General features: G+C 39.2%; 2 protein-coding genes across 3 annotated transcripts; one reads left to right on the top strand and one right to left on the bottom strand.

Moving 5' to 3' along the window:
* Positions 1-46,387: 46,387 nt before the first annotated feature.
* Positions 46,388-53,670, bottom strand: GPR65 (G protein-coupled receptor 65). Of its 2 annotated transcripts, none has more exons than XM_054635099.2 (3): positions 53,591-53,670; positions 51,816-51,911; positions 46,388-48,941 (listed from the first exon to the last, which is right to left on the bottom strand). In XM_054635099.2, the coding sequence occupies exon 3, from the start codon at positions 48,815-48,817 to the stop codon at positions 47,780-47,782; it is 1,038 nt and encodes a 345-aa protein (XP_054491074.2). In that variant the 5' UTR covers positions 48,818-48,941; positions 51,816-51,911; positions 53,591-53,670; the 3' UTR covers positions 46,388-47,779. The 2 variants fall into 2 exon arrangements, with proteins under 2 accessions (XP_054491074.2, XP_054491075.2); XM_054635100.2 differs by having other exon boundaries at positions 46,388-48,938.
* A 4,014-nt stretch (positions 53,671-57,684) lies between these two features.
* On the top strand, positions 57,685-89,455 carry GALC (galactosylceramidase). Its single transcript, XM_054635720.2, is given in 19 exon segments — positions 57,685-57,897; positions 57,899-58,019; positions 58,022-58,194; positions 59,056-59,124; positions 61,001-61,064; positions 63,007-63,120; positions 64,329-64,468; positions 66,562-66,600; positions 72,107-72,237; positions 74,450-74,605; positions 76,621-76,745; positions 78,001-78,128; positions 78,584-78,673; positions 79,878-79,967; positions 80,306-80,450; positions 80,844-81,024; positions 83,253-83,416; positions 84,996-85,072; positions 86,823-89,455. Coding segments are annotated over 19 exon segments (2,280 nt in total). The 5' UTR covers positions 57,685-57,768; the 3' UTR covers positions 86,967-89,455.
* Positions 89,456-120,691: the final 31,236 nt, after the last annotated feature.

Here is a 120,691-nt window from a genome sequence, read left to right as displayed (position 1 = left end):
TATGAAGCAATCTGAGCTCATTAGCTCTTATTTGGTAGTTCCCAAATAAGACAATTTAATGCAACAGCAAAACAGTTCAGGCTGTGCTTGGCAATTTCTCTTGCCCATCATTAGTCACATATTCCTCCCTGGGTTTCTGATTCCTGCTTGTCTGCTCCTCACTAACACCTGTGGTAAGGGACTTGCCTGCAGTAATTTTAATCTGAGTTCTCTGTAAGGGGGTGGCTGATGTGTGTTTTTTCATGTGTAAGTTCAAGATGTGAAGGCCAAGAAAGTGGAGGTGCTTTCTGTAAATATGATAGTGACCATCATATTTGTGGTCCTCAGGCTCTTTGACCATCTCTGGTGTGTGGATCTGTGTGTATTGGTCTAGGCACACTTATCTGCTATTAACATGTATAGTACAGTTCCACTAAGCATACAGATGGTGGGGAAATGAGTACACTGGGCTGCTATCAGGTGCTGAAAGAAGTTCCAAAGAAAGAAAGTCTTACATGTCAAACCTTGTAGCTCAATCAGAGGGAAATAGTTAAGTCTTTTCCTCCCTGTGCTTGGTGGTATTTCTCAGTTATTCAATCAGTTTGTTGGTCAGTCTGTACAAAGAATTAAAAGGAGACCTACAGGTGCCTATAGGACCCAGAAAACGGACTTTGTTTTACAGTGCTGTCTGGTTTGGAAAGGAGAACTGTCTTATGGGGGAAAGCTCCTTTTTGGGGGAGGTTTTCATGTCCATTAATGTAATCACCAATAACTTGCATTGCAATCAATATGTGTCTGGAGTGCAGAAATCAGAAAATGTTGTCTGAAATGCCAGCCTGTCAAGCCACAAATCCAGATGTGTCAGGGTGTCTGGGCCAGGCAAAGATGTGAACTTGTCACCAGCTGTGGGGACACTGCAGGGCCAGCTTTCAATGAGGAGTACTGCAGAGTAGGTAGAAGTGAGCTTTCTTCTGCTGTGGCCAGGGCCCTTCTTTGGCATCCCTGGTCCATTTAGACACAGAAGAACTCCCTTTGTTTCTGAGTATTTTAACAACCACAACAGCAAAGTCTTACCTTTTCTTTCCATTTTAACAAAAATTCTGTTGTATCATGATGGGTACTAGGAGTAGTTTTCCAGAGAAGCAAACTCTGCTAAATGATAAGATTTGTTTTTTAAAATTTATTTTAGGAAAGTAAAATAGGAATGGATTGGATTAAGGAATGCTGTGTTTGGATCAGACTTGAAATAGGGATTTGATCAAACATTAGAGGCAAAATTGCACAAGGCTAGCAAAATACTATGACAATTTAATGTCATTAGCTCATGACAAACCTGGGCTAGAGACAGACTGGAAAAGAGATGAAATATTGGCAAAGCTGGAGCTCAGAATCACTGATCTTTCAGTTCAAAGATAACATCTGCAAGAAAAAAAAAAGGCACCATTTGTGGGTCAAAACAAATTGAAGTAATATTTCTCAGTAAAATACAAAAACAGTACAAAATCTCCAGTCAAATTCCATTAGAATGAATTATCTTTCCAATCTGAAACCAAATGTCACATTTCCATTTAAAATGAACTTTTCCCTGAATGTTAGAGGAGCCATATACTACTTCAAAGGAAAAAAAAGGCTTGTGAAGGAAAAAAAAAGCCCTTTTTTTTCCTTTTTTCAGGTGAATAACCAACGTATAATTCAACTGAATTTGGTTTGTCAACCCAAATGAGAAGTCAGATGGTTTAGCCAGCAGGAGGCATATATGGATCAAGTAGGAGTCACTGGTTCTTTCCTGTTGCACACTAAATCTCTGGGCAGCTCTGAAGCCTGCTCTCACCAGTGTGCCTTGAACACAATCACTAAATCACTAGAAAAACCAAGCTCATATTTTGGAAACATAGACTTTTCCCACTAGGAGTTTCATATAAGGGACCAATTTTCAATTGAGCAGCCAATGCTAAGGTTAGGGCATGTACAAACTCTTGATAATTTATATTATTTTGGTAGCATAGTAAGTGCTATCTGTGTATTAATTTAAATTCTAGACAGAGGATGTTTTCTTCCTTGAGGCTCTTATTTCAGCTTCATATTTAATGTACTGTGTTATATTTTTAAAGTCACAGAATTTACATGAAGCATTAGGAAGATAGGAGAATGTGAAGTGCAGAAAAAATTGTAGTGTTGTTAGTGATGTGATGATTAATATTTACTTACCTTTTTTTTTCCTAGAGGAACACTTCCTTGACAGGTCCCATGTGCTAGGAAATAACAATTAATTGTTGTCAAAATACTTGGTAAATATCCTTATTCCTAGTTCATAGCATAGGAAATGAATTAGATAATTCACGTTGCACAGAAACCTGTGTCCAAGCAAGGGTTTTAACTCCAACTTGTTATTATGTGCTCTAGTAGCTGCCCAGCCATGCTTCCTTGACTATACCATGGCTCAGGTACAGCTTTTCCTATAAAAAAACTCCTGGATTAAACTTTGAGAGGATTCCATGTACTTTTAAAAAAAAATTAAATTAATTGCTAAATTGTAGTCAGGCTTTCACAAAACTGCTAGATGCCAGAATTGAGATTGTCTATGCACTTTAATTCCTCCTCTTATGTCTGCTTTATGGGACAATCTTTGATTTACATCACCTCAAACTTGTCATGGGGTTTCTGTCTCATGCCATGTGTTCTGATCAGTTGTGGAGTACTTTGTCTGTTCCTTCATGTTCACCACATCAACCCTGGCCTTATTTACTGAAAGATTTTCCACCCACACTCTGTGGACTGATCCTTTCTCATGTGCTTTGCAGCAATGTTAATCATGAGTGCATCAGGAATGACTCACAAGCACTGACTACCCTTGAGGGGTGCTGCAGGGGGGAAAGGCAGTGCTATTCCTCCACTCAGAGGGCAGGATAAAGAATAAAAAGTGCCTTTTTCTTAACACCATGGTTCAGTCTGAGGAGTTTGGAACCTGAGATTTTAGTAAAGTACTATGTAGCACCTTGGGATATAACAACTCCAGGGGTTAATGTCCAGAAAATGAGGATGAAACAGATCCTGATCACTGTAAAAAAATCTTGGTTATATGGTTTGCTCAGCATTTCTAAGGAGAGAAAGGAAAAAGAATGCAGTTTTCTACTGTAGCATTTAATTTCCCAAACTGAGACCTTGTCTAGTTTCTGTATCAGAGTTTTTGAAGGCATACCACATCCTGAAAGAATACAAGTGTTTTCATCAAAGTCTATGCAAAATGCTTGAGGAATGACACTTGAGACTTACTCTTTTCTTCATTCAACACAGAAGCTGGAATTAGGTAAGGCTTCAAGAATGTTTTCTATTACAGCAGCAACCTTTCAGATGCCAAGGAGGTTACTGGATTTGTCCTGAAGTTCTTTCTGAGTTCTGAAAAGATCATCAGATAAAAAGCCTTGCATATCTTAACCCGTGTTGGAGCAATGGCAAAAGAGGAATTATCAGTGCATGAAGATACGAATCCATCTGTAAAAAGGAAATACAGCATAGAGAGTTAAAGAAAAACAGTAGCATAATGCAAATATTTCCCTGGTAAGAGAGTGCACTTTTGGTGATGTATTATGAATAGCCAGCCTTTCTATGCCCTGGATGTATGGCTTACTGCTGCTTTGTTTTCAAGCCCTGGAGAAAAGTGAAAGGTACATAGATTAGACCATGGATGTTTCAGAAAATATTTCATGTGTGCAGTTCAATTTAAATCCTTTTATGAGATCTTAAATTTACAGAAGTTAGTACATGAAATACAAAAATCTCCACAAACCTATAGTATTTTGTAGTTAATAAAAAGAAAAGGGCAATTTTCCAGTGAAGTATTCCAGAAAGTCATGCGGTTCCAGGTTTCTAAAAGGGCATTAAAGGGAGCACCCACATGTATCCATGATAATTAGATTCAGAAATAACACAGTTTGCACTCCTCTTGCTTCAGGCAGAATTTATATTTTGGCTTTGCAGCAACAAGACAACATATTTTGGGGTTTTTGTCATCTTAATATTTCATAATTTGCTCATGGATTTTGGGTAACTCTTTGATCAAGGATGGAAGCAATGGCTCAGTTTTGGAGCTGCCTGTTGAACTGCCTTCCACATGGGCAGTGCACTGAGACCTCAAATTTCTTAACATTCTGTCCCCACTTCCATCAGTTAATGAGAAACAAGAGAGCAGTTAGTGAGGGAGATCCTGAAATAGGACCCTTCTCCAGAGAGTCCTACTACACCAGCATCCAGTCTCCTTTTTTCCAACACTTTTTCTCTTTTTTCTTGCCAAGTGCAATATTTTTTTTCAGTACCCCTTTTTTCCCTCCCCCAAGGCTTGTGAGCATCAGATGTTACCAATGCAGATGTTACCAGTCCTTTCAGCTGTGCCATCTGGTGAAGCTGACACTTTGAAGATGAGGAGTCTCTTGTGTTTGATATGGCCACTTGTCCTGGCAAGGGGAAAGGAACAGGAGCTCCAGGCAGAGAGAGAATAACAGGAGGGATGAGGAACGTGCTCCTGAGTCAGTCTGGCCTGTCAGGAGCGAGGGAGTGGGCTCTTCAGTGCACCCCAGTGCTGCTATGGAACAGACTTGCAGGAAGTGGGGGCTCTCATGTTTGTCTCCCATGCTGTCCTTCTGTCCACACTTTGGGCTGGTCTGTGAAGTACATTTTCCTCTAAGCTTGGCACTTAAAGCTGTCCTGGAAGCCTCTTGTATGTATTAGACCTATCCATATCCATCTTCACCCATCCCAGAAAAGTCCCTTTTCTGGGATAGCAGATACCCTTATGGAAACAGCTTTACACTGAGAAGAATTCTCCTTTTATTCTTCTCCTTTTGTTGTAGTTAGCTATTAGCTCAGGTAGACTTAACCCCATACCTTTTCTTCTTTTTTCATTCTACAAGGGAAGAAAAAAATTGTGTTGAAGTTCCAGGGAAAGTATCTTTTTTCCCCCAAATTGATCTCCATCACAGATTTTAGTGGGAACTGAATTTGGGTTGCACATTTGTAATTTGAATTAAAAACTTAAAGTAGTGCAGCACATTTTGCTTTAAAACTGGGAATCTGTTGCTTGACCTCACTTGTTCACTATATTTCCTTCAAGTTGTACATAATTATCTCTAAATAGAGTGGCAATCTGTGCTTTTTCTTTAGTGCATCTTTCCTTCTATAGCCTGTGATTAGTTATTTTGTTATATGATTATTTGATTTTTTTTTTGGCTTGTTTGTTTTAAGTGGCCATAATAATGCCCCAGTTCATCCTCTGGCAACTTTATAAAAACTACTTTTTTCAATGGCTCTGGCAGACTGAGGTTTTGAAATCTTTGATCTGGAACATCACATAGTCATTTCTTTATTTCAATATCTTATTGAAGGTCTGCTTATTAGAGGTCTATCAGCCTTAAGGCTGTTTCCAGCTGAACTTCCTGTGATGGCTGAGCCACTGCATTTTCTCAGTGAGGCCCAAGTGAAATGCAGAAAAGCCTTAGTGCAGTTCCTTCTCCCTTGGCTGCATTAATTGTGCTGGGCTAACAGAGGTAAGAAATAGAAAGTATTTACTCTTGGCACTGCTTTGCCATGGTTTGGAATACACACCACAACATGGATGGGTTCAATTACCAGCTTTATATAGCAAATTGTCAGAGTAGAGCCACACTATCAGCCTAATGTTTACCAGCTGTTTTAGAGATTGAGTCACTTTTGCACCATTCTAGTCCTTTCTAGGGCAAAAATAACATTCCCTAAAATTAAGAGGGCAGAACTTTTAAGGCTCATCCTGTAACTTTTCAAGGTCTATTATAAGTATTTTAACTGAAAGGATTTGGAATGAAAAAATAATTGCCTTTTTTCCCAGCTCCAAAAGACTACATTTTGAAAACTTTTATTTCTGAATTCAGTAGCCTGCTAATCATGGAACATAAAGCTTTTCAAAGAGTCCCAGTTGCTGTTCCATAGATTTCTATACAGTAAATGTTTAGCTCAATTTCAAATTGAGGAAGTGGCTTTGACATAATATTATCAAAGGACATTTCAATCCTTTATGGGAAATGTGGAGGGAGCAGGGGAGTAAATTTGAAATTTTACTTCTTATATACGTAATTTAAATTTAATGCAAACATTTGTGAACCTCTGTGAGCAAAGAGGGATGGAGAGACAGTTACCCTTCAATCCCATGAGGAAGTATTTACAGCCATAAATTGCAAAGACATTGAAGCAGCATTTTCAAAGACCTCTTTATGCTCTGCATTTTCATGTTTAGCTGATGACTGAGCATGGCAGAGCCAGTGTGACATTTGTCAGGGATGGGGACTGGTCTTGGGTACAATGGGGACTTCATTACAATATGGCAATATATCTCAGAGGACCCTTGCTAATGGTGCTAGATAAATAGGGCTGTGCATGTCCAGTACCATAAATACATGTTCTCATGCCATGCCACTTCAATGAGTTTATCTGTTTATATATGCATCAAAGGGAGCAAAAAATGTTTAACTTGCTTCAGTGAGCTGTAAGCAGAAAGAGAATAGATGAGAGCTGAAGGGTTTGGAGCACACTGAATTGTATCTCATTCAGGAAATCTTCTGAATTATTGATTATGTTTTCCTTCCATTTTTCATTTTTTGAGTCACTGCATTTGTATTAGCCAGCCATAGTTTTCTGAGGTTATTGCACTAATTTAAAAGTGGCTTCTAACCATCATGTTAGTTCAAAGTGGGGTGTGCCCTTTTTGTCTGAGCTGGTCAGCAGCCAGTGTGGAGTGATTAATGTGGATCCCTGCCTGTGCAGAATGGCTTGACAGCAATGCCTCCTTTCTGCTGGCTCCTAAGCAGGTACAAAGGCAGCAAAGACCTTTGCTTAATGAATCAAATTCACATATGTCATTTAGAGCTATTCACATCTGCCTCTCTCAAGCAGACCCAAGAGGCTCCTGTCTCCCTCCCCCTCTTAGGACTTCATACATTTTTACTGAAGATTAACTTCAAAAACAGCCTTGCGCTGTTTCATCCAGAGGGCTGTACTGTCACTGTGCCTGGCAGGTGCTGATTTTCTGTCATGGGGACCACAGCATCCAGAAAGTGAGGTCTGAAGTCAGTAACAAGCCAGGAGAGGGGATGACCTCTCCAGCTGAATGTGGACCTGGCACAGGACCTGGGACCGGCTGTCCCTTGTGGCAATGCTATTGTGCATTCCAGATGCTTTGTGGTAACGTGGTTTTAGGCAAACAAGGGGATGACAGGAGAGGTTCTGCCCTCCATTACTTAGTGTAGTATGTGGCTTCTGGCACCCCTTTCAGTCCTCAGTGCTGATGAGCTGTGGCTCTGAAGTGTGAGATTGCCCAGTGCTGGTGAAAGAAATGCAGGGATTCCTTCTGAGCTCAGGAAATCCACAGGAGAGAGAGCTAAGGAATTATCTCCATGCAAGGGTCACAGGCTCTGTGAGGTCTTGGTGTTCACCTAGGCAGCTGAGTGACTCCTGATGAGCCTGCAGATGATTCAAAGGACTCTGGAACCCACATGGCTTGGTCTTCTACTTTCTTGTTCTAATGCACTTCAGTCTTCACTGCACAGTATATATAGAACAAGCAGATGGTAGGAAAACAGAATCAGCTCCTGAGGTGAGATGATAATTTTTGCATGAATATTCCTTTCCATGTGCTGAGGTGACTCTGGGCTTTATTGCTTACCCTTGGTGAGAGCAGTCCTGGGTGGCTGGGGGTGTTCCTGCTCTGACCCACCTTGGGGTGGCAGCTCCTCCCCACCTCAGGCTGCCCCACCTGCCCTGTCTGGGCTGTGTCCTCATGGCTCCCACAATGAGAACATAGAAGATAACAGATGCTCTTACAGTCACTTGAGAAATGCCTCTTCTTTCAGTGGGGAAAAACCCCAGCCCTTGTATGAACTCAACAGAAGCACAACAGTGAAGTAATTGTTCCTTGAACCATATCTTTTGGATTATTTATTTACCTCCTTTTAACATAGCTTTTCAACTATTCTGTTATCAAAATCTCCAGTCAACACAGGTCAGGTTGTGTTGGTTTTTATACACAAGTCTTTGATACTATTTCATGTTTTTTTAAAAGAAGCCCCTGGGAACCTCCTATTATCTCCCTTTATTGTTTTTTTCCTCAGATAAAAAACAGAGAAGAAATTCCTTCTCTTATACTCTGAATACTTTCTAGAACCCAGCACCAGTTATTTAAGAATTTCTAAGTCACTCAGCCCACCAGCTGATGGACAAAAGCCTTTTGCCTCAGGCTCCCAAACCATCTCTGCATACATAGTATGTTCTGCTCCTTGCTTCTAATTACACCACAGCTAATTGCAGTGCCTGGATAAAGTGCAGCTGGGGGGAGCTGCCCCCTGATTCTGGGGAAGGTCCCTGAGCACCCAGCTGGTGTCTGGACAGAGATCCTGCTGGGGTTAGAAGGAGAGGGAGCATTGCCAGTATGTGCTTGTGGGCATCCTCCTGGATAAAACCCACTGTGCTGCTGACAGTCACCACTGTTTAATTCAGGGAGAGCCTCAGGATCACAAGGCAACATTGCCAATACTTCCATTCCAGGAGAGGAAAGAGTGGGAGCCTTTCCCAGGCCTTTGGTGGAGTCCTTCAGAGAGCAGACAGACTTGTAATTGATGAGCCTCTATCAGTTCTTGGCCCCAGCCTCAAAGGGCCTAGGGCAGTTTAAGTTGTCCCATCAAAGAGGGTGCTGGGGGAGCAGGATTAGCACATCAAATCAAGTCATGTGCTTTGCCTGCTATAAACTCTGAAGACTGAATTAATAAACACTCTAGTCTGGGAAATCCAACCCTCAGTGTTCAGCTGAAGAGATTTAATTACTACCAAGTGTCTCAGGCCCCCTGCAGCAGCAGAGAGCATCCCAGCCAGCTGAGGGTGTGCTGCTGTACAGCCCTCCCCAAAGCTGCCGTGCCTGGATCGGCTGGGATGGTCCATCTGATACACTCCAGGCTAGTCAAGGGGCTCCTCCTTCAGCTTAGAGAGGAAGAGGGGAATCTCCCCATGCCCTGGGTTAGGAGAGCTGTGTGCTTGGGAATTGAAGAAGCCAGGGGAAGGAACTGAGGATGAGAGATGGCTCTGACTGTGGGTGGTGAAAGACTCGAGTGCCCTGGGCACTGTTTTCAGCACAGCTATTTATAACAGTGATGTTACTGGGAGCAACAAAACCAGTGCATCTCAACAAGAGAACAGACACTTTTTCACAACTCAGTGAATAAACTCTAATTAACCTCTTTACTGTATTTCACCCAGTACATTACTAGTCTTGCACCAAAATTCTGTACCAGAACTCTTGGAAAATAGGTTGAAAATCCTGGTGGTCTCACATTGTTCTATGTTTGAGCTACCAGGGCTCCATGCACTGGGAAGCAAAGCTGTGCCTTTACCCCACTGCTCAGGATGAGTGCATGGAAATCACCCAAGGCACTGCTGCTCCAACCAGCACACAGGAGCTCATCCACAACACTACAGAAATGTCTCCACTTGAGAAAATCACCATTAATTGCTGTCATATTCCCTGGGAAAACCATGTGGCTGAAACTGAGAACTGGAGAACAACCAGATGGTAAAATTACTAAATTCTCTGGGGAGGGGAGCAGCGTCTCTGCCTGAGCATCTTGCCATATTGGACTCCTGTTTTGCTAATCTTCACTCTCTGGTGTTTTTTGGACTGTTCCCTGACTGAGATTAAGACAGAGCTACAGCATTCACCCCAAAGTGGAGGGAATGCAGCTGGATATGGGAGAGAGAGCTGCTGTTCTCTCCTCTGTGTTGTCTCCCCACCTGCCACTCAGCGTAGGGATTGCAATCAGAAGGAAGCAGGGAGCTCTGCACATTGCACAGACCAAGGCCACCATCCCCAGGGGAGAAGATTGCTTACCTATTCAGTGCCTTGCCTGAGCATTGTCATAAACCCAAACACTTGAAAGAAGCTTGGCAATACCCAAGAGGTTTGTAATGGTGTGGGGTCCTCTGAGGTTCAATCCAGGACAAATAAACACAAGAACACTACCTGAGAAGCTAGTTGTCTATTTGGGAATCACAGCATTTAGAGCATTTTAGAAATGTACTTCAGCTCTCCAAACTAAGTAAGAATATTGCTGTGCTGGGCCAGACCCAGTGTCTCTCTTGGCTTCATGTCTCATTAAATTCTCTGTAATATTTTACATGACAGTACCATGGGATACAGAGGTAGAAGTGGAACATGCATCAAATCCTTCTCCTCCTGCTTTCTGCTTCTCCTCTGCCTCCTTGTTTGAACTGCCAGATAATATAACTCCATGCTTATCCTTTCCCACTGAGATCTCCTGCTGATTATTACTATTAGCAAAGCACTCTGACTACACTTTTCTCCTCCTTGCTGCATTTTAGCAAAGGTCACCAGTGTTAATAATTGGAGCAATCATTTATATTAATGCTTATCATCCTGATGGCTCAAGGGAGTAGAGCAAAAAAAACAATAGAAAAGAATTTAAATTTTTACTCTGCAAGTAGCAGGATCTGGAACTTTGGAAGATAACACAGTGAGAGTGAACCTTTTAGTGTTAGAAATCTCTGTCAGAAGCAATTCCAGGAGAGCAAGGCAACCCAGCAGCAGCTTTATAATACCTGGGACAGGTAAATAGGAGCAGACCTAGAAAATGAGGGTGAGGGCTCTGTCACAGGTACAGAAGGCTCCAGTGTGTACACCAGTCAGCACCAAGGGAACGCTCCAGCCCTGGAAACCTGAGGTGTGCTTGGCTTGCAAAGCTGTGTGGGACTGTCTGTGTCTGCACTGTCCCTGTACCTTGCCTGTGATGCCAGGAGAGAGCAGCAGGACCCATATCCCTGCTGCCATGAACCTGCCCTGTGTGCTTGGACATGCTCAGGCAGGTCCAAATCTACATCTCACTCAAGCTTGTTGTGAAGATACCTTCCCTTATTCTTCATTTAAATCACATATGGGGTCAATTTTAATGTTTCTTTTTCCTCAGACGGAATTTTATCAGGGATGGATGCATCTGGTTCCTTGGGAAGTGAAACAAATGATGAGGAGATAAATGTGCTGCTCTGTGGAAAACTTCCCTGTGGGAAGGTGTCTCTGATTGCAATGATCCTATCTGAAGCCAGGTAACGTAAAAAACACAAAATGCACTTGAAATCTCAGCCTTCATCACTCTGAAATGTCATAAATATCTAAAAATTCGGGATTTATTCTTAAAGTTTGGTCTTGCCCAGACTCTGAAGGACCTGCCTGCTCTGCAGACTCCAACCTGAAAAGCCTGCAGTGGCCAAATGAGAGTCCTCAGAGCTGTGCATTGATCATGGCACAGGGTAAATCTGTGTGCAATTCCTTGCCTTGCCACAACTTTGTTTGCTTTGCTTTTTAATAGCTTAAAAATTCATAATTCTCAAAAATTCTGTCATGATTTTTGCTTGAGACCATTAAAAGGAAGGAAATAATTTTTATTTTGTTTTAGTTTAAACCACTTGAGAAAAAAAGCTTTCATGCTCAAAGTTACATCCATGTCACTGATTTTGTTCAGGTAACCTGCCCAAAGGAATTTATGGGCCTGTAGTTTCAGATTCATGTTCATAGCTGTGACATTCAGGGGTTTCTTTGTCTCATGGCTGATAAACAGCTTATTTAAAGACCTTGACTTCATTTTTTTCTCCTTAATCCCAAGGCAGTCATTAATCCAGTTACAAGCTTCTTCTGTTTGTCAAAGTTGAAATACTGTGCTGCTCCCAGACACAAGCTGGGGACACAAAAAGAAAGGAATCCATATGCCTTTTCCTCCCAAGAATCCCACAGAACTGATTTTATGTCAAATTTATGGGAAAATGGAATATTTCAATTCACTGAAAACAGTGAATTGAAATATTCTAGCACCAATATTGCACCAAAAAAGTGCTGGAGGTAGAATTGTGCACACTCTTAACACATGAAGACAAGCATCTTCCTGCTGGAACCCTGATAAACTTTGCCATATTGAGAAGTACTAATGTATGCCTGGGGCTCTGGTGCCAAAGCTCACCCCAGCTGCTGGGCTTGCAGAGCTGGGAGGTGGCCAGGGCAGGAGCCTCAGGGGCTGACCAGCAGCCCAAGGCCACAGGGGGCAGTGCCTGGGCACAGCCCATCACCACTTTGATCATTACAGATGTCACAGGGTGCAGCTCAGCTGTCAAAGCTTTGATAAGCAAACTAATCCTAACCTTCAGGCTTACTTTTGAGTCTGTAATTACCTAAGCAAGTCAGATCTCATTCTGGGATCCTCTCTAAGGTGAAAGCCTTACCTCTAGTGCTTCCTCTGGCTTGAGAATAATTCCCTTTGCCTTGGGTCAAAATGAGCAAAAGCATAGAGCTTAAGGTCAAGAGTCTTATTAAGCCTTTTGTTTATAAAGCAGCCCAAAAAAAAGAGACTTTAGGAAGTGTGCCAGTGCTAGCTACTCTGTAGCATTTCCTATTTGATATTTCTATTAGCAGCAGAATTCTGCTGGGTAAGAGCCGCACAAAGCATCAGCCTGGGACCTGGGTCCCTCATTTCTGCCAAAGGCACGGAGCAGATGGGCAGACCCCAGAGCTTTACTGCTGCTAATACTGTGCAGGGCATCTCTTCATAGTACAGGTATAGTTTGTTTAGGCAAGAAGGTATCTGATCTATAACAAGCTGGGTCCATGCTGAGCAACAAAAATTTCAGAAGTTGTGGGAATATATATCTATGTAACGATGCAGGAAAATAAAACAGATCACCAGAAGCCTTCAATGACAATTTTTTAATAATACACTTTAAGTCTTCAGCAATTACTCCAGGCAGACAGGACAATTTGGGTTTTTTATTCATGTTTTGATAATGAGTCCTCCCAGTGTAAGGACGTCTTCTCTTTGCCTATCACCTAAAATTATCAAATTGAGATTTGGTAATAAACCAAAAAATTAACTGAGAGCTACAAAATATCAATGCAGGCAAACTGCCAGCCTACTGAAACCAAAGCACAAGGAAAAACACTAAATTTGCAATAAAACAGGTGACTAACATCTTTTAGCCAAAGTGTAGGGAGAGGAAGGATTGACTCATTTTAGGCTGTATTATAATACTAAAGCATTAGTTATATATGCAGAAATAATGTTCCATATGTATGTAATAAATTACATTTAAAAAATTATTATTTTTTTGATTAATGTGTAAATAGGAATATCCAAAATCAGGCCTTGGTATTATTTCCCCCTTAATTTCATCAATTGCTTGAATAAAAAGACAATTATTGCAAAACAGAAGTTTTGAGCAAATTTTTATGAAATGTGTTTGAAAGGCCACAGTCAAAATCCAAAAAAAACCTCTTGCTCCCCAAGGCTTTCCTGAATGGTGATTAATGGCAATATTTACTTTGATGAATTCTGCAGATGTACTCTGCTTTCAGTAATGACCAGGAAAAGGAGATTTTGGGGGGAATTAATTATTTTGTGGAGATAATAATTTGTCCATTCATCTAAGCTGGTAATTAATTCACAGGAAGTGTATCCTTAGTATTTAAGCAGTGGTCATATAAGTTTAAATTAAAATTACTTTGGGAAACCTACTTCAACATGAGTGACTGTGGGAATATGCTACCCTTAGCTCCTGTCCAGCTGGACTGCATTCCAAGGATTCATTTGCAAAGCCCTGTTATGGGCACGTGCTCCTGGCATACCTGCAAAGCCACAGATTTGTTGTTGTGGCTGACATTTTCACAAATTTACAAACTTGGGGAAAACAGGCCCAGCCAGTTCTGGAATGAGGTAAGAGCTCAAATACAGGTTTTGCTTGTCTGGGTGAAGCAACAGGAACTGTGTTGTGCCAACACTTCTGTGCTGACCTTGCTAATGCTCCTCTGTGTCATGCATGGCTGTTTAGCTGCACCAAAAGCACCATATCAGATTTGTGTTTTGAGGTGATATGGTAAAAGGGTCTTTGTCCTAAGTGGTAGATGTTATATAGAAGTTTTGAAAACTGCCTCTGAAATGTGTGTAGTTTTTATGGATATATCTTTTTTCCCCCCCGAGAAGCCTTTTTCTCATCTTTAAGAGAAAAGTTTCTAGAAGTTGGATGCTTATTCTTTATTCCTTCTTTAAAAAGTTTGTTCTTTGCTGCTTGTACAGTTTCTTCTTTTCCCCCTCAAAATAGAATAGTTCTTACTCCATTTTCCTTTATATAATCTCTTCTTTTCTCCTCTCCTCATGATATGATGTTGAGTTGTTCAAAACCCAGACAAAAAATAGCTTGTGCCTCCACTCCAGCAGAACAGAGTGAAATTGTTGCAGAATGGAGTAAAGGTTAATCCCATTTCAGTTCTGGACCACCAGTGTGCTGATACAAGGTTGACTCAGAAGGGCACTGCAAGAGCTATAGATATTTCTGTCTGCAGAGCAAGAGAAAAGGAGCCTCTGAAAAACTACAGAGGGTGGTGAAAACCCTGCTGGTATTGACTTGCTTGGGTCACAAATGGCTCTGTTTCTGAGAACAGGGTCTGTTGCTTTGTTCCCTAGGAAATTTTGCACTTAGCTGCAGGGAAGAATAGGCTGTCCAGCACAGCCTCCCCACCAGGTAAAGGAGCAGGTTGCTTATGCTCTTCCTCCATCCACCATCAGTTGCTGACTTTCTCTCATCAAGGTTCCAAATGTGTAACAGGCAAGGTTGTCCAAACAGATTTGAGGGAGGCTCTTTAACAAGCCCTGCTAAGTTTTATCCTTTGGAAATTATTTCACATGTATTCTAAGTCAACATTGAAAGAGCCTAAAAAATCCCCCTAGAGATCAATAAGGAATGCTACTGTTTTATGGTAAATATTTTAAAATTACATTAAAATAAAAGGTAAATTCAGGGTAAATTTTGCTGAAGTTCAGGTTTTCTGCCATAGAATGCAGTTGGTCAAATTTTAGAAAGCCTTCTTGAACAGCCTTTTCCATCTGGACTGGAAGCAGAAACTCAGGAGAAGCTATGTCTCAAAGTGAGATAAATCTGAGCTCTGTATTTTGTAGCACAGCAGTGATTGCAAATGTCCTCTGAGGCCAAGCATATTTGAATCTCATTTTTATAAGTGCCATTTTTGCATGCAACCTTCTCTGTGTTTAGCTTTTCAGTGAAGGATTCTGACATTTTCTCCTGCATTTCACCTTTTCTCACTTGTTCTGACCCTGTCCAAAGATGGCTGTTTCAGCTGGCCCCAGTATTGATGTGCTGAGCATGGTTATCACCAGCTCACCCTTCAGAGCTCTGCCTGGACAGCACCAGGCAAGCCAGACTGGAAGGGTTTGCTCTTGGTTTGAGTGCATGCAAATACTTCTACAAGGGCCAAGCTGCAGTGACTGCAAGTTTAGAGATGCTTAGGTTTTTGGTTTTCTACAGTGATGTTCAAACCTCCAAAGCTCCCCATTTACACATCAAAAATGAATACATACTGTGTGATTAGCCAATTTTCTTGTGAATAATAATCACTGTTGCACAAGCCATGCTGTTCTTGTTTGAATTCTGTGACAAGCTGAAGGAAAAGAAGGAAAGACAGGAAAATATTCTTAAATATCTACAGCTAGCAGATAAAAGATCAAGGAGATTTCAGTGAATTTTCATATTTAAATAGCTTATGAAATCCAATATATTTCTTGTTAGAAAGTGTCACTAAGATTTAGAAATACCAGCTGATATGGATAGATTCTTAAACATAGACTGAACACAGGAAAAATATATTGGTAAACTTCGAACTGAAATTCAATATTGCAGGTGTTTCCATGATACATAAAGCAGGGAAATAGGAAGTGCCCCAAAGTCACTCTTACAGTTTTGGGATGAAAGATCATTGAGAAGTGATCAGGGTTTGAGGGATCAGTGGCTACCTCATCATGGTACACAATATGTTCTGCTGTGGCTGCCTGTGAGTTCCAGCAATACTCAGACATTATTTTAATGAGAATTCTGCAGACAATAATGCTCACCTTTGGTTGTCTTTTGAGGACTTTCCTCTTCAGTACCAAAACTGGTTTATATTGGAGAGTGTATTTGCTTTCTCAGTAAGGAGGGTGTGGCTTACTGCTGGAGAACTTGTGTAGTGGAAAACAACTTTCAACAGTACTGGGGAATAAGTACATTGCTGAACAGAGGGGTTTTCACATCTTTACCAACTTTAAATGTAAGTGTACATTCTCAATATTTTTCAGACTTAAGTACTACATCAACCTTTGCCAGCTATCCTGAATATAAAATTATGCTTACCTATATCATATTCTACTCTACACTCACAGTATCTGACAGCATCTCTTATAAGTGTAGGGAAATATTTAAGGGGAAATCCTGACTTTCTGAGGGAAAACATTGCAAATGGAATAGTTATTTCATTAAGTTATTCCACAGAGTAAAAAATTTGATGATCTTCACTTCTCTGCTCATAATGAACTGGTGGATTTCATTATGGGATCAATTCCCATGCCTCCCTGCAATCTGTAAAAATCATACTCCAAGTCTCCCAGCAGAAACTATCTGGAAGTGAATATGGTTTTGTCTTGCCAGCTTGGAGTGCTGGTACAGAACTCTAATAAATGTGTGGTTAATTTCATTATTTAAACACCATTCAGTTGGTAAGGAATTTGCATTCTGAGGTCCTCCTTAATGCCATTTGATTGCAGTAGTGTTCCAGGTAAATTAAAACAAATAGAAAAGCCCCAAAGGTATCTCATTAAGGCAAATCATAAGTCCCTCTGGATCATGTAAATGAATTAATATACTTCATGCTTCCAAATGTATTTATTAGCAGTTTACTTTCAATATGTTCTTCAGTGAGCTGTTTTCTTTACTAGTCAGCTGTTAAATTATATATTTTCTGTATGTTAGCAAGTGATATCTTCTGTCACTTAAAATGTTAATGGGTAACACAGGACTGATACATCTGTTTGAATTGGCATGAATGTAGGAAAAATCCCATAACATGCTGGTAAGCTACTCCACATGACTGTTCCCACTTCTTTAGTGCAAAGATACTGCACTAATTTAAAAGATGTGCTATTATAACAGTTGATCTAGATGAATCATAAAATTGCATCTTTGAAAAACTGTAATGGTATTGTAGAATAAAATTTAAAGAGAATAAAAGTAATTTGGGTTAGGGACTCTTTGACTCTTTGAAGCCTAGGTGATGTTGGAATCTGTATCTACACTGCCTTGGGAATGCTGCCTTGTGCCTGCTTGCCTTGGGTTTGCAAGCCATGCCCAAGTGTGGTACCCAGCACCCATTCTAGTGCTGCCTATCTCAGTGGAATATCAGGCATTTCTGATAGTCTGCTCTTCTTGGGACTTGATGGTGCCTCATTTGCCGGCTTTGACTGGAGCTGGTTGCTGTCTGTCTGTCCCCAAGAGGCCTGATAAGACAGGCTGCCACCCACATCAGTCCCAGGTCACGTCCCTGCTGCGCTGCAGCCCCGGCTGGCAGCTGGGGCAGCCTCTCATGGGGATGGATCCCAGGAGCCCCCATGGTGTGCAAATCCTCAGCTTCTACCCCACCTTTCCTTCCAGGAGGAAGGACAGATATCTTCCTGGGAAATGATTTCTTTCATCTTCTAGAAGCTGCCTGAACTTTGACTTAATCAGATTCTCCTTTAGAGAGTTTTGGTTTTGGAGACAGTCTGTCAATACCCACTGAAAGGAGCCTCTTTTCTAGTCGAGCATGCAGTGACAGACAGAAAAAATCTGGATGAGGTGGGTCAGCTCAATGCCAGGTACCTGTCCTGCAAATACAGCATTTTGCATGTCTGGAACAATTGCCCCAATTGTGGGTTCCCACAAAAAGAATTAATCCAAAACTATCGCTAGGAGTGACAACCAAATTCCAAAAAATACACTTGACTATTTAGAGCACACTATCCACAGCTGTGTTCAGTCTGAGAATGGTTGAAGTCCAGCCAGGCAGTGAGAAGAGAAGGATATCTTTGCAGCTGTATATATTCTTTACATTGCTGTCAAAGGGAAATGAAATGAGCAGCAGAAGTCATGAATCTAAACTCGTTGCATGACTAAAGCAGTTGGGTCATGACTAAGGCTGTTGTGAGACTCCACATACCAAACTGCCAACAATTAGTACAAGGCTGAACTGGGTTCCTAACAAATACTAAACCCACAAATGTGCAGTTACCAAATATGGCTGGCTTGCAGAGTTCATTCTGTTTTATTCTAGCTGTTTTGTCCCCATGCTGCCCACTCACATCCTCTGCAGTCAGTAACCCGTCTGTTGTCTAGAACGATGACGGTTCAGCATGACTTCTGAGATAACAAAATCTTGATTAATAGGAAGATTATTGTGAGGATTTATTTTATGGAAGATGGCTGTGGAAATAGCCCATATGTGCCTGCTTCTTCCAGATTGAAGGTAGTCACTTGAGAACCTCCTGGGAGCTAGGCAAAAAGAGAACTGGAGAATTGATCCAAGGGAAATTTAGAATGTTTTTGATCTACAAATGGGCATCTTGAAAAAGCTCTTTTTGATTTGCTCATTTCACCAGACCTTAGTTCTGACTTTCATAATTTCATTTTCTCCTCAGTGAGAGTTTAAGATGCTTTTGTTTTTCTCCCTTTCTGTATAATACTTAGCAGATTTGGTGCTCTCTTGGTGTTCAGAGACTGAACTGTGGATAGAATGGTTCAGATGAAAAATCCTAATGGCATGGTCCATGAGACAGAGCAGAATTCTGATGAAAATCAATTTAGCGAAAATTAAATCTAGTTAAAGAATAGTAAGCATGCAGGAAATCCCTTTTCTGGTTTCTGCTGCACAAGTGGATATAGACAGGCATCTCATAGAACCAAGACCAAAACCAAGACTCCAATGTCTTGAAGTCATGAAGCAAACACACCTGAAGTCGGAAGGCAGTGAAATAAAAGCTATGCTTATTTTAAAGCTATGTTTATTTACATTCATTTTAAAGCTGTGTTTATTTCAAGCTGAGTTTGGTGCAGCAAGCAGGAGTTCACCTGCTGTTGTAAAAGGAAGTGTCACACAACATTTGTGTTTAGACAAGATGTACCAGATTCAGGTAATGAACGACCCAAAAGACAGTCCACATGAATGTGTTGACTTTATGAATGAAGCATGCAATATATTTCAACACTACATTAGTCACAAATATCCTGTGACAGACACATAAAATTGTTCATGCATGTTCTCACCAGAGAAAGCAAAAAACCCTATAACCTGCGGTTAGGTGATGCTGTTAAAGTTTTTCTTTTGGTTGTAGACATTTTCATGAAATATCTTTTCTCAGTGGAAGAGACCAATGGAAAAAGAATGACTTAAAAGAATTCCTATTTACAAAGACTAGGCACTTTGATTTTTATTACGTGCTGTTTTTCTCAGTTTTGACTCTCATCTACCCCTCCCACTGTCACATTCCAGAGACTATTTTTGCACAGTCTTAGAGCAAAACATTGGTAGGGAAGAAAAGCTTTCCCTGCAGACATTTGGAGAATGGCTAGCAGAGGTACCTAGTGAATGGGTACAGGAGAAGAATCTTGTAAGGAATAAAAATAGCTACTGCTCCATAAAATCTGTGTGACACAAAAAATTCCTGTATGCAATGGAGGAAACAGGGGTTTCATTAAATAACAGTTTGAAGATTTCTACTTTTCCTGAATTGTTGACTGTCAGATTGCAAAGCTTTGGATCTGTTAATTATTAGATTTGTGATTTTCCTTACTGAATAATTCTCAGGATGCAACTCCTGTGTAATGCAGTAAATAAGTAGCTGACTGAGTAAATTTAGTTATGGGAGGTCATGTTCTGTCCTTTCATTATAACACAAGGTTTATAGTACATCTTGCCACTGACTGCCAGCAAAAGCAGCAATATATGAAATATTTCCTTGGAGAATACTTGGGCTAACACTGACCTTTTAACATGTAACAAATGCTACTAAAGGTCAACACCACAGCCTCCCCAGTAGAGGGTTTGCCTTCAAAAAGTCTTTGAGAATCGTAGGTATATTTAAACCATCAAACTACAACAGCTGGATTATTTGATGCAAACCCTTAAGCATGATCTTTTGTCTTACTTTCTCTCATCCTAACTACAGGAGAGTGGGGAAATGTTCTGCCCCAGTGAATGCACTAAAATCATTACAAGTAAGACAGCTGCATTGTGCAGGCTATATAAGTAGAAATGTGTGAAGGATGGGGACCAGATGCTCCTAGACTCTCAAAGACCCCTGAAATCAGCACCTCCTTATCTCTCAGATGGATGAATATTATTTCTTGCCACCCTCACATTTGGTGTCTATGAAGGTCGTGACAGAAATCAAGCTTGATGGTTCTTTCATGTGTGTAATATCAGGTGATGCTGTGAAATGTGTTCTCTCAAAACCCCACAACTGAGTTTCCTTCTGGACCCATGCTCAGATTTTTTTTGGAGTTATGATGAAGAGCCACAGGGCCTAACACCAGGCAGGCTGTGAGCAAGGAGACAAGAGTTTTTTGACTGCAAGGGTGAATCTGAGGAATTATGAGGTCATTAGAGTGGGAGCTTGCTCCAGGCATTGAGCTTGTTATTCCAGCTTATGCAATGTACAGGCATGTACGTCCACAGGTACACCCACGTTTCTGTGAAAAGTGCAAGAGATATTAGGTAAAAAACACTTTGCTCAAAACCAGGGTCCTCTGACCTCAGTATCACCTTATATCCATCACCACCAGAGCCTCAGAAACCTCAGGTTTGAAATCCTGGGCAATGTGGTGATGACAAACAGGCTAGTACCTAATCTTGTCATGCCAAGACATCCAAGCACACCATGCCCCCACAATACCCCTGTCAGCAAAAAGACTTTGGAGACATCTTTAGCTAGAAGTGACTTTTTACTGACCCAGGTGTGTTTGAGAGCCTACAGCACCACACTTTATCACCTCTGGCTGTAGTGGCTCTAACAGCTGTGACATCTGAAATGACCTACCTCAAGCTTTAACTTAGTTTTTATTCCATCAGCCTTGCACCATACTAAGGCATTTGTTTAGTGGTGTTTTAGAGGGAAGCTGCTGACATCTGACTCACCATTTCCTGCAGCATGTAGGTGTTTCTTGGAGCTCCATCAAACAGGGCCCATCCCGACGTTGCTCACCATGAGAGCTGGCTCTGAATCACAGCCACAGCATCACAGCACTGCTTAAAGCTGGAGCATCCTGGCTACTTGTACAGACTAACAAGAGCACTTTATAGTAGCTAAATGCACCTCCTGTATGTCTCCTGCTTTGTGATATCTTTGCTTTGTTTTGCACTTTGAAAACAAAGGATAAAATATAATTTCCGGTAGAACCAGAGTTGTTGCAGTGGAGATGGACTAAAATGGAAATGGCCCCAAATATTTGATTCACTCTCAACAGAATTGAAAAGCAAAAGGATTAAATAAATTGTAGAATGCAAATGAAGCTTTTTCTGCCCCTCATTAAAAGTGAAAATCAATGCAGTAAGTAACATGGTTGTCATGGTGATCAAGTGCTTGTTTATGATAAAATATATCAGGCAAAGCTAAAATGTTTTTAATTTAAAGCCCAGATGATGGGAAACTGAGTAATATAAGCCAGAGAAGAAATATATCTTGGTAGATACATGCATTAATTATTTTTCCTATGGAAAGTCATGTCAGCTCTCTGTGTTTTTTCTGCCCCTTTCTAATCTTTGTTCAAGTTCTCAATATGTTTGTCTTCCAACAGTGCAATGAGCCAGCAAGACAGGTTTCAAGGAAAATGGAAATGGACACTACTCACAGGCACACTCCTGCTAGTAAACAGACAAAAGGCCCTCTTACAGTAATGTTTCAGAGAAGAACAATTCTTCAATCTGAATGCTGCACTGTACATTCTGTGGTCCTGGTACCTGCAAATACGTAAGCACTCAGCTTAATAACCTGCAGCATTGCATTAGTTCAGCATTTCTTTCTCCTGAAATTGTCAGATGATTCAATTGTCTGAGCACCAGAGACTAAAATTCAGTTTTCTTTGCCTAAATATAGCATTCATTAAAAAAATAGAAAAGAAAGGCAATGAAATATTCAATTTCCTTCTATTTAAAATGAAGGGGAAATCCTGTTAAGGGAGGAAGTGTCTGACAGACTAGAAGATAGTCTGCCACATGATTACAAATTAGTTGCATGTAATTACTCCTGTTAAGCTGCAACAGGCCCTAGCATTGCAAGGAACTTTGTGAAAACATTGGGGTAAAGCTGCCTACTTAAATTTGATGGCAAATTTCCCAGAGATTTCAGCACCTCTGGGCTCAGCTGAAGACAACTGAAAAGCAGCATCCTCACCTACAGCTGTGCAATTCCAGATGGTATTTCCATGTGTCCATGTCAGAACATCTAATGGACTGTAACAGGAGATTTCCACACAGAGCTCGGTCATTGTAGTGCAGGAAGCAGGGATTTTGCAGAGAGCCTAAAGAACATCACAGACATCACCTTGGCTCTCCTTCTCTCCACCTCTCTCTGATTAAAGGCAATGAATGTGATAAACAGAGATAAGTATCTGAATAAATTAGCTCACAGGGGAGACTTTGGTGGTAACAGAAGGGAAATACAGCTTTTTTTTGCATTTAATGATATTTTTTGCAGCATGACAATTTATGCTTTATCATTTTAAATGAACTGGTGAAAAATAAGCTAGTAACAATCATTACAGATTAATGGTCAGAGATAAATCTCATTGAATTCAGTAGTAAGGCATATTAATTTTTACAGGCTTGAGATCAAAACTTTCCATGATAGAAGCTAGGTACCTTTTGAAGATGTCACTTCAGAGTAAAAGAGGAAAAATGTTAAAAGTTCTCATCTTATCAAAGAAGAAAATATGTGGTTTTAAGTTGAAAAACCTATCAGATGACTTTGCTAGATAATTTCATTTTTTAGCTAATTAGGTTTGCAGATATATTCCTATAGATCATAGGAATTGTTTTCATGGCATCATTAGTAACCACAGCATTATTATTATCATCATGAAAATAGCTTTTGGATGAAATTTCCATCTCTTCATGCTTCATCAAGGCAGTATCAATTTCACATTTATTGAAAAAGAGTCCTTGGGCATGGATGAAAGTGGAGGCAAATTTATTATTTGGCCTAAGAAGATATATTAAATCAGTGTAGCTCAAATTATTTCAGTAGTTGCCTATTTCTTTCAAGCCAAAGTGCATGTCTTTTAAAAGAGCTGAAAGTCCCTCAAGGTCTCCATTTTGCACAGTGCAATGTCTTTGAGGTGCAAAATTAGAAAGTAATACATAATTAGATTAAGGCTAAAATTCATCCAGATAGAAATACTTGACTTGTGAAAGCTTGGTTTTGGTAAGAGCTGCAAGTGTGCAGCCCTTGGGTAGTGAGACAGGAGACCTGTGTGATCATTCTAATCTGGATAATTTTAAGCTGTCTTTCTCAGGAGGTGATGCACAAGTCAGACCTGAGAATTAATACTAGTTCTCCTGGCTACTCACAGCCCAGGTAGGACATGTACAGGTAAACTCAGTAAACAGCACAGACATCTTCTTTCTGCCACTGGCCTTACCTGTGAAGCAGAATATTTTGTTTACAGTAATAAAAAGTTTGTCCTTTCTTCTTGGTGTTAATGGTACTGAACGATGCCATGAGCTTTGTTGTGAGGACACCTGCTAGAAGGTGGACAGAGATCTCCCAACTCTTCTCTCATCATCCATAAAACCTTCTCTTGCACTAAGCAGGAATGGCCTGCACATTTTTTTTGAGCTCTGCAGTCCATTTTTTTCCCCCATCTCTTACAGATTTCCCCTCATGTTCATCACTGAAATATCTGATCATATTATCCACATCCCACTCAGGCGCCATGGTAGCATTATGGAGAAAAGAAATGGTTGAATAAACATGATTTTCTTTGTGTTATGCTGTGTTTGAGGCTTCTCTTTTGTTACAACCATTTAATTTCATTATTAAATTCAGAGATGAAACACTAGCCTGTGAGTTTCCACTGGCGTGTGCTAAAAGGGGTATCTGCTTTCCCTTCTGTTTCCTCTGTCTGCTTTATCATTTTTCCACAGAAATAGATAAGGATACAGATTTTCAGCAAAATGGCAAGGAGAAAGATGAAACTCCTAATGTGCCAAGGCTGCTTTGCTGATGTGAAATCAGGCATGTTCCTGCCTGTCAGCAAGGGCTGGGGTCTGCAAAGTGGCAAAAATGCCACTTTGTAAAGAAATGAAAAATAGGTTGAAACTTCAACAACTCATGAAAGATTTTTTGTTTTGGTGGAATCCTGGTCTTCAGCAATTTTTCTTAGTGGCTTTCAGCCTCAGACCTAAAGTAAGAAAGTCTGTATTTAAACTTCACTAGATGTCTTCTGTTTACTCTTTAGAAAGGCAAATAAGATGCCTAAAATGTGGTAGCACATGTACAAAACAAAATTATAAACATTAAAAAGGCCAGATAGTCTTTGTTCAAACTCTATTTTTTTTTTTTTTCTGTGATGAGATTTTGGTGTGTTAATAAATGATTCTTTAGCCTTTTTATTCTGAAGAATACTAGAAAGGTATAGTATTGCTCAATAATTTCAGAATGTTTGAGCTCCTCAGAATATTTACCATATTCTTTTGGCAGCAGGCAACATGTAGGCAAGTCCCATTGTCTTATTTATTGAAGTATTACACAGTTTTGAATAATCCTTTCAAAATACGAAAGGTTACAGCACAGGGAGTTTCACAATCTTGTGTGGGGTGTTTATCTGTACCTAGACAGTCCAGACCATCTGCCAGGATTGTTTTTCCTTGATTATGGATCAAAAAAATTATAGTGACAATGAATAATTATTTTCTGTGATAAACCAGGAGGCAGATTAATCAAAAGACTAGTAATGCCTAGAAAACAAGTCTTTGTCTTCCAGTTTACTGGTTCAAATGCATTTTGAGCCATAACAGACCAGAAATCAGGCCCAGATAGTTTTTGGGGACATTGTATGGAATAAGCTTGGTTGTATTATTCTGACAGTTGTGGGACCTCATGAGAAAGTGTGGAAGTCTGTACTACAGTAACATTAAACATCTAACTCCATGGCAGCAGTATGATGCACCAAGAAAGGACCATGGAAAAATGGAAAATGTGCAGTGTTTGGGTCTCTCTCATGGACACATGAGAACCTGGCAACCAAGTTGGGACTGCAGCTGCTGAGGACCATCAGCAAACCACTGAACTACACATATAATAGAAGAGAAAGTGGGAAATCAGTCCTTGGTGGTGGTTACAAAAATAGTAACTATTTAAACATTTAATGTATAAGCTGTCATCTGCAGGTCCCAAATTGTGTTATGGATGCTGATGAATTAAGTTTCAATACACCCTTATGAGATATTTTATTCACAATTTGCTCTGATCATTATTGTATGAATAAATGCACAGGGACGTGAGGTGATGTGGCACTAAACCCACTGTAGGTTTATGTAATATTGTAAAAAAATGTGGCCTCATGGCTCCAGCTGTCCACACCACAGCCATTAGATACTTCAGTTTCCAAGGGCATCAGTTAATATAATAATATTAATAAGCTCAGGGCTTGTCAGACTGTTCAGCTGCCCTCTTCATAAAGGATATAAAAAAACCAAGGAAATTAGAATTTCTGTGCAACAATTACTTATTCCTATTGATTAATGGAAGGTTAGCTAGGTTAATTTGTTTTCCTGGTCACTTAAAGTGATGTTTCCCCATGTACAATGATTTCTCTTATCCCATTAAAAATAGAGGGAACAATATAACTCTGAAATTGTTTAAAAACTACACAAAGTTTTTAAAATTTCATGCAATAACCAGCAATATCAACAGGGATTATGGAAAGAAAAGATTCAGAGATTTATACTGAACTCTTTTTTTCTGAATTTGCACTATCTCCAATGTATTTTAGGTTTGGAGTAGTTACAGAGAAAATGCATTATAGGATATACAAATCTTTATGATCTATCAAATAGGAAAGGTTCTTATTCTTTGAAAAAATTAATTCTGTGTAAAACCAAAATCAGCTGGTTTCCTGTGATCAAAATCCCTTTTCCTTTTAATGATCACTGCATGTATAAGGAAACTGTTAAATCTTCTGGTTTTGATTTTTGGCTCAAAGCTCTGGTTCACTTACAGGTGCTGTCCCTGTCCTTTTGGATTGTTTAGTAGAGGACACTTTGAAACAAACTAAAATCCAATTGGAGCAAATAACTGGCTTTGGTAAAAGCAAAGCCTGCTGCTATCTTTTTTTTTTTTTTTTTTTTTTTTTTTTTTTTTTTTTTGTAATTGAAGTTTCAAAATATCTTTTTCACATTAGAGCAAGTTTAGAAAATTGGTAATTTTACAGAGAAAGAACTGTGCTTTATCTGTGGTTTACTTTGTTCCCACTACTATTGTTGAAGGTTTTGTTCCTTTTCACCTTACATGTGCAGTTCAGGGTTGCTGTCTCTTTTCAGAACAGCCCTTGAATGACAGCTCTGACTGTGCATGCCATTATTCCTGCATTGGCTTTCCTGCTGTTTACCTGATTCCAGGAGAGCATTCCTGATGTGCATCACTCCGGAAGGAGGAGTGGCTGGAAATCAGAGCCCTGGGTTCCATGGCATGACTGGCAGCTCAGGAGCCCTTAGCAGCAGCTCTGCATCTCACTGACAGCTGTCACTTAGTGCTTGATTCTGGACTTGGAGCTAAGCACTTAGAGCCTGTCTGTGGTTAATTACCTGTGTGCAGGTCATTTCCAACAAGCAGCACTGACTCTGGCTCCAGGGGGCAAAGCTCAGCCTTCTGCACAAGCACCTTTGGCTGCAGTACATGAGGAGAGTTTCTGCACAGTTTAGGTGAAAGCACTGGCTTTCTCTCTTCTTCCTTCTAGTAAAGCAGGGATTATATTAATAATTTTGTTTTTAAATTCCTTTCTCTTTAGTTACACTTTCAGATTATTAGCTGCCCTATGCCTCTAAAAGCTTGATCAAACTGAGAGAGAAACACATATCTACTCCTGGAAATGCCTTTTGGGGAAATTTATCAAAGGCACAGAAAGGAAGAAGGAGCACAAATTATTGGACTTTTGAAACTTTTGACTCCTGTTTTAGCCCATTTTACCTGTAGATCTGACAGTTTTAAATAAGGCAGTACTTTCATTTCAGTTTCTTCATAGCTTGGCAGGCTGGCCACTGAGAGAGCTGTCAGTCAGCTCTCAGAAGGCACATGTGGCAGACATGTTAGTGTGCTTGAGACAGAGACCCATCCCAGGTCTTTCCTATATTAATCTTTTTCCACTCCTTTAGCCACTCATGTCATTGAATACCTTCCTTGCCTCTCTTCTTCAGCTATGAGAGCCACTGCCATGGGTGCAAGATTTGACAAACAAGCTCTTAGCTGCTGTGTGCAAGGATGTATCAGTAAGCAGGATTTACTTGGTAGGATCAGTACATGTTTAACTGGAGAGAAAGCTTGCACTGGCCTCACATCATTCTTCTTTGAACACCTCCTGTGCAGATCCCTCAGTTACCATGTCTGCATTTCTCTCTGCTTCTCTGTGCTGAAATATTCTCCCATGACCCGTTGCATTACCAGATGGAGAAGCTGTCATTCAGAGAGGAAATGGGGATTTCAAAGTCAGCTTGCCTTCATCACCTCAGCAAGCTGGACTAGCCCTAAATGAAGGCAGCCCTCTTGGCCCTGTAGGGAAGCAGTACTGCAGCATAGCTTGGACATACTCCTTCAGTCAAGTAAATTAGCCTGGGTCACATGTTTTCCACATATATACCAAGGGATTAATTTTTTTTTCCCAAAGGAGACTCTTTTTAAACTGTATATTAACAAAATAAACCTTCAATGACAGGGATTCTGCAGGGTAATTAGACTCCATATGATAGAGTAGACTTTACACTGCCTGCAGGGTTAGACTTTATATGATGCATTACATAAGCTGATGAAGTTTTTTAATTAGTAAATTTCACACACACAACTAGAAGTATAATGTGAACCTGAAAAAGAAACTGATTTAAAAAAATTATTCTCATGATTGGAGCTTGTTAGGAAGTTTTCCCCATCTCTTGGCAGTAACTGGCCAGTCTAGGCTTCGCATCTTCATGGTTTTGTCTGTGGTTGTGTAGGGTGGGATTGCAGCCTTGGATCTCTTTAGTCAAACAGATTCCCTTATGGGAAAGAACCTGGAGCATTAACAATGTCTTCGAGTTCACCTGCTATCTCCATTTTTAAATTTTTATTTGTGCCTGTATGTATTTTATTAAAGGTTAAAGGTTGTTAGGGAGATTTGGGGAAATATTTTATGGCATGTGGGAGTAAAGGGGAATCAATGCTCCATGGATCTGGCTGTGCCTACCATTGTGCAGTCACATGTTTGAAGCTCACATGTTCACTTTTAGTCTTACATTTCTACTGTCCCAGTACCTTTTAATTGATCTGGTAAGGTTTTCACATCTTCATGTACCACAGAAAGCTTGTTTTGAAAGTAGAGTCTTTGAAGTGGTTTCATGAGTTTGAAAGGCAGAATACAAACCAAAAAGAGAATGTGAATGGTGAAATATACTGCTAAGACAATTTTAGATGGCAGGCACAAACCTTCCTGAGATACCATGGTAGTGGGAATGCTGTGGTTAAAAAAAACTGCCCAGGGCAATAAAAAAACCAGACATTTCTCAAGTAATTGTAGGAACTGGACTTAGGAAGCAGAATAATTGAAATGAGATACTATTAGCCAGAAGGGGAAGCATAAATCAGTAGCTGGAGGAAAATGAAATGACAAATGGAGACAGTGCTGGGGAATAGGCACTAGTACAGCTAAAATGACATCAATAACAAAAGATGAAATCTACAGCTGTTCTACAGAGCCAATTTGTGAGTAGAGAGAAACTAAATATCCTGGATGATGTATTTTTATTAATTTAGATAGTTAATTTCTGCCTACATGCTTGCTACTTTATTTTGATAGTGATTACTTACAATTGTGGACAGATCATGGAGAACATATTTAGAAAGCCTCTTCTGATGTCAGCAGTTTCTTTGATTTGATGGGCAATGTGAATACCTACACAACCACCAGTATTTCTCATATATGTAATAATATCCTTGTTTGGAAGAAGGTGGCTGCATGCTCCAAACTTATATTTATTCTTCAAGCTGACACTCTCATGGAAACTGGACTCCAGACTTTTTAACTGCTTTTGGTCTGAAATTATTTCAGTTTAGATTGCAAAACGCCTTTCATGAAAGGGGAATGTGAAACAACAGCAGGCAAACTTCTCCTTAAAGGTAATTCTTACCTACAGATTGTTGTACTGACATTACAGAATGTAAATCTGTAAATTTGTAATCCTGCCATAGATGTTTCACCAAAAAAAACCCCAAAAAGCAAAAAAACAAGACAAAGAAACAAATCCAACAATATTCACATATTTAAAGGGTTTTACTGAAATACAGAAAGATTAACCTGACACAGCACAGCTCTTTCAACTAAAAGTTTTTTATTGCATGTTTTTAACACAATGTCACATAAAAGCAAAAACCTTTTATCTTCCTCACAGGAGGCTGCACAAAGCATTTAGCATCTACTTCAATAGCCCTTACTGTGCAGAGCCTCCTGAATCTCAGGTGAATATCCCATTTCATTCACAGCCAGCAATCATGCTGGGGAAACCAGCTCATCTGTGCTTTGGACCTCTGACTCCTGCTGTAGCTCTTCAATCTGTCTTTCTGTTTCTGTGTGTGACATTTTATGCCCTTTCATTCATTCTAAATAGGTTTTCTCTTTAACCTTGTGGTACCAAAACATTTCATTGTATTTGAAACTAATGGCATTTGGTAATTGGCTGTGCATTAAGTGGCAAAGGCCACCTCCAGTAATTTGCTTGAATGCTGTTTGAAACTGAAATAATTTGATTTTCAGAAAAGAGCTATAAGCATACTAACAGTGTCTTCTGAGCCATTAGCGTAAAGAGGCTGTCTTGGCTCTGCACTGTGTCTGCTTTAAAATTAATAATCAACACATATTGATGAGGAGGATAAGTAGTAATAGCTTAAGTGGGTTTGGAAGTATTTTTCATAGCTATTTTTTTTTGTCTAGGTTATATAGTCACTTTACTGTAACTTTACATTTCGATATGTAATCAAAAATCCAAAATGTCTGTCATGTTGAAATTGTAGCTTTCTGCCTAAGTGTTATCTGTATGCACACAAGGCAGAGAAAGAAAATGAAGTATAAATATACAGTTATGTGTGAACACAAAAGGGCATATGTACAAGATTCACTGTGGATTAAAAGGCAATGTGAGCCCTGGGGCTGTGTACAGGGCTCAGAGTTGGACATTAAACCTTATGATGCTTGAACAAAATGATTGAAAGCTATAATTGACCATATGAACTTCATATGAAGTGAGCAGTGTGTCCTAAGTTTCTCCTTCTTCAAAGTGGAAATGATGAATTCATTCTGTGGAGCATTTTAGAGCCTTTAAATACATATTTCAGGCAAGGAGGACAGGCAGAACAGGGAGTCTTTCTAGCTTCTATTATTTTCTTCTGTTTACATAAAAATGTAAAGATTTGTTTTGGCCAAGTCTATTGTATTTAAGCTAGTCTTGTTCATGTAAGAAGGCATTATTATCTAATAATAGATAAGTTAAGTATATCTATTTTGTTAAATTACAGGTGGGAATTACTTGCCTAAGCAGAAAAAAGAAGGGAATAAGGAGAGGGGCACATGGATGGCCATTAGCAGATTCACCTGAAGTGAAATGCAAAAAGATCAGACTGACAACCCACACCTGAACTTTCTAGGTGTATATTTTGATATGTAGTGCAAATGTTTTTTGCCTCCTATTTCTCAAACCATTTCATCTTCATTCAGAACAATTCTTATTCATTTACATGTCATTATACAATGCTGATGGTATGTTTAATGACAAGAATCACATAAGCCTGCAGGTTCAGCAACAGTTCAACTAACAGATAGATGTTTGTTCCCTCTTAATGGCATTAATTTGGGTGACATTGGCTTTTAGTGCACATTATTCATGCTCAATTATGGTGGAATAGATAAAGAATTGAAAGACACAATCACATCTGTGTTCCTGAATGAAGAGTCTTTGTGACATGCTTATAGAGATTGAAGTGTCATCCAAGTGAATTAATTATAACAATCTGCTTCCCAATTCAATCTGGCAATTATTTCCTTTTCAGAATAGCCAGCTTTGATTTTGTTTACAGATTTTACACAAACTTTGCAACAGACCCATAACCGTGTCACCAATTCATTGCTTTTATGCAGATCTAGGAGAGAGCTGTGCAGCTGCAGAGGTTACAGCAGGACTGAGCCTGGGGAGGGAGGGAGGGGGGTGGTCTCCATCCTCTGCTATTGCTGGAGAGCATTAGGGCAAGTCTGTCTGTCTGTCTGTCTGTCTGTCTGTCTGAGCAGTGGATGATATTTCTGAATGTGGATCATCAATGGGGGACCCGAAATGACTCTGGTGCTCAGTCTTTCCAGTTCTGAACTCCTAGTATGTCACAGAATCACAGAGTCATAGGATAAGCTGAGCACAAGGATCATTGAGCACAGCTCCAGGCCCTGCCCAGCACCATCCCCAAAAGTCTCACATGTCTGCCAATGGCACATAACATTTGTGTGGTAAGTGATAGTTTGATTGTTTTTCATAGAAGATTTTGATCTGTTCATGTTGAAGTCTATAAGACAAAAAAGGGCTGAACTTGGCTCATGTTTGTCAATGTGGGTACACAGAAGTAGTAATGATTTTTTTTTTTTAGACTGAAGTTCCTTTTTAAACTCATAACAGTGCCTTTTAATGTTTATTGCTATGAGGTTTGTCTTCACACCACGTGTGAATTTCACACCTGCTATCAGGGTGCCTTTACCATCAGCTCTCTTTGAACACACACACTTTTGTGCTAATACTTTCCTGGACTCCAAATCACAGTTTTAAACTGACTCCTTCCTATCTTTCCCTACTTTTCCTTTAGTGGGATATCTGCAAATTAATCCTGCAAAAAGCCAGTACTAAACCTTGCCCTATTCAAGAAAAATTCAGATCATGAATAAACAGGATCTGGATTTGCGTTTCATTACAGCAAGTCTGAAACTGGCTCTTATATTTCTTTGATGTCTGACATAGTTTAACTGATGGTGATCTTGAACCAAATGTTGGATGGATGAAAGTATGAAAGCACATAATTTCTACCAAAAGGTACTTTATGGCATTTTTCAAGAAAAATGGAGAAATGCAGGTTGAGGGAGGAATTTTTTAAATTGAAATATTAGGTGTCTCATGGTTATTCAATAAATGAATCCATCATGATAGTGCTGTTTCCAGAGAAACTTTGAAAGTAATTCCCTAGAAACGAGTTGAAGATCAATTATCTCCTGCAGAAGTGCAATACACTTACAGGATGGCAAAGGCATGCAATGGGAATAGTGGCAAAGACAGGTTTTTTTCCCTTTAGTATGTCAGTCATAGTAATCAGCTGCTTCTTTCTTTGTCCTGTTAGATGGCTTATGAGGAGAAAGTGCTATTAATGTAAGGAGAGATGTTTTCTTGCCAGCATATGCCCCTTTTCTAGATGGTGTGGAAATATTTTTTAAAAAGGTGGCATCAAGAGTAATATCACAGCAAAGGAGGTCCCTTGCCAGCTACTTCCTAGCACAGGGCAGCCTTCCTCTGGTGCCTCAGCCACAAGTTGGGTACTGGGTTTGCTTTGTGTGCTAGGGGCCACCCACAGCAAATCACAGGGGGATTCAGAGCCCTCCCTTCAGCAATGCAGGAGAAAAATAGATTTTTAAAGGTGAAAGAACAGCATGAAATGCTGCAGAAATAACTCCTTTAATGATTTGTGAATCTAATTATTATTGTTATTAATGATGACACCATGCTTAGAGCAATTAGTACGAATCTTGAATAAATGCAGGGAAAGCATTTTTTTTATAGCCTGGAATTACACATTCTAAGGGATATTCATAAGTAGAAAGCTGCATTACAATAATATGCATTATGGTTGTTTTATCAGTTAATTCTGATGAATTTGTCTAATTTTTGGATTTGCTTGTAAATCTTAATTAGCCATTGTGGAATTGAGTGCAAATAAAAGATTAGTGAAAACAAAATAAAATGTTTAGATAAAACCTGTTAAATTATGAGAATGAATTCTGTCACTTATTAAGAAAAATAAATTAATTGACTTTAAGTTTTACCACAGCCATTACAAAAAAGCACATTTCATTCCTGGTTTTCAATATTAAGAGCAAGTTGGCTTTGTTGCCTGGAAGCAAGGGACAGTAGACTCTTATGGAGATGCCATCAGTACATATAAGTCAAGGAAGGTACTCTTTTAGCAATGTCCTCCATCCTTTGAATTTAGATGGACAACTGCCTTCAAAAATCAGGTGCTTATATAAAATGCAGCCTGGCTTAATCACTTTCACCTCTAAAGTGTCACATGCACCCCCAATTACAGTTTTACAGTAACTGTTCCCTTTGGAAGTTTTGAGGTGTTGATGAAAAAAATCCCATCACCAATGAAGAGATCTTCAAAGTAGCTGAGGAAATGTTTATCCTCAACAGAACTGGAGACTGCTGTATTCTAGTGACCTACCTGAATACCTCCATACCCCACACTCCCCACCCCTCACATCCAGTGGAAACAATAGGTCTAAGAAAAAACCTGGTTCCTCAATGGGAACCAGTCCCTGCCACTGCTTCTGGAGAAATGGAAACAGAGATTTCTATAGTGAGAGGCCTGAAGATCCCTTGTGCTCTTTGATTCTGAAATGCCTCAGCAATTCTGTATGCTAGCCTATAATGTGTTACCAAAATTAAAAAAAAAGACCCCACAGCTCTTAAAATAATGTTTCTCCAACTATTTCCTATCATGAATACTGTTTTAAATCACCCACTGCACACACTGAGCCTCATGCTTTTGTGTATTGCTGTCCCTGTCCTCGGTACTGAGTTACTGATTTCAGCGCTGGTGGCTGTAGCTGTGATATTGAGGGAGCAGCAGGAATGAAACTCCAAGGCACAGTCTGTTTCCTCCTTTGTGTTGCACAGAGTGATTAAAACACACTCCTCTGCTGGCTGTGCAGGAGTGGGGGCAGCTGCAGCTCCTTCAGCCACTGTAGAAAATCTCTGCTTGCATTCAGGATAAGTGGCAAGGATTCAGTCACTCATGGGTCATCACAGTCTATCCTAGTTATCTAGCCTGCATCTTTAAATGCAGAATATTTATGGGGAAAAAATGGATTATAGGTTTTTTGAAACTATCTTGCCTCATTTTAGAGACTCCAAGTGACAGTGCTGCTGCCTTGGAGCTTAACAATGTTTAAATACCTGTTGTACAGAAATGGCCTTTTCCATATGTCAAACTGCACCTTCTAAGCACTTGGACCTGTAATCCTTTCTGGGTAGCCAGGCAGATAAGCTTCTCCTGTCACACACACCTTTTCAATGTCTGAACATGTAAGAAAGTGATCAAATTACTCCTCAGCTTTCTTCTTGGGTGATCAAACATCTTGAATCCTTGAGACATGCAATACATTTTTCTAGTGCCTGGATCTTCATTTGTGAAATTTAGACTGTGCAGCAGAAAGCAGTTCACATCTCTTAAAAATTGGCATGAACATAGCATTTTATCATACAAAACAACCAGCAGAGAGATGCTTCTCTCCTATTGTGAACTCATCTGTGCTTCACTCCTAATAAATATTTATTTCTCTTTACTGATGTATTGACAAAATGTCATAAATGTTGAACATTACATTTATTTAGCCTTAATAGCGCTCGTAAGACAGCACTAATTATTTTTAGGAACTACTCTGCCATAGTTAGTGGTACTAACACAGATTTGGACTCTACCTCATGTATTGATTTCCAGTCAAACCAAGAAGAAATGCATTATTTCCCAGGTGTGCCTTCTCTGGGGTTACTAAGGCAGGCTTTTTTACTGAAAGGACTTCAGCCTTTTTTACTGAAAGGTCAGTAATGTAGTAATGCCAGCTAGTTGGCTCCCCTCTCATTAATGTAACAAAGGCAGCTATATCCAGAATGGATATTATGGAATGTATGTCGTGCCCATCTGTTAGAGCAGGGTATTGAGAGCCTGGAGAGGATGATTCACAATTCTGAGGCGATGTCCTATGGAAAGCATAGAGCACGGTGGCAGATGGGAAGAGACGGATCCGAGCAGATGGATCTGGGTGTGGTTCACGTCTCACACACTGGTTTACTCTGGGATGGAGCACTGGGGCTAATTTCTTGCCAGCAGGAACAGCCTGCAATGTGCACTTGTAGCAATCCCTAGCAGATACCAAAATAACTCTGCTGAGGAGGCAGGAGTGCTCACAGTGCTGCTCATCCCAGCGCGAGCACGGGCTCAGCAGCTGCACTGCAATAGCCAAGGGCAGTATTTCACTTTCAGAACAGAATGCCAGGGTGAGAAACCACATAATGTGTTCAGGTATGACTGCTGCAGTGTCTGAGTGTGCTCAGGATTGACTGACAGGACTCCCCAGATGCCCACAGTTTGTAGTCAGTGACAGTGAGGTGACAAGCACATTGCCAGCAGAAGGTACTGCACCACATCATCTCCTGAAATGGCGATAAGTACAGGAATGACACAATTTGATTGAAGAAGGCAGTTCTTGGTAATGTTAGAGATCATAGTTTCACTTGCAATATAGTGTTTTCAAACAATATATTAATACTTGTGATGCTTCATAAAAGCAGCCTAACCAAATGAAATGTTTAGCAATGATGCTGTTATGGAAAAATGAAACACACCGATTAAATACTACTTTCTATTTAAAATTTGAACTTGCCATTACTAATATGACATGTGCTACTCATTTGATGAAATAGAGCATAGCCCAGAGCTCTCCAAACTCCCCAGGAATCTTTTTTCACAATCTGAGAGGAGCTAGTTTATGCTTTTTGTACACTCATATTGATTTTGGAAAGAAAGTCGCTGCATGAAAAAAACATTAACAAGGTGAGACAAGATGATGAGAAAGAGAAATAAGTAATATACCTTGCCACAAGTGCTTCCCTTCACTGTTGCCATACCCAAGGAAACACTTTTTTAGCTGAGTTAATTTATTGAATTAGTGCACACAGTAGTTAAAAATCAGCATGTACATGCAATTTTTAATAGCTGCATATTTTATGTGACTTCTCAATTGCAATAGATAGAAAAATGACAGCCACGTTGGGGACAATGGGGTTCTTCCCTTCTGGACAGAGATGATGACTTCTTTAATGTCCTCTTTATTGAAATCTTTGTGGTTTAGCACCTCATATGAAATGTAATACTTTTCCACAAATAGCTGACAGTGAGGAAGAAATACAATTATCTCAGGACAAAGAAGTTATTTTTAGAGCTCTGTATTGTCTGCTTGGCATTGGTTTTTTATAACACTTGATATGTGCATGACATATATAACACGTATATAATTGGACTTCTTGCTGCACTCGTATTCAGACTCTGAGCTGCACTGTATTCAGACTCTGATCTTATATCTTTGCTGTGGGAGATTTATATCCAGGTGTGGTGGCTGAACTGCTCAGCAATAGCCTTTTTTCACTGTCTGGCACAGTCACTGGTAAGGCAAATCCTATTGGTAGTAGCAGTTTGCTACTAGTCAATATAGAAAAAACCCTTTATTTGGAAAATAACAGCTATTATATCTCTGCTTTTAAATTCATTAGGAAATAGGGACTGTGCTAGTGATGTATGTTTAAGATGACATAATACTTGTTAGGTAGGTGTGGCTATGCAATACAGGGTCACAGCTTCCCATAACTCAATGGGAATTATGGAAATTTTCTTGGCTACAGTGATTCTCTGCAAAGCCATTTTCCAGCAGTCTTACATGCCTGTGAGTGCATGTGTATACCTGCACACATGCTGCTCCCCTGCTGACAAAATGCACTGCACCTTCAAAGAGAAGTGATGCCTAACACAAGAAAAGAGCAAAGCACCATCCCAGGATGGCAGCGTGGCGGGAGAGGAAGAGCGTGGGCAAAGGGACTCTAGCCTAGCAGACACCCAGCACAGCATCAGGGCTCTCTGTTCCTTTGGTATCTGTTTCATATGAACATGCTTCCACAGAACCAAATGTTTCAGATACCTTCCTTGTTGATAAGAATATTGGGCACATATTTTCTTGTTCTGTCTTGAATGGCATAGAGTGAGAATTATTGGGATGTGTTATTCTTATGGTAAATTACACAACCATTTATTCTTGAAAAAAAGATTGTGTAAGTGGGAAATAATAATAATTATTACTACTATAATTATTTTTAAAAATATTAATAGTAATAGTAATATTACTATTATGGTGGGAGCGACTGAGAACATTACCAAAACATATTCTGAGATAAAAAACTAAGTCTGTTTCCAACACTTCAACACTGGAAGTAACAGAGCCTGAAGCTTAAATCGTGTTTTCTTGACAAAGATTTATATTCCCAGCATCTGAACTTACCACTGGTCCTCCTAACACACTATTGATTAGTTCTGCTTTTGTTGTTGATGAGCATTGTTGGCATTGTTGACAACTACAGACCACAACAGAGTCAATACTGATTGAGGTGAGAGCAGGAATCCTCCCTCCATTCAGCTCTGCACATCATAACTATTCCAAGGTTGCAAAAGGAGAGAATGGGAAGGTTTTTTGTGTGTCTTGTATGAAGCTCCATGATCAAAAGCTAGGAGACCATTTAAATGTGTATAGCTCATATAGTTATTTGAGCACCTCGTTGCAATGCTTATATATCTACAAAACCTTTCAAAGCAAATAAAGACATTTAATACTTTTCTCATTACCACTCATATCTGAGAATATGGAGAATATGTCTTTTTTTTTCCATGCTTTTCATTGCAAGAGGAAAAATCATGTTGTTTAAATAAGTAGTTGTTATTCCTGCCCAATATAGCACTCTACAGTTGTTCTGTGTTTATTCACTATAATTATTAATATGATGTAAGAGCTCAGCAAGATCTTGTCTTTTCTGACCAAGCTAATTTATCTTTCTGTAGTAATCTCTTGAAATTCAGTATGAATTTATGCTTATGCTCATAGTATTCTAAGGTAAGGTAAATTATGTTTATTCTAGCAAACAACTTTTAATTTTAAAAGTGCACTTTCTAAGTTACTTCAGTTGCATATTAAAGAGCTCTTTGGAAAAGTAACTAACAGGGACAAAAATAGCCCAAATAAAAGGGGGGAAAAAGTGGGGAAAAGTACAGAAGATTGCAGTAACAAGGAACCTGGGTTGTATGACATCTATTTATTTTGCCATCACATTCATATGAAACTTCATAGAGTTCATTTAAGCTCTGAGGAAATTCTCCTGAATCCTGCTTGCAGCTGCCATTGTGGTAAATATGTCCTTCCTGACCTAGCCAAAATACTGATACCTAGTGAGCTTCTTTTTTCCTTCCCCAACAACATGACAGTTCCATGTGCTGTGCCATGGCTCAGGGTTGCTTCTATTGGTAATAAAGATGTGAGGAATTGAGCAGAGATTTTCAATAAATATTCTTCAAGACACATCATGGACCAGGGTGGAGCAATATAGAAGAATGAACTCTGGAAAAATAAAAAAAGCAAATGAACATAAGTGTCGCAGACATCTTTCATGAAAAATCCTTTCTTAGGATTTTTCCTTGTGAGAAGCTGCAGTTTCAGCAACCAAAAGTATCCCAAATGTTTATCTGCTGCTGTGGAATGTAACAGGTAGACCCCGTGATTGGTCTCCTGTGGGTGTTTGGATTTCTTGACCACTCATGGCAGAGCTGGCTCTTGCTCTGTCTGAGACACAGATCTTTGTTATTCATTCTTTTCTATTCTTAGCTTAGCTAGCTTCTGAAGAAACCTTTTCCTTTCTATTTCTTTTTAGTATAGTCTTAATGTAACATATATCATAAAATAATAAATCAAGCCTTCTGATCATGGAGTCAACATTCTCGTCTCTTCTTCATCCTGAAAACCCTTGTGACCATAGTCACACATAAGGACTAGTGAAATGGAGGTAGAAGAAGGAAGAAGAGAAACCTAAGGCTTCATATCAGATGGACTTGCACAGCATAACACTGAACATTTTTCTTTGTTAAATATAACATTTAGATACAGATGACTGAACCAGAAAAATGAGAGCTCATGGTGTACTACTGCAGACAGCTCTCAAGGCTCCCTGTTGGGCTGCTCCATTTCGCTCCTGGGTCTGATGACTGACAACTTGCTGCAGCTCAAGGCAGAGGTTGAAAGGACCATGGGGGCTCCCTGCAGCCTCCCGGGAACTCGGGCAGCAGTGGCCAGCTCCCTTCTCAAAGTTTTGTTCTGTTTAAGAAACACAGCCTTAAACTAGGGACGTTTTCATGCTTTTCCATGAAGCCTGCCTAAACAGACCAAAATCGCCACCTAGTGAGGACAGTCTCTCAGCTCACTCAATTTACACAAGGCTTTTGTAAATACAACTGAGGTAATCCTAATACCCCACTGCATTTAAGTTTGAGTGATAATGATAAATAATATTTTGAAAGAAGAAAACCCAAGAATTTAAGAAAAACTGTATTTGCTGAAGTGACAGGAACACAGGCATTTTCCATAAAATAATATCTATCCAAGCGCAGGTGTTCCTGCAATCATTAAGATGCTGACTTTATTGTCTTCAGAATGTATTTACAGGAATCTTGAGTGAAGAGCCAGGTTTAATGTCTGTGTTGGGTGTCTAATGCCTGGTTTAATGTCTGTGTTGGGTGTCTTTTCCTCCTGCATAGGTAGTGCTGCAAAAGGTCTCCGAGTTCTTCTTCCTTGTTTCTCTGAATAAATTGCTAAAAATAAACAGACTGCCTAACTGGCCAAAACACAAAGAAGTATTAAGAAGTGGTTTTTAGTATGCCTGTAATGAACTAAAGTGAATGTGCAAGAAAAGATAAACCCCTATGTACCACGTTGGCAAGTTTTTGAAAGGCTTCCAGCTAAATCCATTTTGCGGGTTCCTTTTGCTTGATCTGAGTGATCAAGAGACTTTTCTATTATTTCCACCTCGACACACCACATGTAAGTTTTTTCCTGTTACAGTGAAGAAATAAACTGACTGTTAAGGTTTAAAAAAATGCATAGCAAATCACTCTTAAGATTTTATTTAAAATAAATTACAGTTAAATAGAATATATTTTGGATTTAATTTTTCCTTCCCTACATTTAGTCTTTTAAAATTAACATGTAAAGACTGTACATTTATGAATATAAAACACAAGGGGAAGCAAGGAAAATACACATGAATCTCCAAATACAAGAGCTGTGAATTTCAGGGAACCACATGAAAGAATTCTGAAGAAAATGTGAGTATAAACAACAGTGAGACAGGAAGAATCAGAGGTTTTTTTCCCTCAGATTAAGTTATTTTCTTTGACTTGCCTTGGTAGGGATGCAGTTATGGTGCTTACTGCCAATGAATATTTCTAGATCTTTTTGAAACCGCATGTCAGGCTTATATAAAATCAAATTTGGAATATACTAGCAGTGTACTAGTGATCAAAAAAACCTCCAGGATGTTTTTTCCTCTCTAAACATGTCTAATTTTAAACTGCTAAATGCTACTGCCTAAATTTATTTCCTGCTTTCCACAGAAGTAAATCATCCTCTAAGTTTGAACACTAGACTTCATCATTAAATGGTCTTTTTAGAGCATGGGGAATTTTCACAGCTGGAAAATTCAATGCAAAGTTACATGTGGAATCACAGGCAATACACAGCCCCCTTCAGAATACATTGTAGTATCTTTATCTTTCTGTTATGTTATGAGGTCTGAGTCATGCATGAACAGGGTTTAGACCCTGCATTGGGAGCTAAAAGCCGTCAGACAGGGAAGGAAGACTGGCACTGATCACATCAGAGCAGATGTCCAAGAAATTATATCCTGTATTTCACACATTTCTGGCACAAACTCTGTAACAAATGTGACTGCAGCATTGTTTCCCTGTATAATGTCTCAGGATGAAGCTTCTTCCTAGGTTAGTTGTGCTCCACAGAACCTATATTAGGTTCACATACACTGAGCTGCCAGACAGTGACATGTGCTTGCTCTTTGCATGCCAGGAAGGAGGGCTCACAAGTTTGCATGGGGTTACCATGAATACAGCAGTCCTCAACAGCTTGACCTTTTCTGCTTTTTTTTTGCTGCAACTCATTCTGAGAAGGAACAGAAACTTTAGTTTACCGAGAATTATTTGTCAGGTTGCACTGCATGAGGCTAAGCAAAGAGAGTGAAGCTAGGTGTTTATGGTCTCTTTCTGAGCACACAATGAATCTCAGGAATTGTTTGGTAGGTATTTGGCAGAGTTAAGAATTCCTTTTGCCCACTGAGGACTACCTTTTTGTTTAAGAGTCCTTGGGTCTCCTGTGGTGAAATGATATCTAAGATGAACTGTCATAAGCCAGACCACCTGTTCAGACCAGGTACCTCAAATTAGGATACTCGCCTCAGCCTCACCAGTTCATTTCATTTAAGGATGTGAGCCTAAGGAATTCCTGATTTACAGGATCAACAGCACTTTCCTCACACATATAATTAAGTATGTGAAACAACACAGTGTATGGATCTCTCCTTTAGACTGTAGCTTTCTGGATTTAGTACTTGTTGGGCCATCTGGTAAGACAACAGCTACTAGATGGAGGAAACTGTGGTAACAATTTCTCCAGACGTTCAATATATGCCTGAGATATGAGTAGGATTGAGATGCAAAAAATCTCTGTGCTAAAATGCTAGGGATTTGAAATAAGATTGTTCCTGGTGTAGTTCTTCATGTGGGGTCAGAAAAACAGCCATTACTTTGTTCCCTTGTTAAAAGGAAGGAAGATTTTTTTTTTTAAACATGGGGAAATGGCAGATAAGACCAAGATTCTACAAGAAATCAAAATAAAGCTGCAGCAGGTATGAAATATAGCAAATTTATGGATATTAGGACCATCTCTTGTGAAAAGCTTGTGCAAGTCATTGTTTATGTTAAACAAGTGAACTTCAGTAAGTCATTTGAAAGGCAATGTGCCATATCTAAATGATCTGAAGAATCATCACAGAGTTATAGAGTGACCAGGGCTGGAAATGTTGCCATCTTATTACAGGGGTTCCATACTGCTGTCTCCTTACCGTAAAAGTCACATAACTTCTTGATGTTTTCTTGTGGGCATCTCTTCAGAGCACTGACTCTCTCTTCTTCACAAAGTGGCCAACTGACTCCAGCTCCCTTCCTAACAACCCACCCAACTCTTTTATAGCGCTCTTCTTCTCATTGCTTACAGCTGTGGCCTGTTAAAGTCAGGCCTGTTCCTAATCTTTGATAATTGGCCCAGCTGCAACTCCTTAGGGGTAAGATTACTTTCTACACTATCTTTATTTTCTTATATTCTATCCCACCACAGGTAAGCACCTGAAGGATCACTTGGTTCCAAATCCCCTGCCATGGGCAGGGAAGGTTTCCACCACACCAGGTTGCTCCAAGCCCCATTCAACCTGGCCTTGAACACCTCCAGGGATGGGGCCTCCACCCATCTTCTGTGGGCAATGTATTCTAGTGCTTCACCACCCTCACAGTAAAGAGTTTCTTCCCAGTATCTAATCTAAACCTACTTTCTCTCTGTTTGAAGCTTTTCCCCCTTGTCCTATCTCTACGTGCCCTTGTAGAAAGTCCCTCTCCATTTTTCTCATAGGCCCCCTTCAGGTACTGGAAAGCCACAATTAGGTCATCCTGAAGCCTTCTCTTCACCAGGCTGAACAAACCCAAATCTCTCAGCCTTTCTTCATAGGAAAGCTGCTCCATTCTTCTAATCATTTTTAAGACCCTCCTCTGGACTCACTCCAACAAGTCCACGTCCTTGCTGTGCTGGGGACTTCAGAGCTGGATGCAGCCCTGCAGGTGGGGTCTCAGCAGAGCAGAGCAGAGGGGCAGAATCCCCTCCCTTGTCCTGCTGCCCACGCTGCTTTGGATGCAGGATAGGATTGGTTTTCTGGGCTGTGAGTGCACACTGCAGGGTCATGTCCAGCCTCTCATCCACCAGCACCCCACAAAGGTTATATGTGATTGGGCACTAGTACAGTGCTTTCACCCACTCTGTCCTCAGCTCTGTTTTTCATCCAGCAACAGATCTTGCACTACCAGGAAAATTAAACAAAAGTAAAGAAAAGAATCTTCTATCTCTGTATTGAACCTTTAGCAGTTGCTATAACAATAACATTTCTCAAAATACAAAATCCAAAGTACCAGCTACCTTTGCTCTTGAGACATCATCTTTTAGTTCTTCAATTTCTGTCACACTCCATTTAAATAAGCTGTGAGTCTGTGCTCCCATCACCAAAATATTCAAAGTTAATTTTGAAAAGAAAACAAAAAAGGAATTGACCTATTTTCCCACTTTTTTTGCACCTCCCTCTATTTTAGCACTTCCATGACACATTAGTGATATGATGTGTGTGCTCTGATACTCAGTGAGAGATGCTATAGGACACACACTCTGCTGTACAGAGCCTGGATACAGGCTGTAAGTGATACACTGAAGACAATACCTCTAGGTTGGCAGAGATGAGAATCTGACTCTCACTTGTGCAGGATCTTCATAATTCACCTGGATCAGGCTTTTTACATATCATCTGATGCAGTCTTCTCCTCAATGTTTTCTGTCTCATTTTTCTTGGGTTTATTTTATTTTATTTTATTTTATTTTATTTTATTTTATTTTATTTTATTTTATTTTATTTTATTTTATTTTATTTTATTTTATTTATTATTGCTTTGGTTTGTGTTTATCTTTAGTGAAGGCCCAGTCCAGAGCATACTTTATCTCTTTCTAAGGTATTAAAGGATTTAGGCGAAATAGCTTAGTTACTTTTAATTTACAGCTGAACAGACAAAATTTCCCTGTGTCAGCTCAGGCTAGCAATTTGTGTGTAACACAGCCATCGTGGTGCAGCAAGGAAAGAAAAAAACTTCATGAAAAACACATGCACAATGTGTTTTGCTCTTTCCCCTTATCACTGCTAGAGCATCAGTTATCAGATGCTGCCTTGGCTCAGCCCCCCTGGGGACCCTGCAGGGGCAGAGGAGTTGGTGCCCCTGGGCAGGGGCAAGCTGCCATCTCACAGGGCTTGGGGACCACCAGGAGCTGCTGTCTGACCCACAAGCATTTTTGAGCAATCTAAGAAATTAGAAGCCTACATTTTATTATCATAAAGAGATAGGACCCTGGACTTATCTGAGCTTTTTCCTGAAGCCCAGCCTATGGGCCAGCCACAGTCATGGTTTCCCTTTATCTTGAATTGAATCTCCAGCGGGTACCACAGGAAATGATGCTGTGAAAAACATCCACAGATACCCATGTAAGCTGGTCCATGCTATGGCTTTCATGAGCATTGGTGAAATATTAAAGAATATAAAATCTCAGGGTGAAATTCTGTGGAAATGAAACTTTTTGCAGAGGCTCAGGGTCACTTTACCAACAGATCTGTGGTCTCTTCTCCTACTACATTAGGAATTACATGCCTGTGGACAGGCCAATGCTGACATGGCGTTGCCATGTCCAGCCTTGTACCTTGCTGATCCCAACCTTGCCTTCCTGACTTGGCTTCCCAGCTTGACCTGTGACCTGCCTTGTCACCAGAGATTTGTCTGGTGATCAGAGTTGGCCACACCTGCTTTTCTGCCTTGCTGGATGCCATGGGACTGTGGCTTGTTGGTGACAATGCTGCCCAGTCTGCCTGGCTGTCCCCCTCAGCTCCTGGCTCACTGCCCCTTGTGGAGCTGCCAGCTCTCACTACTCCCTGACACAGAGGTTTATTTTGACTCAATTTTGTTGCTTAGCTTCAGTTTTCATTATTCTTTAAATTAATTCCTAAATTTTTTAAATTCAAAGCCCAAATAGAATTAACCTTCCAACCTTTATGGTATGTGAAAGATTTAAAAATGAACCACTGAGCTCTTTTTTCCATGAAGTTACAGAGAAGTTTGGTTCTGCTTTCATTTCAATGCCATGTGAAATTTCACATTCTGTTGCAAAATGCATAGGTCAGCAGTGGAAAAAATTCATGATTAAGTAACTTGCACTGCTGCTTGCATAATTCTTCCTTCATAATATATAAGAAGGAACTACAGAAAAAAAACCCAAATCAGAAACACAAACCCACATCAAAACAGAATTCAGTAAATGGAAACAAAAAAGAAGGGAATGTAACTTTCCAGAGAGGAAAGCAACAGCCAGAATAGTGACTACCCACAGGATTACAGGACAATTGTGATTCAAAGGGACCTCAGGGAATCTCAAGTGCAACCTTCTGCTAAAGGGAAGGTCACCTACAAGGTCAGATGTTGCTCAAGCTTTGTTGAGCTGGGTATTGGAAACCACTGAGGATGGAGCACACAGAACATGGTGCAACCTGCTCCACAGTTTATCAGTTCTTCATAGCTCAGAAACTCTTCCTTATATCAATTCTGACCCTTCTTGCTTCAAGTTTTACACATGATTTCTTGTCCCTCTTTGTCCTGTTTTCAGCTCAGGTAGAGTTAAGTTCCTTTCAATAGCTGTTACATTGCTGTGTTTTGAATTCAGAATGAGAATGGTGTTGATGACACACTGATGTGTTTTGGTTTTGTTAAGTGTTTATCCTAAGTAAAGGACTTTTTTCTTGTCTCATGCTCTGCCAGTCAGGAGGGCTGCAAAAGAAACTGGGAGGGGACATAGCTGGAACAGGTGACCTGAACTGGCCAAAGGGATATTCCACACAATAGGATGTCCTGCCCAGTAGATAACCTGGGGGAAGTTACTCAGAAGGGTGGCTGATCTGGGTTCAGGGAGTGGGGTCTGGCACTGGTCAGTGGGTGGTGAGCAATTGTGTTGTGCATCCTTTGTTTTTCCCCTCATTATTATCATTATTATTATAATTGACCATTATTCTACATTTTAAATTTATTTTTGATTATAAAACTGCTCTTATCTAAATCCTCAAGTTTTACTTTGATTCTCCGTTCCATTCCAGCTGCCCGTGGGGGACAGAAGGGGGCTGAGCGAGTGGCTGTGTAGTCCCTAATTTCCAGCCAGGCTGAAAACACACCACTCCTGCTATGAGCTCTTGTGAAGAGCTTGGCTCCATCTTCTCAATATCCTCTTTGCAGGATTGCAAAGCTGTCATTAGGTACCCCAAAGTCTTCTCTTCTCCAGGCTGAACAAGCCCAGCTTGCACAGCCTGGCAAGGTCCCATTTCAGAATGTGAAATTACCAGAAAGTATAGACACACACAGCAACTCATGAAAACAATGGAAATGCTCTTTACAATGGAGAAATTTTTTATTTAAACACAGATGCACACTCTCATAAGAAATATAGAAATATCTTATTGCTTGTGACCACTTTATACACATCCTCCACACATAATATCAGACCTAAAAGGTCTGAAAAATGCTGGTCAAAATTTTTCCACCACACAAATTTGTTAGAGGGCAATTCTTTTTTTTTTTTTTTGATGGAAATAAAATTTTTTCCCTATGAAATAAAAAAAACACCATAACCAAATATTTTTCCTGGGAATTGAGAACACGTAAAAAGGTTGTGAGAAGAGAAAAAAAATGTAATGTTTTAACTCTTTTCAGAGGGTCAGGTGTCTGGATGGGACAAGGAACCAGGGAGCCAGGCAGCTGTTTCTGCCTGCACATGAACATGTCCCTGAATTAACAGCTGCACTTCTGATTCGTGCTAACACCAACTTTTTAAGAGTATGGGTTCTTTTGCTTCCATTCTTACTGCTTGTTGGTACATTCATGCTCTTTGCTGGTTTGCCAGTATTGCTGGCTGGCTCATTTCATTTTTTTAAAACTTCCAGACTGAGAGCCCTGGAACCTCTAGCTGAGGACTCCATATGTAGTTAAGTAAATGGATAAAAACCTTATTCTATTGAGTCTGAAAACGGAACCACGCTCCAGATTTCAGTCACACTAAGCAACTCTGAAGGTTGTCCCTTTACATTGCTGAAATGTGAAACCTCACCTTTCTATCCTTCTCTTCCTCCCCTGCATGTATCAGGAAACATTTCATCCAAGTTAAAACACTGGTGGCTAGAATTCACTTCCTTATAGGCACTTGAATTAATGAATCTTCAACTATCTGAAACCCAATACTGGTATTGTAATAAAACTGCATGACATACAGCTATATATTAGGACATATATTTTTCAAGAAAAACAAAAGCTTCAGTGCAGGTAAATGTCTGTATACAGCAGGGTAAACAATTTTAAGAAGTATTTGATCTCAGGGGTATGCTAAAGGAGAATTGGGGTCTTTAAAGAAACACAAGAACCTTCATAGCAGCATAAATAACAACATGAAATTTACCACACTTCCTCTGTCTGGTCCTTTGCTATTCAGGACAGAGAGGACTTCAGCCTTCCCCCAGCTTAGAATTGCAGCAGGCTGGCTAGCAAGCTGCCACAGGAGACAGTTCTGTGGGAGATCCTCAGTAATTCTGTCAGCATGTCACAGCCATCCTTCTTGACTGTGCATTTGTCTGTTGTCACTGATTTATATACCACATGTGATTTCAAGATAGGTGTTGATAGTCCATTGATTTCATTGACCCTATAGTAAGTTCTTATTGGCTCCAGCTACTGGTTTTGCTTAGACTGGTATCTCTGACTTTTGGGGCATTTCCTAGCTACACAAGTTCCTTAGAGAACAATTTTTCTTTCTTTACCTTTTAGGTTATCCAGTTTACATTTGCATGTGCTCATTAGGAAATTTTGACAGTCTGTGTTTCACAGGAACTTCTGTAGGTGACCAGTGCAGTGTTTTTTGTAGCAGAACTGTACAGAGCATGTCCTTTCACTTGGTCTTCCCCGTGCTTTCGTAGGCACAAGCAATACCTGAGCAAATTCACTATCTCTGTCCGTGCAGTTTCACTCACAAAGCAGTACAGAATGGGATCTGCGATGCAATTCAAACTTGTTAAGGCCTGTGTGATTCTGTAAACCTTATACAGCAGCAACAAAATATGTGGGTCAGAGGTGGAAGGTTCTTTGATGCTGCGGATAAGCAGTACAACATGATAAGGAGTGAAGCAAACAATGAAACTAACTGTGATGTTCACAATAAGTTTTTTCACTTTTTTCTTTTCTTCATCTACTGTGGCTTGGTTGCACCTCACTACTTGGTAGATTTTATGGTAGCAAAACAGAATGATTATCAAAGGGACCAAGTATCCTGAGCATATCCGGAATAAATTTATGTTCGCCTGCCACCCTTTCAGGGGGTAGTTATCATAGCATAATGTATGATTAGTGAAATTGCAAGGATCATTGAATACTTCTTTTTTCACCAATATGACTGAATTAAAGATGCTTTCCAGAAGCCAAACAATTATGCTGACAATCAATGAAAATCTTCTTGTGCGCAAGTACTGGAGCTTCAAGGGGTGAACTAATGCCAGGTACCTGTCAAGAGAGATGCAAGCAAGGAATGCAGTGCTGGTGTAGAAATTCATATACGTAAGGAAGGCAAAAATCTGACAGAGCAAGGCAGAGAGCCTCCAGTCATCTCCATGCCAGGCATAATCAATCCACAGAGGCAGAATCAAGGCGTACAAAAGGTCAGCCAGGGACAGGCTAAAGATGTAGACTGCTAACTCATTCTTTTTCCTCACCTGAACGCAAGATGCATAGAGGGATATGCAGTTGATGGGAATACTGATCATCATCACAATGCTGTACACAAATGGAAACAAATACTTATCCAGGGTGTGATCATCATGGCATGCAGTGCTGTTGTTCATTGTCCACCCTGGTGGCACCCTTGAGATAATTCCAGCCTGGGTGCAATAAAACCCCCTGTTGTGGTCTGATGGGTTGTCATCTGTTAGTTCTTCAGGACCTGATTGACAAGATTCCAGCCATCTGCTACCAAAAAGGAAAAATGTCAGCTATTACATTTCTGTTGTTTTTATGGGATTCTTGGTGTGTGTTTTTCGTTTTGTTTTGTTTTTTTTCCTAGAAGAAAGAAACTATTTTTATGAGATCAGAGGATGTTAGTACCCCTGGAGTTAGGAATGCATAGGAAGAGGAACCCAAAATCTAAGGTTGCCAAAGTCACTTGGAAGCTTCCACAGCAGAAGTAGGATGAGTAGTTAAGATGCTTCTTCTAGGAGTGGGGTGCTGTCCTGCAATGCTGGGAGAGTTAAAGGAGACCAGAAAGTGAACCACAAATAAAATAACAGATGTGCGCTTTCTATCATTATGGTAATCATAGCTTTGGGCATATGAATATGGCAGATTTCTTATTTCAAACAACCTCCTCCCCCTAAGGCAATGGAGAGACAAGGATAGAAATACAGGGATTCAGGTACCACTGGATGTTGGGATCTGCTCAGAAGGGGAAAATGTGTGTCTAGTATCTTTCTGTATTGCAAATCACTCTTGTCTTGTTTGCATCCTCCCTCATCCTTGCTTCCTCTCTCCTCCTTTGTATGTGATCCCACACAAACTTGCCATCAAGTGTGCTGTTCCAGCAAGACTCACTGCATGTACCAAAACCCTCGTGTGAAACCTGCCAGGCTACTGGGTTCCTGCATGCACATGACAATCTGCTGGGTGTCCCTTTGAACACATGAGGTGGAGACTGAGCAGAGTTTATCATTAACACTTCTCCCTTCTAAAAATTGCAGCTGTGATGCATGAGCTCATACAGCCATTAGCAATTAAATTTTTCTCCGTCAATTCCAGGACTGTGGTTATCAACAGCTTCAATATGAAATATCATTAAAATGGCAGCCCTGACTAAAGCAGTGGGACTGGAGGCGTTGTGTGTGTGAGCCTTAGGAACACGTAGAAGAGCTGACCTTTAGAAAGGGTGAAGAAAGGGTAAGAAAGGGTGTACAACGGTAGTTGTGAGACAGCTTGTACTCACTGATAGTATCACAGCTCTGACACTTGGCAGTTTCCTTCTCTAGAGAACTAATTGTTATGTTCAGGAAATACAAGAATGGAAAATATTGGTTGCAGACCAGCTATACTGCCAAATATACTAACTGCTTGAGAGACTGCTGTGATAGCTGACCTGTGCTTTGAGCCTGCAGCAGAGGAGGAGAAGAGGCTGAAGAATGAGTAGGTTGCAAGACAGCACATCTACAACTGTTGTCATGTGGGAAAGAACTCCAATGCAACACATCTTGTGTGCCAAAACTTTACCATGTGGTAAGAAAAAATCAGCCATTTATAGGTTGGATGTGTTTGTGGGTTTATCAGAAAAACCCAAACCAGGTTTATTGTCTGCGCTGAGAGGTTATTATACAGAGCTCTTGTCCACAAAAAAGCCTCTTTCGTTATTATTCATTAAAAAAAGGAGCAATGACAAAACTACCCAGAAAACACATACTCAATTTTACCTGCCACTGCCTTATTTGATCAAGTTGCCTAAATTATCAGCTAGAGCTAAACTCATTCACAAGCCTGAAAGCCAAAGAAACTTCTTGAGAAGGACTTGCCAATTTGGTCCATTGAGGAACCTCATCAACATGATGACTAATTTAAAAAAATGCAGTGTCTATATTTAAGACAAGCATCAGATGTCTGTATTCAGCTTGGTTTCATAAAACCACACAGTAAATAAGGCATTGTAAGCTTATCAGTACAGGTAAGTATCACAAAATAAAAATCTAGCTCTAGAAATTGGATCCCAGGGTTTTGTGACCCACTTCTCACCAAAGAGAAATCAAATGTATGCAGACAGACCAGATGAATCAAAGATAAAATACCTACCTCTTCTCCTAATTACACTTTAGCATCTCTTTTCCTGTGACAGGTCTCTTCATGTCTAAGAGGGAAACATGCCCTTTCAGAAGCATGTGTGTAATGCAGCAAGTGTATGAGGCAGTGTTTCCTGGTCTCGTGACTGAGAAATTGGAATTCCTTCTCCCTCCCCCATAAACTCTTTCTCTTTTGTCAACTTGTATTACAGACTCACGATATTTGTAAGCTCCCAACTTCTCTCTTATTACCCACAACAGATTCTTTTGTATCTACTCTTAAACCAACATGCCAGTTTCCTCATACCACTTGGATTTTTTCAGCTTTTTCATTTTAGCTCATTGTTTTGAAGAATTTCACTCTGTTGATCTTACTGACGATAAGGTAAACCACTTCTTATATTGCTCTTATCGGAATAAACCACATGTTTTTTGGGGCAAGACTTTGCTTTGCTCTTCTGCCATCTGCCTTAAGGAACTAATATCTGAAAGTGTCATTGGCTAGTGGCAGGCTGGGACACTAAAAATGAAATTCAAAGAAGTGAGTTGAGACTACATGAAAATTTTCACCTCAGAAAGTTTTTTCTGTCCTTCATAATCACAAGTCACTGTACCCCATTGCTTTCTTTTCTTCTTAACCAGTATGTTCCTTAGTTCCTTTGAACACAGCCCTGGAGGCTGTGCAACGTTGCCAGGTAATCCATGTTGAACTTTGATGACACATTGATGGTACTTCCAGGAGGACATGCTTGCAATGATGGCAATAACCAGAAGTGTGTCATTCTGGCACGTATTGATGACCTGTACTTAAATGTGTCAAAGAGCCAGCAAATGAAGCCTACCACAAGGCATGCAGCAGTTTCTTGCACAGAAATATAAAAGCAGAAAGCACCACTTTGTCCTGATTACAAAACATTTCACTCACATTGCTTGGGGCCTTATTTCAGAGGAAGTAGTCCATATCACACTTTCTTGCTGAGTTGCTTTTTTCATAATTAGGACTTTTTAATGCAAGATGATTTTTTCTTACCTGAATGCATGATCTGAAGCATTCCCAGGTTTTCTCTCTGCTACTGAGCACACCTGCTGGCTTTGCCTAGGAGGATGGTATTGGCTTACAGCTATCCTAAAAAACAACATTTGATTATTTTCCCCAATTATATACTTTTTTTAACTGTCAAGGAATTTTGGTTTAATGATATGGTCTAAAGGTTTGACTTTCATGGTCCAAACCTACTGTGACTAATTCCATATACTTGTGACTTATTTTACAGACTTGTTTTGGTATGTGATGTTTCAAATAAAAAAATATAAAAATTCTTAACAGTAATTTTTTCTTTTAAACACGTTATTCAATTATTACCATAGTTCATGACCCTGTCATTTTGCTATAGAAAACCTACTGTACAGGATTTCTGAAGAGTCACTAAGACAAAAAAATCTAGAGAAATGGACTAGCAAATGTTATGCTTCAAGTACTGTATGCAAACAAGCCTGTAAAGGAACCCTGTGAGATTTTTTAGTGAAAAGTAGTCATTATACATTGTATTTGTATCAACACATTTCTACAGCATCTCCTTCAGGTTCACAGAGAGCTTTATGTGGTCTCTCCATTTATGACATTTTGAAAGCTACAAAGCACAAAGTTAAACTTTCATAAGCTTAAATACGAAAGGACATTCCATACTCCTATCTGTAAAAAACCTTGTAAGGGAAGAAAGGAACGATGCTGTGTGAGCTACTGCAGTAGCTGCTATACTGGTGATACTGTATATCAATCATAAGATGGAAAGATAAATTGTTTTCTTTTTTCTCTTTAAGCAATTTTAACAAAGTAGATTGCTTTGTGTTCTCAAAATAAGTTCTATTGCCAAGTTGAGTTCTTCAAGTACAGGGGATATTCCACAGCTAATTCTTTTTACCTAATGAGCAGATCTTACATCTCATTTCTGAAAAACTTCACAGTTTAGGCGAGCTGAAATACGCCTTTCAGAAACATGGCCTTTTTTGCTTAAAATGAACAGCAATTTTCCTCATGCAACATTAAATTTCACCCACAGGTTTCCATGAGATTCTGTAGAGACTCAAACAGGTCTAAAAGAGCTCAGCCTTTTAAAGATATACTTTACAGACTGTTTCATTGAGAATAAACATTCACTAAATGTGAGAAAATAGGAAAAAAAAACCACCACATTTTTTAGAATGTAGGCCATGCAGGCAAGTATTATTTTGCTCTATCATTAAGTGCCTCATGTTTTCCTCTATGCATACAGAAAGACATACAATATTTTTCACATACATGATACATGGCACTCAAAGAATCTACTTTTACCAGAACTTCCTTTTCCGCTAAGTTTTAAGCATTTTGCATATTCAGTGTCTGAAAACACTGGAGAACACTAATTACACTTACTGAAACCCTCTGTGAGGCCTGAGGCACATTTTGCAGTGATGGGACAGCTCAGAGTGTTGAAAATTCACCCCCAAATACATTCTTCTCCATTCTTCCCCCTTTTGTAATCAACAGTAGTTTGATTATGACAATGCTATTATAACAAACAATGAATCAAGTTTTCTTTCGTAATCCTAGGCATGTCTTTCCTAATTCAATCTTTTGATGCCTTTTGCCTCAGTCTCATGTTTTGGTTGCGCTGGGATTGAAATAATCCTTCTCCCACAGCAACCTTTTCCAGGCCCTTTCCTGTCCCTTTTTTCAGATGTTTGATGTCAGCATCCCATTAGGGAGAGCCAGGCTGAGACTTGTCCCAGAATGTTGGAACCTGTCCCAGGCTCCTGAGCACTCACCTTGGCCGCCACGTGTCCCTGCGGAGCGGTTCCCGTTATGCCATGGGCAGTGTGACCCGTATCTGCTTCTAAGAAAAGTGTCTGCTTCTGCTTGATCAGATACAGAGACAGGAAGCTGCTCGTAGATAAACAGGCAGCACTTCACAGATCTCTTGGTTTCGCTTCCTTTTTTTTTTCTTTCTTTCTGTCCCCAATTCCTTGTTAATCTAAGCTTACCCATGAGAAAAAAAGATGATGAACAAAGGGTGGGAAGCAACCTCAGTAGATACAGGAATACTTTTAGAGACTTCATGTCGCTGTCGGGGTGGTCACGACATAAAGCAGAGACTACAAGTGGTTTCAGTTGGCAACACTTTATTCTTGAACATGGCTGATTTTTATACACTTTCTAATTGTTTATGCTTCTTCTATCTTTACTATTGGCTACAATAAATCAACATAATACTATTGGTGAGAAGTTATAGTGACTTAATTAACTTTCTAAAAATGTTTCATCTAGCTGCAAAGTTCTTCTATCTTTCTTCTCTCAGTCTCTTTAGTTCCAGCTTTAGAGAGAGCTCCTTATCAGTTTCTTCTTACTTCTCAGCTTCTTCTCACTCCTTTAGCTAACAAGCCTGCTGTTAGCCCCTTCCACAACTTCATAAAAGTTTCATTTAAAATATTGCCTAATTATATGAGCATAGTACATTATACACTCCTTATCTAGGAGACATTATGTTCTGCAGAGAATCCAATCCACAGAAATAAAATGCTGTGTTTGATTTGTGTTTACTTCTATAAGTTCAAAATGTGTATGATTTTTGTTGACTGAAGGACCTCACCTGCCTTTCCCTACAAACTGATCACAGAATCAAATAAGAATCCACCTGAGAAGAGCTCAAAAATGTTTTACAATGACTTTAGGAGTTTGTGGAAAAAAGAATTAAGTATTTTCAGAATTTATTCCATGAATAGTTTATTTCAGAATTTATTTCATGAATAGTTCTAGTTAACAAAGGATAAGAGCATTTCATGCATGGTGACAGGTTACATATTTACATATTTTTATATAAACTGACTCTGAGGTTGGATGCAGTTTTCAGGGGAGTGATTCTTTTAACAGATAATTCTATTCAATTAGACTGGTGGAAAGTTGTTACACGAGCACGGTTCTTTTCCCTCTCTGTGACCAGAATAATTTATTGTATTTCTTCTTAAATTCTGTTTGGAACAATACAATTCTGCTTTAAGAAAGTGGGTACAATTTCACTTGAAATGTCCCTCTGTTGAGTAACACCAAAACTATCGTTTGATGATTCAGATGCTAAGGAGAAACGAAAGAGAACAAATTGAAAAGTTCTAAAATAGGGGCATACTGACTTCCTTGAGAATACCAGGCAGCTCCATAATATTTAACCACTGTATGCAGAGATTTGGTTCCCTTTTTCCAGTCTGTGTGACCTTTTCATCCACAGTTTTTTACTGATCTGACTGTTACATGAAACCTAAATTATCCAACACTTGTGGCCATTCTCAAACTGTTATAATAGCTGTCTGGTGAATGGAAGAAAACTTGCTTAGATAAATTTCTAAAATAAATTTCAGTCACACCTTCATTTTCACTGAGAGAAAAGTCACCACATGAAGACCTGTTTCATCACTTTCCATGTGCTTTTTCCTAACATTGTACGTACTAAGTGTCCAGTATGCTGGTTCTGGTGTTTTGTTGAGCATTCCTATACTTTGCTAAAGAAAAAACCAGTTCTTACAATTATTAGAAATAGAGAAACAAAATTGGAACATCTCTACAGTTCTTTGCTGTGATGACAGCAGAATCAAAAGATCAAAGGAAGCAAGAGAGGAGATAATGCCTTTTATGCATTTTAGAAGTAAACCTGTACATTAAAAGAAATTCTTAATTGTGTCCATATGCAAAAAATTCATTTCTGATGTAAGCAGCACAATTTTCCAGGGTTTTTCTGAGATCTGAACATACACAGTATCTTAGATCAGTCATCCAAAACCAACAGGTATTATCAGCATAATACCCCAACCCTAAAACAGAAAAGCATTAACAGTGGAAAACAATCTTATCTAGAAAAGAAGTAATGAGTAAGTCCTCAATAAGTTTATTGTTTAAATTTGAGTTTACAAAGGGTCCATTAACAAAGGTGTTGTCAGGAAAATTAATCCACAAACATCGGAGGTTTATGTCCAAAAAGAAGACAGAGGAGTTCTGTAACTTTATTTCAATAAAGGAAGAGATCATAGGGCATTCCTCATGGGATCTCTCAAAATTGTTAGGGGATGCAGCAAGCGCATCATCCTTTTTATCCTAATTTTCTGGCCATATTTCCCTCTCTCTTTCCTCACTGGCTGAGGCACTTGGGAGGTACAGACTTCCTAAAATGTGTAATACCCCCTTCTAATGTATATCCCCCTCGTTTTTCTTTTTCCTTGTGTCTCTGTTCTTTTTCTCTAAATCCAGACATGTAGGACAGTCTTGAGTGAGTAAGTCTGTGTCAATTAGTGGAATTCCTATGGAATTCATGGTTCCCCCCCACTGCTTCCTTCACCTCTCCATATCTGGCCCACGGTTTGGAGACACCTCCTTCTCATTCCTTTCAGTGTAAAGAAAAAAATGGTTCAACACAAGGTCAAGATGCAGAATGAAAGTTGACAGAGTCACACCAAAATATACTTATCCTTCCATCAAAACAGTTGGTTTCTGTACCAACTGAAAAGGGTGGGCACTCAGCACATCACAGGACTGCAAATATGAGTTTTGAAAACTGACAATTTTAGGATCTCATGAGTGAATAAGAGACTGAATTTCCCAGCTGAAGCCTTTTACATGAAATAAAATGATGCAGTAATCAATTAAACTATCAAAATGAATCAATTAATAATTCATAATGGTTTTGCAAACCTTCCAGGTGTGCAAAGCTCTACAGTCTGCTGAATGAATGTGAAATAGGACCAGGAGCATAATGCTACCTCTGGCACTGACTCACGATACCCCTGAGGAAGTCATTCTGACTGTCTGCATGTAATAATGGTGTCATATAGCTCATTTGGGTGTGAGCAGACTCATTAGCGAATACTCGATATTGCTGTAAAGTGCAAAATGTTTTGTGAGTGCTCGGTATTGTTATTTAAAAAGAAATAAACAGGAAACGTCAGTCAGGTAATGTCATCACTGAGACATTAGATCCCTCAATGAGTGGCAGCGACACAGTGACAACAGGAGTGACCGAGGCTCGAATAACAGCATTCTTTATGGTTAGAATGCGTGCAAAACCGGGGTTTTTCACAGCTCTTGCACAACGCAGGGCTTTAGCCACTGCATCTCCTCATGGCTCATTCCTCCTTTAGGCACATGAAGCATCTCTTATGAAATACTGAGGTCAACAGACAAGAGAGATCCCCATTACGATAATCAAGCTGATCGCCGATCTCCGGGTTACTTTTCCTCCGAGCCGCATGCTTGTATGAGCTGGAGTGTGAGGGCAATCCCCGGCAATCCTCACGGAAATCTTTGGCGTGCGGCTCAGCACCACCTCGGCTGCTCTCATTTCCACGCGGCTGCCCTACAGCGCACCCCTGAAGGCGCAAACCGGCACGTTCAGCCCATCATAATTTAACCCCAACTTTCAGCATCCCTCTCTGGGGATCCCCCCTGCTGACGGAGCCGCGGATCTAACTGGAGCCAGCTGGGATTCCCCGGGCAGGGCGCGGCGCTGCCAGCAATCTCTGCGGGCAGGGCCTGGAGCCGCTCCCAGCATCTGCCCCTGCGGCGACCCAAGATCCTTCACAGGGCGGGCGCTCTGCAATGTGCTCCATCACAGCGCCGCTCCGTGCCGACCCTTCAGGGCATTGGGTGGCAGCCTAAGAGCGGCGCAAAACCAGGAAACTGGCTGCGAGGTGCTGGGAGGGCCTGCGAATGAAAGACGCACTACGAAATGCCGTTCTTCGCCCGGAACAAGTATCGTGCCTTGCCAGAGGCCCCAAAAAGGAGTCAGAGGCCCCGAAAAAGGAGAGCCTGACTCGGCCTCTAGGCGCGGCTGCTCGCACTGCACTGAACGCCATTCCCGCCGCGCTCCCACACAAACCCCGCCTCGCCTCACAGCCGTGCGGCTTTCCCGCACTCAGGACGGCCCCGCAATAGCTTCACTCGCGGCTCAGTGCCCAACTCCAGCATGGCGACACGCGCCTCACCAGCTGGCCGTGCCCTTTCTCAAGATGGCAGCTATAGCCTTCAGCCGGGCGGGGCTGTCCATAAAGGCTGGCAAGGCTTCCCGCCCTCCTTTCCCTTGAGCAGGACAGCGGCGCTGGGCGGTGCCGGGCGCTGCCGCCCCGCCCCGGGGCTGGCGGGCGGCGCTGTCACGTGAACGCGTTGCCGGGCAGTGCGGAGGCGCTGGGGGCCGGGGCGGCCGTGGGAGCGGAGCTGGGCCGGGATGGGCTGCGTGGCGCTGCTCTGGGGCGCGATCCTGCTTGCCTGCAGCTGCGGCCCGGGGCCCCCCAGGGTCGGTGCCGCTCCGCTCTTGGCGGCCACCTACGTGCTGGACGATGCCAACGGGCTGGGCAGGGAGTTCGACGGGATCGGGGCTGTGAGCGGCGGCGGGGTGAGCTGCGGTCCTGGTACCTCCTCGGCGCGGCAAGGGATCTCTGGGCTGGGCATCCCGTCAGTGGGAGCGTGTGGTGGCTTGGGCCGAGGGTGTCGCGGAGGGGAGCCCTGAGGACTGGCGGGGTGTGGGGACAGCCCCACGACGTGAGCGGGGCGCTGCGGGGAGCGGTGCGGGGAGCGGTGCGGGCCGTGGTCCCGCTGCGGGGAGATGGAGCCGGGCTCCGCTTCGTGCCAGCCCTCCGGCCACCTGCCCCGTGGCTTTTCGGGGTGTCCAGGGCCAGCCGTGTCCTGGGTGCTGGTGAATGAGAGCGGGGCTGGATTTTCATGTAGAGGGTCTTAGTAATCCCTGCGTTTTAAAATGCTGGACGAGCCACAGCCGCCCGTCGTCTTTCGTGTGGTCCAGGCAGCAGAGCCGTGAGATTCCCGGAGCTTTTATCCCCTCTTCGACCTGCTGAGATGCTTACTTTGGCCTCCTACCTGTGTGCCCTGTGAGCTCCCCTTGCTTTGGCATATAGTGAACCAAAACAGGGAGAGTTGAGTAGAGCAGGAGAAACGGTGCTGGGAGGAAGCTGCCTTTTGCTTGTCATAAAGGCGTGTGATCTCTTTGTTTCTCTGCTCTTTGGACTCTGTTTTCAGTAAATTCCAGGTAACTGGAGTACAAGGCAGTTGCAACCTGTGAAACCAGAATGGCACAGCTGAAGGTTTAGAAACAAGTTACGAAGGGCTTAGCTGAGTTCCTGATGCTATAATTATTTTTGTAGGTTTATTAGCTCTGTGAAAGGCATCGAATGAAAAGCTGGGATGTAGTTAAACATTTGAAAGTTGTGTGTCACATTTTCACGTTTTCTTTCCATTTTAGGCCACATCTAGACTCCTGGTGAACTACCAAGAACCTTACCGCTCCGAGATTTTAGATTACCTGTTCAAGGTAAAGTCCTTTTCACTGCTGCAATAATGATTGATTTCATGCAGAATTTCTTACTGTGTAATATGAGAACTCCTATAGTATATTCTATGCTGCTTAAAATTAGACAAAATCCCATATTGTAAAGCATCTATTTTAGTGCTGATTGTTATCAGAACCTTAAATTTTAGGTGGTGTTTTTGTTCAGGAGTCTGTTTCTTCATATTGTTGTGAAAATTCCTTTTTTTGTTTTCACAATATGTTTTGAAAATATGTTTTCAAAAATGTGTTTAACTATATATTTGATCATCTGTGGGGGCTAAATCATAGATTGTTTCTGTGGCTAAAATGGGGTGTTTAGCTGTTCATAGTGATTGAAGCAAGGGGGTCTTAGGGACAGTTTGGATTTTTTTGGAGTACAGATAGATTAACATACCATAAAACGACTCTGAAGACTGCAGGTTTGTAACAGCATATCTATTCTAAACTGGTCTCAAGTACAAGTGCAGTGACTCTAGAAGGTGTAGGAAGTTCACTGGTTTGTAGGCTGTGTTAGTTAACAAGTGTAACCTGCAGAGTTACCCAACTTAATATACAGTAAGATTATTGCACTGGACATTAATAGCTTGTTTTGCTTTTGGCACTGTAAATGACTCTGCTGGAAGAGGATGTCATGTCACTTTCTAGTAATGCAATCCAGATGGCTGGAGGGGAATAATTTACCATGCAGTTTAAAGAATTAATTTTCAGGGATATAGAGTAAGGTGTAATATGTGCCTGGGGAATCAAAGCTGATGTTTTTTTTGAGACTGAAGCTGTGTCTTACTAATATGAATCTTCTGATTAGGGATGTGGTAACAAAATCTACAGAGATCATGATTTTCAAAGAACTTTTGATGTACTCTTTTACCAAAACCTCTTAAACTGTCATGTTTGGGAGCGATGTACCTTGCCTCATTCTCCTTGTCTTTTAGTGTCAGTCAACTTTCATGAACGGGAGGACAAATGTGTTAGAAGTTTAAAGCAAAAAAATGTCAAAAAGAGAAATGGTAAATTGAAAATAGTTACTTTGCTGTTAAAAGCAAACAAAAATCCCAGACTTGTAAGCAAAAAGACATGTCATGTATGCAGCATTTTTTAAAAATCAAATTGCATTCTTATGTCTTAAAACATTTTTTTAGATACCAAAATTATAGTTGGGTCATTCCATGGAGGAGGCCAGTTTATTAGTGGTTGTTAAAATAATGATTAATCGTAACTTCTGTCTTGAGCAACTCTTAAGCCACTAATGGCTGGAAGAACATATTGGCAGTAGAATCACCTGTATGAGCTTGGATTTTATATTTGGCTCCAGCAGTCAGATGCCAGGGGAGGGGGATGGTGGACTAGCCAATTGTTTTCCAGTGTGGTGGGTTTTTTCTTCTCTTGCCTATCTGTCTGCAGTTTCCAGTTTATTCCTGACCTGTATGCTCTTTCACATAAGCAGTGTAACACTTTACAAACAAGAATAAAAAATACTGACTTCAATAATTTGATTTAAAAAGAAAACAAGTTTGGCTTCTAATAACATTAAAATACTGCTGTGTTCCTCATATATTCTGTGTTCTGCTTTAGTAGTGCTTTAGTATTTTCTTGAGCATAACCTTTTTAAAATCTGCATGGTTGTGGAGAAGTGTTCTTAATGGTCCAAGAGTCAATAAAACTGTTTAAAGATCAGTGTACTATTTATCCTGGAAGATTTTCTTTTGAAAAGCAGAAATTTATATAATCTCTCATTACATTTATAGTGTGGATTAAAAAAGGTAAAAAAATTGCATTTTCAGCATGCTCAGAATTGTACACTGACTTATCTCACTCTTCTTGTTAACAGCAGGATTCTGTTTTTCTCTTTTTTCCACAGCCAAATTTTGGTGCATCTTTACATATTCTCAAGGTAGAGATTGGAGGTGATGCACAGTCAACAGGTATGGATTTTGCATGGGTAGCAATTAATTTCTTGTTTCAGTGATGCTGTAAGTAATGTGTGCTGCACAGGGAGCTGGGGCTTGGAGATAGCTGAGCTGAGCTGCAGTAATCCATAATGGCTTGTACAAGAGAGATTTACAGCTACATTCTGGAAGCAGTTCTCACTGTCATATGGTTAATAGCTTGCATTCTAGAGCACATGAGTTCTGTTTTTTCCCCCCTAAAGTAGGTTTCTGAGTTGCAGAGCATTTCTCACGCACAAGTTTCGCAATACCAGATAGTTTATATCTTAAAAGCATGCAATGCAAAGGAATCTAATCAGAAACAGTTACATTTCTTTGGTTTAATTAGCTGCAATATTTCAATGTTTCACTAGAGTGGCATTGGCTGGCAGTAGGCAGGACTTTTTTTCTTCCTGGGAAGAATCGCAAATGAAAATGTCTTGATGTGATTTGCCTAGCCTATCTACTACTTTTACATACAGGAGGAACTATTTAGTAACTGGTTGTGACCAAAGGCTGAGAAACAGAGACTACAGCTTGTTTCTTTTTTTTTTTTGTGTTTTTTGGTATTTTTCTTAAAGTAAATCTGGCCACATCAGACACAGTTAATAAATAGCATAGAATTTGATTTTGTGGTGTTTTATATGTATATATATTTTATATATATGTTGTGTACATATACTTGTATGTATATATATGTATTTGTATATATACACATTTTTTCCCCTTTAATGTCTGCATTTTGTATAGTTAGATACTGTTTTTCATTCAAAAATTAACATGCTAAAAAGTACTGTGCTGGGTTTAAAAGCTTGATAATGAATTGCTGGGTGGGGAGAATGGAATGGTCTTGAGGCATGCACAGGTCTTCTCTTCAAACACTCTTACTGCTGGCTCAGGAGACTGTCACATACTTGTGTGATGGTCCAGTTTTGAAAAGAAGAACAATAAGATGCATATATCTCAATGCATGAGACTGCAGCTCTTCTGAGAGGTGCGATCCAGAGTTCATTTGAAATGTGATATGAAGCCTAAATTTGCAATCTAATTGTTCCATGTCCCTGACAAATTTACGTATAGCCAAGTGTTAGTAAGGAAAAAAATCAATCCATATTCTATGATGAAATGTGCTGTTTCAGCAGGCTTCATTTAAAACAAAGTTTCATTAGAAAAGGTCTCTGTGTACAATTTAACATCAGTTGCATAATTTTTGCAATCATGTATACAAGTTGTTACTTGACTTTGTGTGCCATGATTTCCCATGCAACACTGATTCTTTTGCACCTTTCTAGTTTGTTCACTTTTGCCTGAGGAAATTCAACACATAGCATTAAATTCCAAAATCTTTTCCTGCAGTTTCTTTACAGGACACCATGAAAGTTATAAACTAGATATTTGCTGTAAAAAAAAAACCAAAAAACCCCACAGCCTCTTTCCTGTAATTGAAAAAATTAGTGGTAGTTCTTTTCTTTTCTCTCCCTGGCCTTGTGCAGAAGAAACAAACTATAACCTTCTTTTGTTTGTTTTTTGATTTAGAGATAACTTGCTTGTATAATGATTTTTCTTCCTCTTAATCTTAATGCTGTAACATTCCTAGTGGCTGTTAGTATCAAGATATGAGACAATAGCAAATATAGATTTAGTGTTATCATAGCTAGGGATAGAAAATGCCTAATAGTTAACCACATCTGATGTTAAGAGCAGGCAAAAGCCCTTCAAAATAGAAATATTAAAATTTTGCGAAGAAAAAAGGGTAGCAAATCTTGCATTTACCTCCCACTACTCCTTTGGCTTTGAAATACACACCAAGGAACTTGTGAACCATGTTGGAGATACGTGCTTGCATACTATATTAATGAGCAATGCAGCAAACTTTATGATGTGTAACAGCTTATGACACAGAAGATAATTGTGAGCTGCCTGTCTCTTTCCTTCCTAGATGGTACTGAACCCTCCCATATGCACTATGAAAATGATGAGAACTACTTCCGGGGCTATGAATGGTGGCTGATGAAAGAAGCTAAAAAGAGGAACCCCAAAATTAAACTGATTGGTAAATTGCTTTGAGCTTTTACATTTAAATGCCTTTTTATTCCCCTGACTAAATTACCTATCTGACCCTTAGTTAACATTTTAATGGAGAGATGTTTTGATGTTGCAGTAGACAAAGTAGAATCTCTAATATTTGTTAAGCTTGTGTTACTTGTGTTTTACCTTTTTACAACAGCTCAACATCCTGACAAGAAGCATAAGATAACAAATCTCTAATAATTTCCTTGTATTAAGTAGCTAATACTTTTAGTGTATTGCAGCAATGAACATGATTGATTTATCATGAGGGATGAATTTCTGAATAATTGAGTAAAAAAAATGGAGAGAGATAAAGTTACTGCAAGCATAAATATGTAAATCTTACACATGCTGCATTTGATTAAATGTTCTTATTACAAACCAATCACACACCTTTTCTTCACTGTAGTGATTCTAGTCTTCTGATTTGTCCTACATGTGTAGTTGAGTTGTAAGAGGAGTTTCCTCTCTTCCTGTTTTGATTGTGAATTATGTGTGTGTTGTGACGATACAAATGTGGAACCCTTGCCTGTATTTTTATATTTTGGAAACACAGATGTTTCACATTAAACAAGGTAAGAAATCTGTTGGTTAAAAGGTGTCTTAATTCCCTCAGCTTCCAGGGGGCTTTACCATATCCAGCCATGAAGCAAGGCTTGGTGCAGGATTTGCCAGTCAGGTTCTGTTAGGCCAACTATTTATGACTAATTGTAATTGTTAATAATATCTCTCTTCCCTCACATCAAGCTCTCAATAAAGGAAGGAGGGTTTACTTTTAAATTAGCCTATGGTATCTTATACAAGTTGGCTGGATGCTTAGCAGCATCTGGTTAGATTAATTTGCTTTTCTTATTTACTACAAGATCCAGTGGACAGCTGAGACTTGAAAATGCTTTTTCATTATCCTAATCTTCCTCCTTTTGTTATGATCAGATCATCATGTCTTCTTAAATTCATGTTCATGAGATAAACAATTTTTTATGTTCTGTATTGACCCTTTGCTTTAGCTTTGTAAATATTTATCCTAAAATCTTTGGATTTTTAAACCAGTTAGAGCTAGTACCATAAAATTGACAAATTATATGTACTCCGTTGTTCAGGTAGAGCAAATTACAGCTTGCTCTTTAAGCTTATTGAGTAATGTAAACCAACCACTTACCTTTTTCGTTTGTTTTTCTTCTCTTTTTCCAGGGTTACCTTGGGCATTTCCAGGATGGATAGGGAAGGGTGAAAATTGGCCCTATGACTATCCAGATATCACTGCTTACTATATTGTTTCTTGGATATTAGGAGCAAAACAGTATCATGATTTGGACATTGATTATATTGGGGTCAGTAAAGCAAAATCTCTTGTGTATTTTATGTATATTTTATCTATCTTCACCCCTAAAATCTTGGGCTTGCCTCTCATTGTTGATGATTGGAGGAGGAGGAGGATGGCAAGAGAAATTTTTTCTGTAATTGCAGTTTCAGCTTGTACTGTTACCAGGGGAAAGGCAGTAGTTGTGTTAGTTTACAGTCCTCCTGAAATGATGGCTGTTAAAGCAGAAAAAGTGTCAAGTGGTTCCTACCTTCCCAGTACTAAAACAGTTACCTAATAATTTGAGAGTTCTTTTTCCTTTTCTGCCTTGTTTGTTCTGCTTGCCTTTCAGCAGTTAGCACTTAACAAAAGCATCAGTTAACACAGTGTGAAAGTCAGCTAACATGACTTAGCATAAAGTATGGTTGTTATTTTGCAGAGGAGCAGTCCTCTACAACTTTTTGCATTTTTACCTGAATCATTTATAGTAGATAAAAGTTCATGTTTTACAGTACAACTATTGTGTTGTCCTGTAGTGCAATACAGGGAAGTAGTGAATGAATGTCTGAGAAAAAATGTCATAAATTGGATATGAGAGAGAGAAGCAGACAATCTGAAAACACTCTTCAAATTCACTATTTGAGCAAGAAAGTTTGTCTAGGATTCCTCTAAAATCAATCCTATACTTACTGAACACTTATTTTGGAGTCTTAAATGTTTTGATATGAGAAGTTTAACTGCAGAAAAGCTGAAAATCACTTCAGCAGTCCAGAACAAAGCTTCTAAAACTGTGGTTCCCATCCCTCAGAAGTCAGATGTTTCTGCTGCAATGTGGGAAGGTCAGGATCTGTCCTGTATCTCCTGGGGAATGCATCCCCCTTGGTGTTGCTGGTTTATTTCAGTTGGGTCAGTCTTGCACTGTGGGTAACATAGTGATACTTCAGCAATTCAGTTGTGGGGAGAGGAAGAACAATTGCTGTTACATTTTTGTCTGCTCTGTGTTCTTGGAGTAGAAAGTAATTTCTGCTTACTTCATGTATTTGAGTAATATTGACTTCAGTGTTGTTACTTCACAGTAATTAGCTTTCTAAATTCTGTCCTTCTAAGAAAAGGTAATTTCTGCTTATCCAGGCAATGTGATGATATTACATATTGTCTCATTTCATTGTGGGTATAATCTGAAATGCAGGGAAACAGTGAGAGGTCTGTGAAGGCTCAGAAACTGTCAAAACAATTTCAATGCTATTATGGTTGTACATGGTTAGTCTTTACCACTCTTTTTGCTGTAAGTACATGTTCTGTATCACTATTTGCTTTATGATGAAATGAGTCTTGCACTAAGGCTCATCTAAGGTTTTGATTGGCTCATTCCTGAAGTTTCATGTTAGCATTTATAGGAAGATGTAGAAATATAAAAATATATTGTATTTACTCATAAGCTAAACCTTTACTGGTGAATGTGAGTCACAGTGTTCATGTTGCAGTTAGAAGAGAAAGAAAAAAGGTTTCTGCTTATGTGTTTTATAGGCCAGGGGGTTTGGTAGAATGGAAGATCAGTGCTCCTGCTTTTTAATTTTCAGCTGTGTTTACCTTAAACTCTCTTTCCATAAAAGATGGAAAATTTTGTTTACTTAAAATATGCTGGATCTCTTTTGTGTGTAAGCTTGGATGTAGTCCTGTGTAAATTAGAGAACAGTAGGCTTCATAGATTTTGTTCAATATGTTAGTTATTCTGGCTCTCCTATGCCCACGTATTGCAACAGGAGCCCATTCATTAGGCCTCACCTTGAAGCCACAACGTGTTTCTCAATGATTCCTAGCAAACTGTAGAGCCACTGGTAATGTAACACTGCTGCCATTGTAGAGCTCAAGCAGCTCTAGCATTCTTGTCAGCAAGAAGGCAATCAGCAGACCTTAGAGAAAGATAAACAAGTACCCACAATGAACTTTCATACTGAATTTTCCCCAGAAAAGCCGATAATCAATCAGCACTTCCCTCTAGCACACGGAAACCATGGAGCTGATTAATGGATTCTATAATCTTACCTATATATAAGTAAAATCTTTTAATTCTCCATTGACGTATCCTGATTTTTCTAAATGGATTTTACTTTCTCTTTATAGATATGGAATGAAAGGGCATTTAGTAGCAAATACATTAAGGTATGTATTCTTTTCTTATTTCTGTAAAGTACTTCTCGTACTGTACACAAACAATTAGCTTTCTGAATTTGTGTAGGAAAGGGACCTTAATTCTGCAACTATGTCACTTACTGAACTGTGTTTCTTGTAGTTGCACGCATGCAAAGATTACATGTTCAGATATCAGATTATTTTGTCCGTCTGAAACTGTTACTTTGAACTTTGGGCATGTCAGTGTATGCCAAATGCTTCTAAATTTTTATGGAAGCTTCAGTTGATGCTACTATCATACAAACTTAAATCATCTTTATACCAGCTTGGATATAGCTAGAAGTACAAGATCTAGAATTGCTTAAAATTCTGTAGCTAAGTTCTGTGATTACAGTACCCTTAAATATTGCTATTAAATCACAGTAAAGGCTTTGCGTTTTTATCTTTGCAAAATTCAGTACCTTTTGTTCTAAAAAGCTGGAAGAACGTGGTATTTCACATAACCAACCCTAAGATAGCTGTAATATTTCTCACTACTGAATGCTCCTGCAGTGCCCCCTGCCCTGCTTTGAAAACTCTCTTCTGTTAGTTACATTGTCTTGTGGTGAGATCTTAAGCACAAGCTCCTGCTTTTTTCCTTTCCTTGTTCTTGCTTGAGGCTAAGACACAAATGGCATTACTTCTTCTTAAAAGCAAACAAAACTCAGAGAATCATAGAATGGCTTGAGTTGCCAGGGACCTTAAAGGTCATCCAGTTCCAATCCTCCTACCGTGTTCAACGTTCAGAGACACCTTCCACTAGACCACATTGCTCAAAACCTCATCCAGCCTAGCCTTGAACACTTCCAGGGATGGGGCCATCCATTCCCTCTTCTCCTGTCACTACATGCTTTTGTAAAAAGTCCCTCTCTGTATTTTCTTGTGGGCTCTCAAGGTACTGGAAGGCAGCAATTATGTCATCCCAAAACCTTCTCTTCAGGCTGAACAATCTCAAATCCGTGTCATGTCACCTTGATGCTTTCTTGTCTGCTTGTCTTGGCTTGCTCATGTCGGGAGAAAGAATATGGAGAACAAAATGTTGAGTCTAGGGCCAATATCCTACTTTATAGCTTTTTGAACACTGTTGAATTGGGACTGAGCATTTGGCTTTTAGAGCTGAATATTTAGTTTAAAATTTGACCATAAAATCACCCAAGTATTTACTGAAAGGTTTTGGCCTTCCTTCCACTGTATGTTAACTGATAAGAGGTTTTTTTTATTGAACACCTGTTTTACCATTCATTCTCTTACAGTGTCACTTGGCACCACTTCTCTCCTCAGCACTATAGTTCTGTTTGCAGTCTGCCATTTAGCAAGAGGGCAATATACTGAAATGTACTGCTCCACACCAAACATTTTCTGTAATTCCTGTTAAATACATCACAGATAAACTCTTAGTTATCTGGCTAAGTTTTTACTTGTAAAATGTTACTCTAGACACTTCATCCTCTAAGGCACTAGTTATGTTTCTTAATAAGTAGAAAAAAAAAGAAGAAAGAAATGGAGACTCTACTGCTTCTAAATTCTTGTTCAAGAAATCCCTGTTCTTTCAGTTATGTGAATACTGTGTGTGAGGGAACTGTTCTGCAAATGTGGAGTGTCTTTTGGGTGCATGCAGTTCTGTGCCCTTGGTACTTCTCTTTCAGCATGGAAATTCTGAAATAATTCATTTTGTTCTTCTGAGCTGTCTCTGTGGTTAGGCAATTTTTCTGAGTGTCTAGGTAGCTAGAATGCTTTAAATTTCAAGGACCTTCTAGTATTATGAATTTTTCTTTTGGTAGACTCTGTGTTTCAAAAGTTTCAAACAGCTGAACAGAGCTTCATTGCTACTTTTCTTCTTATTAAACTTTATGTGCTAATTAGTTTTAGATCTAGGCTTTGATTGTCATCAACACTTAGACTTTTATTTCTGTCCTTATTTGACTACATGAAAAAGAGAAATGCTCCCTATTCTTAACATTGCCAGAGGGCTATTACAAGAAATAATTTGAGTGTTTATGCCTACTGATCTTTGAATCAAGTTGCAAAATCTTTTTTATGCATGCACGCACACAGTGCATCATTCTTTTAAATCTAAAATTTACAAAAAACATTTTAGACTGTGGACTGGGTTTTCTCAGATGGAGCTGTATGTGCAAGCTGCTGAAGATATATTTTTAAATTTTTTTTTTTTAAATTTCTGGTTTGAGTTTTCAGATAGTACCAGCCCTCTATAAGTGTGGTTCATTCTTAACTATTAAGGCTGAGTATATTTTGTGTGGGTATATTTTACCTAAGAATTTCCACAGACAAATGTAAGCTGTTTATCATCTTTAACAGTGAAATAGTAAAGAGAAGCTAGAAAGAATAGGAATTCTTTTCTGCTGGCATGTTTGAATTCAAAGTTGGTTGCCCTCAGTTTTGTTGTAAATATGCAATTCTAGGTTTATTCGTTGTTTTCCCTGAAAGTTAGTGAAACATGAGAACCAAGTAGTGGGTAAACTTAAACATCAAGGAGTTTTTTTTTCTTTTGTTAAGTAAAATGGGACTTGAAAAAAATGTTTAGGTGCTCTTCACTTGAAAAGGACAGTGTTTGGTAGAGATTTCTGTTCTTGTAGAGAGCTGCATGGATAGGTCTTTTCTATTTTAAAACCTTAATCCTGTTTTTTCAATGTACTCTTTTGGGGATCAGGTTAACTTTTGCTTCTGATTACTTGGGGATGTATGCCCACTTCTACATTTCAGCTAGCTGTCATTTTTAGATTAGTTTAACATGACTGTCTTGATGATAAATCCATTACTTTTGTGTAATGAATTACATACATGCCAAGGAGTCAGTATATTGAGAGTATCCAAGTGCAGTATATATGTTGTCATCTTATTGCAAAAGTTCCAACCTTCTCAGTGATTTATCATGGGCATCCCCTCACAGCACTGACTCCTTCCTCACAGCACAGCCAACAAACTCCAGCTCTCTCCTCACCCAGCTAACCCACTCTTTTGTATCACTCCTTTTCTTATTGGACACAGCTGTGGCCTATTAAGGGCAGGCCTGTTCCTAATCTTTGGTGATTAGTACAGCTGCAACTCCTCAGGTGTGGGACTACCTTCTGCAGTATCTTTATTTTCTTACATTCTATCCCTCCGTGTATACATGTACACTTCTGGTGTCAAAAGTTGTCCAAGTGATGAGAAGCCCATTTTTGTATAATGACCATCTCAATATCTGAGGTAACCCTTCAGTTTTAAAAATACTTACCATTAACTTCATCTTAGTTGCCACCATAGCTCTTGTTTGAGAAGTGAGAACTTTTCTTATCCATCCTGGTCTGTAAATAGAGGCTTCCACTGACTCCTCTGAAGTTCTTGTTTCCAATCTTGAATTTCATGTTGCCTCATTGATGAAGGCTGTACTTTAAGTGGTGTTATCTGTTACTAAGGTGCTTCGACATTCTTTGGACAGACTGGGTCTGTGGAACGTTGGCATCATCGCTGCGGATGGAGATTGGAGCATCTCAAAAGAGATGATAGTTGATCCCTATCTTAATGAGGCTATTGAGGTAGTCGGGTAAGTGTGGGAGAAGGGAGGCCTTTTAAACATTCCTTCCTATCTCTAAGTCTTCCTCTCCATTTTCAAGAGTCATATATTCTTATTTCATGTTTCCTAGCTGTTTCCATTTTTTCCATCATTGTGTACAGTGGTGATGGATTAGTCTTTCTTTCTCTCTTCTTTCAGTTTAGTACATGTATAAGCTGACCTTATCACTCTTCTATAATTTCTTTCAAGTGTCCATTTAGGAGCTGTGTTTTAGCCTTCTTAGCACTAGCAAATGACAGGAAACTTTTAACTAATCTGCATGTGCATGTTCCAAGTCAGAAAAACCTTAGGATTGGATTCTTGGTCTGCAGCTGGTTTTCATTTTGGGTGAACTTGAGCTTTCAGAGTGGAACTTATCACCCTGGGACTTTCTGTGGCTGCAGCTGAGATTTTTCTGGTCATATACTAGAGCTTGAAGTTTCTGTTTCTTGTTTAATTTCTGATAACAGATAATATTAGAAATGCATGAACTGACAGTAACATAGAGGTAAAAACAAGCACCCAAAGTTTGTAAACTAATACAGCCTATCTCAATTTTTTCTGTTGGTTTTTCAGCAAATGTCAACTCAACTATTTACCTTCACTCTTGTTCCATAATACACATTTTTACTTGCTTCTGGCAATTTACTCTGCTGCTCTTGCTCTTTTTGTAAACTCTGGTTTCTCAAAATTATACATAGCTTTTACAAAATTACATGTTTCCGGTGGAAATTACCCGTGCAGATACAAATTGCTCACTTTTGTTACATTTGTTAACTTATCTCTGTTGTTACCCTTACTGTGATAAGAGCATTCTTGCAGTCGCTCATGTACCGTTTATCCTCTGTGTGTAAGGAAGTATGATATGCTCATCATAGTTTAAGTGAATGCATGGTGAAGGGTTATAGCAAGTCAGTTAAGTGGGGATTTTATAAAGAAACTGCTTTCATATGTGTTGAGTTTGTAAACATCAGTCACCTGAAAGTGTCTGCCTGAGAAATCCTGATTATAGTGTCAGCATAGAGTAATTAATTTGGTCTAAAATAAACTTAAAAAAACTTTCTTAGGTTAGGCAAGACTTGCAGCTCAACAGGTGCATTAGGAAATGTTTTAGTAATGATTTCCATGACAATACAGCTTGAAGAATGAATGTACTGACTGTATATGGCTCTTGTTTCTTTAAGAGCTTGACAGAATCAAGGACAGGAGCACTTGTTTTTGTTTGTGCCTTTAGAACCACAGATATGTTTTAGTTGTTCTTTAAAAGGGAAGTTCTTTTTGTCAGAGTTTTTTCTTGAATGTCATACAAATTTTTCCCCAACTTCCCCACCACCACTAATCACAAAAAATGAAGTGTTAAGTTTTCCTGTGCAGGAAACTTTGGTTTTGTTATCTATCAAGAAATTAAGGTTAGTACAAAACAAGAACACCATGTTTCTCAACCAATGCTGACTTTAAGGTACTAACTACCATAGAGAGTTCTTGCTGACCTAGTGAAAGATAATAGTATTTAGGTGTCTGTCCTTCAAATGCTCAGGTTCAGAAAGTTCATACACATCTTATAGTTTACCTGTCAGCGCTGTAACATCTAAGTGGCTGATCTGCAAATAGAGTATCTTGCATGAAATGTGATATGCTTTGTCTTTATCTATACTTTTGTGTCTGTAAGAAGAACAAAACATTTTTAATTTTTCTTTCATGTATTTCGGAAGTCAGAATGGTAGAAGAAGGTGTCCTTTGAAGTCACTTTGTGCTTGACAGTCTTGTATGTTTTGTTTGGTGTAACAGTTGTCCAAGTTGCAAAAACATGAATTGAAGCATAGTAGTTTTTTCAGCTAGTGCTGAAGAAGATGCTGCCTTTCCCAACATGAAGTTTTGACAATTTGAAAAACAATTTTTTTCTTCTCTCTGTTATTTGCTCTCCTTTTTTTTTTTCCCAAGCTGTTGAGGTACACATTGGATAAGCATGGTCTGGAGCAGGTGAGGATCATAGCCAGCGATAGACTGTGGGAGCCCATTTCCTTTGTCATGATGATTGACTCTGAGCTCCACGGAGTGGTCGATGTGATTGGGTAGGGGGTTCTCTCTCTTCTTCTTTCATGGTGGTTTGTTTATAGTTTGTCTTCATCTTATTTATAACTAACACAGACAAAACTTTACCTCTTTGTGCTCTTACCTGCAAGGAAAGGATGATTGATACTATAAAACTCTCTTACTAACCCAATCAAATCATGCAGCTCTTGTCCCAGTAACAGCCTCAACCTTTAATTCAATCAGGAGTCTTTTATCATGCTGAAGATTCCTGTTGGGCATGGTTGCACTTTTGATGGATTGAAGGTTTTTTGGACAACACTGTTTATTATGAGGGCTCTGGTTACTCTTAACTGATATGCAAAAAGGGCTTTAGCTTTACAACTTAGTACACAGTCTTGTAATTTCCACTGGTTTGTTACTGAAATTTTGTGATCCAGAAATGAATTTGGGCTATGAGTCTTCTTTGAGTTACAATGACTTGATTCTTAGCTCCCATTTTGTTTTAATGACAAATTTGTATTTGGAAAACATGGAACCAGTTGATTTGTTATACTAGTTTTGGGTTTTATCATAATAATATTTTTCTAGTAGACTAAATTCCAGATTGATTGATGTCTGAATGGTAATGTGTGTATGAAATGTTGTACATTGTTGTACAAGAAGCTACTTTTATTTTTACAGTAGCTCTAAACTTTACTTACTAGGTCCCATAAACTTGCCTGACCCAATCACATGCTTCAAATTTCTCAGTTCCTTGCTTCAATTTGAGTCTTTTCCATTAATCTTTATATATCTGAACCATAGGAGGTGTTGAAATGAGGGCTTTTTCTGCAAATACATATAGGAAGTCAGTGTCAGCTACCCTTGCAATTAACCCGTCCCCCCATTCTGAATATGAAGAGTATCCTGGCAGTTTTTCATAGGTGGAGTCTTGGATCATATCTGGATGAAGCTCAACAGTTTTTACACTGTCTAAGTAAGCTGTATTTTCTTAACACTGTACGTGTTACATCCCTACTCCGATTCAGTCTTAGCAGGGAAATTAAATATCTCTTGTGTATTTCAGCTTTTATTGGGCAGGGATATTGACACTTCAGAAACACATTTTCAGGAGTGTAGAAAGACAAATTGTTTCTTCTCTTCTTTATTTTTGCAAGCTATGCACTTTGTGCCATTACAAAAATCTTTTGCTTGATACTAAGGCAACATTTAGGTTTCCAAGCCAAAGGAGAAATACACACTAATCTGTACAGCAGAGCAGAATGTAGCTAAAATCCCCACTATCTGTTACATTACTGATAGTGAAGCTGCATATGAAGGACTACAACACTGGGAACTAGGTCATTGTCCACTAGAGGGAAAATAATGAAAAAAACCCCAACAGTCAGCCTAGGAAAACTGTTGTTTTTGTATTCCTGCCACAAATGAATAAATTTGTCAAGTTGCAGTTAAGGAAATAGTTCCATTTTAGTGTATATATTAAGTGTGTTCAATGAATGTGCTAAGTGAGGAAAATCACAACCCTGTTTTCTGCAAGTGGTTTGAAAGGTTTTATTTCAGTCAGCAAACCTTGCACCATGGGTCAGTGTCAGTGTTGTGATTGAGTATAATCAAAGCCTCCATTGGGAGAAAGGATGTCTTATACTAAGGAAGGCCTTGAAAAGAAAATTAGCTATCATTATATGTTTCAACTATTATCCGTTTATACCTTGTAACTTCTCTAGTCCAACTAGCATGCTTTTTTGAAACCTGAGTTTATTAAAAAAGATGTACAAAATCAGTTAAGTTCATGTTTAGTTCTAAGCCATTCATGCAGCTAAATTCTTAGCATAATGCCTAGTGCTGTATCTTACTGTTAGTTTTACATTATTTATAGTTTTGTTTAAGATAGTGTGAGTTAACGTGTATTTTCTCTATTCAGCAGATTATGGTAATGACCATCTTCAAGCTCAATTTCAGGGCAGAGATTTGCTTTAGCAAGCTGTGAAAATTGCATGGCATCTGTAAATCTAAGTTTAACTACATGCTATCATGTAGCAGAAGAAATAATCTACTAATGTAAATACAATAAGCTCTGGAATGTTACAGCTCCCCCTTGTTCAATATTCTTGTATTCTGCTTGTGGTATTCCAAAGAAATTTTATTTTTCATTTTCAGTTTGAAGGAAGTTAATCACTGCTGCTATATGTACTTCCAAACTTTGATTTTCTCCTTGTACTAAGTGCTCTTTCTTTTCAAAATACTGTGTAGGGCTCACTATCCTGGGACAAAAACAGTGCAAAATGCCATATTAACTGGGAAGAAACTGTGGTCATCAGAAGATTACAGTACTTTCAATAATGATGTTGGTGCAGGCTGCTGGGCTCGGATCCTGAACCAAAACTACGTGAATGGAAACATGACCGCGTAAGTGTTGGGCACTCTTGCTTGCTTTCACAACCTGGGGTGTAAGAATTATTTAAAGTGCTATTAAAATAACACATCCATCTGCTCTGGTCAGAAAACAGCTAAACTGAAAATCGCCCCAATGTGGTCTGAATTCAGATAGTGTAAGATAGGAAGTCTGCTGTTCTGACCTCTTTCTGGAGTAGAAGTCTCACAGGTTTCAATGTATTCTTATTCCCCAGCATTTGATGGGGTTATGCAGTTTATGCAGTGGGTTTATGCAGTTAATTTCAGATGCCTTTGAGATTGATTATAATTATCAAAAAGAGAATGTTCTTAAGAAGAGATGACATTGGAGGAAAATAGCAATAAAACTAATTTATCATATTTTTCTTGAGGTCTTTATCAGATTGTTTGTCTTCACTTAAACAGATAATAACAGATGTAATTATCTAGTTTTTCCATACAACTTCTTTCTCAGAATCCATTGTTAAACATGCATGATAAATTTACTGTTTTCTGCACATTTTCTTTCCAAACTGAAAACTGTAAAAAAAAAAAAAGTTGTCTTTACTGGGAAATTCCACAACTCAGTTTTAGAAAAGAATAGAAAATAAACTTTGATGTTTCTGGTGCAGCAACCGGTAATCTGAAAGAAAAAGTTTAATTACAGAAAATGTAGATGTCAGCATGTGAGCAAAATTGTTCAAAGCTTTTAGATGCTTTGTAATTTCATTTTGGAAAAATTAAGAGAAATCTTCTTGTTGCTTCAAGTGGAATGCAGGAAAAATCACTAATACTTGTAAAGGGAAATTTCTTTAGTCACCGTTTCTACAAATCTTCTGCAAGCTGAAATTTTCAAACAGGTGAATATTTCCTGCATGAATTCTTGATCATTCTGCTTGCTTCTTAATCCTCATATATTTTAATATCTTAATTTGGGGCAATTTTTTTCCCATTGTTTTTATATTTTTCCAAGCCCTTTCAAATTATATATGCCCATTTATTTCTCAGCCTAACAGTGAGGCATATGTGTTGTATTAATAAATTATTGTAGAATTGTTCTAAGTCCAGATGTCCAGCAGTGGACTTATCTTGGCTTGTATACTGAAAACAAAACCTTTCTGACGAAAGGCAGCTTATCTTTCTGCTAAGTTTGTTTCCTTTGAAGTTGAGTTTCCTACTTTTCTTTCTAAGTTTGAAATCAACAGGACAAGTTTGATGTGAGCAAGTTAAATTTAAATTCAACAGTTGTTTATTTTATGATCACGTTTTTGTAGACTTCCAGGATCTCTTCTGTATGTATGTATAGTGTGATAAGTCTGTGGCAGTGACTTTAGAATGAGGCCTTTGTACGCACCTGGATGCAATAGCAAAACAGATTGACAGCTTTTGCCTTTTGCTTATCTGCTCTGTTAAGCTGTATTTCCATCCTTAAGGCCCAGAGGTCTTTAAAATCTTTGCAAAGGGTTTTCAGTGAAGCCCAAATCAAAGCGCGTGATTATCATTGTCAGGATGGAGCAAATACTCCTTGAGGATGGCTGGTTAAAGTTGTTTTTTGTATGTTACTTATATGGATAAAGATTTTTTTTTTGGTACTTAACTGCTTCCCTGAAAAACTCCACCCAAAACAACTACCACCGTGCACAGAAATAACCATGCAATGACAAAAACCTCGACAAAACAACACTCAGCAAAAAGCTGTAGACTTTGCTAACAAAATTTTTTCTCTTCAGAACAGGAAAAAACCTCAAACAAATGGTGTCTTTACCCTCAATACATGTTTCTTTTAATGTAAAACTTTTTGCGGTGCTCTAGCCAGAGTATTTACCAACCATTTTGGAAGAAGTTCTCAACACTGATTTGCTGATTTGCTTTGTTTTCCTTTCCTGTGGGTTTTCTTTGTGGGAAAGATTTTCCCTCCACCCCCCAAATTGTTTTCATTGCATGCTGGAGAAAAAGGAGGAATGGATTTTTGTACTAAGTTAATCTAATACTATCCATATGAATGGAGAAAACACCTGTTTTCCTTCCAGAACAATTGCATGGAACCTGGTGGCCAGTTATTATGAGGAGCTGCCCTTCGGTCGATGTGCATTGATGACAGCACAGGAGCCGTGGAGTGGCCACTATAAGGTTGAATCTCCTATCTGGATTACAGGTGAAAATCTTGCAGTTAGAAGTTGGTGATCTGACACCAAACATCACGGTATTTTCCGAGGCCTTTATTTAGTGGTTTTATGTGGATTATTTTTTGTACCAATTTGAGGTAGATTTGTGGAAAGTTTTGTGAATTAAGAAAGAAGAAAATAATCTCATTTCAATAGAAAGCAGAAAGATATAATTGTAAGGGAAATGTTTATACTTGAACTTTAGCTGTATCAGAAAGTAATAAACTACTGCCTTTCTAGCTGTTACTATTGAAATATTTTGATCTGAAGTGCCTGTAAAGGTTAATGTGCTTTCCTATTTCCTTTCCCTTTTTTATTTTTAATCTTTGAGTATCAATCAATTCCATTTGGTACTTCTCAGTTTGCAAAAGTGGAACAAAGAACCTCTGTATTCTTTTCCTGCTTGATGTTCTTGGCTTGTGTAAATCAGCATTTCCTTGAGCTTGGGAAAGGGAAGCATGTTCATGTAGTGTCTGTGGACACACAGATTCACTGGCTACTTTGTAGTCCTGTAATATTTTACTGTCTTTGCTGCAGTTCTGTAGAGTAACTATGCAGTGCCATGAAGGAGGAACACGACAAATGCTTTAATTTTTGTTCTTCTGCTAATTATCTATAGTATATAGTTATAGTTATCTATATAGTTATCTATATCTATATATACAAATATAGTTATCTATATTTGTAAAAGCATTAAAGCAAAACTGGCCACAGTTTCCCATGAATAGAACAGCTGAGCAATTGTTCTTATGTCCATGTTGCTCTGGATTTTAATGATCTGGGTCATATTCTTCTTTGATAGTTTCACTTACTTTCTGAAAACACTAATTATTTAGTTATTCCTCATGAAGTTGCCCATCTGTGCTTTCCCTGCAAATTATTTGTTAAAAATAAATGTTTATTTAAAGAAAAAACCAGATTTGGGAAAATCTAAACTGTGATGAATATTCAAATTGAGTGGACATGATTACTGTATATGCATTGTGCTTAATGTCTAAATAATTGCTCTCACTTTAACTGTTTTGTCTGCCACAGCACTGATATTTTTAATTTTCCCATAGTATAATTCTTTAATCTTTCCTCTTATATAGGTAAATTTTGTTTTGGAAGTTCTATTACTTTCTTCCCCAAATAAGGTTTCAGTTTTTTCAGCATGTATGAGAAAGAAATTTAATTAAGCCTACCAATGTAACCATTTCTATTGATTTCTATTAATTAATTATTGTATTCTAATTTTTGTCTCAGCACACACCACACAGTTTACTCAGCCAGGCTGGTCATACTTGCAAGTGGATGGACACTTAGAAGGAGGTGGCAGTTTTGTAGCTCTGACAGATGGCCTAGGGAACCTTACCATCATCATTGAAACTATGGTATGTGCATCAGCAATTCCAGTGGACTAGAAAAGTTACAGGAGATGTTTTCTTATGAAGAACCTGTCTTGATTTATGTAGTTCAGTATCTGTGAATGTTCTCTGATACTTGTAGCTTTATCAGTGAGTTCACTAGAGGCTGTTTTTTCTATCTGAACTTAAAATACCTTGTTGAGACTTCCTGGTGGCAAATATATATGCCATCTTTATCTTTTTATTAGACATTAGCTTTAATTGGATGACACACTGGGAGGAAGTTATATCATGTGCTTTCCTAAAATCTGTATTCAGAATAAAATGATTAAACTACTGCAATTGCAGCTATTAAGATAACAGTGAAATAAATTATTGCTCTTTTAATTTCAATTCTGTGCTGTAGGTTTTTCATTAATGTTGCCATGTGCTGTATTCTAGTAATGTGTGTCTCTTCTGTTGCATTTGTTTTTTTTCTTTAGAGTCATAATCACTCTAAATGTATCAGGCCTCCATTGCCAAATTTCAATGTCATACCTCAGAGAGCAACTTTCTACCTCAAAGGGTCATTTGTAAGTACATCTTGAATACATTTGATCAGCCTTGTAAAATGAATTGCCATTCATAATCAAATACGTATAAGTTGTATCACAGGTTGCAATGTCATAATTGAAATTGTAGAATTGCTGCCTCTCAGTCTAATCATCTGTATATTGAAGAAGAAATTTAATGGGACAGAAATGCAACTAAATTTTTCTTTAGAATATTTTCCAAGGCTGGGTGCTCTGACATGCTGACATAGTTTGTTGGGCTGGCACAGCCATTGCCTTCTGGTTATCAGTTAATTTTCAGGGGAATAGCTGTAGTTGATTTTATATTGTAGGTTTTGTTGCATCCTGTGAGGAGATATTCTGAGACTCTCCCAGTTGTTAATTTGTTTATTCTATTTTTTAATTTCACTAAAGTATATTTCCCTCTGAAATGTGAACAATACTTTCACAGTGTAAACTGGAGGGAATCATTGTTAGTTGATTTGGATGATTCCTTCTCAGAACTTGACTGTTACTTATTTGGAATTTGATTTTGATTTTTTAGCAGCAATAATTTCCTTTAGGAGCAGATAATTTGGATGATACTTTTGACAAAAAATGGTTCACTAAGGAAAAGAAGCTGAGTGTCAATTTGGATACACAGCTCCCTTTAGGGAAGTATCAGATGGCTTATCCAAATCAAGCTCTAGGTCACTTGCTTTGTTGTTGATGTTGGTAACTGAAAAGAAATTATAGGGATTAGGTGTGATTAAAATCTGATAACTAATATAGTTGATATGCTGTAGTATTGCAGAAGGCTGGAGACATATAAGCAAAATACTTTGCTGAAAAATTAAAATCAGAGAACTAGCAACTAGACTGAAGGCCTCATAAAAGTGAAACTAGTGGGATATTATTTCAGTCTGGTTACTTGGAAGAGAGCTTGTATCCAAGGTGTATTGTTGGTGATAGAGAAGCTAAAGATTGTGTCTGTTTGCAGTGCTTTCTGTCTTTATAAGCAACATTAGGGCCTGTTAGGGCAATGCCTTATTGATGTATAATCTATAAAAATCTAAGGCATATGTAATGATTAGCTGAATAAAGTTGAGGACTCTAATGTGATCAACAGCTTTAAAGTAACAAAAATTAGAGATCCATAGAGGACTGGTATTTCTCAAATTGAATATTCAAGCTTGTTTATTTTGCTGTTGTTGTGTTTTGAATTGTATGGTGTGTTCCATTGTAGTATATGGTGCAAACCCTTCAAGTGTGGCATTCTAGACTTGATTTTGAATCTGGAAACTCCAGCCTTTTCCAGCAACTCCATCCTTTACAGGTAAGTTGATCATTTTTAATTATCAGTCCCTCTGCAGTTTCAGGTGTGTCTTCCCTCTTTGGTGAAACTCCTCAACTTTCATGCTTTAGCTGCATATTTAGGGTGTGTTTTAAGGCTGTTTGACTGCAGTTTTACTGGCTGTGTACAAGTGTACCTGGAGGTAATAACAAGTTTGGGGAAAAGGAGTTTTAAAAATAGCCCAGAGATATTTAAATGCTGAGGCAAAAAGATGGGAATTTTGCCTTAAATCAGGACTTCAGAGGATCTTGACTTCAGGAGCTTGGGTATTTTTTCAGTTAGTTGTTAACTTTTGCAGCTTGATCTTTTTTCAATTCCAGGTATGGAGGGGAAGATTTTCTTTAGATCTGAATGTGGATGAAGTCTACACTTTAAGCACACTCAAGACAGGATGGAAATGTGGTTACCCAGAGCCGCCTCCTCCTCAGCCCTTTCCTTCCATTTACAATGATGATTTCAATATACGTAAGCCAGAATTCTCTTATCCAAAAACTCCATTTGCACACAGATATAATTGTAATGTAGGAAGGCAATAAGTTATGTTATTTGAATCATCTACATGAGGTAGCCTGAAGATCTATTTTGTTTTTGTTCATTTATACCTGTTTTTTCCAAAAACTTACAGCTGTATGAGTGTACACCTTACTCTTGCAATGAGGTGTATTTAATTTAATGTCTTACCTGGTGTTCATGTATTTGCTTAAAAACCAGTGTCTGCTTAAAAACTTCCATTTTGTGGGCTGTTTTGATATAGCAAGTCAAAAATCTGGAGAAAATTTTCAGGAGAAATTTCTGAAAACAAGTCCACCGAAGAAAAATAGTGTTTTAGAGTTGATGTGTATTTTATTTTCTGAACAGGTAATCCACCTTTCAGTGAAGCCCCAAATTTTGCAGATCAGACAGGTGTGTTTGAATACTTTGTAAATGCTTCTGACCCAGGAGATCACGTGTTCACACTCCGCCAGGTGGTGGTTCAGCGGCCCATCACTTGGGTTTCTGATGCAGACCAGACCATCAGTGTCATAGGAAATTTTAAGTGGTATGTAAATACTATTTTGTAGTGACGTTTGGGGAAATGTTCTCCTCGCCAATGCTAGTAATGATCAACTAATTTGTCTCAAGCCTCATTTCTCTTGGACAGAGAGAGAAATCTCTTTTGCTTTTGCCTTCAGATTCTCTGTAGACATGTAGGAATGCTGATTCAGGCACTTCTAAAAGTCATTGAGCCCTGCTCAGGGGCAAAAGGTCAGCTGTCTAAGTCACTCCTAAAGGATGTGGATTCAACCACATTTCATGATTGTTTAGCCTAATTCTATACTGTCTTAGAATGTGTTTTTTTTTTTGCTTATGTCCTTCTGGGCATATTTGTTCAAGCTAATTTTTTACACTAATGGATCTGAGTTGGCATATTAGAAACACCAATGTGTGCCCTGAGTTTCTTATTTCTTAAATTGGACCAAGAAAAGGATTAATTTTGAGTTACATAGTTTTGAGTTATTTGTTAGGAGTTTGATCAGTCTCATAACTCTCACACTATTTCATTTATAATTCAATTGTATTTGTTGCAGACTGCCATCTTCTGAGCAGTTTCTAGAATTGTGTGGATTTGATGCCAATCCTGCTTCAAGCACTTTTATTTCTGTTGAAAGTAACTGAGGTTTACTGCTTTGATTACAGTATGGTTAAAATTGTAAATCTTTGAAGGAGCTAAAAAATTGCTAGGAGCTGCAAAGATGGTAATTCAGAATCAAGCAGCGTATTTTAGAATAATGTTTATTTAAAATTAATAAACCCTTGGGAAAGAGCCTGTTAACTAATTATGATTTTAATAATAATAATAAACTTCATGCTAAAAACTTTCTCTTCTGCTTAGAGGCCTAGCCTAAATTCTTTTGATACATTTTTTAAAATAGCAGTCTTGTCAGGTTTTTTTTCACTTTAATTAGATCATTGATCTGGCAAATGCTTTTTCAGAACTTGCTTCACACTTCTAATTTCAGGCCTGGAGATGTGATTGAATCACTTTGATCCAAAGCCTGGAAGAATATCACCCTCTTGTACTTGGAGGTGGTTGTTCAGTTATCTGATGTTTGCTTTTGCAGCCCTCTGTTAGGAAAGGTCTCATATTCTCCCTATAATCAACTTTCCCTCATTGAGTAAATTATACTCAGTGATTCCTATATCAGCTACATAGGACATATTTTTAAATTACTATACTGAGATTCCTAAAACTTCTATTATTTTGTTTTAGTTCAGTTTCTTTCTGAGTCTTCATCTTGCTTTCAAAACCAAGCTTGCTTCCTGTTTATTAGTCAAATTTTACTAGTCTGTAACTTTTTATAATAGTCCTCAATTTCAGGCTCTCAAGTTTGTTTGCTTCATCCTCAGTTTAAGACTCAACTTGTCCCTGGCAGATATTTTCAACAATGAACACCTGCTATTGAAATTCTGAGCCAATCTTGCATTAAATTTCTCTGTAGGATGATACTTTACCTCAGTTGTTGGTGGAAATTTATCATAATTCGATTTCAGGATTGTTTGGATTTTAAGCTTGTGTGTGTGAAAGCTTTTTGCTCTCTTACTGTGAGTTTGTTAGTGTTTTTCTCTGATGGTTTTATTGAACCTGGATATATTTTGAAAGTATTACTATGTAATTATTGCTATATTGCCTTGAGTCTCTTTATAATGGCTTAAGGGAAATGTGGGGGTCTCTTTTTTGATAAATGGGAAGGCAAGAAAGTAATCTTTTTTGTGTAATGACTATCTATTCAGGAAGCTGGAGCATTACATTAGAATGAAAACTCAGAATGAAACTTTGTTAGAAGTGAGAAGAAAAGTTGCTAGAATAGATATTCTCCAATTCAGTAATCAGCTGAGCTGCTGTCACAGAGAGTCTTTTCACATTCTGTAAATAATTATAGACAATTATTACTTCTTAAGTAAATGACCTTGTGGCTGTATCTGTATTACAAGTGCTTTCAGACATGGGATGTAGATCCAGTAATAGAGGGAAAGAATTTTTATGGTTAAGAGCCTTGCAGTGCAGCTCTGAGGAGGAGGAAGTAGTGTAAATTTTCTGGGTGTTATTTGATGGTTTGATTACTTTACTTTATTGTTCTTTACAGCTCTCATTGCATGCAAAACACAGTGCTTTACTGTAGAGCTGGAGTATAATCTCAGGAAATCAAATAATTTCTAATTCTAATAATAATTTCTATTCAAAAGAATGGATTCCTTCCTTGTTAAAGCACTAATCTTCTCTTACAGGGTAAACATGACAGTCACTTGTGACATCTACATAGAAAAACCTCGTGATGGAGGAGTGTTTATTGCAGGAAGAGTTGACAATGGTGGGATATATGTGCGAGATTCCAAAGGAGTTTTCTTCTGGGTTTTTGCAGATGGCACCTACAGAGTCACTGGTGACCTAGGTAAGCAGTTCTCTGCAAAAGGGCATGCTGGCATATGGACACGTCATTTTGATAACTTTGATAAAAATAGGGAACATTCAGATTTTATAGTTCATTTGTCATTACTATGAATTTAACCTATTGGTTCTAATGATGGCCACATTTCATATGTGGAGAAAGTATCTGAAGGCTACTGGCTGGCCCATTTCTCATGCTGAGCTTTCTGGAATTTTTATTTTTTCACTGACAAAGTCTGTTTTACACTAGCCAATATGAACTATTTTGCTTTTTATAAATACTCTGATACAATATTAATTACAGAAAGATTTTACCCATATTCTTAAACTATGCATGAGGAAAATCCTGATTGACATGAAATGGCTTTTCTTAGAGAGCAGTTCAAGGCACAGTACTTACATCTGGCTAAAGTGAGGATCATAAGTGGCCTCCTGTTTCCTCAAATTATGCATCCTCCTGTTAGTGTAGCTCAGTGGAGTGAGCACGTTCTATTTGTGATGTTAACATTCATGGGTATTCATCTGTAGAGCACTTGACAGGCACTGGCCTATTTAGTTGTTTAAATGCATTTCCTATCACTTCAGGAATATGAATTAAAATTTTCAGTAGTTTCTGATGAGTCAAATGTAGCTTCTAGATCTAGAGTATATCTGATAAGATATATTTTTTGTGTGTGTGTCTGTGTTCCTTTGCACTTCTACCATAGACAGGTAGAATAACAAAGGTTTTACACAGCTTCTCTTAACATATCAGTGCAAAGTTTCATTGCAGTGAAACTTTGCAATGTAGAATTCCATAAAAACTTAAGTCTCACTGTATGGAAATACATACTTGTGCTTAGGATTGACTCAATTTTTTTATTTGTAATAAGACCTAACAACATTACCTGATTAGTTTCTCAGGCTGTCAGAAGTAATTTTTCCTAGATGAAATGAGTGGATTTTGATCAACCACCGCATTATTTCAAGCTGAGACTTGTTACACAAGATGATAATTTTTTCTGTACAGCTATTTTCAGTCGTCTTTACATTTTTCTAGAAGGGAGTTTGAATGTTAAATTATGTTGCAGTAAAAACTGTCTACTGAATAAATGAAGACTTGTAGCACTTAATTTTTTTCAGGTCTTCATCTTCCCTCCAGGTGTCATTCACACCCCATTTTTGCTTAGCTTAAATTTTGGGTAGAGCTAAGCAACTTGATAGTGTGGCAACAGAAACCCTGTGATTTAAAATAGTTACAAGCAACAAATAAACAAGAAGATCTATAGAATAAGCAGACTGATAGCTACTGTCACACTTCAATAAGCTGTGCCCTCCATAGAGTGAATCCTCATCTTATGCCAAATTGCCAAGAGCATTGAGGATTTCAGTGAGAAAGCAGTTCTGGCAAAACAGGAAAATGTACTGATAGTGCAGAGTCTGGGTTCGCATATTAAGCCTTCCATGCTGCAACTGAAATTGGTAAAATGTCAATCCTGAACACTTCTGAAAAATAGATATTATTATCCTTTTGCTGGCTTGGTATTTATCAGTTTCAGCAGAGAGCTGAAGTAACACTTTGCTAACTTAAGCATGTTTTTCAGCTGGAAAAGAAATATTAATGAAAGGACTTGCTGGTGTTCGGGATAATGCATGGCACACACTCACTCTCAACATTCAGGTAAGGACACAGGAAAAAAGCTAGAAAAGTAGTTATGAAACTTCCAGTCCTAAATAGTTTAGACAAAGCTGTGCTGTACTATTGATGGTGTACTTGCATTGGTTTACCCTATCAAAACCAGAAACAGTATCTGTTACATTGAATCAATATTAAAATGCCATACCAAATTCTGCTGCCTGTATTGTAAAACAGATCTTGAGAATCTGTAGAAGGTATGGAAAATAACTGGAAATTCAGCTGAATTGAAAGCTGGAGGTAGAAGGGTCAGAGAGGCAAGTCTCTTATTTAATCTGATGGAAAGATGATGGCCTGGCTTCCTGTTCTTAGGATGGTCAGTAAAATACTAAGGTAGCCTGTGCTACCAGCTCCCTTTGCAGACTAAGGCCTCATATGTGGAGCTAATAAAGGACTGGAAAACTCAGATAAGCTGAGTTCCTTCTCTACTGTGTTGGAAGAGCACAGGCATTGTGTTACTTATAAATGGGCTGCAGTTAATGAGAAGCCTGTCTGCATTCTTTTCTTTCCCTCCCACTTCACCTTTTTTAACCATAGTGACTTGGGGAGGAAAGCAGCACCAAACTGTACTTTAAATATCCCTGTGTGCTTTGATGGCTGTGTCATTGGTGCAAGTACCTAAAAGGCTTTAAGTTCTCTTCTGAGTGCCTAATCCCTTTGTCTAATGGAACCTTTGCAACTCCAGCTGTCTTGAAATATGGGGAATCTTGGCTGGGGATTTTTACTACTGAAGGTAACTTAAAATTACGCACCAAGCCCCTCATGCTAGAATGCCACTGAGTATTAGAAGCTGTTTTTTGTCTCTTCTACTTTCACATTTGGAGACAAAGGGACACTTGCCCCTAAGGCTTTCACTGAGATAGATGTAGTTCAGTTTTAGCTTTGGTACACCTACATTTACAACAGTGGTTGCCATCTGTAAAATGGGCCAAGACATTGGTTACTGAAGATGAACATTAATCACTTAAAACAGTGTGGGTAATTTTAAAATGACAATGCTTCAAACTTCCATCTACGTTATTAAATATTTTGTACCTCTTATGGCTTGCTGCAGCATACTGTGTCTTTGTACAGAGCCATCTTTAAATAATTCTCCCACTGACTCCTTGAAAGACATTCTTTGCTTTTACCTGTCTCTATAATTGTCTTTGAGATTAAGAAATACAAGTAAACTGAAGCATTTTTTTCTAAATACTGTTACTACTTTTAAGTGGAACACACAAAAGATAAATTGTAATTTTTCTTGAAACTGTTTTAATTTTGTGCCTTGAAGTGGCTTGAGTGATACTTGAAAGTTCTGCTGTCTCCTCTTTATTTCAGCTTAATTACTGAATTACATCTTTCTTTACTTTTGACTTCTGCCTCATTCTGCAGTAGCAGTGCCAAGTGTATCATAGCACCTTAAGAAAGTTGGGGTGTTTTGAAAGAGTCTGATACAAGGAAGAGGAAAACCAGTTTACACTTCAGGTTCTACACTGAGTTAGCAAAGCTGTGAGTAGGAGAAGAGGAGCCTTTAATGTATTCACTGTAAAGGCATTAGATCTATTCCACAGAGCTGATAGACACCAGAGGATTCTATACAATATTTAGATGCATCTCTGCATGAAAAATGTGTGAAATGTAATTGAAAGGTGACTTGACATCCTTTTGTTTTGTCTTATCTCCCATGTGAGCAGGCTCAGTGTCTACACAGACCCTGGATTTTACAAAGCTAACATTTTCCTTTTTTTAACAGGGCAACTCGGCCTCAGGACTGTTAAATGGTTATCCTCTCTGGGAGAATGTCACCATTTCCAAACCGGGGAACGGCTGGGCTGCCCTCGGAACTCGCTCCTTTGAGTTTGCACAGTTTGACAACTTTCACATTGAAGCTTGCTGAGGTGGCTTTGGCATTTGGAGAACCTGGTTCTCATGTTACTTTGAATAAGAGCCAAGTCAAACTGGAGAGCTGAGGGCGAAACTGTGATTGATCTCTTGGCAAAGAGTCTGGATTCAGTCCGTGGTAATTGTTAAAGCTTTACTTGAGTAGATATCAACATGATTGTAACTTTATCCCCTATTACTGTGGGATTTTTGCCCTTCAGTTTTTGGGGGCAAATTTTAGTTCAAGGTAACGATGAAAACAAATTCTTGGATTTAAATATCTTTTAATAACAACATCTTAACTTACCAGCTCACTTCTAAGATAACTTTAGAAATTAACAGAAGACAGATTCATCCTAAGCTGCATTTTTTAACACTTCCTCTATTACGTCCATTGCTTTCACTGTGAAAGAAAGAATTAAATGCCAGTAAGCCTTATGAGCCAGTGGGCCCCATACTTTTGTAGGTCCATCATTCTCAAATTTCATTTGGATAAAGTACCTAGATTTCCTATAGCAAAAAAAAGATGTTTTGTCTGTTTTTTTGCTACAGTCTGTGACTAGACATTGCAGTTCTCCAAATGCATTTGATTACATCTTTCAACTTTCATTGCCAGCCCTAAAATAGATCCTATTTTCAGTGGAATGGAAATGTGCCTTATGACTGATCAGGGAGTGCAGCATGTGGCTTATTTCTAATCTACCTCCTCTTTCCACTGAAAGGGTTGAAATGGATGAAAAGATACCATAACTTAGTTTGTTAATGATAATATTGTGGGGTTTTTTGCATAGTACAAAGAGTAAAAACATTACATCATGGGTATTTCCATGTCAGGTCACATGTGGAAACTGGCCTTTTGTTCCTAGAAACTTGGGCAAATATCTCTCTCTTTTGATAGATTTAGAGCTTTGAATAGAAAATAATTAAAGCCTAACAATGATATTTAGTTTATTATATTACTGTGGCACAAAGGAGATATGGATACTATGAACTTCCTGGTATAAAAGAAATTTTAAAAAAAGTGGTCTTTGCCTTTAAGGGTTTGCAAACTGATTAAAAGGTAAATAACAATTGGTGGACACAGAGGGAATTGTTTAGTGTGCCAAGCAGTGGTAATGACACGAGGGTATCTGCTGTTTTTAAACTTTTCCTAGGTATCATGGAGTGAAATTCAGAGGAAAATTCAGTTCTTTGGGAATGGAGGGATTCTATTTAGCTGTTGCTTCATTTTATTTTTTCCCCCAAGTTACGGTGTTATAAAAAAAGCAATTAATTGAGAACATGAGGTACTGAATGGGTTTTTCCTCACCGCATTTGCAGTTCAATTGGCTCCAGAATTTTTCTTCTTTGTTTTTGGCCAGTTTGAAGGAAGATGATATCCATTGTCTTAATGAAATGTACTTCCTGTGTCCATCTACTTTTCACATTCACATCCTGTTTAATTGACAAGCAAATTGTTCCACATACTTGATAAGGCTCTAATAGCTGTATGAGGCCATTTGTAGCAGGCAACATCTGGAGAAAGAGATTTTCAGTGTACTTTGATTTATAGAGATTATTCTTCTGATCCCCTTTATTTTGAAGGCTGATTCCAATAATTGTTAACTTCAGTCTTTGAAGTTGTCATCTAATATAAAGTTAATGTTATACAGATCATTCCTGGAAAATTTTTATAAAGTTGATCTTCCATTTTCATTTTTGGGGAAGGGTTCTTAAAATTCTGTCTCTAGTAAGTATAAATGTTGTGTCTTTTAGCTGTTATATTGATACTACTTATTCATACTTGGAAATTTCATACATGCCAGTAACCTTGAAAAATGGTTTAAACCACTAAACTTTAAAACTCTAGTAGAAGACTTCCAAATGTTAAGTAACTGTTTACTTAAGTGGCTGAAAAATGAAAGGCAATTTTCCATGTAATTTTCAAGTATGGATGCAGATCTGTTCATTGCTTGCTTGGTTTCCTAAGGAATGTCACTGGTCACTCCACATGTGAAAGAATCTGATTTTAGGTCCTCATATTCAGGTAATATGAGTATAATAATCTCAGAATAAATTATTTTAGCTGTGATGGATTTCTGTAGTTGGATGCTTCTTGGAGACTTCCTGGTAGCATCTGTGCTGCAAGCAGAGAGATCAGCAATGATGCAGTTATTCCAAAGGAGCTGTCCGTTTTTTTAACTTTCTAATGCACTAGTGTAATACACTGTACTGTTATATTGTGTACTAAACACTATGTATTTTATCACTGGAATGTTGATTTTTTTTTTTTCCCCCTAATCTTAATTTACAATGTTGGAGGATTAAAGTGTTATGAACAGAGTAAGTGATTTAATGGTGACATACTGTTATTCATCTTTATATGTCTGTGATTCTTCACCCTTCAGTAGACTGTAATATGTTTGGCAATAACAAGCTGACGGGTTTTTCACTGAGGGGTGGATTTATGTTGTTGATTATAAATGCTAATCATTCCAAATGGACAAATAAAACACTTAAAAACGCTTTATTTGTGCAGAATGCTTCTGTAAAATGGGTCTTGTTTTTCTCCAGCAAGAAAGCTGACAATTTTTTCATTGTGATTTCTGATAAATATGCTTGACATTAACTTAATTGGATTGGAAGACTATAGCCAACTAGTCCTTATTAAAAATATCTCAAAATCCATACACATTAGGACTTGTGCTATTGATAAAATGATTTTCTTATAGCATTCAATATACATTTTGCTTCTTTCTGGGTTTTTGATTTGGATTTTTTTTTTTTAATTTAGTGAAGGGAATTAAATTGTATTTGAGGACCAGTGATGCAAAACTGCTGAGTACTAAGGTCATGTGAGATTTAGCTGAAAGTCAGTTTCTAGGTTTGGAAGCAGACAGTGTTGTAAGGATGTACTTCTGTGGTTTAAAGGCTTCTTTATTTTGAATATCCTTTTGAGTCTGTCTTCAAACACATTATTTTCTTTAAGCTAAAATTAAACTTTAGGGTTTGATTTTACACGGAAGGGAGAAATTCCATAGAGTTAGTTATGTTTCCCAGTCCATTGTGCCAGTAGATATGGCTTACCCTGGAATTACTGCCTTCTAGTTACTAGCTATGTGCTACCACCTACACAAACACTGCATCAAAATCAATTCTGTCCCTTCTCTGCCACCCCACCTTTGAGGTTAGACTTGAGCAGTTCTGGGATTTTCAAACTCATGCAAAACACTACGACTCCTTTGCTTTAAAATTACAGGAGACTCTTTAGGCTCCTTTTGCAGCTGCCTCCTTGTATCTCTGTATCAAAACTAAATTTCTACTTCCAGATTTGATTTGGAGTGGTAGTGGTTTGCTTTTGCCCTACAGAATCAGTTTTACTGCATTGTAGAGCAGGTTGTTTGTTTTCACTTTACAAATTTTCATTGGTTTACTTGAATTTTCTATCCAGAGTCCATTTTCTGGAGGGGAGTGGTTATTATGAAATTAACAATCATAATTATAGCCGTCCTATTTCAGCATATGGCCAAAGAGGGACACCGCTTGGAGACTTTATTATCCTCTCTTTGATGTTTTGGTCTTTTTGTTTGTTGGGTTGGTTTTTGTGGGGGGCTTTTGTTTGTTTGGGTTTTTTGTTTGTGCTTTGGTTTTGTTTATTTTTATCTGTTTTTAAACCCTTTGTAAGTACTACATTCATACAAGTCTAGCACATGCTGGGAGTGGCAGACAGGCAGGTTGTAAAAACCCTCTAGTTCTGAAAGCTTCCTAGGCTGGTAGTGGAATCATCAGGTAGCTTTTTTAGAATTCTGAGAGTAGTGCACATTGAAAAGTCAGCATGAGCAAATTCCTCTTGCTGTGCTCCTTCCATTTATGCCCAAGTGTTGCTGAAACAATAAGGGTTGTGTTTCTAGAACTTGTGTTCTAAAAAAAGCCCAAAAGGCCACTAGTAATTGAGGAGAGGAAAATGTGTGCTGCAGCAGTGTTGCCAAGCTTTTGCTGTGTGCCAAGATACTTCTCTGCGGTTTTCATAGTGGCTAAGACAAACAACTGTGAAACTCTGGTTTTCCCCTCAAGGAATTATGTTTGGATAAGGTTAGAAACAGACACAACCCAACACCAGTTTTGTCAGGGGCTCCTGGTAACTTTGCAATGAGTGCATTAAACCTGGCTCTTACTTTTGTGTACCCCAGGCTAAGCGTACACATCTCAGGAAAGCAGAGATGAAAGTATCCTAAAAGTATTTGTTGGAGTGTTGACTTTTAAATTTTTTAAAAATGCCTTTTCTCTTGGTGTCAAGTGTACCTGTCTGAGTTTGACTTCACTTAGTGCAGGAAAGCAGTAATCTTTGGTTTTACTATGCTCACAGAGGCATTTCAAAGATATTACTGTCATAGGGGGTGTCTCAGTACAGAATAAACTTCAGGGTATGTAAGAGGAAACTAAACCTAGTGTGTAATATTATTCTAATGTTATGCAGCTATGGCCTGGGAATCCTTCACGGACTAAAATGGAGGGGGTAACAACATAATGACTATTAAGAAAAACAAAACAGCATCACCAACAAAAATCCCCCCAACTGCACACATGTTCCCAAATAGTGCAGGGAAAAGCAAAGAACAATCTGGATTTAACTTGGCTTCCTTTGTTCAGTTACTGCTGGAAAACACAGCCATCTTCCTTATGGTTTCCCATGGACAATGATTCAGTTAAAATGCCTATAGAGAGCACAAGACTTCATTGTTGCTAAAAAGCAAATGTTGTTTAGCTAATTATAGGCACTGCTGTTTCCCAAAACAGTAGAATCAGAAAAGGTTAGAAAACATGAGAACAGGTTATGCAGCTGAAAGGCATGTCTGAGAGGTGTGACTCAATCCCTCTCCTGCTTGCAGAAGATTCCTTCCCTGTGAGCATAGCAGCAGAGCTTTATGGAAAATAGAAGACAAATATTTCTCTGTTACTGCCACCCCCACTTCCAAGTTTTTGGGAAGTTTTTTGTACATTGGCCAATCTGAGATCACTCAGGAGTGACTCTGTAGCCTCTTAGCTTGATTATATAGTGTTAACAGAGTCATTTGAAAGAGCAGCTGGCAAGGGCTAGCAGCAAATCCTGTTAAGGATGTCCATATTCCCTTCTGATGTGATTGCTCTTGTAGTGGGAGCAGTAAATGGTAGTGTTCACAGAGATCAGGCAGGTTTTGTGCTGAACGGAGGCGCACACAAATGGCTCGGTGCAGAGATCTGTAAAGCTTCACTGGGACCCACAATGTCTCTGGCATGAGCTGCCTATTTCCTAAGTCTAGGATTGCTGTTTAATGGTTCAGCTTAATTTTTTTTTCTTGCAGCCCAGCTGATACTTTGTCCTAAATCAATTGTTTTGCCAGCATTATACAGAACATACTCATTGCAGCAGGGCAAGCCTGTACCTGAAGGAGGAGGCTGAGAATACCCTGTTGATCATTCAGCCCATCTCCTTGCTAGACAAACTGTACATTTTTAGGACCCGCCTTAGTAGAGTGCTGAGACAAAAGGGTGACAGAGCTTCCACTTCTCTTTTGTAGGTGGCTATTATATGGATTTTGAGACAAACAGCATCATTGCTTTTGTTTATGATCTGTGTAAGGGATGCGGGGAAATCATTCAACTTTTCTTCCCGATTCATGATAAAAGCAAGGTTGTTACTGAAGAATGTATTTTGTGTTTATTGAGCTTTAGTATTTACTTGCAGGATGGTTTGAGCCCTTCATGAAACACCTGTGATTCTACCTTGAGAGACAAAATACTTTGATTAGATGAATGCTTTCATACAGATACATCAACTGTGAACACTCACTTCCCAAGCCAATGGGAGTTTCTCTTATGGTGTTGTGACTCATTTCAAATATCATAGTATGATATAAATATTTTTTCCTAAATGTTAGTTCTAGTAAATCTCCACAACAAAAATTCCAGCCTCCCCATGTGTAAATACATTCAGTACATATCTTGGTTTTATTTTGCTTTCCTGATTGTACTTTTAAAATGGTGAATACTTAGGGATATCTGTCACCCTTCTCAAACAAATATTTAGCCACATGAAAATGCAACAATCTTCATATTTTGAACAGTTGACTCTTTTTACCTCTGTATTGTAGCTAATTATATTTTTCTTATGCTGAATCTGAATATTGTCACATCACTTGATTTTTATAATAAATAAAATTAATCTCAACTGGCTCTGCGAGGAGGTAGCAGAAGGGCCATGTAGACATCTAAAATTTCTTGTGCTGTTTTAGCCCCCAGGGTGCAAGTCACCTTACCTGTATTTTTTATTTCTCCCATGCATTCTCCAGTGCCATATAGGGTGGCTACCTGGGTAACATCCTCAGTGATTGAAGGTGGGTGTTTTTCTTGTGTGTGACATGGTGACTTGGGAATGATAAATGCCAATCTTCTGTACCTTCTCTGTGGAACTCAACTGCCTGGAAGTCAGGCAGGTTTTTGATCACTTTTATTATACAATCAGGCACTGGAATATAATAGTCTGGAGGATTTTCTTTCCTTTCCTTTGAACCATGTTTCTTTGTTGTTTTTCATTTATTTTTTTATTTTTTTCTTCAAGAAGCCTGATGCTGAGAGGGTACTTGGTTGCTTTTATTACATTAAAACTTGATTACAGTAATTCTGTGTTCAGCAACCTCCCTGATGAGCCTACACTGCACCCTCAGATGCCTTTGAAGACTTCCGCCGGTGTTAGTTATCAGTACTAAGACATTTCAGAGGGCAGTTTCTCTGAAAAAGTAGCCAGTTCCTTCTACAGTAACATACTAATTCTTAGTGTGATGGTGTTTTCTGCCCTTTGATCTTTTAGCCTTGCATTTTGTAACTGAAATGTCTTTTTCTCCCCATTTCTACCACTTCAAAAGATGGTGGGCCACATCCCGCTTTAATCTGCAAGGACCTCAACACCATGCAAATTTTACCAGTGTCCTGTACTGCAAATGAGAGAAATACGTGTTGCATGCTCTAGAGAGTCTCTGTTTAGGTTTCTCTCTGTTGAGACAGTGCTCTGAAATCAGAATGTAATGAATTTCCTATGAACCTATACTGAGTTTTCAAAATGTACTCTTCTGATATTAAGTGATTATGGAACATTGTGTATTGTGCTCCTGGTATTTGGGTTTTTAAATAAATTTAAATTTACTACAGTTATCAGTGCTTTAAATGAGTGGTGAATGAGGTCTGGAGTACATCCTAGCATTGTTCCTGGGATCATTTCACATGCCTCAGTTTCCTCATGAGGAAGCACACAGGAATACCATGGCACTGAGCACTCTTGCTTAGTAGACCTAAGTAGAAACAGAACTGCAGCTTTAACTTCCTTCCTACAACGACTTAATGCATTAGTGGGGACAACATTGATTAACAGCTCAGTGTCACTTCCTGTTGAAATTGTGAGGAAATGACTGCCCTGAGAACAATCTGCTGAGGGTGTGCCTCTGCTCTGTGTTAGAGGTGGTAGGGGACTGGAAGGGATGATTTATTTTCATTTCAATCTGCCACTGAACATGCTGCCTTTTTTGTTCTTTGTGTCTGCATAGAACAGGGATAATGCTCTACCTCTAAAGATAATCACACTGTGAGTGGGGGTCTCTTCACAAAGTTTTGGAAAGGACTCCATTGATCCTGTGTACATTGAAATCCTGTGGGTTCACAGTCCAACAGTCTCACAGTAGAGAAAAAACAGGCAAGAGTGGTGGAATCAGTGAGTTAAACAACACCACAAACAGCTGCCCATCCCCTGCAAGAAGATCTGGAAAAGGTAAGGGAACATGCTGTGCTTCAGAGTTGCCTTCCTAGTGAGGCCAGTAGAATAGAGATGAATGGGATAGGTTGGAAATGGCTTTGTTTGATAGAGAAACACACAGTGTAATGATGTAAAGCTTACATAGTGTCTTCTCAGAGTTGGACCAGTCCCTGTGTATTTAACATGACTTAAAAAGGCAGGAGGAGTGTTATTGCATCTGTAAAAACCTGAGTTCATAATATGCTCTCATGTCCAGGCTCTCTCCTTTTCCGCTGAAAAAAATGATGTAAGTTTTACCCAGCAAAAGAGCAGAATGGTACGAGAGAAAACCAAGGCCAAGTCCACTTTTCCATCTGCAGTCACCTTTCCTCAGTGTTTTCCTGAAGCTAATGAGCACTGCTCACATTATTGTGTGACTATAGCTACTTCTTCTCCTCTGGAGACCCACGTCCCTGTGAAAAGTCTCTCAGTCCTAACAAAACCAGATAAACAACAATGCTATTCCAGTTCACTGAGTGTGACTGACATGGTATTTGAAATCACCACTCAGCCCAGACAGTCAGGAGGGGTAGCTCATACTTCAGGCTGCAAAAATCCCCACCTCATTACAGCAAGTCTGATCTGTTCTCGGAAAAAAAAAAATCTATAGTGGTATCACAAAGATTGGTTTCCGAATGAAAAATTGAGGTTTGACATGAACCTTAGGACTTTTTATCTTTTGTGACAAGTTCGTAAAGCAAAAGAGGCCCTTGCAGTCTGTGCTGGGGGCACTAGATGGCAGTGGAAGCATGGCTAAGGAAACAGCTGCCTTGTGGGCTTTGGGGCCAGCCTCTGAGCCATGAAATACAAGGAATGAAGGAAGCTTTGCTTGAGAAGAAAGATAAGGCTGAGACTACCGGCGGCCTTCTGTGCACAAAACTCAAGGCTTCCCTTACAAGGAATACTAATTCCTCATTTAATAATTTTGCATCTCCTTAAAGCAGATTAACCTATAAAAGCCCAAATGCTTTGTGAAGCGTCTATTACCTACAGTGGTTTGTCTGGATCTAAACCATTAAATGAAGAAAAAGCCAATTTCTAATTGCTGCCAGTGGCACAGCTTTTGTGCGAGTCTTGGTAATTTTAAACTCTTGTTCAAGCAAAGAAAGGATCTGCAGTGATTATTTTTAGAGTACAATGAGTTTGCTCTTCACTGCTACAGCCTATATCCTAAAGGCTTCTGCAGTGTCCCAGCCCCACTGTCAGAAGGTCTCCTTGTGAGCTGTGTGCAGCTGTGTGAGCTCTGAGGCTGTCTGGGAGAGCTGTGTCTGCAGGTGGGATCACAGGATGGAACCCCCGACTCGAGTGGAGGAGAATGCTGTGCAGGAGATTTTTACTGTGTACAGCTGCAAGATGGTTATTTCCCAGCAGTCTGAGCTTTTCTGAGGTGTGGGGCTCGTTTTTCTGCTGAAGTTTTAAAATATGAAATTGATAGCTTGGGCAGCTGCAAGGGATGGAGACACTGTGAGAAAGAAGCAGCAGATTTGCACTGAGAGGTATTGTCATCCAGCTCAGACTTGAGCAAGGCAGTCCTTTGCTCAAAGGGCTCTGGAGACAAGAAAAGGCAGCAGCCCTGTAAACATGTGAAGGGGGGACACAAAGATCACGTCTGGAATTGGAACTGGCTGACTTTGGGGTGATTGAGAAACTTCTGAAAAGAAAGAGGTCAACAGTGTGAAAGCAGAAAGGGAGGATGGGTTTGTCCATTAGCAAGTGTCTCAGAACATCATAATCTGAAATATGGGAGAGGTAAATGAGCAGTGATTACCGGGAAAGCAATTCACTCCCTCATGCCAGGTTTTCAAAAGCTTTATGTGCTGTAGGTTAAGAGCCAGCTATTTGCTATTTGCTTTCACTCTGAATTAAGCCCCAGGCTTTCTGAGGTGATGTCCTTCCCTGTCCCTCACAGACCCCCATGGTCAGGCAGCACAACCCTGCACATCAGTGTGGGCTATCTCAGATCAGCCTCTCCAGCAACACCTTACTCAAGGAAATCCTTAGTTATGGGCTCCCTGGTTTTCTTTCTGTATCTTTAGCATTATTCTAGAAAGTCCCTACCAATGCAGGGACTGGGAAGCAGTGTCTTTATGTAAATTAAAACAAAAATACAAGATCCCAACAGGAAAAAGTATCACCATGCCTTGTCTTCTGGAAAACAAAGTGAGAAATGTTTCTGATTTTGACAGAGATTGTTGCAATAATTAGAGGATGTGTGAAGCTGAAGTGGAGACTGTTCTGTAGTCCTGTTTTTATGTAAGGCATCCCTGAGGTTTGCTTCTTTCAAGGGTGGATATATCATATGTGGGGTAGGGAGAATGCACAAGGCAAGGATCTTGGTGCTTATTTGCCTTGTTTGTCTTATGTGGCTCCTAAGACCAGTATTTAATGAGAGTTTCTGTGGGAGAAGAAGATAATGTTTTCTGTGGGAATGTCATGCCCCTCTATCTAATGAGAGGTAATGTCTTTTTTGAAAAACTAGAGAAATTTTGATTATTGGTTTATAATCTTAATACTGTCTGTGTATTTCTTTGTCTGTTTGCTTGATGAAGTTCCTCTGGTTGTTTTTACAGGCCTTTAGGTGCTCTGTGCTTCAGGGTCATGTCTCTTTTCCTTGTTTGCTCTGACAGAAAGCGATCTTCAGGAACATCTCAGGTTTTCATTTTGCTTTTCCTTGCTATAACTTTAGTCTCTTGTGCAAAAGTGAGAAAGAAATGTGGTTACTGAGACTTTGACAGGTTTTCCCTTTCACCCACAGCACTTTGAAGGCAAATTGCTTACCAAAAATGTGCTTGGATAAGTGAAGGATATGCAAGAAACTGAAAGAGAGATCCCAAGGTGTCATGTGGCCTGTTGAGGACAGTGGTTCTTTGCCAGTATCTTCAGAGCAGGTGAGGAACAGGGCCCTGTCTCAGCCAGCAGGTTAACACCAGGATGGCTGTGCTTTGTATAACCAGTGCAGGCATGCAGCTTGGCAGCCTGTTAGCAATGCTTTGAATAATTTTGAAAAGCTCCTCGTGCATTATTTAGTGAGTGAATTTTTTAAGACAGAGCCTTTAGCTCTTGAGAGAGAAGGAAGAGCCTGGGTGAGATGCTGGTGTAAATCTGTTCTTGCCAGTTGCCGGTGGGAGCTCCCATTGCTGGATTCCCCACCAGGAATGAAAATCCAGCTATTTGGGCATGGTGCTGCAGCACTGTGGGAGCCTGGGCTGCCCTGGGCTGTAATGCAGAACACAGAGCAGTGAAGCTGAGGAGGAGAAGGAGGAGGAGTTCTAGTAAGAGAACAGAGCTACAATCTGATGCCTCAGAAAGCCATGTGCAGCGCTTGGCAGAGCAAAGGCTTCTGAAGGCTCTAACGTGGCAAACACCACGCCAGGAGCAGGGCTTGTGTCAGCCCCTGGGCCAAGGGAGTGAGGCAAGGCTTCCTGGGAGCAGCTGGCTGAGTAGCAACCTGAGCTAGCTGTAGGATGTTTTAAGGAAGGGGATGGAGCTAACTCCCAGGGGAAGTGAAGGCAGGGGTGACCTTCAGCAGGAGCTGAGGGTAGTGAGCCCTTCTGCAGAGCAGTTCCCTGGTTTCTGGTTATGCTTAATTTGTGCAATCTGTCCTTACAACTCACTTGGTGAAGAATTCAGACTGAGAAGCCACACTAGTTCACAAAAAAATGTGCAAAAGTGAGATAAAAGGTCCAATAATTTTCCTGGATTTTCTTGTGCTTGAGAAGCATAAGAACTTAGAGGAACCTTATTCAGTGTTATTCTTTGTTAAATCCACTGCGTGTATTTGGCACACCCCCCTATCCAAAAGCACCAAAACAAATGACTTCAGGCATGACTTCTATAAGTATTTCATGGTAAACATGGGCAGCCCTTTGAAATGCTGATTTTAGAAGTACCTATTACCATTCCAGAGCAGAGCAGGATTTTTCAGATAGAAGAAAGAAGAATTCATATCAGAGCAACCCACAGCCTGGAGTCGAGTTAGTGGGAATGGATCTGGACCCTTGTTCTCTGTGCTTTAGTCCTGGAAATTAAACTGACAGTCTGTTTTTCCATTTTGTTGAGGCTGATTGCTACTTTGGGGGGGCATACATGAAGCTTGACTCAGGAGTCAGCCTCATCTTATGCTAGTTTACAATTGTTGTCAGATGAGTTATGATATTTGAGATGAGCTGTTGTAAAAACATATGTATGTTCTTAGCTGGCAACAAATTTTAGGATTTTAATGATGCTTAAGACAGCTCCAGCATAGAGAAGACACCCTATTAAAACAGTAAATCAAGCTCTGCAAGCATGATAGCTGAATTAGAGTTTGAGCTATTCCAACATCTTTGCATTCTGCTTTGTTGCTGATGTGTACACCCACAGACATATAAACTATTTGCAGTTATAGTTTTGCAATTCAGTGTGTTGCTTACAGCAACAATACATTTTAAGCAAACAGCACAATATTGGATCAGCTATCACCAATAAAGCTAGTTTTGCTTCATAAAATCCTCCTTAGAACATTCCTTCTTTTCCAAACTGAGTACCTTATAAGCCAATTGGAAGAAGCATCTTGTAGAATGACTGAATAAATACCTAAATAATTGCAAAATATGTTTCCCATTTACCACTGTCTTATATAGATGATGGGCTGGGGAGGGAGGTCAAGCAGTAGGGGGTAAAAACTCTTTGTCCTGGTTCTACACTGAGTGGTTGTGGCAGTATCCAAATCTTAATAAACTGGTCAAAGGAGAAATCTCAGGTAGTCTGACATGAGAAGGCATCTTGAATTGTGCTCAACTCTAAATTCCTCTTTTATGGAATATGAATATTAAACATCAAGCCCAGCTTATTCTGACAGATAAGGTTTAACTTATGGGCCTCTGCTCTCTGTGTCAGAGATCTAAACTCCTGTTATCTCTGGCTTCAGAACAAGCTCAGTAGCTACTTCTCCACTTTCAGCTTCTGATATTCTCTCTGCATCTCTGACTACAGGTAAACAAAATCCTTCCATCTTTTGCCTTTCAACTACACAAGGCAACACTGCTTAAAATTCTGGTCTTTCATATTCCATGAGCCCCTGGGAAGTCAATAAATGTCAAAGAAATGTTGGATTATTTATGTATTTATTAGGTCTATGCCTCATTTCTGAGAAGGCCTTGTGGCATTTGGTCATCACACTCTTAGAAGACATATCACATGGTAACTGCATATCACAGGGTAACTGGACGTATATCAAAAAAATTTAGATGTTTCCCACACTGCAATGAATCTGTATTGTTCTTGAGACATTACTGCTTAGAAAAGAACTTTCCTCTTCATTATATCTGTTGTCAAATGACTTTCTCAGTTCTTGTTTTTTTTGTGTGTGTGCTCTTTTTAAGGATTCATAAGCAAACTTTGGTGCAAGAAGGAGCCACGCTGGTCTTAGAATTTGTTTCACACAATAATTTTTCTCTGAATCAGTTTCAAGTCATGAGTGCTCTCTCATAGCAAAAGCAAAAAAGAAGAATCTCATCAGGATGATGCTTAAACCCTTTGATAGGATTCAGGTAAAGATTTATTGCTCTAGCACTAGTGGTAGCATCTTTCTGTCTGCACAGTTTGTGCCCTGTGATGAATTGCCATTTCCCCTTATACAGTTTTACCAGGCATACTCTGGCATTCAGCTTTGGCTAGTTAAAGATAGTCTCTCTAAAAAAAAGCCACTCTCCAAAGCTTTGCACTGAGCAGAAAGATGTGAGTCACGCATTTTCGTGCTGGACTTGAGAGGATTGGCCAAGCCCAATGTTGGCTAATTCTTTTCCTTTAATGAAAAGCTGATATGTGATTGTTATTATCCCAGCAGAAGAGACTGCTCTCTAAGTCTTATCTACATTCCATAAACACCCAATATGTGGCTTATCATCCATAGAGGGACAAAATGTTATGCCTTATGCCTGGATTCAAACCAGTAGTTCACGGGCATCCGAATACTTCAAATGCGTTGTGCTCAGACTACTGAGCCGTGTCTTCTGAAATCCATCATCTGCTGCAGTGTGATAGTTAAAGCTGGTAAACTGGTAATGCTTATTTAATGAATTCTAATAACTTGTTTTTATGAGTAATCTGTCAGGAGGCCCCATTCCCTTTATGCATTTGTCCATCGATCTGTTTACGTGAACAGCTTTCGCTCTGTTATTTACAAATTACTCTCAGATTGTGTTGTTCTCCATTTAGAAAGCGCTGACAGTTGAGTGGACAAGATGATGTTTTTGATCAGATAATCGATGTCCAGATCATTTATGTCTAACAGTAAGTAAATCAGAGGCCTTTCAAAAGGGTCCCATTGATATTACTTGCCATTGGCATGTGTGGTGACATGGTTTTTCTCCCAAATCACCCATGTATAAGAATTCATCATTTATGACCATTTTTAAAATAATAGGAAAAACTGACACTGTGCTAAAATAGAGCAAAGATCAGCTAATGGTTTATTGTTTTTAGGTATTGTTTTTAAGCCTTCTGGATGTGTGTTGGTTACTTTGTAGGCCAGACAGGGACACAAGAACAGATTGCCCAGGTGATTCTTCAATAAGACAATAAGTGTAAGTTACATCTGGGGCAGCAAGGAAGAGAAATGTAAAGGGGAATAAAGGTTACCTCCAAGATATTAAATACAGGCAGATCCACATCTTGATGGCATACCCACTTAGATGGAAATGCATTCACCTAAGTGTGCATAAAATATTATTACTTTTTTTAATGGGTCAATTTAGCAGTAAGACCAAGAATTCCAAGGTCAATTATTTGTATTTTTCATTACTGTAGATAATAAATAATATGCCTGCCAATGTCATTGGGGTACCATTTTACTGAGTGTGAAGGTGGAGTGCTATAGGACCTGCAAGATGATGATAATTTCTGGCAACACAAGACTGCAGTCAACTGGGAAAGGAGTTTATTACTGACAGAATTTTTACTATGCTGGCTCTAAGTTTATTAAGCAGTATACTGCATAATTTCTGTCAGCATATTGTGTCATTTTCTGAGCTATATAATAATATTGCTTTGAACTTCTAAGTGCCTTCCATTTTGGTAGCGCCCTAAAAAGTTATACCCATCTTAATTGCCATGGCACCTCAGAGAGGCAAAGAAATATTTTCTTCCTCCTGGGAGATCAATACTACTTTTAGCAGTGAAAGTGAAGTGAAATGAAAGGCTCAAAATCAAGCTAAAGATTTGTCAGAACTGGGCTTGCAAAGGAAGCAGCATCTTGTGTCTTAGCTATAGGATTGACAGGTCCCAAAGCAGCTGGTCTTGGCCACAGACTTTCTGCATGACACTCAAGTAAATTCCTTTTGCTTCATTTCTGCAGATGTGACCCTATTCCCTGCTCCTAGTCTTGGCTTTTGTAGGAATGGGTTCTTTGGGGCAGTATTCTTTCTGGAGTGTGCTTTGCTCAGTGAAATGAGCACTTTGAGCACTAATCACAAAAAAAAAAAAAAAATCCCCCCTGCCCAGAATAACAATGTATAATTTACAGGAGTGCCATTTTCCCTTAGACAGTGATAGAATGGCTTCCCTTGTGTAGTGCAGCACAACCACAGTTTCTCCTGGAACAGCTGGTTGAGTCACCTGAGAGAGAGAGCAGGTGCTTTGGCTATCAGAACATGCCTAGAGCACCACCACTTGGGCACACTCAGGTCATCAGTGCTCATAACCTGGCCAGAACTTGGACAGGAAGCCTCTCAGGGAAACCCAGGATGCTGCAGGCCATGAGTGGGAGATTTCTCTCACTGGCCTATGTACCAGCCAAAGGTACACAGAAATGTTAGGATGCAAGGTGCCTCCTCAATAACTGTCTGGCAGATTTGGTGTTAGATAAGTCCCCATGATTTGTAGACTTGATTAATCAATGTCAGGTTTTGCAACACTGAGGCTCTGAGCCCTGTAACCTGTAATGTTCACTGAGCTCTGTTTATGTGCTCTGATTCTTGATCATGGGTACAGAATCTTCTTCTTTATCGTTATCTCTGTGGTGTGGCTGTGTTCCAGCAATGGGTGTGGTGAGCAGGGCCTCTTTCATACAGGGTACTGGGATTGCAAGTTTGATATGCACTAAAGTCTTTGTGATGCTTCATTTCAAACCCACCAACTTTAGAGTGAAAAAAATCTCACTTTCTCTCCATGGCAGAGCAAGTGACTCAGGACAGAGGGAGAAAAATAATGTCTACCTTCTTGTCCTTTTGCTATAGAACCTTTGAGTCTATTATTAAGTCGGGACTGCGAGGGTGACCTGCAGAATCAGGTTTCTCCTCTTTTTCATATCTTTATCTGAGGGCAGAAATGAAAGTTTTTATCAAGAAAAAAAGTAACATTTCCCCTAATTGTTTTTTCCATCCCTGTCAATGCTGGGAACATTAAGATTAGGTGTTCTGGTTTGGCTGGAGATTTTCTTCAAGAAAAGAGGTAAGGAAGGGAGGAGCAGGGCTGTTGTGGTTCTAGAAAAGTCATAATTAAAGAGGTAAGGTCTGGTTCTCTAATGAAGCTTTCTTCATTTTCAGGATTTCTGCATCAAGATGCTTTCTCAAGAGCATTTTTGGCCTCTCTCTTACAGGAACTGAGCAGCAGTTTCTGTTCTGCTCTGTGATATCAGAGTGATAGGGAAATCTTGAGAGCTTTAAAAACTTGGTCAAATTTGATTCAGGAGATATTTGTAGGATTAATTAAATGTATAGATTGAGCATCCACAACTCATGGATTTGAGGAAGAGATTTGGGAAAAACAGCACCTCAGTCCTTGTCAGATTGTAGCAACTATATTTCATCAAACTGATGCCCTGCACTTTCGTCTCCTTTAGCTTTTCTATTCTGCCTATTTATCTATTTTTATTCCAAAGGAGATTATTGCAAAACCTGTAGGAAATTTTTTTTCTTTAGTTTTGATAGGTTTTGTAAAAGCTGCACGTGTGTTTTATATTGACACAGAAGAGAGGGGAAAAAGTCACAGTGATTTGGTGTTTACCCATCAAAACAAGGAAAAGAGGTAAATACCAGGGAGAGTTATTCCCTTCAATAGTCCTGCTTTTTACAGAAGAGAGAATTCAGCAGCCTTGCAAAGGGGGAAATACTCTTGGCTGATCACAATTGGAAAAAGTGAGGAAAGGAGATTGAACTTGAGGATAAAACACCTGCATTGATGAGAAATAGGTTAAGTATTACTCTGCTTTTCAATTATGTTCGAGCAGTAGGTACTGAAGCCTGCTCATTAGCTGAGGCTATAAAATGCCACATTTATTGTGTCATCTTTCTTTCAAATATTTGCCTGATGGGCTTGTGAAATGTTTAGCTCTCACTGCCTGAAATTCCCACTGGCTGTCCCAAGGAAAGCTTCTCCTCCCAGCTTTATACCCAGAAATGTCAAATCCACACCTGCCAGCTCTCCCTCTATTCAAACAGTGCTCAGTACTAACCTTTCCTTTTTCACATACTCCTTGTGAAGAGAAACATCATGTCCTACTCTCTCTCCTGCTGACCATCAAATCTGAGCTGTCTCTGTGGGTTCATTGCCAGACAGCCCTCTGGGTCAGTCTGTCCTGCTGTCTTACTCCTCACTGAACTCTCCAGCCCCCTGAAGCTATTATTGACTCAGTTTTTCTCCACAAAATGAGCATGTGAGAGCTCTGTTTTATTTCAGAGCCTGTGCTATTGCTTTATTAATCAAACAGTAACTATTTGCCTTATATTTAGTACCTAAGTCAATCACCATCAGCCTTCCATCACCTTTCTTGCCCCAAAGTATCCTCCAAGTGTCACATTTTGCTTTGCTAGTCACAAGGTATCAGAAATTCTCATCCTGGTACTTGGGGGCTCAAAACAAGTAAATCTCCTTACTGGTCTCTGCCTCTCTCCCTTTTACAGGTATGCATCCTTTCTTTGATGTCAAGGTTGTCCTGGGGGATTCATATTTAATTCAGCTATTGAGATACAAGGATTTAACTGTTGTTGCTTTTTGTAAGCAATCCCTTGGACTTTCCAAGAGTTTCCATGCAAATGACAATGTGTTTCCACAACAATCTGCATGACATGCTAACTGCTATACAGCATATGTTTACTGTGTCTTCAATATATTCCCAGCTCTATTAAGAAATGGTAATCAGTTTAATAGTAAAGATACATATTCTTTCTGCTGATGTTTTCACTTGTTGTGTGCTATAGACTATCAAAATATTATCCTTTAGCCTGTAACTGGTGACTTCTGTTTGCTGAATAATAACTGACTGAATTCAGACAACCCAATGAAGTAGAAAGCAAAGAGCTGTGAGCATTGCATTGCCTCCTTTGTTTGTTACTTGATGGTTTTCCTGGTCTGATAATTATCTAATGCAGTAATAGAGAAAAGGTCAGAGTTATTGTGAGGCTCCTTCGGAACGTTATTTTTCAGCTCAGTTTTGGCATGTCATGTGTATAATCTGCCAGTGATGAATATTTGCATTTCATTGCCATGATTTAGGAGGGTTTTTTTTTTTGCCTGTGCTTCAAATTGCTTTCAGTGCTCTCTGCAAAATGTGCTTTGCAGCAATGTAATGTACTTTCTGAGTTCATTTTAGAAATCTGATTTTGTCCTTCTCCTTCACTTCTGATGTCAGTCTGGTGTAAGGGCAGCACGAAGGAGGTCGGAGAGTAGAAAGGGAGTATGTAGAAGATTTGTAACTTAATAAGAATAAAGGTTATAGTTTGGTTTATAATATCATCAAAAATTTACTTCTCTGCAGATATTAATGTTCAGAGGTTTTTTTAACCTCAGTGCTTGTACATGCTCACAGTGACTTACTATTATTATTAAATCTAAAGCAAGGAGGGAAGAACCGGGGAGGAAACACAGCCTTTCCCTGACTTCTCCAGATCCCTGCAAATACAAAGAAGCTTGTAAGAGAGACAGCATACGGCATGAAAGGTGCTCAGAAGTGTTTGTTTTGATAGTGCTTGCAGTGTTTTTGTCTCAGAAGCAGTGTTGGTATGCAGGGCAAACCATGCATCTGGTTTCACTCCTCTTGCCTGAGAGCCAGTTCAGTGCCTTGTGGGGAAAGGTTTAGAATAGTGGAGGTGGTAACAGCCTTTGTAAGTTAAAGATAGGGTTTAAATGTATCTTCAGGGACATCTGGATGCCAGGCATGTGCCACTTTGGATTCAGGCAATGGACTCATTTCCAGAGAGGTGAGCACACACATAGGGCTGTGAAGACATTGAGTGCTTTACATATCTTACATCATCTGTCTAGAGTGTGGGCACCATTGGTCCCATAATTCAGGAGTTTGGAGCCTGATAGTATTTAAGAGACATTTGGAAAATGCCCTTAATAATTTACTTTACCTTTTGATCAGCTCTAAATTGGTTTGAAAGTTGGACTAGATGATTATTGTAGGTAGCTTCCAAATAAAATTATTCTATTATCATCTGAGCTCCCTTCCAATTGAAACATTCTCTTCTATTCTATTCTATTCTATTCTATTCTATTCTATTCTATTCTATTCTATTCTATTCTGTCTCTACAGCTCTATGTTAAATATCTCATATTTTTTTCTTGTTTAGAGAGTTCTCATGTGGCTGTCTTACCTTCAGATGAATTGTTTTATGTACTAGTTCAAGAAAAGAGTCCAGAGAGGTTTTTAATGTATCTTTATATCTATTGACAGCAGAAACAGTTCCCACCCTTAAAATCTGTTGTCCAAATAGGAAATTCAGTCTTTTTTGAGAGCTGTTCTCTTTCTTCAGTTTGGAGTTTTGGTCATCCCATTCCTAACTGAAGAGATCTTTTGCTTATTATTAGTGTAAATTGTATGCTTGCAAAGAAATATGTGGGTGTAATTGAAAAGCAATGAGAATAATCAAAAGCCTGGAGAAACATGGGTTGTCAGAAAAAAAATAATTAATGTGTGTCTGTTTGATCTTCTAATATGTATAGAAGACTGCTGCAAGAGGAAGGCAATAATTCATTTTCCATGCCCAGGGCACAAGTAATTATGGCTTTAAACTGCAATTCTGAATCTCTCTGAGCATTCTCCATTGGCTTGTATTTCTTTCAGGTGACTGATTACTCACCCACCTGGTATTCTCATAAAATGTGCTCCAGTCACAGCTACACAGTGTGACTCCACCTATGAACTCCCTGTGACTCAGACAGGCTGCTGTGGGGCAGCTCTCTGATCTAAGTGCAGAACTCTGGTGTAGGATGAGCAGGGAGCCCAAGAGCAGAGTAGAGGGAGGACTTTGGATCTGGGACTCTGTCATGAGACTGATACAGGAGAGGGCCAAATGGGAGCCTGCAAATGAAATCACTGTTCAGGTTTCTCTCACCTCTGAGAGCTTGGCTTCAGCATCTTTCTCTTTCCCTCTTGGTGATAACCATCATTCTCTTTCCCTCACTGATAACCATCATATGGCCCAGCCCTAATCACAACACCTGTACTCCTGTTCAGTGGTCTGTGAAGGGTCAGAAAGCAGCTCCTCTCTCTGCCCTGATAACTAGCCATATAATGGTTATCTGTGACTGAGGGAAACTTTATACTGTTTTTTAATCTGTTGGACATCCTACTTGGAAGGAGGAGTAATTTTTCAGCTGCAGGAAAACTGGGAAAAGGAAATATTTTGTTGCTGTTTGACTGATTTTCCCACTGATAAATGGAAACAATCAATGGAAGTTACCAGCCTGGGAACATCTATCTTCCCTTTTTCCCATGTGAAAATCCCCAGTCTATAATGAGATCAACTTTATTGGGAAACTGAACTAGAATCCAGGTATTAGCACTAATATGGTGCTGTAGTTCACACTGCTTACAAGACTTGTAATCAGAGCTATTTTGATAATAGTGATATCAGTTTAAGTCTTTGAGGACCTTCTCAGTGTGAGACCAACCACCTGTTGGTTCATGTAGTCACATCTGCCATACCTGCAATCTGGAATTTGAATAATTTTCTTTTTCACTCAAAAAGGTAAAATTAATTTTGGTTGTGTATTTAGTGGTCCTGCTTGGGGCTACTTCACATTCACCTGGTAACCTTTAGCAACAAAAGCTATGAAGGAGAGGGAACTAAAGATGTGTGGTAGTTTCTTTTAGTAATGTCATCCCTAAAACATGGTGTCTTCCATAACAATGATTCCATCTGCCATATGGAAAATAATCTCTTAGGCTGAATTTCCCTTGTAAGAATGATGCAGATGTAGGTAGCACTTCCTTGGCTGAGGATTTGGCTCACATTACATTTCCTCTCCATTCCAGTCCCTGGATCTATCCCCATATGGATCACATTCCGGCACGTCTGGCACTGGTGTATGTCTGCTGCTCTCCTTTCTCAGTCAAAAGACTGGGGGAAGAGGGGTGTCTGTTCTAAATTATAGTTCTTTTTGCTTTACTCTTGAGCTAAAAAGGAGATTGTATTTGTTTGTACTCCAGCAGGAACTGAAGACTATTTTTGAGATGGAGAAGAATATCCAGGAAGAATTTAAAGTATAAGGAAGTAGGCAGGAGTCTCAGCTCCTTTGTCACACAGGGGGTAGTCCAATTTTTGAACTCACTGTTAGCACTGAGAAGCTGTGTTTGATGTTGCTATGCTGTTATATAGATTATGCAGCTCACCAAACTGTGATTGCTGTTAGTTTTGTGCTGTGAGTAACCTAAAGCTTGGTGCAGCCCAGTTGCCCATAGCCTTTGGGCACAGATATGGGTGAGGTAGAAGAGAGCATTGCTGAAGGGTTCTGAAAAATAGCCCAGTGGGAGTGCAGGCTGAGACCACAGGCCAGGGCTCTGTAGCTTGTGATTCACCTGGAGCCTCCCACTGAGAGAGCAGGCTCCAGGCTCAGCTGGAGCAGATCTGAGTTCTGCACACAGGGACTAGGGAAAGCAGGTGGGCATTCATCATACCCATGGAATCTTACAAACCCACCTTTACAGCATTTGCATGTAGCTGATGGGGGATTTGAAGCTTAAACCCAGAAGGATCATGGGGAAAAACCCCTTACTTACATACAATAATATCTTTCTAACCCTATGTCTTCTAGCACAACTGCTTCCCTCCTCTCTCCTGACTAGTTTTTACTTTTTTTTTTTTTTTTTTTTTTTTTTTTTTTTTTTTTTTTGAGAGAAATGGCTCATTTTTCAGTTTGGTGGTAAATAGAGCTGATGGCTGAAGCCAGGATGTTTTTAGCCAAAGTAACAGCACTGTAAAAAGAATGGTCCACACAAACAAGTTTGGTTACTGTAATTCAGAGCCCTGCAGCATGTAAAGAAATTAATTTTGAGGAGTCCTTTGCAAACAGACAGACTTGCCACAAGCCTAATCCAGAATCTGCACCAGTTTTGATAGTGTTTTTTGAGATTTACAACAGTTTTTTATCTTTTTCTGAATAATCTTTTCCTGTTTTGCATTTGGAATTAGTCTGTGCTGATGCAGAAAGCACTGAACTGCTGCAAATGGATCCTGATATTTTCATTCTGAGCAGAGGCAGTGAAAAGGGGAAATCCCATGTAACTGAAGGGCCAGAAAATGCCTCAAAGCCCAGAGGCAGACATGAGTAGCCATACATACTGACACTGGGCACCACCCTGACATGAAGGAAAGCCCTGCCAAGAATTGCTGTGATGCTTTTGCACAGTGAGAAGGACTGAAGAGCTTTCATCAGAGGTCAGAGCTTCATGGTCTCTGCTTTCAGGCACAGCTCTGGGTATTGAGGAAATGTGTGTCTGCTTGCTACAGGGCTTTAGGAGGTTTAGTGGTTGTGAAGCCATGAGAAACAGCACCTTGACTCTGTGCACTGCTCTTCCCTCCCTGTATGCTCTGCTTAAACTGGAAAGCAACTGACAGTCAAATTCAGTCTTACAAAATACTGAAAATTCCCACACAGATACTGAAAGAAAGGGAACCTCTGTTTTGCATCCCCTTCTCTGCCTAAAGAAGCCTTAGAGGATCACAGTCCATTTTAGCATTCAGTTTACTCTTTTTCCATCAGTAAAATCATCCTTGACTATTTTGTGTTTGGATGTACTGAGTCCAAATGAGAATGTACTCTTGGCAACACAGATAAGTAATGAACTTAACTACATTTCATATATTTACTTCAAACCAACTTCAGTGAAATAAATGCACAAACAAACCCTTCTGACATGAACACGAGTACAGACTCCTTTGTGATCAGAAAACACCTGCACACCTGTAACAGAAAATGCCTTTTCTCCTGTAAAGGAGCAAGTGCTCCTTTACATTTACCTAGAGCCATGCAAGCTGTACCAGAGAGGCATAATCATGTTAGACTTGGGGTGGGAGAAGTCTCCTGTTAAGTTTCACCTCTGCTCCATCTAATTTTCCTGGTCTTCTGCAACCTGTATTCTGTTTGTAAGTAAGAGGAAACAATTTGCTTGCTAACATTATGCTGTTTTAAATAGACTTTCAGGTATAGATTTTCCATAAACCTAGAAAGCATCCCAGCCTATCTGTTAGCTTTTAATTCTGAAATTTATTAGCTCTCCACATCCATTTCAGATACAAGCACAGTCTTAATTGCTCCATTTTTATTCTCACAGAAGATGCAGTAAATCTTAATGGTTGTGCTTCAAACATTAAGCAGCAATGTAGTGGTTGTAGGAGAAAAGCATTGAAAATACATTAAATTAATAAGTACTTAATAACATTTCATTTTCAAGCTGTTCATCAGAATTTGTTTTGAGTTTGAAAAAGTAAATGTCACAAGAATTCTTTAAAGAGAAATCCAACTGGAACACTTGTTTCCCCCAAAACTTAAGATTTCCTTATAACATTTTCCTAACTCCTCCTCCCCTTCTGAGATTTTCAGAACTGTGAAAACAATTTTTTTTTTTTGCTTTAATTATAATGCTTGTTGAGAATGTGTTATTTTGGCTACATTACCAGCTCACATACAGTTTGTTTATAGCTCTCTGCAAAGCCATTTTAATAAGGTCAGATTTGCAATTTAAATTAACTTTAATATTTCTTGCAAACTCCAGTTCTGTTTGTTTATGCAAGGGGTAAACATACTGGAAATTTATTGTTTTAAAAATACATTCCTTTGTTTCATTTTCAAATTGGTACATGAGGTAGTAAACAATCTTGACTTTACATATTTTCTTATGTGAAAGGAAGAAAACAATTTATTTTTTCACAGGAAGAGAAGAAAAGAATGTGAAAAAGTGAGAAGAAATGAAATCAGTTATTCAAAATGGAATTTCATCTGAAGAAACAATACACAAGGAAGAATTTATTTTACAAGTGAAGACCTTTTTCCACTTGTAATTTTTTTTTTCCTAGGTATTCCTGCTTTAAAGATTTTTTAAATCATGTGTACAAACAATTATCTACATGTGATTATCTTTGGACTCTTCACTGGTAATTTTATTGCCATACTGGAACTGACTCTTAAAATTGGGCAGTTGTTCATGACACTATGATACCATTTTTTTCCTTTCAATTTGATGACCTTTTTCTTTCATGAGAAAAAATTTTTCATCCTTATTTCTATCAACTACAGATCTTTTCAAAGCCTAGCATTTTATCAGCTAATGCTACACTCACAGAAGACACTACTGTGAAGCCTGAACATGAAACACATTCAGTTTTGCAACTTAAAAGATTTGGAAATGAAGGATTTTTTTTCCCAGACATTGATTTGAATATATAACACCTATTGTGGTAGTCTACCAACAGGAATGTGAACCTCATCAGATGAATTCCTGACAAAAGGTTCCTGAAACAGTGTGAAATAATGGTATTAATTTTCCACTACCTTTGTTGACCCAGTTAATGATTGATTTTGTCTTGTTTCTATAAAAGCTATGTATCTGTTTTTTAGATCAGATTCCTACCACTTTGAGCTAGTGGAGTAACTCTATTATCTCACAAGTTTCAAGTTATTTTATTTTTTGAGTGCTGGAAAAAAAAACAGTGAAACATTCTTGGCTGGAAGAGTGGTTTGCAAGCAGACTCCTAAGTTGTCTGTTACAGTGTGTTGATGCCTCACACCCAGCTAACCCACCCAGGAGCCTGTTCCTTAAGCCAAGAGCCAAAGCTGCTGCAGAATAACCTGTTTACAGATCCAAAATGTATTGTGGATAGATTTGAAGTGACAGGTCCCAGTACCCTGGCAATGGCAGGCAGGCAGGTGTGACAAATGTACCTGTGCTTAGAGGAGTCCTGCCATTGCTGCAGTCTGTTGATCCAGGGTCATTGAACTGTTCCCAGCTCTTTTCATCCCTGCACAGACCTGTAAGGTCCTCCCTCCTTTTCTGCTTCCCCCCATAGGAAGGTGAGGGTCACAGCCAGGTCTGTGGGCTCAGCAGCTTTTTGATCTTCAGAGACAGCCAGGGGAAAGGCCCTGCAGCAGGTGTGAGTTTGTGCATGTGGACATGGGTGTGCTGGGGAGAGAGGCTGCTAACCAGCCTAGCTATGAAAAATGTTGTGTTGCTTGGATATTTCAGAAATTCCAGCGTTATGTTGCAGTTTGTTTGTTTGTTTGTTTGTTTGTTTTGTTTGTGTTTTTTTTTTGCCAGCCTGCTAGCCATTTTTAAAACAGAGATAAACATAGCCTTCTTGTGAGGCTAAATGCATAAGGGTGTGAAAAACACAGCAATTTTTCAGGCAGGAGTAGGAAAGAGAAGGCAAAGCTTGGGAAGCTCGAAGGAAGAAATGGGGAGATGCTAAAGGAGGTGACACAGAAGTTATGTTTGGTATTTATTTCCCTTAAAACTTATTCTGTTTTGTTATTTTCAAGAAGATAATTTCATCCTGCTTTGAAGAAGTACATCTCTGGAGATTTTGTCTCTAGCAGCAACAGCAGGAAGAAATAAAGGCACAGATACAGATTTTCAAGGCAGTGATAGCCTTTGCCCTGCTTTGTTCTGATTTGCTTGGAAATGGCTTGGCAGAAACATGGATATTGGTGAGGGCAGAGATTTATCTTGTAGCTATTAAAAATGAAGAAATTTGGTTCATTAAAAGACTGAGCAAGAAGTTTTCATCAAGTTTTCACCTTTTCTTAAAATGAACTCAGTGAAAAATTGAAGTTCATAAAAAAAGATATATTTTGACCAACTTCTTTTCTCAAGAAAATTTCTGATGTGAAGTTTGGGTCAGACCTCCACAGAACAGTGAATGACCAATTCTTGACAAAGTAGCCAGCAGCTTGATCCTTAGGACTTTGAACTAAACCCTGAAGTTTGCGCAAATACATGGAGCTGGAACCATGCTATGAACAGCTGGATGTTCTGAGGAAGTACATAGTTTTCCATCAAAAAATTAAAACCAAGAAAATGTAGAATGGAAACCTTCTCCACTCCTAAAAGAATTAAAACCCCACATCTTCTCTTGATGTGCGAGGAAAATTCCTTTAAAACCCTGGTTGTTTGACATAGAAGAAATATTGTTTTCTGACAATCTTAAATATTAGCTGCCTCCAAAGAGTTTCCTTCTACTGTTGCAAGAGAGAAAAAGTAGATGCATAGGAAAGATTAATTTTCCATCAGTCTGTGTTTCTGACACAAGTTTATGGGATAAGAAGCCGATTTCTTCTCTGGGACTTCTTCTCTTGAAGAAATATCACTCTTCTGGTTTTCCCATGCTACACCTGGCACATCAGAGCTTGCCATGTATCATCTCCTTAGGGTAGCATGGCAATTTTGTTTCTGGTTGAGTCCATTAATTCATTTCATAATTATGCATGCTATTTTTCTTCTCTGCTCCCTGTCTAGCTGTGCATTGCCTAAGGCTACAGCACTGAAGTTTTCACCTGGTGGATTCTAACAGTTTGTTGTTGATATCATTGCAGGATATATGTAATAATTTGTTCAGACTTTGGAGGTTGAAGAGAGAGGTTAATCCCATTTAAAATGTAATATCTGTCAAAGCATTTAAAATCCAATTTAACAGCTCCACAACCTGACTCACTGTGTACACAAATAAGAAAAAAGCTATGCTACACAAGATGTCTTGATGAAACATGACCTACACTCCTCTCCACCCTTAATAAGTCAGTGGGAAGAGATAGGTTTGTCCCTGGGATACTGTTACAGTGCAGACATCATTAAGGAGGTAAAATTGCTTCAAATATTGCTACTGAAGGTTTCTGCAATGTGGAGAAATAAGAAATGAGTGAAATTACTCCTTGGTCAAATTAAAAACCAAAATCCTCTGGCACAGAATTTCAATCTACGTCCAGACTCTTGAAAATTCTTAGGGCAAAAATGTCCATTGGGAGCAGTCTGTTTCTGGGTGTGAGAAAACATTTAGGAATAGTTTCCCCATTCTGATATTGGGTTTTTAAAAAAATTAAAATAGTTTTTCTTTTCTGGGTCTTATTTCCTACAGCCTGACCTTCACAGAATCACAGGACAGTCGGAATTGGAAGTGACCTCTGGAGATGACCCACTCCAACCCCCATGCTAAAGCAGGTTCACCAATAGCAGGTTGCCCAGGACTGTGCCCAGACAGGCTTTGAATGTCTCCATAGAAGGAGCCTCCACAGCCTCTCTGGGCTACCTGTCCCAGTCAGAAATGTTTGCTGTTTAGACACACCCACACGCTTAAGATGTTTTTCCTCGTATTTAGATAGGACTTCCTGTACCCCTGTTCGTGCCCATTGCTCCTTGTCCTGCCACTGAGCATCACTGAAAGGAGTCTGATCCCATCTGCTGGACAGCTCCCTCTAAGATATTTGTAAGCATTCCTAGGGTCCCCTCTCAGTCATCTCTCAGTCTAAACAGGCCCAACTCTCTCAGCCCTTCCTTGTAATTGAGAAACTCCAGTCCCTTGATCTTGTTTGTGCCCTGCTGCTGGACCTCCTCCTGTAGTTCCTTGTTTTGCACTGAGGAGCCCAAACTGGGCACAGCACTGCAGACGTGGCCTCACCAATGCAGAGTACAGGGGCAGAATCACTTCCCTCACCCAGCCACACTTTTCCTAATGCATCCCAGGATTCCATTGTGCTCTTGGCCACAAGGGCACACTGCTGGCTCATGATTATTTTGTCTAACAACAAGTTGTCTTTGCTTGTCTCTCATCTGTGCTGTCAAGAAGGACAACTGAGGCTGATTGGAAATAAAATTATTTTGGAGGATTGTCTTGGGAAACTCATGTCATGGCTATATGGTACATATATGGTACATTTCTTCCTTCTGGATTACTAGTAGGGGACCAAGACCTTCCATGATCTTCTCTTCATTTGCCCTGTTTAGATTTTGATGCTTTGTTTACATTAAAATCTCCTGTTTATATTAACTTCTGAGTCTGCTGATGACTTTAATCTGAACTTGGACTTACAATTAGTTTGGCGGGTCATATTTTCAAAATTAAATGTGCTGGAAAAATTTCAAGAGTGTGTTCCTCCCTTGACTCAGAGAGATGAACTATCATCACATGCCAGTGAGAATTCTCAATGGCTATGTGTATTACATCTTCTTTTATTTTGCTAATAAATTGAACACTCAGGAATGGCTACTGTTGAGGGCAAAGTGCCAATCTTGATCAGCCAGTAAAGCCATTCACCTGAGGAAAAGTCATATTTCAATGAAGATAATAACCCATCTGTTTGGTTATTCATTATTGCTCATATTTTTTCATCTCACTTCTCACAAAGGGTGAAGGATGTAAGCTTTTCAATCCATTTGCTGCTGCTTCTTCTCCCCTTCCGCTAATATATTACTAGTCCTAATTCTTTCTATGTGATTCTTCTGCCTTATGAGATGGGAAGACTGAGTGATATTGGTTGGCTGTATAACAGAAGCAGAGGTTACATGAAGAAAACATCTTTGTTGTTTGACCGTACAATGTTCCAGTGAAAAAAACATGAGCTTTCCACATTTTGAAATTTACAGTACAACCATATTTAATTATCCCTAAGGAGATAATTATCAGGCTGAGGAATGAAAGGAGGGGAAACAAGTGGTCATGACCTCTGCAATAGCTGTGGAGCAGGAGCAGGGGTTGATGTCAACCACCTCTTCTTGCACTGAAATGCACACTTCAAACCCTGCTTGCAAGTAGAATTTATGGGACTTTTTAATTTCTGGCAGGTTGGAGACTCTTATTGTCCTAGGCCTGTGTCCCAGTGATGAGAGCACTAGGTGTAGAGTAAGGAATTTGGTATTGTATTCTTGGCTCTGCCAGTGACTTGCTACATCACCTTACTTGATTTGTTTAACCTCTATGTCTTAAATTGTCTTCAAAATGAAGATAATTTTACCCACTTTGCATGGATGTTGAGATTTATGTCTTTTTTTTAAATGACAGTACTGTGTGATCTCCAATGACCAGGCTGCTTGTCATTATGCTCTTGGACTCTATTTCATGAGTTTTCTGTGATAAAAACTATTGTATTTAGTCTTAAACTGGTGGATATTCTGGTCTTCCCTTCCCAGAGACATTTATTCATTTGCTAGTCATCCCCCTGTCACAGTGCTGCAGCAGTACACAATGATCAGTCACTGCAATGCACCCCATGCCAGCTCCAAGGGACCTGAGCCAACAGCACTCAGAATAAGTGAGTTTCTTAATGTAACACACGGCTGATAAAAGGAGAAAGATAAATGAAGCCCATAATTCATTCACTGTTTGCACTTTCTGGTACTGAGACATATCAGGTTGCTGAGTAGGATTTTAAATGCAACCCCCCCCTTACTATTTGTCATTAACCATCCCCCCCACCCCCAACAAGTTATATAAAATGAAGTAAAAGCAACCTTTAAAAATGAAGTTTAACCAAGCACTACAGTTAAATGAGATCACTTTCCTTTTAGGTGTGTTATTTTCAATCAGACCTTATAAAATGAGAATTGAAATTAAATTAAAAAATTTTCAGGTGCAGTAAAAAAAAAAAGTAAAATGCTGTTAATGCTCTTTCACTACACAGTGGCTATCACCATAGCTTTCATTGGGGTTGCTAAAAAACTGATTAGATGAAGCATTGTATCCAGAAGGTCTATGCACACGTTAATGGATTCTTGTGCATTCTGTGGTTAACCAGTTAAAATTCATCTAAGTACTGTGGATCTGAAAGTCTGATAGAAGCACAGAATTTATTGATTTCCTGTTTCAACCTAGGTTGTCTACCATGAGACAGAGCAGAGGGAAAAGCTGAGTTACAGGTGACTTGGAAAACTGATGATGGGACAGCAAGTGCAAATAATTGAGTATAGAGAAAGATGAGTGGGGAAAAGGGCAATATGTTCAGAGATATTTCCATTATTTTCTACAAACTTATTGAAAACATTTGGCCTTATTCTTCTGCTCTAACACAGAATGCACCCCTTGTGAGAGAAAGACAGACAGACAGACACTGATCTGCTCTTTGTGGTGAGTACTGACAGGACCCAAGGGAGTGGCCTGGAGTGGTGTCAGGGGAGGTTTTGGTTGGATATTAGAAAAAGGTTCTTCACCCAGAGGGTTGTTGGGCCCTGGAACAGCTTCCCCAGGGAAGTGGTCACAGCACCAAGCCTGACAGAGTTCCAGAAGCATTTGGACAGTGCTCTTGGGCACATGGTGTGACAATTGGGGATGGTCCTGTGCATGGCCAAGAGTTGGACTCGATGATCCTTGAGGGTCCCTTCCAGCTCAGCTGATTCTCTGAATCTATGATTCTTACAGTAATTTAAGAAATATGCTATTGTTTGACTTCACAGATAAGAGATTTTTTGGCACCTTGTGTTATTTAACAAATCCATGAACAGTGTGAGAGATTTGCATGACTTCAGAAGAGGTGCCCTTTCTCTGCCTATGATATCAGGTAGGAACAAACATTATACATTGTCCAGTAAGCTGCAAGCATCTGGGAAATTTCATGTAGCAGATTATTTTTCATTTGCACTTTCATGTGTATAGTACAATATTATAGGTACTGATTTATGAATACTGAGGCTTAAGCTGGGAGGTATTTTATAAGGTGAACAAAATTTTAAAAATTAAGGACATTTTTACTCCTGCCCATAGACATATTCTTCTATGGAGTTTTTCTGTAAGATTGTGTTGAAGTATTTTGCTTAACAGAGCCTGATAACTGGTCTTAATGCAGCACCATAAGAGAGAAGACAGAGGTTGATTAAACTTCATTTTATTTAAAATTAGTATGTTTTTAAGGCCAGGATCATCAAATCTGATTTATAGCAGGCCATCAAATTTTATTCAGTAATTTCTTTTTAAAGGCTGATACCTACATTTAAACTACAGACGGTCTAAATTTAAAGCAAACACGTGATGGAGATGCTGATGCTGAAGGTATTTCAGCATCCCAGTTGAAGCAGTTCTGTTAAGAACAGCGTGGTTTGATGGGGTCATGACTGATCCAGCCAGTAAGAGAAGGCCTTGGGTTGTTAGCAGTGGCCACCCTGACTGATGCATGGCTGACATTCATACATGTGTTTGTGGGCTCACTGTGACCCCACTTTGCTGCCAGCCAAACATTTCTCCATTTACTGAAGTCCTGGAGCTGAAGGTGCTGCACTTACCTTGTAGGAATGCATGAAGCATGGTGGCTCAAAAAATGTTGAAGTTCTTACTAAAAGGTAAACCTTCTTTCTAGAACAGATTTTTATCAGCAAATTAGTGGATTTAGTGTTAATTTTGTGTTTAAATCTATCTTCACAAGCTGTTTCTTTTAAAGGTCTCACTGAGTGTATTAATAGTTTTCTTAGGACAGTTGACCTACTGTTGGCACAGTTCCGAAGGTGTCAGTGTTTATACCTTCATGTTATCCAAATCAAACTTAGGTAGGGATTGAAAGATTGCTTTGGGAAGAGGGATGATTTTTTATCAAAAATCCCACAGTATCCCATATCCCTTTGTAGCTCATACAAAGTCTTGCTGGTTAAGATGTAGCTCAGGCTATGAGTATATATTAATTTTTTATGGCTGGTTTTTATGACTGCTGGTTTCTCTCTGATATTTAGGATCTTCACATGCCAGCTACTTTAATTGTGATCTGCAGTGGTTCACTCTATTGAGCACAGCTGCATATACCAAGCTGTATCAAAACACTTTTATTTATCATATTATTTATTGTATATGTTTGTTGGGAAGAAGAAGGAACTCTTTCTCCCTGCTTTTTCTTCTGAAGTATGGTGAACACACAGTTCTCCTACCAACCGTTTAATTTCTCTCATCATTATTTCCTGGCAGGATAAACTTGTGCTTTGAGGAGCAGGCTGACAAATAAGTGCAGTAACTAGGAAGGCACTGAGGAAGTTCACTGTTAACATTATGTGACAGTAAGGATGTTTGAAAGCTCCTGGAGATACTTGGTGTAGAATTCTCACTTTCCATTTGCAAAAATGCAACAGATTGTCAGATCTAGAAGAGATTTCCTGCTAGGAATTCAGAGAAATTAGAACTCCTAAATTTTTCCCTATTTAGTATAGGAAGCATCTGTGCATGTGTTCATATGCCAGGTACAGTTTTGATGGCTGCATTATATGTGTAAGGGCCTTCTACCCCCTTCACTGCTTTTTTTTCTTCAGTAAATTTGACTAGTATGGTCATGACAAAATAGGGCATAATTCTGAAATGCTGATTTTTTTGTTTCCATCTGTTCAGATATTCCTAGACACCTAATATGTGTTTTGATTATCTGAATTCCAAATTGAGGACCTAATTCAATTGTAATGCCTATTTTGTTATAGACAAAAAGCTCTTTGCCTTCTTGAACAGTGTATTTTACATGAGTGAAGGTGAGAAGAAGACAGGTTTTCTAAATCTAGTCAGAAATGTTTAGACACTGATTGGATGCTTTCAGTGAGTGAAACACAAGGAATTAGTGTTGTAGCTGTGTGAAGAATCTGTGTTAATAAATTCAGTGGGTATCACCCACCCACAGTCTGTGGAGATAAATCCAACTTTATAACTGTACAGAAACTTCCCAAACAAGGAATATCTCTGTGGCTAACCAAAGCAACAAAATGATTGAAGCAGGGGAGAATGATTTTCTATTTCTTCTTTCCTATCTTCATAGAAGAGGTGCATTGCTCTATAAGTTACTGAATTAGAAGATAACTGTTTTTGAGAGTTATAGCAATGAATGTCAGAGCAGTTCCACTAATGACAATGGCTATCTGAGGGAATATGGTAGCCAGGGCATCATGTCAATAATGAAGTAGTCTGAAGTACTTTTAAATTATATTTCTGCTGACTCTAGTTGAAAATCCATGTCATGTAATAGAGCTATAAGTGCTATTCTAAAGGTTCTTGTCAAGACAGTATTCTCTGAAAGTGAGCAAATCATCCTGAAGGGTGCTCTGCTAAATGGATTTATAATGTATTGTTGTCTTTATGTGCATGTCTTCTGACTAACACATTCTGATCTGATTAAGTGCTGATTTTCACTTGCTTTTAAATTACAGGGCAATGATGGCTCTGTGGAATGAGATTTCTGTGACTTGTTCAAGAATGTCAGTGAAGGAGCACTACATTTTAAAGATCTCTCTCTTGGTAGATATTGCTGGCAGATGGTTTTCTTCAATTAAAACCCCTTTTGCTAATTTTTCATTTATTACACTGCTTTCAGGGCTGGCCTTCTGAAGTCAATGCAAAGTACTCTATTGATGATAATGGGTTAAGTCTCAGGTGTGGTATGTGGAGATGGATTATCATTACAAGAGGAAAGTAAGATTGATTTATCTGTGAAGCTGCTTGTGAGCTTTCCATTAGGATCATCTTCTTCACAAACTCCAGGTCTTGCTCCACTCTGTAGTACCATCATGGATGTTTTTCTTTTCTGCATGTTTAAATTCTTATTATACTTACAAAAGAATTTTCTTGATTTGGATTTTGGCAAGCTATAGAGGGTTCTTCTGTGCAAGTACTGATTTAAAACTTTGCAGTCAGAAAAGGACACTCCAGATGGCACCTTTTTGTGCATAAAGAGTACAATATGGTTTTTGATTGTAGGGAAGTGTATTTTTCTGTCTTTATTTTCTTATAGCATTATTTGTC

This window comes from Agelaius phoeniceus, chromosome 6 (genome assembly GCF_051311805.1).
Source record: "Agelaius phoeniceus isolate bAgePho1 chromosome 6, bAgePho1.hap1, whole genome shotgun sequence".
Classification (NCBI taxonomy): Eukaryota; Metazoa; Chordata; class Aves; order Passeriformes; family Icteridae; genus Agelaius; species Agelaius phoeniceus.
The sequence above is the reverse complement of the archived record's forward strand: the minus strand, read 5'-3'. Positions and strand labels throughout refer to the sequence as shown.

Coding starts and splice junctions, on each gene's coding strand:
- GPR65 (XM_054635099.2), bottom strand. CDS start 48,817: ATGAACAACAGCACTGCATGCCATGATGATCACACCCTGGATAAGTAT.